The sequence below is a fragment of the Ranitomeya imitator genome, chromosome 10 (assembly GCF_032444005.1).
Source record: "Ranitomeya imitator isolate aRanImi1 chromosome 10, aRanImi1.pri, whole genome shotgun sequence".
In the NCBI taxonomy this organism is placed as follows: domain Eukaryota; kingdom Metazoa; phylum Chordata; class Amphibia; order Anura; family Dendrobatidae; genus Ranitomeya; species Ranitomeya imitator.
This window is the reverse complement of record NC_091291.1, coordinates 42304000-42448178: the sequence shown is the minus strand read 5'-3', so window position 1 is coordinate 42448178 and position 144179 is coordinate 42304000. Positions and strand designations below refer to the sequence as shown.

General features: G+C 46.6%; 1 protein-coding gene across 3 annotated transcripts; it reads left to right on the top strand.

The window, feature by feature from the left end:
* Positions 1-47783: 47783 nt before the first annotated feature.
* LOC138652115 (branched-chain-amino-acid aminotransferase, cytosolic-like) lies at positions 47784-116717 on the top strand. Of its 3 annotated transcripts, XM_069742856.1 has the most exons (12): positions 47790-47890; positions 47934-47949; positions 95630-95707; positions 96166-96366; positions 96923-97033; positions 99731-99850; positions 101073-101236; positions 101338-101480; positions 104852-104937; positions 106585-106725; positions 107075-107149; positions 116124-116717. In XM_069742856.1, the coding sequence occupies exons 1-12, from the start codon at positions 47883-47885 to the stop codon at positions 116160-116162; spliced, it is 1182 nt and encodes a 393-aa protein (XP_069598957.1). In that variant the 5' UTR covers positions 47790-47882; the 3' UTR covers positions 116163-116717. The 3 variants fall into 3 exon arrangements, with proteins under 3 accessions (XP_069598956.1, XP_069598957.1, XP_069598958.1); XM_069742855.1 differs by lacking the exon at positions 47934-47949 and having other exon boundaries at positions 47784-47915; XM_069742857.1 differs by lacking the exons at positions 47790-47890; positions 47934-47949 and adding an exon at positions 93235-93355.
* The last annotated feature ends 27462 nt before the right edge of the window (positions 116718-144179 follow it).

Below are 144179 nucleotides of genomic sequence, written 5' to 3'. Positions count from 1 at the left end.
GTGCAGCATAGTGACACATGTGCTGCTGATGGACATGATGGAGTACAGCACCTGCTATCACCACCGGTCTCACAGACGATGAATGGAGCAGCATAGTGACACATGTGCTGTTGATGGACATGATGGAGTACAGCGCCTGCTATCACCGCCGGACTCACAGATGATGAATGGTGCAGCATAGTGACACATGTGATGATGGACATGATGGAGTACAGCGCCTGCTATCACCGCCGGTCTCACAGATGATGAATGGTGCAGCATAGTGACACATGTGCTGCTGATGATGAACATGATGGAGTACAGTGCCTGCTATCACCGTCGGTCTCACAGACGATGAATGGAGCAGCATAGTGACACATGTGCTGTTGATGGACATGATGGAGTACAGCGCCTGCTATCACCGCCGGTCTCACAGATGATGAATGGAGCAGCATAGTGACACATGTGCTGTTGATGGACATGATGGAGTACAGCGCCTGCTATCACCGCCGGACTCACAGATGATGAATGGTGCAGCATAGTGACACGTGATGATGGACATGATGGAGTACAGCGCCTGCTATCACCACCGGTCTCACAGATGATGAATGGTGCAGCATAGTGACACATGTGCTGCTGATGATGGACATGATGGAGTACAGCGCCTGCTATCACCGCCGGTCTCACAGATGATGAATGGTGCAGCATAGTGACACATGTGCTGCTGATGATGGACATGATGGAGTACAGCGCCTGCTATCACCGCCGGTCTCACAGACGATGAATGGTGCAGCATAGTGACACATGTGCTACTGATGGACATGATGGAGTACAGCGCCTGCTATCACCACCGGTCTCACAGATGATGAATGGTGCAGCATAGTGACACATGTGCTACTGATGGACATGATGGAGTACAGCGCCTGCTATCACCGCCGGTCTCACAGATGATGAATGGTGCAGCATAGTGACACATGTGCTGCTGATGATGAACATGATGGAGTACAGCGCCTGCTATCACCGTCGGTCTCACAGACGATGAATGGAGCAGCATAGTGACACATGTGCTGTTGATGGACATGATGGAGTACAGCGCCTGCTATCACTGCCGGTCTCACAGACGATGAATGGTGCAGCATAGTGACACATGTGCTGTTGATGGACATGATGGAGTACAGCGCCTGCTATCACTGCCGGTCTCACAGATGATGAATGGTGCAGCATAGTGACACATGTGCTGTTGATGGACATGATGGAGTACAGCGCCTGCTATCACTGCCGGTCTCACAGACGATGAATGGAGCAGCATAGTGACACATGTGCTGTTGATGGACATGATGGAGTACAGCGCCTGCTATCACTGCCGGTCTCACAGATGATGAATGGTGCAGCATAGTGACACATGTGCTGCTGATGGACATGATGGAGTACAGCGCCTGCTATCACTGCCGGTCTCACAGATGATGAATGGTGCAGCATAGTGACACATGTGCTGTTGATGGACATGATGGAGTACAGCGCCTGCTATCACTGCCGGTCTCACAGATGATGAATGGTGCAGCATAGTGACACATGTGCTGCTGATGGACATGATGGAGTACAGCGCCTGCTATCACTGCCGGTCTCACAGATGATGAATGGTGCAGCATAGTGACACATGTGCTGCTGATGGACATGATGGAGTACAGCGCCTGCTATCACCGCCGGTCTCACAGATGATGAATGGTGCAGCATAGTGACACATGTGCTGTTGATGGACATGATGGAGTACAGCGCCTGCTATCACTGCCGGTCTCACAGATGATGAATGGTGCAGCATAGTGACACATGTGCTGTTGATGGACATGATGGAGTACAGCGCCTGCTATCACTGCCGGTCTCACAGATGATGAATGGTGCAGCATAGTGACACATGTGATGATGGACATGATGGAGTACAGCGCCTGCTATCACCGCCGGACTCACAGATGATGAATGGTGCAGCATAGTGACACATGTGATGATGGACATGATGGAGTACAGCGCCTGCTATCACCGCCGGTCTCACAGATGATGAATGGTGCAGCATAGTGACACATGTGCTGCTGATGATGGACATGATGGAGTACAGCGCCTGCTATCACCGCCGGTCTCACAGACGATGAATGGTGCAGCATAGTGACACATGTGCTACTGATGGACATGATGGAGTACAGCGCCTGCTATCACCACCGGTCTCACAGATGATGAATGGTGCAGCATAGTGACACATGTGCTACTGATGGACATGATGGAGTACAGCGCCTGCTATCACCGCCGGTCTCACAGATGATGAATGATGCAGCATAGTGACACATGTGCTGCTGATGATGAACATGATGGAGTACAGCGCCTGCTATCACCGCCGGTCTCACAGATGATGAATGGTGCAGCATAGTGACACATGTGCTACTGATGGACATGATGGAGTACAGCGCCTGCTATCACCGCCGGTCTCACAGATGATGAATGGTGCAGCATAGTGACACATGTGCTGCTGATGATGAACATGATGGAGTACAGCGCCTGCTATCACCGCCGGTCTCACAGATGATGAATGGAGCAGCATAGTGACACATGTGCTGTTGATGGACATGATGGAGTACAGCGCCTGCTATCACTGCCGGTCTCACAGACGATGAATGGAGCAGCATAGTGACACATGTGCTGTTGATGGACATGATGGAGTACAGCGCCTGCTATCACTGCCGGTCTCACAGATGATGAATGGTGCAGCATAGTGACACATGTGCTGCTGATGGACATGATGGAGTACAGCACCTGCTATCACCACCGGTCTCACAGATGATGAATGGAGCAGCATAGTGACACATGTGCTGCTGATGGACATGATGGAGTACAGCACCTGCTATCACCACCGGTCTCACAGATGATGAATGGAGCAGCATAGTGACACATGTGCTACTGATGGACATGATGGAGTACAGCGCCTGCTATCACCGCCGGTCTCACAGACGATGAATGGTGCAGCATAGTGACACATGTGCTGTTGATGGACATGATGGAGTACAGCGCCTGCTATCACCGCCGGTCTCACAGATGATGAATGGAGCAGCATAGTGACACATGTGCTACTGATGGACATGATGGAGTACAGCGCCTGCTATCACCGCCGGTCTCACAGACGATGAATGGTGCAGCATAGTGACACATGTGCTGTTGATGGACATGATGGAGTACAGCGCCTGCTATCACCGCCGGTCTCACAGATGATGAATGGTGCAGCATAGTGACACATGTGCTACTGATGGACATGATGGAGTACAGCGCCTGCTATCACCGCCGGACTCACAGATGATGAATGGTGCAGCATAGTGACACATGTGATGATGGACATGATGGAGTACAGCGCCTGCTATCACCGCCGGTCTCACAGATGATGAATGGTGCAGCATAGTGACACATGTGCTGCTGATGATGGACATGATGGAGTACAGCGCCTGCTATCACCGCCGGTCTCACAGACGATGAATGGTGCAGCATAGTGACACATGTGCTACTGATGGACATGATGGAGTACAGCGCCTGCTATCACCACCGGTCTCACAGATGATGAATGGTGCAGCATAGTGACACATGTGCTGCTGATGGACATGATGGAGTACAGCGCCTGCTATCACCGCCGGTCTCACAGATGATGAATGGTGCAGCATAGTGACACATGTGCTGCTGATGATGAACATGATGGAGTACAGCGCCTGCTATCACCGTCGGTCTCACAGACGATGAATGGAGCAGCATAGTGACACATGTGCTGTTGATGGACATGATGGAGTACAGCGCCTGCTATCACCGCCGGTCTCACAGACGATGAATGGTGCAGCATAGTGACACATGTGCTACTGATGGACATGATGGAGTACAGCGCCTGCTATCACCGCCGGTCTCACAGATGATGAATGGTGCAGCATAGTGACACATGTGCTGCTGATGATGAACATGATGGAGTACAGCGCCTGCTATCACCGTCGGTCTCACAGACGATGAATGGAGCAGCATAGTGACACATGTGCTGTTGATGGACATGATGGAGTACAGCGCCTGCTATCACTGCCGGTCTCACAGATGATGAATGGTGCAGCATAGTGACACATGTGCTGCTGATGGACATGATGGAGTACAGCACCTGCTATCACCACCGGTCTCACAGATGATGAATGGAGCAGCATAGTGACACATGTGCTGTTGATGGACATGATGGAGTACAGCGCCTGCTATCACCACCGGTCTCACAGATGATGAATGGTGCAGCATAGTGACACATGTGATGATGGACATGATGGAGTACAGCGCCTGCTATCACCGCCGGTCTCACAGATGATGAATGGTGCAGCATAGTGACACATGTGCTGCTGATGATGGACATGATGGAGTACAGCGCCTGCTATCACCGCCGGTCTCACAGACGATGAATGGTGCAGCATAGTGACACATGTGCTACTGATGGACATGATGGAGTACAGCACCTGCTATCACCGCCGGTCTCACAGATGATGAATGGTGCAGCATAGTGACACATGTGCTGCTGATGGATATGATGGAGTACAGCGCCTGCTATCACCACCGGTCTCACAGATGATGAATGGTGCAGCATAGTGACACATGTGCTACTGATGGACATGATGGAGTACAGCGCCTGCTATCACCGCCGGTCTCACAGATGATGAATGGTGCAGCATAGTGACACATGTGCTCCTGATGGACATGATGGAGTACAGCGCCTGCTATCACCGCCGGTCTCACAGATGATGAATGGTGCAGCATAGAGACACATGTGCTACTGATGGACATGATGGAGTACAGCGCCTGCTATCACCACCGGTCTCACAGATGATGAATGGTGCAGCATAGTGACACATGTGCTACTGATGGAGATGATGGAGTACAGCGCCTGCTATCACCGCCGGTCTCACAGATGATGAATGGTGCAGCATAGTGACACATGTGCTGTTGATGGACATGATGGAGTACAGCGCCTGCTATCACCGCCGGTCTCACAGATGATGAATGGTGCAGCATAGTGACACATGTGCTCCTGATGGACATGATGGAGTACAGCGCCTGCTATCACCGCCGGTCTCACAGATGATGAATGGTGCAGCATAGTGACACATGTGCTACTGATGGAGATGATGGAGTACAGCGCCTGCTATCACCGCCGGTCTCACAGATGATGAATGGTGCAGCATAGTGACACATGTGCTGTTGATGGACATGATGGAGTACAGCGCCTGCTATCACCGCCGATCTCACAGATGATGAATGGTGCAGCATAGTGACACATGTGCTCCTGATGGACATGATGGAGTACAGCGTCTGCTATCACCGCCGGTCTCACAGATGATGAATGGTGCAGCATAGTGACACATATGCTGCTGATGGACATGATGGAGTACAGCGTCTGCTATCACCGCCGGTCTCACAGATGATGAATGGTGCAGCATAGTGAAACATGTGCTACTGATGGAGATGATGGAGTACAGCGCCTGCTATCACCACCGGTCTCACAGATGATGAATGGTGCAGCATAGTGACACATGTGCTACTGATGGACATGATGGAGTACAGCGCCTGCTATCACCACCGGTCTCACAGATGATGAATGGTGCAGCATAGTGACACATGTGCTGCTGATGGACATGATGGAGTACAGCGCCTGCTATCACCACCGGTCTCACAGATGATGAATGGTGCAGCATAGTGACACATGTGCTGCTGATGGACATGATGGAGTACAGCGCCTGCTATCACCGCCGGTCTCACAGACGATGAATGGTGCAGCATAGTGACACATGTGCTGATGATGGACATGATGGAGTACAGCGCCTGCTATCAAAGCCGGTCTCACAGATTATGAATGGTGCAGCATAGTGACACATGTGCTCCTGATGGACATGATGGAGTACAGCGCCTGCTATCACCGCCGGTCTCACAGATGATGAATGGTGCAGCATAGTGACACATGTGCTCCTGATGGACATGATGGAGTACAGCGCCTGCTATCGCCGCCGGTCTCACAGACGATGAATGGTGCAGCATAGTGACACATGTGCTGCTGATGGACATGATGGAGTACAGCGTCTGCTATCACCGCCGGTCTCACAGATGATGAATGGTGCAGCATAGTGACACAAGTGCTGCTGATGGACATGATGGAGTACAGCGCCTGCTATCACCGCCGGTCTCACAGATGATGAATGTTGCAGTATAGTGACACATGTTCTGCTGATGGATATGATGGAGTACAGCGCCTGCTATCACCGCCGGTCTCACAGATGATGAATGGTGCAGCATAGTGACACATGTGCTGCTGATGGACATGATGGAGTACAGCGCCTGCTATCACCGCCGGTCTCACAGACGATGAATGGTGCAGCATAGTGACACATGTGCTACTGATGGACATGATGGAGTACAGCGCCTGCTATCACCGCCGGTCTCACAGACGATGAATGGTGCAGCATAGTGACACATGTGCTGCTGATGGACATGATGGAGTACAGCGCCTGCTATCACCACCGGTCTCACAGATGATGAATGGTGCAGCATAGTGACACATGTGCTGCTGATGGACATGATGGAGTACAGCGCCTGCTATCACCGCCGGTCTCACAGATGATGAATGGTGCAGCATAGTGACACATGTGCTGCTGATGGACATGATGGAGTACAGCGCCTGCTATCACCACCGGTCTCACAGATGATGAATGGTGCAGCATAGTGACACATGTGCTCCTGATGGACATGATGGAGTACAGCGCCTGCTATCGCCGCCGGTCTCACAGACGATGAATGGTGCAGCATAGTGACACATATGCTGCTGATGGACATGATGGAGTACAGCGCCTGCTATCACCGCCGGTCTCACAGACGATGAATGGTGCAGCATAGTGACACATGTGCTCCTGATGGACATGATGGAGTACAGCGCCTGCTATCACCACCGGTCTCACAGATGATGAATGGTGCAGCATAGTGACACATGTGCTGCTGATGGACATGATGGAGTACAGCGCCTGCTATCACCGCCGGTCTCACAGACGATGAATGGTGCAGCATAGTGACACATGTGCTACTGATGGACATGATGGAGTACAGCGCCTGCTATCACCACCGGTCTCACAGATGATGAATGGTGCAGCATAGTGACACATGTGCTACTGATGGACATGATGGAGTACAGCGCCTGCTATCACCGCCGGTCTCACAGACGATGAATGGTGCAGCATAGTGACACATGTGCTACTGATGGACATGATGGAGTACAGCGCCTGCTATCACCGCCGGTCTCACAGATGATGAATGGTGCAGCATAGTGACACATGTGCTCCTGATGGACATGATGGAGTACAGCGCCTGCTATCGCCGCCGGTCTCACAGACGATGAATGGTGCAGCATAGTGACACATATGCTGCTGATGGACATGATGGAGTACAGCACCTGCTATCACCGCCGGTCTCACAGACGATGAATGGTGCAGCATAGTGAAACATGTGCTACTGATGGAGATGATGGAGTACAGCGCCTGCTATCACCGCCGGTCTCACAGACGATGAATGGTGCAGCATAGTGAAACATGTGCTACTGATGGACATGATGGAGTACAGCACCTGCTATCACCGCCGGTCTCACAGACGATGAATGGTGCAGCATAGTGAAACATGTGCTACTGATGGACATGATGGAGTACAGCGCCTGCTATCACCGCCGGTCTCACAGATGATGAATGGTGCAGCATAGTGAAACATGTGCTACTGATGGACATGATGGAGTACAGCGCCTGCTATCACCGCCGGTCTCACAGATGATGAATGGTGCAGCATAGTGACACATGTGCTGCTGATGGACATGATGGAGTACAGCGCCTGCTATCACCGCCGGTCTCACAGATGATGAATGGTGCAGCATAGTGACACATGTGCTACTGATGGATATGATGGAGTACAGCGCCTGCTATCACCGCCGGTCTCACAGATGATGAATGGTGCAGCATAGTGACACATGTGCTGCTGATGGATATGATGGAGTACAGCGCCTGCTATCACCGCCGGTCTCACAGATGATGAATGGTGCAGCATAGTGACACATGTGCTGATGATGGACATGATGGAGTACAGCGCCTGCTATCACCGCCGGTCTCACACACGATGAATGGTGCAGCATAGTGACACATGTGCTACTGATGGACATGATGGAGTACAGCGCCTGCTATCACCACCGGTCTCACAGATGATGAATGGTGCAGCATAGTGACACATGTGCTGCTGATGGACATGATGGAGTACAGCGCCTGCTATCACCGCCGGTCTCACAGATGATGAATGGTGCAGCATAGTGACACATGTGCTGCTGATGGATATGATGGAGTACAGCGCCTGCTATCACCGCCGGTCTCACAGATGATGAATGGTGCAGCATAGTGACACATGTGCTGATGATGGACATGATGGAGTACAGCGCCTGCTATCACCGCCGGTCTCACAGATGATGAATGGTGCAGCATAGTGACACATGTGCTCCTGATGGATATGATGGAGTACAGCGCCTGCTATCGCCGCCGGTCTCACAGATGATGAATGGTGCAGCATAGTAACACATGTGCTACTGATGGACATGATGGAGTACAGCGCCTGCTATCACCGCCGGTCTCACAGACGATGAATGGTGCAGCATAGTGACACATGTGCTACTGATGGACATGATGGAGTACAGCGCCTGCTATCACCGCCGGTCTCACAGATGATGAATGGTGCAGCATAGTGACACATGTGCTACTGATGGAGATGATGGAGTACAGCGCCTGCTATCACCACCGGTCTCACAGATGATGAATGGTGCAGCATAGTGACACATGTGCTGATGATGGACATGATGGAGTACAGCGCCTGCTATCACCGCCGGTCTCACAGATGATGAATGGTGCAGCATAGTGACACATGTGCTGCTGATGGGCATGATGGAGTATAGCGCCTGCTATCACCGCCGGTCTCACAGACGATGAATGGTGCAGCATAGTGACACATGTGCTGCTGATGGACATGATGGAGTACAGCGCCTGCTATCACCACCGGTCTCACAGATGATGAATGGTGCAGCATAGTGACACATGTGCTGCTGATGGACATGATGGAGTACAGCGCCTGATATCACCGCCGGTCTCACAGATGATGAATGGTGCAGCATAGTGACACATGTGCTGCTGATGGACATGATGGAGTACAGCACCTGCTATCACCACCGGTCTCACAGATGATGAATGGTGCAGCATAGTGACACATGTGCTACTGATGGAGATGATGGAGTACAGCGCCTGCTATCACCACCGGTCTCACAGATGATGAATGGTGCAGCATAGTGACACATGTGCTGATGATAGACATGATGGAGTACAGCGCCTGCTATCACCGCCGGTCTCACAGACGATGAATGGTGCAGCATAGTGACACATGTGCTACTGATGGATATGATGGAGTACAGCGTCTGCTATCACCGCCGGTCTCACAGATGATGAATGGTGCAGCATAGTGACACATGTGCTGATGATGGACATGATGGAGTACAGCGCCTGCTATCACCACCGGTCTCACAGATGATGAATGGTGCAGCATAGTGACACATGTGCTGATGATGGACATGATGGAGTACAGCGCCTGCTATCACCACCGGTCTCACAGACGATGAATGGTGCAGCATAGTGACACATGTGCTGCTGATGGACATGATGGAGTACAGCGCCTGCTATCAAAGCCGGTCTCACAGATGATGAATGGTGCAGCATAGTGACACATGTGCTATTGATGGACATGATGGAGTACAGCGCCTGCTATCACCGCCGGTCTCACAGATGATGAATGGTGCAGCATAGTGACACATGTGCTACTGATGGACATGATGGAGTACAGCGCCTGCTATCACCGCTGGTCTCACAGATGATGAATGGTGCAGCATAGTGACACATGTGCTACTGATGGACATGATGGAGTACAGCGCCTGCTATCACCACCGGTGTCACGATTCCCCTCACCGCTGTCACCAATTGGTCAGGATTCACACCGTGACCGTCACCCCTACGTCACGGGTCGGGGTGACTTTAGGCCAACAGACGGCTATCACATGTGCAGGGGGGCTTATCTTAGTTATCCCTCCACTCCACGATGTGATGAAAAACCACACACAAGGCTATTGGCCTCTTGCTTACAGCAGGGGCTTATTCTAGGTATCCCACTGCTTTCAATATACCACAAACTGCAGGGATTTATGTATATCCCGCTTACAGTTCCACTTAACACTTGCAGCTCTCTGGCGCCCCCTTACTTTCAGGTCAGATTAGGTACTGCACCCTGGGTAATTAGTCGCCAGGAAGGCTGCCTGCTATGTACTGGCTATTGGGCACGCTGCAGCGACGCGGTAAACTACTCCCACTCAGGCAGGAACAATAATTATCAAACCCGCAGTTGCTTCAGCATAATCCAACAGTCAGCACACTTTCGCTGCCACCAGCTTCGATTAAACGGGTCCGAAGCTAACCCAACACAACAGTAACAGTAGCGTATTTTCCCTTCAAGAGACTTAGGGTACGGTTTAGAACAGGAGAACGAACTAATATATAATAGTATATCCCATTAAAATTAATTAGGCAGTGCTTTATCAAAAATATTTTATAAAGAAGTTACAAATGAGACAATTGCAAATATGTACATGGGTAATTATAACATAAAGGGAATAAATGAGAAAAGCAACACTCACATGTTTAAAGCATGACAGGCATTCAGGCTAGTGGAGTTTTTCCATATGTCCCAGCTCATTTGGACGTGCTGCTGGCTTCAGAAGACAAGCAGTCCAGAAGGAGAGATCAGCAGAAGAAGAGTGAGCTGGGGCTCCTGCCACAAACTTAATACCTTAAGGCTTTGACATCACAGAAGGGCTGGCTTATTCAGACCCTCCTCTCTCTACATTCTGCCTAAACTTTAAACTATTCTCTCTAATTTCTATAACTTCACTACAAAACATGACAGAGTCAGACCAAACCTATCATTCATCTCGGATTAACGTGAGCATTCTAATGAGATCAAATATGTCCTATCTGGGATACATATTTACAGAGAAAACCCTACTTCTTTACCAGACGGAGTTAGAAGCCCGAGTTTCAAGGGATGGGTACCTACACCGAGTGGGAATACGAATATATATTTTCGTGTTCTTACCGTAAACATGGTGCATAATATCGTACCAAAACCAAAAAAAGGATCTTTCATGAATTTTGGAGCCACTTTACCAGTTCTGACTAGTGAAGGTGGGAGGGGTGAGGGACTTTCCTCTGAGCCTGGAATTTACGACCCCAGGGCAATAAAACCCCCTTCTAGCATACAGTCCGTAGCCCAGAGAGAAACAAGTAGAGTCAGCTAGTGAAGGGGGGGGGTTTAGCCCACCTCATGAGCTGACGAGCAACTAAACTTATGATATTTCATACCATATCGTGACACCTCCCCCTTTTGGTGTGCGCTAGGGAGGCAGTACCCCACGGTATGCCTCCATGGGCACCTCAGTAGGTTCACCCTGGCGGGAGAGTCCATCTGCATTCCCATGCTCCTTGCCCGTTTTATGTTCAATGGTGAAGTCAAACTGCTGAAGGGCAAGGCTCCAGCGTAGCAACCTGCTGTTGGTTCCACACATGGCATTTAGCCAGCGCAGAGGGTTGTGGTCGGTCACCACAGTGAAGGTGTGACCGTACAAGTAGGGCTGCAAGCGCTGCAGGGCCCAGACTATGGCCAGGCACTCCTTCTCGATGGTGGAGTAGGCCACTTCCCTCGGCAAACGTTTCCGGCTCAGGTATAACACGGGGTGCTCTTGGTCCTCCGAGTCAACCTGGCTGAGTACAGCACCAAGGCCAAACTCGCTGGCGTCGGTCTGCACCAAGAACGGTCGACTGCTGTCGACTGCTTTCAACACAGGGGCGTTGCACAGTGCAGTTTTCAACGCCTGGAAGGCCCCCTCACAGCCATCTGTCCAGTTGACAATGTGAGGTAGCTTCTTCCTGGTGAGGTCCGTCAAAGGTTTTGCCAGGCTACTATAGTGCTTTACGAAGCGCCTATAGTACCCTGCAGTGCCCAAGAAGGACATCACCTGATTCTTGGTCACGGGAGTGGGCCAGTTCACGATCACTCCCACTTTGTCAGGCTCTGGCTTCAGGGTGTTCCCGCCTACCCGGTGCCCCAGGTAGTGAACCTCCCTCATGCCCATCTGACACTTTCCCGGCTTGATAGTCAGTCCTGCTTGGTGAATTCGCCTGAGCACCTCCTCGAGATGCTGCAGGTGTTCCTTCCAGGAGGGACTGAAGATGGCAATGTCATCCAAGTACGCCACGGCGTACGTCTCCAGTCCCTGAAGCAGGAGGTTGACCAGTGGCAGGGGCATTCTTCATGCCGAAGGCCATGACCGTGGACTCATACAGTCCGAAGGGCGTGATAAAGGCGGACTTCTCCTGCGCCTCGGGGCTCAGGGGAATCTGCCAGTATCCTCTACTCAAATCCATTATTGTCAGGTATTTTGCGCCAGCTAACTTCTCAAGCAGCTCCTCGATGCGCGGCATGGGGTGCGCGTCAGAGGCTGTGATGGCGTTGAGTCCCCTGTAGTCCACGCAGAACCGGGTGGTCCGGTCCTTCTTTGGCACGAGAACTACAGGTGAGGCCCACGCGCTCTTTGACCGTCGAATCACCCCCAGCTGTAACATCTCATCAATCTCTTGGCGCATAATCTGCTGCACCTGGTCAGAGATTCGATAGGGTGTTCGCCGTAGTGGGGCGTGATTCCCGGTGTTCACCTCGTGGACTGCTAACTCAGTCCTCCCAGGTCGGTTGGAGAACACGACCCGGAAAGGTTCCAGTGTGGTTTGCAACTACACCCGCTGGGGTTCAGTTAACGAGGCGCTTACCTCCACATCCTCGATGGACCCATTGGCCTTGGCTTGGGCCAGCAAGTCCAGGAGGGTGTCTTCCTCACCGTCTACGGGCAAGCTGCAGACCGGTAGGACGAAAGGTTCACGTTCGTGATGAGCCTTCATCATGTTGATGTGAAAGGCCTTTCGCCTACCCCGAGCGTGACCGGGTTGAGCTGTTGGTGGACGACGTACGGGCCCTCCCAGGCTGCCTGAAGCTTATCGGTTGGTACGGGGACCAGCACCCACACCTTTTGACCCACGTGGTAGGTCCGCTCCCGGGCGTTCTGGTCGCACCAGTGCTTCTGATCAGCCTGAGCCTGCGTCATGTTGTCATGCACCAACTGCGTCAAGGTCTGCATCTTGTCACGGAAGCGCATGACATACTCCACTATGGACACTTCAGAAGGGTTCGGCTCCTCTTCCCAGGATTCTCTTACCAACCCAAGGGGTCCCCGGACTCGCTTGCCGTACAGGAGCTCGAAGGGGGAGAACCCCGTCGAGGCCTGCGGAACCTCTCGGTAAGCGAACAGCAGGTGTGGGAGGTACCGCTCCCAGTCGCGCCCTTGGGTCTCAACCAGCATGCGTAGCATCTGTTTGAGGGTACCATTGAAGCGTTCACACAAGCCATTGGTCTGTGGGTGATACGCACTCGATACCAGGTGCTTCACCTGCATTCTCTTACAGAGAGCCTCCATTAGGCGAGACATAAATTGGGTCCCTTGATCAGTAAGCATTTCCCTGGGAAATCCTACACGTGAAAAGATGGCCAACAGGGCATCTGCCACCTTATCTGCCCTAGTTGAGGACAGAGCTACTGCCTCTGGGTACCGGGTACATAGTCTACCACAGTAAGGATGTATTGCTTTCCAGAGCTGCTGGGGACGGCCAGCGGGCCCACAATGTCCACCGCGATCCTCTGGAAAGGCTCCTCTATCACTGGCAAAGGGATCAGGGGAGCCTTAATAGCAGGCCCCACCTTCCCCACTCTTTGACAAGTGATACAGGAGCGGCAGTAGTTTGACACATCTGTCCCCATCTTAGGCCAATAGAAGTGTTGAGACAGCCGGGCCTTAGTTTTGCTGATCCCCAAGTGTCCAGCTAGCGGGATCTCATGGGCAATCCCCAACAACTCACCCCGGAATTGCTGCGGGACGACCAGCTGTCTTTCCCTCAACCACTCCTTTTGTGATTCTCCGGGTACTGTCTCCCGATACAACCTTCCTCGTTCCCAGAACACCTTCTCCTTATCAGCCTCGGAGAAGTGCGTCCCGGCAAGTTGTCTCAAACTCTCTAGGCTCGCATCTGTGTGCAGAGCGGCCTGAAACTCCTGGCTAGGGGAAGCCAGAAGCGACGTCAGGGTCCCTTCCCCACGGGAACCCTCTTGGACCTGCTCTGGGTCCACCTCTGGTTCAGTCACAGTAATGACTGAGGAGGATCCGGAAGGCTGAGTTATCTGCGTTCCGGGCACTCTGACTGCGGGTGACAGCAGCTACGTAGGCTGTCTCCCCGGGGATTTCTACAGTCCCATCAGCCGGCGCTGCTATGGGCTCTACCTCCCCATCCACCCCCAACACTCCAGGGGCAGTGCTACTTATGGGCCAGTTACCTTCCTCGGTGGCACTGGTCACTTTCATGGCGTCACCTTCCTCATGGTTCCCATGCATCTCCCCATTTCCTGTAGCACCGACACTTGCCCCTGTTAGGGGTTCCTCAGCCGTCTCACTCCGCAGAGCGACGTGGCTGGGCACGCCTGTACCTATGGACACATTAACCTTCACAGAAAAATCATTATCAGGTTCAGCTGGCACAGGTACAACATTTTCACCATCAATCCTAGGGAAAAAATGGTTATTAGATGCATCATTACAAGATAAAGCATGGTCAGGTAACACATGCGATTTCCCATCATCATCATCATCAGGGTTAACTTTACCCTTATTAGTAGATTGGGGAGGGGTGTCAGGGACGTAGTATGCAACCATCCTCCCCAAATCAGTCCCCAACAAAACATCAGTGGGCAAATTATCAGACAGCCCCACTTCCTTCACCCCGCTCCCGGCACCCCAATCAATAAAAACCCGGGCCATCGGTAAGGGACAGCTGATGCCCCCAATCCCAGTGACAGTTAGGGTTTTCCCCGGAATGATTTCTTCAGGGGCCGCCAGTTCGGGTCGGATGAGGGTTCGTTCAGCCCCGGTGTCCCTAAGGCCTGTAGCAACATGGCCTCCCACAGTGACGTGCTGTACGTTGTCACACACCCTCCCAACCACACCACCCACCAAAAGAACTGCTGCATTAGGCCCTGGGGCCTTGGCTGGGGTGTTCTTCTGCTTGGTTGGGCAGGAGGGACTGATATGACCAGTCTGATGGCAGGTGTAACAAGTGCGAGGTTCGGTGGTCGGTCTGGTGCTGTTGGCCACGGGGACAGGACCTCTGGTGTGTTGGCTGGCAGGGGTACTGGCGTTGGTTGCAGGCTTACCCCCTCTCCAGCTGGTGGTGACTGGCTTCCGCACTTCCGACGGTTGGCCTCATAGGCATCGGCAATCTGCGCTGATTTCATCACGTCTTTGGGTTCTCTGTCCATCACGAACTGTCGCACCTCAGCTGGGCAAAGATGAAAGAACTGGTCTTTGATCATCAGGTCTCGCAGCTGTGCAAAGGTGGTCACTGACAGTCCTTGGGTCCACTGGTCAAAGTGGGTCCCCAGTCCATGCACCACATCACTGTAACTGTCGTGTGGGCCACGTTGGAGGGTCCGGAACTTTCTACGGTACACCTCGGGTGTAAGCTGGTACTTGGCTATCAGAGCCTGCTTGATGGCCTCATAGTCTCCATCTTGTTCTTGAGGGAGGGCAGCAAACGCCTCCTGAGCTGAACCTCTCAGCCCTGGTGTCAGGTATCGTGCCCATTCATCTGTAGGCAGCAGGTACTGTCTGCAGGCTTTCTCAAAGGCCCGCAGAAAAGTGTCCAAGTCCCCGTCCTTCTCCATAACAGGAAAGTGATCGGGCCGGGGCTTAGGTATCTGAGCGCTGCTGTGCTCACGTCTCTGGGTGGTGGAGGGCATCCCCCCCGCCGGAGCATCTCCAGTTCATGTTCTCGCTGGGCTTGGCGCTCGGCTCTCTCAGCCTCCCGCTCGGCTCGCTGGTATTGCTGGATCAGCTGCAGACGTCTCTCTAGGTCATCTGCGGAGCCTTGATGCAGAGCCAGCTGCAGGAGGAGGTCTGCGCCCCCCTGGTTGCCAGTAGGGCCCGTATTCAGTGGCTGGGCCTCTGCTGCAGCACCATGTTCACTTGTGCCGGCTTCTGGGCTCTGTGACCTGGCTTGGTCTGCTTCAAATTGCACCAGTTCAGCGACCATTTGAGTCTTGGTCTTACCCTGGGGGTTCAGGCCATGGTACGTGCATATCCCAGCAAGAGAGTCCTTCTTCTGCTGGTTGTACCAGGCTTCCCCTTTCGCAGCCATGGTTGCCAAATAAAAGATAGGATAGAAAAACGAAGAGAAAGGGAAGGGATAATTACCAGTACGCAATTGTCTCACAACTAAAAAGCACTGAGTTCGTTCTCCAAACTTATTTGCGCAGAGTCCTCGCAAGAACTTTCTGCAAGTTTTTAGTGAGAGGAATGATTACTCAAACCAAATCACTAATGCTCTAAGATATCCCACCGCCTTGCCACCAATTGTCACGATTCCCCTGACCGCTGTCACCAATTGGTCAGGATTCACACCGTGACCGTCACCCCTACGTCACGGGTCGGGGTGACTTTAGGCCAACAGACGGCTATCACATGTGCAGAGGGGCTTATCTTAGTTATCCCAGGGCAGCACGGTGGCGCAGTGGTTAGCACAGCAGCCTTGCAGCGCTGGGGTCCTGGGTTCTAATCCCACCTAGGACAACATCTGCAAAGAGTTTGTATGTTCTCTCCGTGTTTGCGTGGGTTTCCTCCGGGCACTCCGGTTTCCTCCCACATTCCAAAGACATACTGATAGGGATTCTAGATTGTGAGCCCCATCGGGGACAGTGATGATAATGTGTGCAAACTGTAAAGCGCTGCGGAATATGTTAGCACTATATAAAAATAAAGATTATTATTATTATTATTATATCCCTCCACTCCACGATGTGATGAAAAACCACACACAAGGCTATTGGCCTCTTGCTTACAGCAGGGGCTTATTCTAGGTATCCCACTGCTTTCAATATACCACAAACTGCAGGGATTTATGTATATCCCGCTTACAGTTCCACTTAACACTTGCAGCTCTCTGGCGCCCCCTTACTTTCAGGTCAGATTAGGTACTGCACCCTGGGTAATTAGTTGCCAGGAAGGCTGCCTGCTATGTACTGGCTATTGGGCACGCTGCAGCGACGCGGTAAACTACTCCCACTCAGGCAGGAACAATAATTATCAAACTCGCAGTTGCTTCAGCATAATCCAACAGTCAGCGCACTTTCGCTGCCACCAGCTTCGATTAAACGGGTCCGAAGCTAACCCAACACAACAGTAACAGTAGCGTATTTTCCCTTCAAGAGACTTAGGGTACGGTTTAGAACAGGAGAACGAACTAATATATAATAGTATATCCCATTAAAATTAATTAGGCAGTGTTTTATCAAAAATATTTTATAAAGAAGTTACAAATGAGACAATTGCAAATATGTACATGGGTAATTATAACATAAAAGGAATAAATGAGAAAAGCAACACTCACATGTTTAAAGCATGACAGGCATCCAGGCTAGTGGAGTTTTTCCATATGTCCCAGCTCATTTGGACGTGCTGCTGGCTTCAGAAGACAAGCAGTCCAGAAGGAGAGATCAGCAGAAGAAGAGTGAGCTGGGGCTCCTGCCACAAACTTAATACCTTAAGGCTTTGACATCACAGAGGGGCTGGCTTATTCAGACCCTCCTCTCTCTACATTCTGCCTAAACGTTAAACTATTCTCTCTAATTTCTATAACTTCACAACAAAACATGACAGAGTCAGACCAAACCTATCATTCATCTCGGATTAACGTGAGCATTCTAATGAGATCAAATATGTCCTATCTGGGATACATATTTACAGAGAAAACCCTACTTCTTTACCAGACGGAGTTAGAAGCCCGAGTTTCATTAGAATGCTCACGTTAACCCGAGATGATTGATGGGTTTGTTAGAACTATGACGTGTTTTGTAGTGAAGTTATAGAAATTAGAGAGAATAGTTTAAAGTTTAGGCAGAATGTAGAGAGAGGAGGGTCTGGATAAGCCAGCCTTTCTGTGATGTCACAGCCTTAATGTTTTAAGTGTCTGGCAGGCTCTGAGGAGTGACTTGCTGCTTGATTTCTTGTCTTGTCCTGGAAGAGCCCTGCTCACGTCCAAATGAGCTGGGACGTATGGGAAAAACTGCCCTAGCCTGGTTGCCTGCAATGCGTTGAACATGTGAGTGCTACTTTTCTCATTTAAACCCTGTTTATTTCATAATTACCCTTGTACATATTTGCAATTGTCTCATTTGTAACTTCTTTATAAAATATTTTTGGTAAAGCACTGCCTAATTAATTTCAATGGAATATACTATTATATATTAGTTCGTTCATCCATGCTCTAAACTTACCCTGTCTTCTGAAGGGAAATACGCTACTGTTACTGTTGTGTTGGGTTAGCTTCGGACCCGTTTAATCGAAGCTGGTGGCAGCGAAAGTGCGCTGACTGTTGGATTATGCTGAAGCAACTGCGGGTTTGATAATTATTGTTCCTGCCTGAGTGGGAGTAGTTATCGCGTCGCTGCAGCGTGCCCAATAGCCAGTACATAGCAGGCAGCCTTCCTGGCGACTAATTACCCAGGGTGCAGTGCCTAATCTGACCTGAGAGTAAGGGGGCGCCAGAGGGCTGCAAGTGTTAAGTGGAACTGTAAGCGGGATATACATAAATCCCTGCAGTTTGTGGTATATTGAAAGCAGTGGGATACCTAGAATAAGCCCCTGCTGTAAGCAAGAGGTCTATAGCCTTGTGTGTGGTTTTTCATCACATCGTGGAGTGGAGGGATAACTAAGATAAGCCCCCATGCACATGTGATAGCCGTCTGTTGGCCTAAAGTCACCTCAATCCGTGACGTAGGGGTGACGGTCACGGTGTGAATCCTGACCCATTGGTGACAGCGGTCAGGGGAATCATGACAAATACGAATATATATTTTCGTGTTCTTACCATAAACATGGTGCATAATATCGTACCAAAACCAAACAAAGGATCTTTCATGAATTTTGGAGCCACTTTACCAGTTCTGACTAGTGAAGGTGGGAGGGGTGAGGGACTTTCCTCTGAGCCTGGAATTTACGACCCCAGGGCAATAAAACCCCCGTCTAGCATACAGTCCATAGCCCAGAGAGAAACAAGTAGAGTCAGCTAGTGAAGGGGGGGGGGGTTTAGCCCACCTCATGAGCTGACGAGCAACTAAACTTATGATATTTCATACCATATCGTGACAGCCGGTCTCACAGATGATGAATGGAGCAGCATAGTGACACATGTGCTGCTGATGGACATGATGGAGTACAGCGCCTGCTATCACCACCGGTCTCACAGATGATGAATGGTGCAGTATAGTGACACATGTGCTACTGATGGACATGATGGAGTACAGCGCCTGCTATCACCACCGGTCTCACAGATGATGAATGGTGCAGCATAGTGACACATGTGCTACTGATGGACATGATGGAGTACAGCGCCTGCTATCACCACCGGTCTCACAGATGATGAATGGTGCAGCATAGTGACACATGTGCTACTGATGGACATGATGGAGTACAGTGCCTGCTATCACCGCCGGTCTCACAGATGATGAATGGTGCAGCATAGTGACACATGTGCTGTTGATGGACATGATGGAGTACAGCGCCTGCTATCACCGCCGGTCTCACAGATGATGAATGGCGCAGCATAGTGACACATGTGCTACTGATGGAGATGATGGAGTACAGCGCCTGCTATCACCACCGGTCTCACAGATGATGAATGGTGCAGCATAGTGACACATGTGCTACTGATGGACATGATGCAGTACAGCGCCTGCTATCACGGCCGGTCTCATAGATGATGAATGGTGCAGCATAGTGACACATGTGCTACTGATGGACATGATGGAGTACAGCGCCTGCTATCACCGCCGGTCTCACAGATGATGAATGGAGCAGCATAGTGACACATGTGCTGTTGATGGACATGATGGAGTACAGCGCCTGCTATCACTGCCGGTCTCACAGATGATGAATGGAGCAGCATAGTGACACATGTGCTGTTGATGGACATGATGGAGTACAGCGCCTGCTATCACCACCGGTCTCACAGACGATGAATGGTGCAGCATAGTGACACATGTGCTGCTGATGGACATGATGGAGTACAGCGCCTGCTATCACCGCCGGTCTAACAGATGATGAATGGTGCAGCATAGTGACACATGTGCTACTGATGGACATGATGGAGTACAGCGCCTGCTATCACCACCGGTCTCAGAGATGATGAATGGTGCAGCATAGTGACACATGTGCTGCTGATGGACATGATGGAGTACAGCGCCTGCTATCACCGCCGGTCTCACAGATGATGAATGGTGCAGCATAGTGACACATGTGCTACTGATGGACATGATGGAGTACAGCGCCTGCTATCACCGCCGGTCTCACAGATGATGAATAATGCAGCATAGTGACACATGTACTGCTGATGGATATGGAGTACAGCGCCTGCTATCACCACCGGTCTCACAGATGATGAATGGTGCAGCATAGTGACACATGTACTGCTGATGGATATGGAGTACAGCGCCTGCTATCACCGCCGGTCTCACAGATGATGAATGGTGCAGCATAGTGACACATGTGCTGTTGATGGACATGATGGAGTACAGCGCCTGCTATCACCGCCGGTCTCACAGATGATGAATGGTGCAGCATAGTGACACATGTTCTGCTGATGGATATGGAGTACAGCGCCTGCTATCACCACCGGTCTCACAGATGATGAATGGTGCAGCATAGTGACACATGTGCTACTGATGGACATGATGGAGTACAGCGCCTGCTATCACTGCCGGTCTCACAGATGATGAATGGAGCAGCATAGTGACACATGTGCTGTTGATGGACATGATGGAGAACAGCGCCTGCTATCACCACCGGTCTCACAGATGATGAATGGTGCAGCATAGTGACACATGTGCTACTGATGGACATGATGGAGTACAGCGCCTGCTATCACCACCGGTCTCACAGATGATGAATGGTGCAGCATAGTGACACATGTGATGCTGATGGACATGATGGAGTACAGCGCCTGCTATCACCGCCGGTCTCACAGATGATGAATGGTGCAGCATAGTGACACATGTGCTACTGATGGACATGATGGAGAACAGCGCCTGCTATCACCACCGGTCTCACAGATGATGAATGGTGCAGCATAGTGACACATGTGCTACTGATGGACATGATGGAGTACAGCGCCTGCTATCACCACCGGTCTCACAGATGATGAATGGTGCAGCATAGTGACACATGTGCTACTGATGGACATGATGGAGTACAGCGCCTGCTATCACCACCGGTCTCACAGATGATGAATGGTGCAGCATAGTGACACATGTGCTACTGATGGACATGATGGAGAACAGCGCCTGCTATCACCACCGGTCTCACAGATGATGAATGGTGCAGCATAGTGACCCATGTGCTACTGATGGACATGATGGAGTACAGCGCCTGCTATCACCACCGGTCTCACAGATGATGAATGGTGCAGCATAGTGACACATGTGCTGCTGATGGACATGATGGAGTACAGCGCCTGCTATCACCACCGGTCTCACAGATGATGAATGGTGCAGCATAGTGACACATGTGCTACTGATGGATATGATGGAGTACAGCGTCTGCTATCACCACCGGTCTCACAGATGATGAATGGTGCAGCATAGTGACACATGTGCTACTGATGGACATGATGGAGTACAGCGCCTGCTATCACCGCCGGTCTCACAGATGATGAATGGTGCAGCATAGTGACACATGTGCTACTGATGGACATGATGGAGTACAGCGCCTGCTATCACCGCCGGTCTCACAGATGATGAATGGTGCAGCATAGTGACACATGTGCTACTGATGGACATGATGGAGTACAGCGCCTGCTATCACCGCCGGTCTCACAGATGATGAATGGTGCAGCATAGTGACACATGTGCTGCTGATGGACATGATGGAGTACAGCGCCTGCTATCACCGCCGGTCTCACAGATGATGAATGGTGCAGCATAGTGACACATGTGCTACTGATGGACATGATGGAGTACAGCGCCTGCTATCACCACCGGTCTCACAGATGATGAATGGTGCAGCATAGTGACACATGTGCTACTGATGGATATGATGGAGTACAGCGTCTGCTATCACCACCGGTCTCACAGATGATGAATGGTGCAGCATAGTGACACATGTGCTACTGATGGACATGATGGAGTACAGCGCCTGCTATCACCGCCGGTCTCACAGATGATGAATGGTGCAGCATAGTGACACATGTGCTACTGATGGACATGATGGAGTACAGCGCCTGCTATCACCGCCGGTCTCACAGATGATGAATGGTGCAGCATAGTGACACATGTGCTGCTGATGGACATGATGGAGTACAGCGCCTGCTATCACCGCCGGTCTCACAGATGATGAATGGCGCAGCATAGTGACACATGCTGCTGATGGACATGATGGAGTACAGCGCCTGCTATCACCGCCGGTCTCACAGATGATGAATGGTGCAGCATAGTGACACATGTGCTACTGATGGACATGATGGAGTACAGCGCCTGCTATCACCGCCGGTCTCACAGATGATGAATGGTGCAGCATAGTGACACATGTGCTGCTGATGGACATGATGGAGTACAGCGCCTGCTATCACCGCCGGTCTCACAGATGATGAATGGTGCAGCATAGTGACACATGTGCTACTGATGGACATGATGGAGTACAGCGCCTGCTATCACCACCGGTCTCACAGATGATGAATGGTGCAGCATAGTGACACATGTGCTACTGATGGACATGATGGAGTACAGCGCCTGCTATCACCACCGGTCTCACAGATGATGAATGGTGCAGCATAGTGACACATGTGCTGTTGATGGACATGATGGAGTACAGTGCCTGCTATCACCGCCGGTCTCACACACGATGAATGGTGCAGCATAGTGACACATGTGCTACTGATGGACATGATGGAGTACAGCGCCTGCTATCACCGCCGGTCTCACAGATGATGAATGGTGCAGCATAGTGACACATGTGCTGTTGATGGACATGATGGAGTACAGCGCCTGCTATCACCACCGGTCTCACAGATGATGAATGGTGCAGCATAGTGACACATGTGCTGTTGATGGACATGATGGAGTACAGCGCCTGCTATCACCACCGGTCTCACACACGATGAATGGTGCAGCATAGTGACACATGTGCTACTGATGGACATGATGGAGTACAGCGCCTGCTATCACCGCCGGTCTCACAGATGATGAATGGTGCAGCATAGTGACACATGTGCTGTTGATGGACATGATTGAGTACAGCGCCTGCTATCACCGCCGGTCTCACAGATGATGAATGGTGCAGCATAGTGACACATGTGCTACTGATGGACATGATGGAGTACAGCGCCTGCTATCACCGCCGGTCTCACAGATGATGAATGGTGCAGCATAGTGACACATGTGCTATTGATGGACATGATGGAGTACAGCGCCTGCTATCACCGCCGGTCTCACAGATGATGAATGGTGCAGCATAGTGACACATGTGCTGTTGATGGACATGATTGAGTACAGCGCCTGCTATCACCGCCGGTCTCACAGATGATGAATGGTGCAGCATAGTGACACATGTGCTATTGATGGACATGATGGAGTACAGCGCCTGCTATCACCGCCGGTCTCACAGATGATAAATGGTGCAGCATAGTGACACATGTGTTGTTGATGGACATGATGGAGTACAGCGCCTGCTATCACCGCCGGTCTCACAGATGATAAATGGTGCAGCATAGTGACACATGTGTTGTTGATGGACATGATGGAGAACAGCGCCTGCTATCACCACCGGTCTCACAGATGATGAATGGTGCAGCATAGTGACACATGTGCTACTGATGGACATGATGGAGTACAGCGCCTGCTATCACCGCCGGTCTCACAGATGATGAATGGTGCAGCATAGTGACACATGTGCTGTTGATGGACATGATGGAGTACAGCGCCTGCTATCACCGCCGGTCTCACAGATGATGAATGGTGCAGCATAGTGACACATGTGCTACTGATGGACATGATGGAGTACAGCGCCTGCTATCACCGCCGGTCTCACAGATGATGAATGGTGCAGCATAGTGACACATGTGCTGTTGATGGACATGATGGAGTACAGCGCCTGCTATCACTGCCGGTCTCACAGATGATGAATGGTGCAGCATAGTGACACATGTGCTACTAATGGACATGATGGAGTACAGCGCCTGCTATCACCGCCGGTCTCACAGATGATGAATGGTGCAGCATAGTGACACATGTGCTGCTGATGGATATGATGGAGTACAGCGCCTGCTATCACCGCCGGTCTCACAGATGATGAATGGTGCAGCATAGTGACACATGTGCTACTGATGGACATGATGGAGTACAGCGCCTGCTATCACCGCCGGTCTCACAGATGATGAATGGAGCAGCATAGTGACACATGTGCTGTTGATGGACATGATGGAGTACAGCGCCTGCTATCACCGCCGGTTTCACAGATGATGAATGGTGCAGCATAGTGACACATGTGCTACTGATGGACATGATGGAGTACAGCGCCTGCTATCACCGCCGGTCTCACAGATGATGAATGGTGCAGCATAGTGACACATGTGCTACTGATGGACATGATGGAGTACAGCGCCTGCTATCACCACCGGTCTCACACACGATGAATGGTGCAGCATAGTGACACATGTGCTGCTGATGGACATGATGGAGTACAGCGCCTGCTATCACCACCGGTCTCACAGATGATGAATGGTGCAGCATAGTGACACATGTGCTACTGATGGACATGATGGAGTACAGCGCCTGCTATCACCGCCGGTCTCACAGATGATGAATGGTGCAGCATAGTGACACATGTGCTACTGATGGACAAGATGGAGTACAGCGCCTGCTATCACTGCCGGTCTCACAGACGATGAATGGTGCAGCATAGTGACACATGTGCTACTGATGGATATGATGGAGTACAGCGCCTGCTATCACCGCCGGTCTCACAGATGATGAATGGTGCAGCATAGTGACACATGTGCTACTGATGGATATGATGGAGTACAGCGCCTGTTATCACCGCCGGTCTCACAGATGATGAATGGTGCAGCATAGTGACACATGTGCTGATGATGGACATGATGGAGTACAGCGCCTGTTATCACCGCCGGTCTCACAGATGATGAATGGTGCAGCATAGTGACTCATGTGCTATTGATGGACATGATGGAGTACAGCGCCTGCTATCACCACCGGTCTCACAGATGATGAATGGTGCAGCATAGTGACACATGTGCTACTGATGGACATGATGGAGTACAGCGCCTGCTATCACCGCCGGTCTCACAGATGATGAATGGTGCAGCATAGTGACACATGTGCTGTTGATGGACATGATGGAGTACAGCGCCTGCTATCACTGCCGGTCTCACAGATGATGAATGGTGCAGCATAGTGACACATGTGCTACTGATGGACATGATGGAGTACAGCGCCTGCTATCACCGCCGGTCTCACAGATGATGAATGGTGCAGCATAGTGACACATGTGCTGTTGATGGACATGATGGAGTACAGCGCCTGCTATCACCACCGGTCTCACAGATGATGCATGGTGCAGCATAGTGACACATGTGCTGATGATGGACATGATGGAGTACAGCGCCTGCTATCACCGCCGGTCTCACAGATGATGAATGGTGCAGCATAGTGACACATATGCTGCTGATGGACATGATGGAGTACAGCGCCTGCTATCACCGCCGGTCTCACAGATGATGAATGGTGCAGCATAGTGACACATGTGCTGTTGATGGACATGATGGAGTACAGCGCCTGCTATCACCACCGGTCTCACAGATGATGAATGGTGCAGCATAGTGACACATGTGCTACTGATGGACATGATGGAGTACAGCGCCTGCTATCACCACCAGTCTCACAGATGATGAATGGTGCAGCATAGTGACACATGTGCTACTGATGGACATGATGGAGTACAGCGCCTGCTATCACCACCGGTCTCACAGATGATGAATGGTGCAGCATAGTGACACATGTGCTACTGATGGACATGATGGAGTACAGCGCCTGCTATCACCGCCGGTCTCACAGATGATGAATGGTGCAGCATAGTGACACATGTGCTGTTGATGGACATGATGGAGTACAGCGCCTGCTATCACCACCGGTCTCACAGATGATGAATGGTGCAGCATAGTGACACATGTGCTGTTGATGGACATGATGGAGTACAGCGCCTGCTATCACCGCCGGTCTCACAGATGATGAATGGTGCAGCATAGTGACACATGTGCTGCTGATGGATATGATGGAGTACAGCGCCTGCTATCACCGCCGGTCTCACAGATGATGAATGGTGCAGCATAGTGACACATGTGCTGTTGATGGACATGATGGAGTACAGCGCCTGCTATCACCGCCGGTTTCACAGATGATGAATGGTGCAGCATAGTGACACATGTGCTGCTGATGGACATGATGGAGTACAGCGCCTGCTATCACCGCCGGTTTCACAGATGATGAATGGTGCAGCATAGTGACACATGTGCTGTTGATGGACATGATGGAGTACAGCCCCTGCTATCACCGCCGGTTTCACAGATGATGAATGGTGCAGCATAGTGACACATGTGCTACTGATGGACATGATGGAGTACAGCGCCTGCTATCACCGCCGGTCTCACAGATGATGAATGGTGCAGCATAGTGACAAATGTGCTGTTGATGGACATGATGGAGTACAGCGCCTGCTATCACCACCGGTCTCACAGATGATGAATGGTGCAGCATAGTGACACATGTGCTGTTGATGGACATGATGGATTACAGCGCCTGCTATCACCACCGGTCTCACACACGATGAATGGTGCAGCATAGTGACTCATGTGCTACTGATGGACATGATGGAGTACAGCGCCTGCTATAACCGCCGGTCTCACAGATGAATGGTGCAGCATAGTGACACATGTGCTGTTGATGGACATGATTGAGTACAGCGCCTGCTATCACCGCCGGTCTCACAGATGATGAATGGTGCAGCATAGTGACACATGTGCTACTGATGGACATGATGGAGTACAGCGCCTGCTATCACCGCCGGTCTCACAGATGATGAATGGTGCAGCATAGTGACACATGTGCTGTTGATGGACATGATGGAGTACAGCGCCTGCTATCACCGCCGGTCTCACAGATGATGAATGGTGCAGCATAGTGACACATGTGCTACTGATGGACATGATGGAGTACAGCGCCTGCTATCACCGCCGGTCTCACAGATGATGAATGGTGCAGCATAGTGACACATGTGCTGATGATGGACATGACGGAGTACAGCGCCTGCTATCACCGCCGGTTTCACAGATGATGAATGGTGCAGCATAGTGACACATGTGCTGTTGATGGACATGATGGAGTACAGCGCCTGCTATCACTGCCGGTCTCACAGATGATGAATGGTGCAGCATAGTGACACATGTGCTACTGATGGACATGATGGAGTACAGCGCCTGCTATCACCGCCGGTCTCACACACGATGAATGGTGCAGCATAGTGACACATATGCTGCTGATGGACATGATGGAGTACAGCGCCTGCTATCACCGCCGGTTTCACAGATGATGAATGGTGCAGCATAGTGACACATGTGCTACTGATGGACATGATGGAGTACAGCGCCTGCTATCACCGCCGGTCTCACAGATGATGAATGGTGCAGCATAGTGACACATGTGCTACTGATGGACATGATGGAGTACAGCGCCTGCTATCACCGCCGGTCTCACAGATGATGAATGGTGCAGCATAGTGACACATGTGCTACTGATGGACATGATGGAGTACAGCGCCTGCTATCACCGCCGGTCTCACAGATGATGAATGGTGCAGCATAGTGACACATGTGCTGCTGATGGACATGATGGAGTACAGCGCCTGCTATCACCACCGGTCTCACAGATGATGAATGGTGCAGCATAGTGACACATGTGCTGCTGATGGACATGATGGAGTACAGCGCCTGCTATCACCGCCGGTCTCACAGATGATGAATGGTGCAGCATAGTGACACATGTGCTGCTGATGGACATGATGGAGTACAGCGCCTGCTATCACCGCCGGTCTCACAGATGATGAATGGTGCAGCATAGTGACACATGTGCTGCTGATGGACATGATGGAGTACAGCGCCTGCTATCACCACCGGTCTCACAGATGATGAATGGTGCAGCATAGTGACACATGTGCTACTGATGGACATGATGGAGTACAGCGCCTGCTATCACTGCTGGTCTCACAGATGATGAATGGTGCAGCATAGTGACACATGTGCTACTGATGGACATGATGGAGTACAGCGCCTGCTATCACCGCCGGTCTCACAGATGATGAATGGTGCAGCATAGTGACACATGTGCTACTGATGGACATGATGGAGTACAGCGCCTGCTATCACCGCCGGTCTCACAGATGATGAATGGTGCAGCATAGTGACACATGTGCTACTGATGGACATGATGGAGTACAGCGCCTGCTATCACCGCCGGTCTCACAGATGATGAATGGTGCAGCATAGTGACACATGTGCTACTGATGGATATGGAGTACAGCGCCTGCTATCACCACCGGTCTCACAGATGATGAATGGTGCAGCATAGTGACACATGTGCTACTGATGGACATGATGGAGTACAGCGCCTGCTATCACCGCCGGTCTCACAGATGATGAATGGTGCAGCATAGTGACACATGTGCTACTGATGGACATGATGGAGTACAGCGCCTGCTATCACTGCTGGTCTCACAGATGATGAATGGTGCAGCATAGTGACACATGTGCTACTGATGGACATGATGGAGTACAGCGCCTGCTATCACGGCCGGTCTCACAGATGATGAATGGTGCAGCATAGTGACACATGTGCTGTTGATGGATATGATGGAGTACAGCGCCTGCTATCACCGCCGGTCTCACAGATGATGAATGGTGCAGCATAGTGACACATGTGCTGCTGATGGACATGATGGAGTACAGCGCCTGCTATCACCGCCGGTCTCACAGATGATGAATGGTGCAGCATAGTGACACATGTGCTACTGATGGACATGATGGAGTACAGCGCCTGCTATCACCACCGGTCTCACAGATGATGAATGGTGCAGCATAGTGACACATGTGCTACTGATGGACATGATGGAGTACAGCGCCTGCTATCACCGCCGGTCTCACAGATGATGAATGGTGCAGCATAGTGACACATGTGCTACTGATGGATATGGAGTACAGCGCCTGCTATCACCACCGGTCTCACAGATGATGAATGGTGCAGCATAGTGACACATGTGCTACTGATGGATATGGAGTACAGCGCCTGCTATCACCACCGGTCTCACAGATGATGAATGGTGCAGCATAGTGACACATGTGCTACTGATGGACATGATGGAGTACAGCGCCTGCTATCACCGCCGGTCTCACAGATGATGAATGGTGCAGCATAGTGACACATGTGCTACTGATGGACATGATGGAGTACAGCGCCTGCTATCACCGCCGGTCTCACAGATGATGAATGGTGCAGCATAGTGACACATGTGCTACTGATGGACATGATGGAGTACAGCGCCTGCTATCACCGCCGGTCTCACAGATGATGAATGGTGCAGCATAGTGACACATGTGCTACTGATGGACATGATGGAGTACAGCGCCTGCTATCACCACCGGTCTCACAGATGATGAATGGTGCAGCATAGTGACACATGTGATGCTGATGGACATGATGGAGTACAGCGCCTGCTATCACTGCTGGTCTCACAGATGATGAATGGTGCAGCATAGTGACACATGTGCTGTTGATGGATATGATGGAGTACAGCGCCTGCTATCACCGCCGGTCTCACAGATGATGAATGGTGCAGCATAGTGACACATGTGCTGCTGATGGACATGATGGAGTACAGCGCCTGCTATCACCGCCGGTCTCACAGATGATGAATGGTGCAGCATAGTGACACATGTGCTACTGATGGACATGATGGAGTACAGCACCTGCTATCACCGCCGGTCTCACAGATGATGAATGGTGCAGCATAGTGACACATGTGCTGATGATGGACATGATGGAGTACAGCGCCTGCTATCACCGCCGGTCTCACAGATGATGAATGGTGCAGCATAGTGACACATGTGCTACTGATGGACATGATGGAGTACAGCGCCTGCTATCACCGCCGGTCTCACAGATGATGAATGGTGCAGCATAGTGACACATGTGCTACTGATGGACATGAAGGAGTACAGCGCCTGCTATCACCGCCGGTCTCACAGATGATGAATGGTGCAGCATAGTGACACATGTGCTACTAATGGACATGATGGAGTACAGCGCCTGCTATCACTGCCGGTCTCACAGATGATGAATGGTGCAGCATAGTGACACATGTGCTACTGATGGAGATGATGGAGTACAGCGCCTGCTATCACCGCCGGTCTCACAGATGATGAATGGTGCAGCATAGTGACACATGTGCTGATGATGGACATGATGGAGTACAGCGCCTGCTATCACCGCCGGTCTCACAGATGATGAATGGTGCAGCATAGTGACACATGTGCTACTGATGGAGATGATGGAGTACAGCGCCTGCTATCACCGCCGGTCTCACAGATGATGAATGGTGCAGCATAGTGACACATGTGCTACTAATGGACATGATGGAGTACAGCGCCTGCTATCACTGCCGGTCTCACAGATGATGAATGGTGCAGCATAGTGACACATGTGCTACTGATGGAGATGATGGAGTACAGCGCCTGCTATCACCGCCGGTCTCACAGATGATGAATGGTGCAGCATAGTGACACATGTGCTGTTGATGGACATGATGGAGTACAGCGCCTGCTATCACCACCGGTCTCACAGATGATGAATGGTGCAGCATAGTGACACATGTGCTACTGATGGAGATGATGGAGTACAGCGCCTGCTATCACCGCCGGTCTCACAGATGATGAATGGTGCAGCATAGTGACACATGTGCTGATGATGGACATGATGGAGTACAGCGCCTGCTATCACCGCCGGTCTCACAGATGATGAATGGTGCAGCATAGTGACACATGTGCTGATGATGGACATGATGGAGTACAGCGCCTGCTATCACCGCCGGTCTCACAGATGATGAATGGTGCAGCATAGTGACACATGTGCTACTGATGGACATGATGGAGTACAGCGCCTGCTATCACCGCCGGTCTCACAGATGATGAATGGTGCAGCATAGTGACACATGTGTTACTGATGGACATGATGGAGTACAGCGCCTGCTATCACTGCTGGTCTCACAGATGATGAATGGTGCAGCATAGTGACACATGTGCTGATGATGGACATGATGGAGTACAGCGCCTGCTATCACCGCCGGTCTCACAGATGATGAATGGTGCAGCATAGTGACACATGTGCTACTGATGGATATGATGGAGTACAGCGCCTGCTATCACCGCCGGTCTCAGATGATGAATGGTGCAGCATAGTGACACATGTGCTGCTGATGGACATGATGGAGTACAGCGCCTGCTATCACCACCGGTCTCACAGATGATGAATGGTGCAGCATAGTGACACATGTGCTACTGATGGACATGATGGAGTACAGCGCCTGCTATCACCGCCGGTCTCACAGATGATGAATGGTGCAGCATAGTGACACATGTGCTACTGATGGATATGATGGAGTACAGCGCCTGCTATCACCGCCGGTCTCACAGATGATGAATGGAGCAGCATAGTGACACATGTGCTACTGATGGACATGATGGAGTACAGCGCCTGCTATCACCGCCGGTCTCACAGATGATGAATGGTGCAGCATAGTGACACACGTGCTGATGATGGACATGATGGAGTACAGCGCCTGCTATCACCGCCGGTCTCACAGATGATGAATGGTGCAGCATAGTGACACATGTGCTACTGATGGACATGATGGAGTACAGCGCCTGCTATCACCGCCGGTCTCACACACGATGAATGGAGCAGCATAGTGACACATGTGCTACTGATGGATATGATGGAGTACAGCGCCTGCTATCACCGCCGGTCTCAGATGATGAATGGTGCAGCATAGTGACACATGTGCTGCTGATGGACATGATGGAGTACAGCGCCTGCTATCACCACCGGTCTCACAGATGATGAATGGTGCAGCATAGTGACACATGTGCTACTGATGGACATGATGGAGTACAGCGCCTGCTATCACCGCCGGTCTCACAGATGATGAATGGTGCAGCATAGTGACACATGTGCTACTGATGGATATGATGGAGTACAGCGCCTGCTATCACCGCCGGTCTCACAGATGATGAATGGAGCAGCATAGTGACACATGTGCTACTGATGGACATGATGGAGTACAGCGCCTGCTATCACCGCCGGTCTCACAGATGATGAATGGAGCAGCATAGTGACACATGTGCTACTGATGGACATGATGGAGTACAGCGCCTGCTATCACCGCCGGTCTCACAGATGATGAATGGTGCAGCATAGTGACACATGTGCTGTTGATGGACATGATGGAGTACAGCGCCTGCTATCACCACCGGTCTCACAGATGATGAATGGTGCAGCATAGTGACACATGTGCTACTGATGGACATGATGGAGTACAGCGCCTGCTATCACCGCCGGTCTCACAGATGATGAATGGTGCAGCATAGTGACACATGTGCTACTGATGGACATGATGGAGTACAGCGCCTGCTATCACCGCCGGTCTCACAGATGATGAATGGAGCAGCATAGTGACACATGTGCTACTAATGGACATGATGGAGTACAGCGCCTGCTATCACCGCCGGTCTCACAGATGATGAATGGTGCAGCATAGTGACACATGTGCTGCTGATGGACATGATGGAGTACAGCGCCTGCTATCACCGCCGGTCTCACAGATGATGAATGGTGCAGCATAGTGACACATGTGCTGCTGATGGACATGATGGAGTACAGCGCCTGCTATCACCGCCGGTCTCACAGATGATGAATGGTGCAGCATAGTGACACATGTGCTGCTGATGGACATGATGGAGTACAGCGCCTGCTATCACCACCGGTCTCACAGATGATGAATGGTGCAGCATAGTGACACATGTGCTACTGATGGACATGATGGAGTACAGCGCCTGCTATCACCACCGGTCTCACAGATGATGAATGGTGCAGCATAGTGACACATGTGCTACTGATGGACATGATGGAGTACAGCGCCTGCTATCACCGCCGGTCTCACAGATGATGAATGGTGCAGCATAGTGACACATGTGCTACTGATGGACATGATGGAGTACAGCGCCTGCTATCATCGCCGGTCTCACAGATGATGAATGGTGCAGCATAGTGACACATGTGCTACTGATGGACATGATGGAGTACAGCGCCTGCTATCACCGCCGGTCTCACAGATGATGAATGGTGCAGCATAGTGACACATGTGCTACTGATGGACATGATGGAGTACAGCGCCTGCTATCACTGCTGGTCTCACAGATGATGAATGGTGCAGCATAGTGACACATGTGCTGTTGATGGATATGATGGAGTACAGCGCCTGCTATCACCGCCGGTCTCACAGATGATGAATGGTGCAGCATAGTGACACATGTGCTGCTGATGGACATGATGGAGTACAGCGCCTGCTATCACCGCCGGTCTCACAGATGATGAATGGTGCAGCATAGTGACACATGTGCTACTGATGGACATGATGGAGTACAGCGCCTGCTATCACCGCCGGTCTCACAGATGATGAATGGTGCAGCATAGTGACACATGTGCTGATGATGGACATGATGGAGTACAGCGCCTGCTATCACCGCCGGTCTCACAGATGATGAATGGTGCAGCATAGTGACACATGTGCTACTGATGGACATGAAGGAGTACAGCGCCTGCTATCACCGCCGGTCTCACAGATGATGAATGGTGCAGCATAGTGACACATGTGCTACTGATGGACATGATGGAGTACAGCGCCTGCTATCACCGCCGGTCTCACAGATGATGAATGGTGCAGCATAGTGACACATGTGCTACTAATGGACATGATGGAGTACAGCGCCTGCTATCACCACCGGTCTCACAGATGATGAATGGTGCAGCATAGTGACACATGTGCTACTGATGGACATGATGGAGTACAGCGCCTGCTATCACCGCCGGTCTCACAGATGATGAATGGTGCAGCATAGTGACACATGTGCTGTTGATGGACATGATGGAGTACAGTGCCTGCTATCACCGCCGGTCTCACAGATGATGAATGGTGCAGCATAGTGACACATGTGCTACTGATGGACATGATGGAGTACAGCGCCTGCTATCACCACCGGTCTCACAGATGATGAATGGTGCAGCATACTGACACATGTGCTGTTGATGGACATGATGGAGTACAGCGCCTGCTATCACCGCCGGTCTCACAGATGATGAATGGTGCAGCATAGTGACACATGTGTTACTGATGGACATGATGGAGTACAGCGCCTGCTATCACTGCTGGTCTCACAGATGATGAATGGTGCAGCATAGTGACACATGTGCTGATGATGGACATGATGGAGTACAGCGCCTGCTATCACCGCCGGTCTCACAGATGATGAATGGTGCAGCATAGTGACACATGTGCTGATGATGGACATGATGGAGTACAGCGCCTGCTATCACCGCCGGTCTCACAGATGATGAATGGTGCAGCATAGTGACACATGTGCTACTGATGGATATGATGGAGTACAGCGCCTGCTATCACCGCCGGTCTCAGATGATGAATGGTGCAGCATAGTGACACATGTGCTACTGATGGACATGATGGAGTACAGCGCCTGCTATCACCGCCGGTCTCACAGATGATGAATGGTGCAGCATAGTGACACATGTGCTGCTGATGGATATGATGGAGTACAGCGCCTGTTATCACCGCCGGTCTCACAGATGATGAATGGTGCAGCATAGTGACACATGTGCTGCTGATGGACATGATGGAGTACAGCGCCTGCTATCACCGCCGGTCTCACAGATGATGAATGGTGCAGCATAGTGACACATGTGCTACTGATGGATATGATGGAGTACAGCGCCTGCTATCACCGCCGGTCTCACAGATGATGAATGGAGCAGCATAGTGACACATGTGCTACTGATGGACATGATGGAGTACAGCGCCTGCTATCACCGCCGGTCTCACAGATGATGAATGGTGCAGCATAGTGACACATGTGCTGCTGATGGACATGATGGAGTACAGCGCCTGCTATCACCGCCGGTCTCACAGATGATGAATGGTGCAGCATAGTGACACATGTGCTACTGATGGACATGATGGAGTACAGCGCCTGCTATCACCGCCGGTCTCACAGATGATGAATGGTGCAGCATAGTGACACATGTGCTGCTGATGGACATGATGGAGTACAGCGCCTGCTATCACCGCCGGTCTCACAGATGATGAATGGTGCAGCATAGTGACACATGTGCTGCTGATGGACATGATGGAGTACAGCGCCTGCTATCACCGCCGGTCTCACAGATGATGAATGGTGCAGCATAGTGACACATGTGCTACTGATGGACATGATGGAGTACAGCGCCTGCTATCACCGCCGGTCTCACAGATGATGAATGGTGCAGCATAGTGACACATGTGCTGTTGATGGACATGATGGAGTACAGCGCCTGCTATCACCGCCGGTCTCACAGATGATGAATGGAGCAGCATAGTGACACATGTGCTACTGATGGACATGATGGAGTACAGCGCCTGCTATCACCGCCGGTCTCACAGATGATGAATGGTGCAGCATAGTGACACATGTGCTACTGATGGACATGATGGAGTACAGCGCCTGCTATCACCACCGGTCTCACAGATGATGAATGGTGCAGCATAGTGACACATGTGCTGCTGATGGACATGATGGAGTACAGCGCCTGCTATCACCGCCGGTCTCACAGATGATGAATGGTGCAGCATAGTGACACATGTGCTACTGATGGACATGATGGAGTACAGCGCCTGCTATCACCACCGGTCTCACAGATGATGAATGGTGCAGCATAGTGACACATGTGCTGTTGATGGACATGATGGAGTACAGCGCCTGCTATCACCGCCGGTCTCACAGATGATGAATGGTGCAGCATAGTGACACATGTGCTACTGATGGACATGATGGAGTACAGCGCCTGCTATCACCGCCGGTCTCACAGATGATGAATGGTGCAGCATAGTGACACATGTGCTACTGATGGACATGATGGAGTACAGCGCCTGCTATCACCGCCGGTCTCACAGATGATGAATGGAGCAGCATAGTGACACATGTGCTACTGATGGACATGATGGAGTACAGCGCCTGCTATCACCGCCGGTCTCACAGATGATGAATGGTGCAGCATAGTGACACATGTTCTGCTGATGGACATGATGGAGTACAGCGCCTGCTATCACCACCGGTCTCACAGATGATGAATGGTGCAGCATAGTGACACATGTTCTGCTGATGGACATGATGGAGTACAGCGCCTGCTATCACCACCGGTCTCACAGATGATGAATGGTGCAGCATAGTGACACATGTGCTACTGATGGACATGATGGAGTACAGCGCCTGCTATCACCACCGGTCTCACAGATGATGAATGGCGCAGCATAGTGACACATGTGCTGCTGATGGACATGATGGAGTACAGCGCCTGCTATCACCGCCGGTCTCACAGATGATGAATGGAGCAGCATAGTGACACATGTGCTGCTGATGGACATGATGGAGTACAGCGCCTGCTATCACCGCCGGTCTCACAGATGATGAATGGTGCAGCATAGTGACACATGTGCTGCTGATGGACATGATGGAGTACAGCGCCTGCTATCACCGCCGGTCTCACAGATGATGAATGGAGCAGCATAGTGACACATGTGCTACTGATGGACATGATGGAGTACAGCGCCTGCTATCACCGCCGGTCTCACAGATGATGAATGGTGCAGCATAGTGACACATGTGCTACTGATGGACATGATGGAGTACAGCGCCTGCTATCACCGCCGGTCTCACAGATGATAAATGGTGCAGCATAGTGACACATGTGCTACTGATGGACATGATGGAGTACAGCGCCTGCTATCACCGCCGGTCTCACAGATGATGAATGGTGCAGCATAGTGACACATGTGCTACTGATGGACATGATGGAGTACAGCGCCTGCTATCACCGCCGGTCTCACAGATGATGAATGGTGCAGCATAGTGACACATGTGCTGCTGATGGACATGATGGAGTACAGCGCCTGCTATCACCACCGGTCTCACAGATGATGAATGGTGCAGCATAGTGACACATATGCTGCTGATGGACATGATGGAGTACAGCGCCTGCTATCACCGCCGGTCTCACAGATGATGAATGGTGCAGCATAGTGACACATGTGCTACTGATGGACATGATGGAGTACAGCGCCTGCTATCACCGCCGGTCTCACAGATGATGAATGGTGCAGCATAGTGACACATGTGCTGCTGATGGACATGATGGAGTACAGCGCCTGCTATCACCGCCGGTCTCACAGATGATGAATGGTGCAGCATAGTGACACATGTGCTACTGATGGACATGATGGAGTACAGCGCCTGCTATCATTATTATTATTATTTATTATTATAGCGCCATTTATTCTATGGTGCTTTACATGTGAGGAGGGGTATACATAATAAAACAAGTACAATAATCTTGAAAAATACAAGTCACAACTGGTACAGGAGGAGAGAGGACCCTGCCCGCGAGGGCTCACAATCTACAAGGGATGGGTGAGGATACAGTAGGTGAGGATAGAGCTGGCCGTGCAGCGGTTTGGTCAATCGGTGGTTACTGCAGGTTGTAGGCTTGTCGGAAGAGGTGGGTCTTCAGGTTCTTTTTGAAGGTTTCGATGGTAGGCGAGAGTCTGATATGTTGTGGTAGAGCATTCCAGAGTAGGGGGGATGCACGAGAGAAATCTTGTATGCGATTGTGGGAAGAGGAGATAATAGGGGAGTAGAGAAGGAGATCTTGTGAGGATCGGAGGTTGCGTGCAGGAAAGTACCGGGAGACGAGGTCACAGATGTATGGAGGAGACAGGTTGTGGATGGCTTTATATGTCATGGTTAGGCTTTTGTACTGGAGTCTCTGGGTGATGGGGAGCCAGTGCAGGGATTGACAGAGGGGAGAGGCCGGGGAATAGCGGGGGGACAGGTGGATTAGTCGGGCAGCAGAGTTTAGAATAGATTGGAGGGGTGCAAGAGTGTTAGAGGGGAGGCCACAGAGCAGGAGGTTACAGTAGTCAAGGCGAGAGATGATGAGGGCATGGACTAGGGTTTTTGCAGATTCTTGGTTTAGGAATGTGCGGATCCGTGAAATATTTTTTGAGTTGGAGGCGGCAGGAAGTGGAAAGGGTTTGGATATGTGGTTTAAAGGAGAGATCAGTGTCAAGGATTACCCCAAGACAGCGGGCTTGTGGGACTGGGGAGAGTGGGCAGCCGTTTACTATAATGGATAGGTTCGTTGGGGAGATCGCGTGAGATGGGGGAAAGATGATGAATTCTGTTTTGTCCATGTTAAGTTTTAGAAATCTAGTGGAGAAGAAGGATGAAATAGTGGACAGACATTGAGGGATTCTGGTTAGTAGGGAGGTGATATCTGGTCCAGAGATGTAGATCTGTGTGTCGTCAGCATAGAGATGATACTGAAAGCCGTGAGATTCTATGAGCTGTCCCAGGCCAAAGGTGTAAATGGAGAAGAGCAGGGGTCCTAGAACTGAACCTTGCGGGACTCCGACAGATAGGGGGCGAGGTGAGGAGGTGGTGTGTGAGTGGGAGACGCTGAATGTACGGTCAGTTAGGTATGATGAGATCCAGGATAGGGCCAATTCTGTGATGCCAAGGGATGAGAGGGTCTGCAGCAGCAGGGAATGGTCCACTGTGTCAAAGGCAGAGGACAGGTCCAGGAGGAGGAGGACAGAGTAGTGTCGCTTGCTCTTGACGGTTAAGAGGTCATTGGTGACCTTAGTTAGGGCAGTTTCAGTGGAGTGGTGTGACCGGAAGCCTGATTGAAAGCGGTCGAAGAAGGAGCAGGAAGATAGATGGGAGGACAGTTCAATATGGACATGTTGTTCCAGTAGTTTTGAGGCAAAGGGGAGAAGTGATATAGGGCGATAGCTAGATACAGAGGATGGGTCAAGAGAGGGCTTTTTGAGGATAGGTGTGATTGTGGCATGTTTAAAGCTTGAGGGGAAAATGCCAGTTGTTAGTGATAGGTTAAAGAGATGGGTTAGGGTTGGGATGAAGACTGTGGTGAGGTTTGGGATGAAGTGGGATGGGAGTGGGTCAAGTGCACAGGTGGTGAGATGCGATCTTGAGAGTAGAGTGGAGAGTCCGTCTTCTGTAATGGTGGAGAAGTTGGTTTTGGAGGTGGAGGGCTGGGTAGTTGGGAGGAAGGGTTCTGGGGGTTGTTTACTAAAATTGTCTCTGATGTTCTCAATTTTCTGCTTGAAAAATGAGGCGAAGTCTTCAGCTGAGATGAGTGGGGAGGGAGGAGGTGCTGGGGGACGGAGGAGAGAGTTGAAGGTGTTGAATAACTGTTTGGGGTTGTGAGACAGGGAGGATATGAGAGATGAGAAGTAGGTTTGTTTTGCTGTGGCGAGCATGGTTTTGAAAGCAGTGAGGGACTGTTTGAATGCGATGAAGTGCTCGATGGAGTGGGATCTTTTCCATCTGCGCTCAGCAGCTCTGGAAGCTCGCCTCAGTTCTTTTGTCATGCTGGTGTGCCAGGGTTGTCTGTTGATTTTGCGAGCTTTGGTATGTGTGAGAGGGGCAAGAGATTCCAAAGCTGCAGCTATTGTGGTGTTATATAGAGCGGCAGCATCATCCGCATTGTGTAGGGAGCTTATGTCTGTGAGAGGGAGGAGGGATTCAGAGAGTGAGTGAAGATCAAGGTGTTTAAGATTTCTGCGAGGGTGTGAGAGTTTGTGGGGTGGGGGTTGTAGACAAGGAGTGGAAAGGGAAGAGAATGTAAGTAGGTTGTGGTCAGAAAGAGGAAGAGGTGAGTTTGAGAGGTTGGATAGGGAGCAGAGGCGGGTGAGAATGAGGTCCAGTGTGTGACCATCTTTGTGGGTGGCTGTAGAAGACCATTGAGTGAGGCCAAAGGAGGAAGTGAGAGATAGAAGTTTAGTGGCAGCTGAGAGGGAAGTGTCAATGGGGATGTTGAAGTCGCCCATGATGATAGTGGGGATGTCGGCGGCGAGGAAGTGGAGTAGCCAGGTGGTGAAGTGGTCGAAGAAGGTGGTGGCTGGCCCTGGGGGACGGTAGATGACAGCCAGTTGGAGGTTGGAGGGGGAGTAGATGCGCACAGAGTGCACCTCAAAGGAAGGGAGGATAACAGAGGGTGGCAGTGGGATTGGGGCGAAGGAGCAGTTATCTGACAGGAGAAAACCAACTCCTCCGCCATGCTTGCTGCTGGGGCGGGGTGTGTGAGAAAGGTGGAAGCCACCGTAAGAGAGTGCCGCAGGGGAGGCTGTGTCAGAAGGGGTGAGCCAGGTTTCAGTGATGCCGAGGAAGGAGAGTTTGTTATTGAAAAAGAGGTCATGGATAAATGGAAGTTTATTGCAGACAGAGCGTGCGTTCCATAGTGCTCCAGATAGGGAAATTGGGGGAGTGGGGGCAGGATGAATGGGTATGAGGTTACTGTGGTTGCGAGGACGTGTAGAGGATCGTGGCAGGGGATTAGAAATGAGTGTGGGGATGTGATGAGGAGGGCCAGGATTTGGGGATATGTCGCCAGCAATGAGGAGCAGCAGACAGAGCGTTAGAAGGTGTGAGCTGGATAGGTCATGATGTGGCCGTGTGTGCCTGGCGAGAAAGGATTGTATGTGGAGGAATAGTTCTGTGGAGGAGGTGAGATGACTGGGGAGGATGGAGGGAGAAATGACTAGTTCTTTACTGGGTGGAGGGACTACAGGAGATAGGAAGAAATAGAGTAGTATGGGGGTGAATGTGAAAAGAAACCGAAACATTATAGTGGTTTTCTATTCCTTTACCTTCCAGTCAATTCCAGTCCAATTCTAGTCTAATTCATAGCAATTAAAAAACTGCAATTTCTAAGATGGTCAGACACGTCTGGTCAGACTCATGGCTATGAATTTATGGGCACCTAAGGGCTCACAGCTGAGAGGGAGGATGTGGGCGTGTGTGTCTAGAGCACATGTTCACAGTTAAGCCAGGTCATAAAGAGGGGGTGGGGTAGATGGCCACTCAGGTATGCAAGCAAGAAGCAAGGGAAGTGAAATACCAATGGATAGAAAACAATGGGTAAGCAAAGCATACCAGGTGGGAATTATATGCAGTTCACATAAACACACATTGCAGGAAAGGCAGAGTAGATGGACAGCAGCATACCAGGTGGGAATTATATGCAGTTCACATAAACACACATTGCAGGAAAGGCAGAGTAGATGGACAGCAGCATACCTGTGGGTAGACAAAACAGCTTGATTAGAGGATACAGGTGGTGATGAGGATGATGAAAGTACAGCAGTGATGAATGCTCAAATGCCCCATGGAATTCTAGTTTAATTCATAGCAATTAAAAAACTGCAATTTAAAAATGCAATTTCTAAGATGGTCAGACACGTCTGGTCAGACTCATGGCTATTTATTTATTTAATCTATGGGCCCCAGTGACCGGACATTTATTCAGCTTCTTCTGTGTTTCATGGAAAACAGCTTTAAAGAGATTTTCCAGTCTCAGAAACCCGCCAGGTGGAGCTGCTGAGCTCAGAGATTGCCTGCAGCGCTGCACACAGTATCAGACACCAGTAGCAGCGGTGGACACTCGGCTCTGGACTCCTCCAAGAAGGTGGAGGGGGGTTAAAAAACTAAAACATCCTTCACTCCCCGCCGTCCCCGATTAGTCGTGTGCACTATGGTCGGTAATAACGGGCCCGGCTGTGCAGTTATGAAGGGTGATGGCGCTGACAACCTCTGTGGCACAGATAGAGCGGCTCAGCCTGATTCCAGTAACACACAGGAGGGCACTGACGCGCAGACTCGCTGGTTTCCGGCACTGACGCGCAGACTCGCTGGTTTCCGGCACTGACGCGCAGACTCGCTGGTTTCCGGCACTGTCGTGCTCCTCCCGTCACGTGGCTCAGCCGCCTCTGTTTACTATGATGTAGAATCATCAGCTGATCAGCTGCACGGGAGGCGTGGATGGAAGCTGACCTGTGATTGGTCAGATTGCACGCCCTTGTCTTTGTATGGTAGAGAGATGGAGGAGGGTGCAGAGCCGCTCTCTGATTGGATGATGGCAAGAGAGCCTGGAGCAGCACGCTTCCGGGCTCAGTGTATTGTATTTAGCGGTGTGTCCGAGGGCACAGTGTGATACTACAGGCTGCCAGCAGGGGGCGCGTACAAGGATGAATGGGACAGTCCCAGTGTGAAAAGGGGGCGCTGTGTAATATATCAGCAGGTGAGGGGGTTAGTGCAGCGCTGTGTAATATATCAGCAGGTGAGGGGGTTAGTGCGGCGCTGTGTAATATATCAGCAGGTGAGGGGGTTAGTGCGGCGCTGTGTAATATATCAGCAGGTGAGGGGGGTTAGTGCGGCGCTGTGTATTATATCAGCAGGTGAGGGGGTTAGTGCGGCGCTGTGTAATATAGCAGCAGGTGAGGGGGTTAGTGCGGCGCTGTGTAATATATCAGCAGGTGAGGGGGGTTAGTGCGGCGCTGTGTATTATATCAGCAGGTGAGGGGGTTAGTGCGGCGCTGTGTAATATATCAGCAGGTGAGGGGGGTTAGTGCGGCGCTGTGTAATATATCAGCAGGTGAGGGGGGTTAGTGCGGCGCTGTGTATTATATCAGCAGGTGAGGGGGTTAGTGCGGCGCTGTGTAATATAGCAGCAGGTGAGGGGGTTAGTGCGGCGCTGTGTAATATATCAGCAGGTGAGGGGGGTTAGTGCAGCGCTGTGTATTATATCAGCAGGTGAGGGGGTTAGTGCAGCGCTGTGTAATATATCAGCAGGTGAGGGGGTTAGTGCAGCGCTGTGTATTATATCAGCAGGTGAGGGGGTTAGTGCGGCGCTGTGTATTATATCAGCAGGTGAGGGGGTTAGTGCGGCGCTGTGTATTATATCAGCAGGTGAGGGGGTTAGTGCGGCGCTGTGTAATATATCAGCAGGTGAGGGGGTTAGTGCGGCGCTGTGTATTATATCAGCAGGTGAGGGGGTTAGTGCGGCGCTGTGTATTATATCAGCAGGTGAGGGGGTTAGTGCGGCGCTGTGTAATATAGCAGCAGGTGAGGGGGTTAGTGCGGCGCTGTGTAATATATCAGCAGGTGAGGGGGGTTAGTGCAGCGCTGTGTAATATATCAGCAGGTGAGGGGGTTAGTGCGGCGCTGTGTATTATATCAGCAGGTGAGGGGGTTAGTGCGGCGCTGTGTAATATATCAGCAGGTGAGGGGGTTAGTGCGGCGCTGTGTATTATATCAGCAGGTGAGGGGGTTAGTGCGGCGCTGTGTAATATATCAGCAGGTGAGGGGGTTAGTGCGGCGCTGTGTAATATATCAGCAGGTGAGGGGGTTAGTGCGGCGCTGTGTATTATATCAGCAGGTGAGGGGGTTAGTGCAGCGCTGTGTAATATATCAGCAGGTGAGGGGGTTAGTGCGGCGCTGTGTAATATATCAGCAGGTGAGGGGGTTAGTGCAGCGCTGTGTATTATATCAGCAGGTGAGGGGGTTAGTGCGGCGCTGTGTAATATATCAGCAGGTGAGGGGGTTAGTGCGGCGCTGTGTATTATATCAGCAGGTGAGGGGGTTAGTGCGGCGCTGTGTAATATATCAGCAGGTGAGGGGGTTAGTGCAGCGCTGTGTAATATATCAGCAGGTGAGGGGGTTAGTGCGGCGCTGTGTATTATATCAGCAGGTGAGGGGGTTAGTGCGGCGCTGTGTATTATATCAGCAGGTGAGGGGGTTAGTGCGGCGCTGTGTATTATATCAGCAGGTGAGGGGGTTAGTGCGGCGCTGTGTATTATATCAGCAGGTGAGGGGGTTAGTGCAGCGCTGTGTATTATATCAGCAGGTGAGGGGGTTAGTGCGGCGCTGTGTAATATATCAGCAGGTGAGGGGAGTTAGTGCGGCGCTGTGTATTATATCAGCAGGTGAGGGGAGTTAGTGCGGCGCTGTGTATTATATCAGCAGGTGAGGGGGTTAGTGCGGCGCTGTGTATTATATCAGCAGGTGAGGGGGTTAGTGCGGCGCTGTGTAATATATCAGCAGGTGAGGGGGTTAGTGCGGCGCTGTGTAATATATCAGCAGGTGAGGGGGTTAGTGCAGCGCTGTGTATTATATCAGCAGGTGAGGGGGTTAGTGCGGCGCTGTGTAATATATCAGCAGGTGAGGGGGGGGTTAGTGCGGCGCTGTGTAATATATCAGCAGTAGTGCGGCGCTGTGTAATATATCAGCAGGTGAGGGGGTTAGTGCGGCGCTGTGTAATATATCAGCAGGTGAGGGGGTTAGTGCAGCGCTGTGTAATATATCAGCAGGTGAGGGGGTTAGTGCGGCGCTGTGTAATATATCAGCAGGTGAGGGGGTTAGTGCGGCGCTGTGTAATATATCAGCAGGTGAGGGGGTTAGTGCGGCGCTGTGTAATATATCAGCAGGTGAGGGGGTTAGTGCGGCGCTGTGTAATATATCAGCAGGTGAGGGGGTTAGTGCGGCGCTGTGTAATATATCAGCAGGTGAGGGGGTTAGTGCGGCGCTGTGTAATATATCAGCAGGTGAGGGGGTTAGTGCGGCGCTGTGTAATATATCAGCAGGTGAGGGGGTTAGTGCGGCGCTGTGTAATATATCAGCAGGTGAGGGGGTTAGTGCGGCGCTGTGTAATATATCAGCAGGTGAGGGGGTTAGTGCGGCGCTGTGTAATATATCAGCAGTAGTGCGGCGCTGTGTAATATATCAGCAGGTGAGGGGGTTAGTGCGGCGCTGTGTAATATATCAGCAGGTGAGGGGGTTAGTGCGGCGCTGTGTAATATATCAGCAGGTGAGGGGGTTAGTGCGGCGCTGTGTAATATATCAGCAGTAGTGCGGCGCTGTGTAATATATCAGCAGGTGAGGGGGGTTAGTGCGGCGCTGTGTATTATATCAGCAGGTGAGGGGGTTAGTGCGGCGCTGTGTAATATATCAGCAGGTGAGGGGGTTAGTGCGGCGCTGTGTATTATATCAGCAGGTGAGGGGGGTTAGTGCGGCGCTGTGTAATATATCAGCAGGTGAGGGGGTTAGTGCGGCGCTGTGTAATATATCAGCAGGTGAGGGGGTTAGTGCGGCGCTGTGTAATATATCAGCAGGTGAGGGGGTTAGTGCGGCGCTGTGTAATATATCAGCAGTAGTGCGGCGCTGTGTAATATATCAGCAGTAGTGCGGCGCTGTGTAATATATCAGCAGGTGAGGGGGTTAGTGCGGCGCTGTGTAATATATCAGCAGGTGAGGGGGTTAGTGCGGCGCTGTGTAATATATCAGCAGGTGAGGGGGTTAGTGCGGCGCTGTGTAATATATCAGCAGTAGTGCGGCGCTGTGTAATATATCAGCAGTAGTGCGGCGCTGTGTAATATATCAGCAGGTGAGGGGGTTAGTGCGGCGCTGTGTAATATATCAGCAGTAGTGCGGCGCTGTGTAATATATCAGCAGGTGAGGGGGTTAGTGCGGCGCTGTGTAATATATCAGCAGGTGAGGGGGTTAGTGCGGCGCTGTGTATTATATCAGCAGGTGAGGGGGTTAGTGCGGCGCTGTGTAATATATCAGCAGTAGTGCGGCGCTGTGTAATATATCAGCAGTAGTGCGGCGCTGTGTAATATATCAGCAGGTGAGGGGGTTAGTGCGGCGCTGTGTAATATATCAGCAGGTGAGGGGGTTAGTGCGGCGCTGTGTAATATATCAGCAGGTGAGGGGGTTAGTGCGGCGCTGTGTAATATATCAGCAGTAGTGCGGCGCTGTGTAATATATCAGCAGGTGAGGGGGTTAGTGCGGCGCTGTGCAATATATCAGCAGGTGAGGGGGTTAGTGCGGCGCTGTGTATTATATCAGCAGGTGAGGGGGTTAGTGCGGCGCTGTGTAATATATCAGCAGTAGTGCGGCGCTGTGTAATATATCAGCAGGTGAGGGGGTTAGTGCGGCGCTGTGTAATATATCAGCAGGTGAGGGGGTTAGTGCGGCGCTGTGTAATATATCAGCAGGTGAGGGGGTTAGTGCGGCGCTGTGTAATATATCAGCAGTAGTGCGGCGCTGTGTAATATATCAGCAGTAGTGCGGCGCTGTGTAATATATCAGCAGGTGAGGGGGTTAGTGCGGCGCTGTGTAATATATCAGCAGGTGAGGGGGTTAGTGCGGCGCTGTGTAATATATCAGCAGGTGAGGGGGTTAGTGCGGCGCTGTGTAATATATCAGCAGTAGTGCGGCGCTGTGTAATATATCAGCAGTAGTGCGGCGCTGTGTAATATATCAGCAGGTGAGGGGGTTAGTGCGGCGCTGTGTAATATATCAGCAGGTGAGGGGGTTAGTGCGGCGCTGTGTAATATATCAGCAGGTGAGGGGGTTAGTGCGGCGCTGTGTAATATATCAGCAGTAGTGCGGCGCTGTGTAATATATCAGCAGTAGTGCGGCGCTGTGTAATATATCAGCAGGTGAGGGGGTTAGTGCGGCGCTGTGTAATATATCAGCAGGTGAGGGGGTTAGTGCGGCGCTGTGTAATATATCAGCAGGTGAGGGGGTTAGTGCGGCGCTGTGTAATATATCAGCAGGTGAGGGGGTTAGTGCGGCGCTGTGTAATATATCAGCAGGTGAGGGGGTTAGTGCGGCGCTGTGTAATATATCAGCAGGTGAGGGGGTTAGTGCGGCGCTGTGTAATATATCAGCAGGTGAGGGGGTTAGTGCGGCGCTGTGTAATATATCAGCAGTAGTGCCGCGCTGTGTATTATATCAGCAGTAGTGCGGCGCTGTGTATTATATCAGCAGGTGAGGGGGTTAGTGCGGCGCTGTGTAATATATCAGCAGGTGAGGGGGTTAGTGCGGCGCTGTGTAATATATCAGCAGGTGAGGGGGTTAGTGCGGCGCTGTGTAATATATCAGCAGGTGAGGGGGGTTAGTGCGGCGCTGTGTAATATATCAGCAGGTGAGGGGGGTTAGTGCGGCGCTGTGTAATATATCAGCAGGTGAGGGGGTTAGTGCGGCGCTGTGTAATATATCAGCAGTAGTGCCGCGCTGTGTATTATATCAGCAGTAGTGCGGCGCTGTGTATTATATCAGCAGGTGAGGGGGTTAGTGCGGCGCTGTGTATTATATCAGCAGTAGTGCGGCGCTGTGTACACTTCTCTGGTTGGACGCTCTCTGGCTCCTCCCGCCTCTTTATTTCCAGTCTCCTGTGATTCGGGCGGGCGGTAGGAAAAACCTCAGAGCGGCGGAACAAGAAGAGAAGAGATCCTGCGGTGCGCACTGACCATGGCAGCCGGGGCAGCGTTATCCGGGGGGAAGGTGAGTGCAGCCTGCAGCGTTATCCGGGGGGAAGGTGAGTGCAGCCGGGGCAGCAGGGATCCGGTGTGAGGATGATCCGGGGCATTATACACGGAGGGGTCACATGACGCTGAAGCCCCTTATTATGATCGCTGCTCCTGCTTTATGTCGGGGTATTGGCCTCTTTAGTGAAGGTGATCTCTATGGTGTAATGACCCTGTAATGCTCCAGTGCACCGGCTCTACAGGGCAACATGGCTGCACAGGGGATCACAGGGCTGGTCACTGAGTGTCCCGTGTGATGTGTGGTAGTACTGTGTATAGCAGTATATAGTACAGCCATTGTGCTGTGTATAGCAGTATATAGTACAGACATAGTGATGTGTATATAGCAGTATATAGTACAGCCATAGTGCTGTGTATACAGCAGTATATAGTACAGCCATAGTGCTGTGTATACAGCAGTATATAGTACAGCCATAGTGATATGTATACAGCAGTATATAGTACAGCCATAGTGCTGTGTATATAGTACAGCCATAGTGCTGTGTATACAGCAGTATATAGGACAGCCATAGTGCTGTGTATACAGCAGTATATAGGACAGCCATTGTGCTGTGTATACAGCAGTATATAGTACAGCCATAGTGATATGTATACAGCAGTATATAGTACAGCCATAGTGCTGTGTATACAGCAGTATATAGTACAGCCATAGTGATATGTATACAGCAGTATATAGTACAGCCATAGTGCTGTGTATATAGTACAGCCATAGTGCTGTGTATACAGCAGTATATAGTACAGCCATTGTGCTGTGTATATAGTACAGCCACAGTGCTGTGTATACAGCAGTATATAGTACAGCCATTGTGCTGTGCATACAGCAGTATATAGTACAGCCATAGTGCTGTGTATACAGCAGTATATAGTACAGCCATAGTGCTGTGTATACAGCAGTATATTGGACAGCCATACTGCGGTGTATACAGCAGTATATAGTACAGCCATTGTGCTGTGTATATAGTACAGCCATAGTGCTGTGTATACAGCAGTATATAGGACAGCCATAGTGCTGTGTATACAGCAGTATATAGTACAGCCATTGTGCTGTGCATACAGCAGTATATAGTACAGCCATAGTGCTGTGTATATAGTACAGCCATAGTGCTGTGTATACAGCAGTATATAGGACAGCCATAGTGCTGTGTATACAGCAGTATATAGGACAGTCATAGTGCTGTGTATACAGCAGTATATAGTACAGCCATAGTGCTGTGTATATAGTACAGCCATTGTGCTGTGTATATAGTACAGCCATAGTGCTGTGTATACAGCAGTATGTAGGACAGTCATAGTGCTGTGTATACAGCAGTATATAGTACAGCCATTGTGCTGTGCATACAGCAGTATATAGTACAGCCATAGTGCTGTGTATACAGCAGTATATAGGACAGCCATAGTGCTTTGTATACAGCAGTATATAGTACAGCCATTGTGCTGTGCATACAGCAGTATATAGGACAGCCATAGTGCTGTGTATACAGCAGTATATAGGACAGCCATAGTGTTGTGTATATAGTACAGCCATAGTGATATGTATACAGCAGTATATAGTACAGCCATAGTGCTGTGTATACAGCAGTATATAGTACAGCCATAGTGATATGTATACAGCAGTATATAGTACAGCCATAGTGCTGTGTATACAGCAGTATATAGTACAGCCATAGTGCTGTGTATATAGTACAGCCATAGTGATATGTATACAGCAGTATATAGTACAGCCATAGTGCTGTGTATACAGCAGTATATAGGACAGTCATAGTGCTGTGTATACAGCAGTATATAGTACAGCCATTGTGCTGTGTATACAGCAGTATATAGGACAGCCATAGTGCTGTGTATACAGCAGTATATAGGACAGTCATAGTGCTGTGTATACAGCGGTATATAGTACAGCCATTGTGCTGTGTATACAGCAGTATATAGGACAGCCATAGTGCTGTGTATACAGCAGTATATAGAACAGCCATAGTGCTGTGTATATAGTACAGCCATTGTGCTGTGTATATAGTACAGCCATTGTGCTGTGTATACAGCAGTATATAGTACAGCCATAGTGATATGTATACAGCAGTATATAGGACAGCCATAGTGCTGTGTATACAGCAGTATATAGAACAGCCATAGTGCTGTGTATATAGTACAGCCATTGTGCTGTGTATATAGTACAGCCATTGTGCTGTGTATACAGCAGTATATAGTACAGCCATAGTGATATGTATACAGCAGTATATAGTACAGCCATAGTGCTGTGTATACAGCAGTATATAGTACAGCCATAGTGCTGTGTATATAGTACAGCCATTGTGCTGTGTGTATATAGTACAGCCATAGTGCTGTGTATACAGCAGTATATAGTACAGCCATAGTGATATGTATACAGCAGTATATAGTACAGTCATTGTGCTGTGCATACAGGCCCGCACCTCTCCGGTCAGTGATGAGGCTCTGTACATCCAGCACCCTGTGCCTATAGCTTCCCTGTAAATCCTATATATATATACTCTATATAATGTGGCCCCAGCACGGGGGGTGACCCTGAGGCGTACAGCATTGTTCCTGTGCACCTATATTGGTGTAGATCACACATTGCCGGCTGCCTGTGCTCTGACTGATTCTCCGCAGCTCTGTGCACAGTAACATGTAATTCAAGAAAACCCCTTTAAATGTGAAGCCCTAATATGTAAAAAAAAATCCCCGCCCCTCCCGCCTGTACCCTCCTGAACATAGAGGCTGCATTGTATAGGGGCCACATGTATGATGCTGCTATATTGCAGTGTAATGCAGGTAAATGATATTGTAACCTGCAAAAAACGTTTGTACCAGCTTGTACCGGACCCTTGCGGGTCACATCCCTGCGCTCCTGTTGTTCTCGGACTGTGCGCCGGCCTATAACAGCTCATTGATCCACACACACATCAGTGTTTAGTATGAACAAGCGGCTCCGGTCCGTGAGACTGAGTTTGTTCCACCAGGCGTTTTACCATCAGACTCGGGGAGAGAGAGGTTTTCCAGCTCCAAAGTTTGGGTCCTGAAATGTCAGTGTTTCCTGAAGAGTTCCCCTTAAAAATAAACTACGGGTTCACGCTAGTGTAAAAGACGTCTGAATGTGCACATACCGGAAGATTAGAAGTCTCTGCAAGGTGTGAACACGTAGTAACACATTGCCTTTACGCAAACAGTTGGTTACTAGAGGTGAATTCCATGGTGTCTGCTGACTTTGGCAGTTTGTCTTCTTCTCTGATGACATTCCAGTGTGTCTCATGACTGCCCCACCTGAGGCTGTCAGACCGAGCGCTGCTGTCTAAGAAGCCGTCCTGAAGGTCACCGCTCGGCTGCAGCGTACTACTGTGTGTACAGTGATCTATATTGGGAGCGGTGGAGGTGACATTGTGCCCGGTGTGCTGCAGATACCGGGCTGATCTACAAGTTGTATCCGGCACACCCACATACATGAGCACTCTCGTAGCTGGTGGTGACCTCGCCTGTGTCGTACGCATCCAACAAGAATGACTTATTACACTGTAACACAGTCATCCAAACCTGCAAATTCCACCGGATCGGCGGGCTAACTACTGTCCACGTCGGCCTCCAACTCTCCACGGACAGGCCATGGAGGACACAAGGATCACGGATGTTGTATTTCATTGTCCAGCCATTTTGAGGGGTACGCCACCGCCAGAGATGTCTATCTCCCCATTTGATGCACTCTCGGGCAAAGTGAGCACGCTACAGCTTTGGTGTTGAACTCCTTACGTGTGAACATGGCCTTAGTCCTCACAGATTGGATGTTTGTTTGATTGCGGCACCACAAGAGTAATTGGTAAATTGACGATTTTGTGGAAACCCGCTATCGGCAGTTCACAATCAGACATGCGAGATGGACATCTTCCCCGACCATCATTCGGCCGGTAACCCCACATTACACTGTCGACCGTCAGCGGACAGGGTGGGTGCCCCACATTATACTGTCGACCATTATTCGGCCAGTGCCACCACATTAGACTGTGGATATCGTCGGGTTAGGCCGACTTCAGGCTGATGTGTATGGGGCCTTTAGAATCCTCTGTGTGTGAATTGCTCTTTACTTGCAGATTAGCACTAGGCTGTAGGGAAACACCGGTGTTTGATGACCAATTCCTCTTAATAATGGCTCGTGATTATCAAGAGTTGTAATCATGAAGACCTAAAATGCATGGACCACCACAGATGTAGCCGCCACCGAAAAGGATAATGCTATACTACACTCTAGTACCTAGTCCTGCGTGCCACCAGGCAATTACGCCAGGTTTTGATTATGATGAAGTGTTGGGGAACTGTTCACATCCACAATATCAGTTCATAATTGCCTATACCATTGTGCCATAAAATGGTTGCTATCGCTCTGTGATGCCAAAAGGCTAGGGACTGCTGAAGCAATGTACTTACTGATGTGCCAGATACAGCACCCATATAAAATCTCCGTGAGGGTCCACCTTGTAGTAATCGGGCACCAGCTGAAGTGCATGTGAAATGGACCTGCTGACGTCTCGGGGATCCCTTTTATCTGCACAACAAGGTCTCTTCTGTCACTGCTTAGTAAACATACGACATGCCCCATCTACATACATACAAGAGACATGACCCAAAAAGGTAACATGAAGTCTCCAATTACTGTGACCCATCATAGGCTTCTAAATGTGGCAGAGTAGAACCACCAGGTCCAGATACCCCTTTTGTTACATGGACCCGTTTTCTGGCTGTTTAATATTTGCGATGGAGGTTAAGATCCCTCCCACACTTGGGTTGTCTTTCTTTGGATCAGATAGAGGTCACAAGCAAGATGTAAGGGTATACTACCTAGGTGGTGGACTATGATGGCCACCTGCAGATATTAAGCCAGCCGCCTTGGTGTTACGCTATGCCACATTAGGCTACTTTCACACTAGCGTCGTACTCTGCCCGTCCCAGTGCGTCGTACCGATGCATACTGTGGACGCGCCGCACAATGGGGGCAGCGGATGCATTTTTACAAAGCATCCGCTGCCCCATTGTGAGTTGCGTGGAGGAGGGGGCGGAGTTCTGGCCGCGCATGTGCGGTCGGAAATGGCGGATACAACGCACCAAAAAGTTACAAGCAACGTTTTTTGGTGCCGACGGTCTGCCACAACACGACGCAACCGTCGCACGACGGTTGCGACGTGTGGCAATGCGTCGCTAATACACGCCTATGGAGAAAAAAACGCATCCTGCAGACAACTTTGCAGGATGCGTTTTTTTCTGCAAAACGACGCATTGCGACGTGCAGTGCACGACGCTAGTGTGAAAGTAGCCTTACGCTACATGACTGCGTGGACACTCATTAATGTGATATTGTAGTACATCATACCCCATATCATGTGAGAGCCTCGCACTGCTGGACATTGCTCATCTGGTGTATTAAAGGCAGAGATATATACAACTCCTGGAAACCTGTGAACGGTCTAACATCCCTAACACAACATGGCAGCCCCTACATTAGATTTACACATTGTCAATCCCTTTTTAGTAAAATACAGGTCAAGATCATTTACAGATCCCAAATGTGATTTTCTTTTGTACGGATGAGACCCCCCTCCCAGGATAGCTTTCATTCATTCTATGCAAATGATGCTGTGAATACAAATCTCTGCAATGGGAGTTAGCAATTTTACACTTTAATTAACCCAGTCTGACTACTCATTTTAAAGGTTTATCTCCTTCATCTATGTTGAGATGAATGGTGGAAGGAGGGGGCTACCATCATAGTGAGAAGGTGATAGGTAATTACTAGTAGATGGGCTTCAATCACCTTCTCACACTGCTGGTAGACCACCATTATGCTCAACGTAAATGGGGGAGACAAACATACTATATGCTGATTTCAGTGGAGAATAGCGGGCGCCGGACCCCACTGAGGTTACATAGGGGCTAGGTCATCAATTGTTCTATCCTGGACAATCCCTTGGAATACAATCGTGCAGAAGAAGAATAGAAAAAGCATAGTCCCAAACTTCTCCAACAAGCATATCCTGGGACTATCTCTCCTGATACTCTGGTACATGGAGTTCTGGAGGCCTCTATACATGCTGCAATCGGGGTCAGGTTGACTTTAGTCTAATATATGGCACTTTTAAGGTCTCTTCCCACTTTTACTTGTGGATTTATGTGCGGAAAAGCTGCAGCACAAGGACCCATTCAGATGTCAGGGATTTTTCTCATACGCAAAAAAGGACCGGTTTTTCATTAGTGTTTTAGATCAGGTATTCATCAGTGTTTTGTCCATGTGTCACTTTTAGGGCTCGCTCACATGAGCGTATTCATCAGACGAATGCTACCCGATATTTTATTGGATACCACTTTTCCCAATGTTTTACTATGGGACAGTACAGATCAGCTATTTTTTTTTTTTTTTTTTCTGATGAGAAAAAAATCACAGCATGCTGCGAGTGGCTCGGCAAATAGGACCACACGCTCCCATTCAAGCCTATAGGTGCTAGTAAAACATTGGACGTCTTTGCGATGCAGACAATGGAGAAGATGGAGAAGTTAATTTCTGTCTTTGCACTTGTGCTGCGATTTTTTTTTCTTATGCGAGACAATCGGATGACAGTAAACTGACACTTGGATCAAATTCCAAAGATATACTCATAGGGATTCTAGATTCTGAGCCCGGATTGGGACAGTGCCAATAATGTTTATAAAGCACTGTGGTATTAATGGCGCTATAGACGTGAATAAAATAAGTAAACTCGGAGCAGAGTGTCGTTATCGTGGTCGATCCCATTCTCTCGCATCAACGCTCATGTGACCCCCGCCTTAATATCAGAAACTAATTGATATATATATATATATATATATATATATATATATATATTATTGTACGGGATGTTTTTATTAAGCTTTTCCTATCAAACAAACCTGAAAGTCGGATAGCACATCAATGGCATCCGAGTTCTGTTGGATTTTCACAGCCCCATAGACTTTAATGGGAATGAGTTATTTAAAAAAAAAAAAAAATAGAATTTGTACGTGAAAACAATCTGTATTTTTCAGATAGAAATCGAACCCATGAGGCTGATCTCATATCCATGTGTTTTTATGGTTTTGCACATAGAAAAAAAAAAAACGGACATGTCTCCTTTTTTTTTTTTTTTTTTTTTTGTCATGGATCAAACTCTCCAAAGCAAATCTAATGGTCGGGAAAATCACAATCTCTCTGATGCCATCCGAGTGCTGTCTGACTTATGTTTCTTTGATAAAGCTTCAGAAAACGTCTTGTATGTCAAATAAACCTGATCAAATTCTGATACTTGGACCAAACCCTCATTAAAAATCTGATCCAAAACACCGGTTGGAATCGGTACGTTTTTGCGTATAACAAAAATCACTGATTTCTGAATGAGATATGACACTACTAGCAATGTAGACGAGATTTTAACAAATCTCATCTGCAAATTGTTGAAAATTTCGGGGCAGAAATGTATTTGCGGCGCAGATTTATAATCTGCGTTGTGTCAATACTTTGCGTGGAAATCATTGCAATTCAACGCTGGAATCTGGGTTATATCTGGAGGAAAATCCACCCGTAACACAAGAATTTTACTGCAAATAAGCAGCAGAAAAATCAAAAGCGCATGAGTTGGGTACATGTGAACGTGCACTTTAATCACTGAGGAATGAGCAACATACCTACAGTGCTAACCAGTGTGTAACACAAAACCCAAAGATATATTACACACAAGAAGAGAAGGATAAATACACAAGAGAGGCTGCACTTCTAAAAACAACATATTTATTGACACCAACCACTGTAACAACACATGTCTAAAAACAATAAAAAAACAACCTTATATTAAAAAAACCCACTACCATACATTAAACAACTGAAACTTCAGAACCAACAGGTTCCGCCATATAAACAAGATTTATATATATATTATACAGTGCCTTGTGAAAGTATTCAGCTCCCTTGAACTTTTCAACCTTTTCCCACATATCATGCTTCAAACATAAAGATACCAAATGTAAATTTTTGGTGAAGAATCAACAAGTGGAACACAGTTGTGAAGTTGAATGAAATTTATTGGTTATTTTAAGACAGAAGTTCTTGCCCACTCTTCCTTGGCAAACAGCTCGAGCTCAGTGAGGTTTGATGGAGATCGTTTGTGAACAGCAGATTTCAGCTCTTTCCACAGATTCTCGATTGGATTGAGGTCTGGATTTTGACTTGGCCATTCTAACACCTTTATTCGTGAACCATTCCATTGTAGATTTTGCTTTGTTTGGGATCATTGTCTTGTTGGAAGACAAATTTCCTCCCAGTCTCAGGTCTTTTGCAGACTCCAACAGGTTTTCTTCAAGAATGTTCCGGTATTTGGCTCCATCCATCTTCCCATCATTTTAACCATCTTCCCTGTCCCTGCTGAAGAAAAGCAGGTCCAAACCATGATGCTGCCACCACCATGTTTGGCAGTGGGGATGGTGTGCTCAGGGTAATGAGCTGTGTTGCCTTTACGCCAAACATATCGTTTGGCATTGTTGCCAAAAAGTTCAATTTTTGGTTAATCTGACCAGAGCACCTTCTTCCACATGTTTGGTGTGTCTCCCAGGTGGCTTGTTGCAAACTTTAAATGACACTTTTTATGGATATCTTTGAGAAATGGCTTTCTTCTTGCCACTCTTCCATAAAGGCCAGATTTGTGCAGTGTACGACTGATTGTTGTCCTATGGATAGACTGTCCCACCTCAGCTGTAGATCTCTGCAGTTCATCCAGAGTGATCATGGGCCTCTCGGCTGCATCTCTGATCAGTCTTCTCCTTGTTTGAGATGGAAGCTTAGAGGGACGGCCGGGTCTTGGTAGATCTGCAGTGGTATGATACTCCGTCCATTTCAATATGATCGCTTGCACAGTGCTCCTTGGGATGTTTAAAGTTTTGGGAATCATTTTGTCTCCAAATCTGGCTTTAAACTTCTCCACAACAGTATCACGGACCTGCCTGCTGTGTTCCTTGGTCTTCATGATGCTCTCTGTGCTTCAAACAGAACCCTGAGACTATCACAGAGCAGGTGCATTTATACGGAGACTTGATTACACACAGGTGGATTATATTTATCATCATTAGGCATTTAGGACAACATTGGATCATTCAGAGATCCACAATGAACTTCTGGAGTGAGTTTGCTGCACTGAAAGGGACCGAATAATATTGCACGAGCACTTTTCAGTTTTTGAATTTCCACAAAAAATTACAATAACCAATAAATTTCATTCAACTTCACAATTGTGTTCCACTTGTTGATTCTTCACCAAAAATTTACATTTGGTATCTTTATGTTTGAAGCATGATATGTGGGAAAAGGTTGAAAAGTTCACGGGGGCCGAATATCTTTGCAAGGCACTATGGGTGTATATGTGTGTGTGTATGTCAAAAGTTTGGACACATCTTTTCATTTAAAGATTTTTCTGTATTTGCATGACTATGAAAATTGTACATTCACACGGAAGGCACCAAAACTATGAATTAACATGTGGAATTATATACTTAATTTCAGTTGTTTCACACTTTTTTTGTTGTGTCTTATATTCTAGGTTCTTCAAAGTAGCCATCTTTTGCTTTGATGACTGCTTTGCACACTCTAGGCATTCTCTTGATGAGCTTCAAGGTGTAGTAACCGGGAATGGTCTTCACTTCACAGGTGTGCCCTGTCAGGTTTAATAAGTGGGATTTCTTGCCTTATAAATGGGGTTGGGACCATCAGTTGTATTGTGCAGAAGTCTGGTGGATACACAGCTGATAGTCCTACTGAATAGACGGTTAGCTGCTTTTTTCTTGCCATAATACAAATTCTAAGTAAAGTAATGATGGCCACTCGTTTTTCTTTAAGAAATGAAGGTCAGTCCGTCCGAAAAATTGTGAAAACTTTGAAAGTGTCCCCAAGTGCAGTGGCAAAAACCATCAAGCGCTACAAAGAAACTGGCTCACATGAGGACCGCCCCAGGAAAGGAAGACCAAGAGTCACCTCTGCTTCTGAGGATAAGTTTATCCGAGTCACCAGCCTCCGAAATCGCACGTTAACAGCAGCTCAGATTAGAGACCAGGTCAATGCCACACAGAGTTCTAGCAGCAGACACATCTCTACAACAACTGTTAAGAGGAGACTTTGTGCAGCAGGCCTCCATGATAAAATAGCTGCTAGGAAACCACTGCTAAGGACAGGCAACAAGCAGAAGAGACTTGTTTGGGCTAAAGAACACAAGGAATGGACATTGGACCAGTGGAAATCTGTGCTTTGGTCTGATGAGTCCAAATTTGAGATCTTTGGTTCCAACCACCGTGTCTTTGTGCGACGCAGAAAAGGTGAACAGATGGACTCTACATGCCTGGTTCCCACCGTGAAGCATGGAGGAGGAGGTGTGATGGTGTGGGGGGCTTTGCTGGTGACACTGTTGGGGATTTATTCAAAACTGAAGGCATACTTAACCAGCATGGCTACCACAGCATCTTGCAGTGGCATGCTATTCCATCCGGTTTGCGTTTAGTTGGACCATCATTTATTTTTCAACAGGTCAATGACACCAAACACCTCCAGGCTGTGTAAGGGCTATTTGACCAAGAAGGAGAGTGATGGGTGCTACGCCAGATGACCTGGACTCCAGTCACCAGACCTGAACCCAATCGAGATGATTTAGGGTGAGCTGGACCACAGAGTGAAGGCAAAAGGGCCAACAAGTGCTAAGCATCTCTGGGAACTCTTTCATGATTGTTGGAAGACCATTCCAGGTGACTACCTCTTAAAGCTCATCAAGAGAATGCCAAGAGTGTGCAAAGCAGTCATCAAAACAGGTGGCTACTTTGAAGAACCTAGAGTATAAGACATAATTTCAGTTGTTTCACACTTTTTTGTTAAGTATATAATTCCACATGTGTTAATTCATAGTTTTGATGCCTTCAGTGTGAATGTACAATTTTCACAGTCATGAAAATACAGAAAAATCTTTAAATGCGAAGGTGTGTCCAAACTTTTGGTCTGTACTGTATAGAACACCCAGCGAATTTATACTCATCGCTGAAAAAAAACAAACAAAAAACAATGTGAGTGCAAACCAGTGCGTAAATATTTTATACAATGGAAAGACATGTCAAGAAAGTAACCATAAAAAATGATAATTAGTGAGCAAGGAAAATAAAATGCATCCAGATCTCAAATCCCAGTGGGGAAAAGATGGCCCATTGATATTTTATGGGACAAGTTTCAGTAATTCCTGCATTTTCATTGAAATCCCTGGTGTTTATATGTAGGCGTGGGCGGTCCTACTCGGTGATTGACACGTTTCGCTGTATAACTGTACTTCAGAGATCGCTGTCAGTCACTTAGTAGGACTGCCCACTAGATTCGTACATAAACACCAGGGATTTTAGTGAACACAAGCTAGGGTGGTTTCACATTGTGCTTTTATGCACGTTTGTGGGCCCTGTTGGGACGTGCGCCCAAATCCCCCGGAAAACGGGTTTTGGATGTGTGTACCGACGAGGCCATAGACTGTAAGGTCCCTGCTCATGTATGAGAGCTTGTGTTATCTCAGGAATGATGGCTATGACCTGCAGCCTACCTGACTGCCAGCTCCTCTAGCAGCTGCTATATTGATGATTATCAAACATTAATAAGGCAGCACGTTTCGTCGTCTGTTGTAGAGCCTTATTCACCTGTTTTGTTTTTTTTTTTTTTTTTTTTTTTCTTTACTCACTTCTTGTCATCTATCCATTTATAAGAACAAAAGTCTTCGGAGGCTTCATCATTTCTATTTCTGTAAGGAAAAAAAAATAAATGAATACAAACACATTTTAAGTTATTTAATGGGTTGTCCCTTTTTATTTCAGAACTCAAAATAGCAAATGGAGCTGTTACTCATCCTCCCCAGGTCCATAACATCTACAACGCTTGTAACCGCTGCAGCCAATCACTGGGTTCAGTGGCTCGTGTCATCTACAGCGGCAGAGCTGCGGTGATCCAAGTGATTTGCTGCAGTGGTTACCAATGCTGTAAACGCAAGTCCAGTCTTCTGGTGTTTTCTGTTAGCAAGATGCTTAATACTTTTGTAATAGAAGTCAGTGGTAAGGCTACATAGACACTTTGAAGATGCTCAGGTTTTTTTTCTTTTTAAAAGGAACCTGTCACCCCGAAAATCGATGGTGAGGTAAGCCCACCGGCATCAGGGGCTTATCTGCAGCATTCTGTAATGCTGTAGATAAGCCCCCGATGTTACCTGAAAGAGGAGAAAAAGACGTTATATTATACTCACCCAGGGGTGGTCCCGCTGCTGGTCAGGTCAGATAGGCGTCTCTGGTCCGCTGCGGCGCCTCCTATCTTCTTTCCATGACTTCCTCTTCTGATCTTCAGCCACGGCTGTACTTTGCTCTGCCCTGTTGAGGGCAGACAAATTACTGCAGTGCGCAGGCGCCGGGCCTCTGACCTTTCCGGCACCTGCGCACTGCAGTACTATCCTCTGCCCTCAAGAGGGCAGAACAAAGTACGCCTGCGCCGGAGCCGTGGCTGAAGATCAGAAGAGACGTCTTGTAATGAAGATAGGAGGCGCCGCAGCGGACCGGAGACGCCCATCCGACCTGACCAGCAGCGGGACCACCCCTGGGTGAGTATAATATAACGTCTTTTTCTCCTCTTTCAGGTAACATCGGGGGCTTATCTACAGCATTACAGAATGCTGCAGATAAGCCCCTGATGCCGGTGGGCTTACCTCACCCGCGATTTTCGGGGTGACAGGTTCCCTTTAATGTTTTGCCAGTTTTTAGTGTTAAAAAATGCACCAGTATTTTCTTCCTTAAATTAACCCCTACACGACATGCGCCGTACATGTACTGTGCATGTCGTGTCTCCCCCTTTGATGTGGGCTCTGGCACTGAGCTCGCATCTTTCCCGCAACATGTCAGTTGTTTTGAGCAGCTGACGTGCATCTAACAGCAGCGGGTGGATCGCGATCCACTCGTGGCTGTTAACCTGTTAAATGCCGCTGTCAATCCCGGACAGCAGCATTTAACTTGATCTTACAGGAAGCGCTGCGGAAATCCCTCCCATTGGTGATCATGACTCACCGATGGGTTGGCATAACAACCAAAGGTCTCCAGCAGACCTCTATGGTTGTCATAGCCAGATTGCTATGAGCGCCGCCCGGTGGTCAGCATTCATAACAAGTCAGCATTTCTGCTACACACAGGTGATCAGATCATTGCCTGTATGTAGCGGAGCCAATCGGACAACTGCAGCTTCTAGTCTCCCACAGAGACTATTGAAGCATGTAAAAAAAAAACGTTTTTAAATATATTTAAAAAAAAAAAAAAAATATATATATATATATATATATATATATATATATATATATATATATATATATATATATATATATATATATATATATATATATATATATATATATATATATATATATATATATATATATTTTACTTCAATTCACCCCCTTTTCGCCCATTCAACATAAAACCATAAAAAAAAATTAAATATACACATATTTGGTATCGCCTCTTTCAGAATTGCGCGATCTATCAAGCTATAGAAAGAATTAATCCGATCGGTAACCGGCGTAGCGGGAAAAAGTCAAAACTCTAGAAACACGCTTTTTTGGTCGCTCAACATTGCATTAAAATGCAATAACGGGCAATCAAAAGAACGTATCTGCACCAAAATAGTATCAATAAAAACATCAGTTCGTCGCCCAAAAAATAAGTCCTCATCGAACCCGAGATCACGAAAAATGGAGACGCTTACAGGTCTCGGAAAATTACGCTATATATTTTTTTTTAACATAATTTGTTTTGTTTTTTTTCCAACACTTTAATAAAAAAGAACCTAGACATGTTTGGTGTCTATGAACTCGAAATGACCTGGAGAATCTCAATGGCAGGTCAGTTTTAGCATTTGGTGAACACGGTAAAAAGGAAATCCAAAACACAGTAGTGGAATTGCACTTTTTTGCAATTTCAAAGCACTTGGAATTTTGTTTCCCGTTTTCGAGCACAAGAAGCAGAAAAACAAACGCAAAAGCGAAAATAGGGCTCATTCATGAAGGGGTTGAAAAAGAATCTGTTAAAAGACGGTGAAAAAGTGGTCTGCAAACAACCAAGAACTCTTAAAGCCTGCAGACCTCCAGAGAAAAAGAAGCGATACCTGAAGCATCTTCTGTTTGAACTATGTGAACATACCCTAACAGCTCTATTATTTTAAGCCTGTAGAACCTATAATAACAGCTTTTTTTTATTCTTTCTTTTTTAAAGGGTCACTTGTGGAAAACCCCTACTTAAGTTCTAGCGATATAAAAAACCCATTATCCACTTTCGGGGTCAGTGCGGCTCCAGTGATGTTGGTTCTGTGTTTCGCGGTGGTCACATGATATTTATTGACTGTTGATTGGCTGGAGCCATTGAAGGGCTGCAGTGCTCGCGTGATATAATCATGTCATGTGACTACTGGGATATACTAGAAAGGAAAAAGAACTGCTGTGCCGTCTTGGCGCTGCCATGGATATAGATGATCAGTGTAAAGGAAAACCTTTTACTGGACTATGCGTTTCGGTCTCTTTCATTTGATCTGATGGAGATGGACCTGATCAACCTATTAAGGTTCTGCTTGGCAGGCACAACACTGAGACCTGATGTAGGAGACGCACCTTCTCTGAAACGCGTAGTCCAGTAGAATGTTTTCCTGTACCCCGACTCTGGTCATCTACATCCACGGCAGCGCATCACTCGAACATAGACATACTGGCGATATACAGGGGTTGGACAAAATAATGGAAATGCCTAACGTTTTGGCATCATAATCTTCAAACATGTGATAAACATGCATACCGTGACATACGGTAATGTTTTCTAGTTTATTATTTGTGTTATGTGTATGTAAATTAACTGTTTTGCATAATTGTAAGAACATTGATGAGAACCTGATACCAATGGCAGACCTCTCGGATTTTCAAAGAGGCCAAATTGTTGGTGCTCTTATGGCAGGCGCTAGTGTAACAGAAAGTGCCCGAATGCTTGGCATGTCAAGAGGTACTGTCTTCAAAGTAATGACTGCGTTTGAAAGAGAAGGAAAAATGTCCGCAGCAAAGCACAGGTCTGGCCGAAAGTCATAGTTGACTGAGAGAGACCGTCGGATTCTAAAGCGAATTGTGAGAGAGGATCGCAAGTCCACGGCTCCGAAAATCACTGCTGAGCTCAATGAACACCTACAGAACCCAGTTTCCACGAAAACTGTTCGTCGGGAGCTGCACAAATCTGGACTCCACGGAAGAGCTGCAATTAGAAATCCGCTGCTCTCAATGACAAATGTTTCCAAGCGTTTAGAGTGGTGTAGAAACCTCCAGAAATGGTCCCTCGAGCAGTGGAAACATGTGATATTCTCAGACGAATCATTGTTTACCCTATTTCCGGCCGAGTGTACGTTTGGAGACAGCCGAAAGAATCATTCCATCCAGACTACTCCCAACCATAAAACATGGTGGAGGTTCTGTGATGATCTGGGGTGCTATTTCATGGAGATCCCCCGGGCCAATGATATCCCTTCATGGAAGAATTAATAGATGAGATTATTTAGGCATTTTGGGCGACCAAATGCATCCAATAGTTCAAACACTGTTCCCGGAGGGGAACATCATCTTTCAGGATGATAACGCACCAATTCATACAGCTAGAATCATTAAAGCATGGCACGAGGAACGTTCTAATGAAGTTTTGCATCTCATCTGGCCCCCACAATCCCCAGATCTCAACATTATTGAGCATTTCTGGTCGATTTTTGACGCCATCGTCGCTCAAAGAACTGGAGGGTGTTTTAACTGCAGAATGGGCTAAAATTCCTTCGGAAACAATTCACACCTTGCATGAATCCATACCTCGGAGAATTGAGGCTGTAATCGCTGCAAAAGGTGGACCTACACCATATTAAACTAACTTTTGTTGATGTTTCCAGGTGTTTCCATTATTTTGTCCAACCCCTGTAGATTCACATGTGGAACGCTTTTCTTTTCTTTGTTAACATGTGACTGCTTGGAGACACAGCGTTGAAATTGCTGGAACTGCACCAGGCTGGGATGTGGTTTTTATTTCTTGGTTTTTTATTTGGGGCACTTTAGAATTTCAGAAGTTCTTGTCCAGTAGAACTGATCCTTGAATGTATTTAGTACTGAATAACCTGGTCTACTTATCTTCTATGCAGCATCAAACAAGGAATACAGGTCCACAGAGGCTTAACAGTCCTGTCATAATTTCATGGAGCACGTGCATCAATCTTGTCAGTCTCCGGGACTTCATATGATAATTTTCTAAAATACTTTTACCTAGACAAAAAATGACTGGAAACAACCTAAAAAATTGTGGGAAAAGATTAATTTATGTATGGTGCTCGTCGGACAGGTTTGGGTTTTGTTGTACCTGTTTTACCAGTTTCTCTCTACAATAGGATTGTGCAGTGAAGTATGTGATGGTGGTGGACATGATGGTTGATGGCATCAATCAACCTCACCAAGACAACCCTCTGTAAGAAGAAAGCCGTCTGATTGCGGCAGATCTGCTTCCACACTGTGTTCAGTCACCCGTTCATTGGTCCTGTCAGGGCTTCTGTCCGAACCCACAAAACGGTATTCGGGCGTATGCACCAACGATCTGCAGACTATAATGGTGTCGACAGTCAACGTGTGCTCTGGTGTGCATCGAGGAGACAGACACCCACATGCAGTGTTGTACGTCTCCAGTATACAGAGCGCACGTTCCCTCTGTCGGCACATTTGCCCAAATACCGTTTTGCAGGGGGTTCGGACATAAGCCTTGAACGGATGACAAAACGCAATGTGAAAGCACCCTTACCCTAAGAGATCAGCCACTGAATTGACCTCCAATCTTTAGGAACAGATTAAAAATTTCATAATACAAAACATGTATTTTTCCGTTCTAAAAATTGGCAGAATTCAGACAGACCCCATAATAATCATTGAGACCCCTCTGCTTCTATTTGCATCAATTTCGGACATTATTTTGTGACGTTATTATGGTAATCTTTTCTTTAACCCCTTCCCGACCCATGACGCCACGTAGGCGTCATGAAAGTCGGTGCCAATCCGACCCATGACGCCTATGTGGCGTCATGGAAAGATCGCGTCCCTGCAGATCCGGTGAAAGGGTTAACTCCCATTTCACCCGATCTGCAGGGACAGGGGGAGTGGTAGTTTAGCCCAGGGGGGGTGGCTTCACCCCCTCGTGGCTACGATCGCTCTGATTGGCTGTTGAAAGTGAAACTGCCAATCAGAGCGATTTGTAATATTTCACCTATTATAACGGGTGAAATATTACAATCCAGCCATGGCCGATGCTGAAATATCATCGGCCATGGCTGGAAATACTAATGTGCCCCCACCCCACCGATCGCCCCCCCCAGATCCCCGATCTGGCCGGTACACTGCTCCGGCTCCCCTCCGTCCAGTGCTCCGCTCCCCCCCGTGCTCTTGTCCGCTCCCCCCGTGCTCCAATCACCCCCCGTGCTCCAATCACCCCCCCCCTGCACTCCGTTCCAGCCCCCCGTGCTCCGTTCCAGCCCCCCGTGCTCCGTTCCAGCCCCCCGTGCTCCGTTCCACGCCCCCCGTGCTCCGTTCCACGCCTGCCGCGCTCCGATTCCCCCCCCATGCTCCGATCCCCTCCCCCCCACCCCATCATACTTACCGATCCTGCGGGGCTCCGTCCGTCTTCTCCCTGGGCGCCGCCATCTTCCAAAATGGCGGGCGCATACGCAGTGCGCCCGCCGAATCTGCCGGCCGGCAGATTCGTTCCAAAGTGCATTTTGATCACTGAGATAGATTATATCTCAGTGATCAAAATAAAAAAAATAATAAATGACCCCCCCCCTTTGTCACCCCCATAGGTAGGGACAATAAAAAAAATAAAGAAATTTTTTTTTTCCACTAATGTTAGAATAGGGGTAGGGTTAGGATTAGGGGTAGGGTTAGGGGTAGGGTTAGGGCTAGGGTTAGGGTTTCGGTATGTGCACACGTATTCTGGATTTGATAAATCCGCAGTGCTAAACCGCTGCGGATTTATGGCGGATTTACCGCGTTTTTTTCTGCGCATTTCACTGCAGTTTTACAATTGCGATTTTCTATTGGAGCAGTTGTAAAACCGCTGCGGAATCCGCACAAAGAAGTGACATGCTGCGGAATGTAAACCGCTGCGTTTCCGTGCAGTTTTTCCGCAGCATGTGTACAGCGATTTTTGTTTCCCATAGGTTTACATTGAACTGTAAACTCATGGGAAACTGCTGCGGATCTGCAGCGTTTTCCGCAGCGTGTGCACATACCTTTAGAATTAGGCTATGTGCACACGGTGCGGATTTGGCTGCGGATTCACAGCAGTGTTCCATCAGGTTTACAGTACCATGTAAACATATGAAAAACCAAATCCGCTGTGCCCATGGTGCGGAAAATACCGCGCGGAAACGCTGCGTTTGTATTTTCCGCAGCATGTCAATTCTTTGTGCGGATTCCGCAGCGTTTTACACCTGTTCCTCAATAGGAATCCGCAGGTGAAATCCGCACAAAAAACACTGGAAATCCGCGGAAAATCCGCAGGTAAAACGCAGTGCCTTTTACCCACGGATTTTTCAAAAATGATGCTGAAAAATCTCACACGAATCCGCAACGTGGGCACATGGCCTTAGGGTTAGGGTTGGAATTAGGGTTGTGATTAGGGTTATGGCTACAGTTGGGATTAGGGTTAGGGGTGTGGGGGGGGGGTTAGGGTTGTGATTAGGGTTATGGCTACAGTTGGGATTAGGGTTAGGGGTGTGGGGGGGGTTAGTGTTGGAGTTAGAATTGAGGGGTTTCCACTGTCTAGGCACATCAGGGGGTCTCCAAACGCAACATGGCGCCACCATTGATTCCAGCCAATCTCATATTCAAAAAGTCAAATGGTGCTCCCTCAATTCCGAGCCCCGACGTGTGCCCAAACAGTGGTTTACCCCCACATATGGGGTACCAGCATACTCAGGATAAACTGCGCAACAATTACTGGGGTCCAGTTTCTCCTGTTACCCTTGTGAAAATAAAGAAATGCTTGCTAAAACATCATTTTTGAGGAAAGAAAAATGATTTTTTATTTTCATGGCTCTGCGTTGTAAACGTCTGTGAAGCACTTGGGGGTTCAAAGTGCTCACCACATATCTAGATAAGTTCCTTGGGGGGTCTAGTTTCTAAAATGGGGTCACTTGTGGGGGGTTTCGGCACACCAGGGGCTCTGCAAACGCAATGTGACGCCCGCAGACCATTCCATCAAAGTCTGCATTTCAAAAGTCACTACTTCCCTTCTGAGCCCCGACGTGTGCCCAAACAGTGGTTTACCCCCACACATGGGGTATCAGCGTACTCAGGAGAAACTGGACAACAACTTTTGGGGTCCAATTTCTCCTGTAACCCTTGGGAAAATAAAAAATTCTGGGCTAAATAATTATTTTTGAGGAAAGAAAACGTATTTATTATTTTCACGGCTCTGCATTATAAACTTCTATAAACTTCTATGAAGCACTTGGGGGTTCAAAGTGCTCACCACACATCTAGATAAGTTCCTTTCGGGGTCTAGTTTCCAAAATGGGGTCACTTGTGGGGGGTTTCTACTGTTTAGGCACATCAGGGGCTCTGCAAACGCAACGTGACGCCCGCAGAGCATTCCATCAAAGTCTGCATTTCAAAACGTCACTACTTCAATTCCGAGCCCCGGCATGTGCCCAAACAGTAGTTTACCCCCACATATGGGGTATCACCGTACTCAGGAGAAACTGGACAACAACTTTTGGGATCCAATTTCTCCTATAACCCTTGGGAAAATAAAAAATTGCAGGCTAAAAGATCATTTTTGAGAAAATAATTTTTTTTTTTTATTTTCATGGCTCTGCGTTATAAACTTCTGTGAAGCACTTGGGGGTTCAAAGTCCTCACCACACATCTAGATTAGTTCCTTTGGGGGTCTAGTTTCCAAAATGGGGTCATTGCTGGGGGATCTCCAATGTTTAGGCACACAGGGGCTCTCCAAACGTGACATGGTGTCCGCTAATGATTGGAGCTAATTTTCCATTTAAAAAGCCAAATGGCGTGCCATCCCTTCCGAGCCCTGCCGTGCGCCCAAACAGTGGTTTACCCCCACATATGGGGTATCAGCGTACTCAGGACAAACTGGACAACAATATTTGGGGTCCAATTTCTCCTATTATCCTTGGCAAAATAGGAAATTCCAGGCTAAAAAATCATTTTTTTCAGGAAAGAAAAATTATTTTTTATTTTCATGGCTCTGCGTTATAAACTTCTGTGAAGCACCTGGGGGTTTAAAGTGCTCAATATGCATCTAGATAAGTTCCTTGGGGGGTCTAGTTTCCAAAATGGGGTCACTTGTGGGGGAGCTCCAATGCATAGGCACACAGGGGCTCTCCAAACGCGACATTGTGTCCGCTAACAATTGGAGCTAATTTTCCATTCAAAAAGTCAAATGGCGCGCCTTCCCTTCCGAGCCCTGCCGTGTGCCCAAACAGTGGTTTACCCCCACATATGAGGTATCGGCGTACTCGGGAGAAATTGCCCAACAAATTTTATGATCCATTTTATCCTACTGCCCATGTGAAAATGAAAAAATTGAGGCGAAAAGAATTTTTTTGTGAAAAAAAAGTACTTTTTCATTTTTACAGATCAATTTGTGAAGCACCTGAGGGTTTAAAGTGCTCACTAGGCATCTAAATAAGTTCCTTGGGGCGTCTAGTTTCCAAAATGGGGTCACTTGTGGGGGAGCTCCAATTTTTAGGCACACGGGGGCTCTCCAAACGTGACATAGTGTCCGCTAAAGAGTGGTGCCAATTTTTGATTCAAAAAGTCAAATGGCGCTCCTTCCCTTCCAAGCCCTGCCGTGCACCCAAACAGTGGTTTACCCCCACATATGAGGTATCAGCGTACTCAGGACAAATTGGACAACAACTTTCGTGGTTCAGTTTCTCCTTTTACCATTGGGAAAATAAAAAAATTGTTGCTAAAAGATAATTTTTGTGACTAAAAAGTTAAATGTTCATTTTTTTCCTTCCATGTTGCTTCTGCTGCTGTGAAGCACCTGAAGGGTTAATAAACTTCTTGAATGTGGTTTTGAGTACCTTGAGGGGTGCAGTTTTTAGAATGGTGTCAATTTTGGGTATTTTCAGCCATATAGACCCCTCAAACTGACTTCAAATGTGAGGTGGTCCCTAAAAAAAATGGTTTTGTAAATTTCGTTGTAAAAATGACAAATCGCTGGTCAAATTTTAACCCTTATAACTTCCTAACAAAAAAAAATGTTGTTTCCAAAATTGTGCTGATGTAAAGTAGACGTGTGGGAAATGTTATTTATTAACTATTTTGTGTCACATATCTCTCTGGTTTAACAGAATAAAAATTCAAAATGTGAAAATTGCGAAATTTTCAAAATTTTCGCCAAATTTCCGTTTTTATCACAAATAAACGCAGAATTTATTGACCTAAATTTACCACTAACATGAAGCCCAATATGTCACGAAAAAACAGTCTCAGAACCGCTAGGATCCGTTGAAGCGTTCCTGAGTTATTACCTCATAAAGGGACACTGGTCAGAATTGCAAAAAACGGCAAGGTCTTTAACCCCTCTGTGACCTTAGACGTACTATCCCGTCGAGGTGCCCTGGGCTTATCTGACCCTGGACGGGATAGTACGTCATAGCCGATCGGCCGCGCTCACGGGGGGAGCGCGGCCGATCGCGGCCGGGTGTCAGCTGCTTATCGCAGCTGACATCCGGCACTATGTGCCAGGAGCGGTCACGGACCGCCCCCGGCACATTAACCCCTGGCACACCGCGATCAAAGATGATCGCGATGTGCCGGCGGTGCAGGGAAGCACCGCGCAGGGAGGGGGCTCCCTGCGGGCTTCCCTGAGCCCCCCGCAGCAACGCGATGTGATCGCGTTGCTGCGAGGGTCTCCTCACCTCCCTCCCTGCTCGAGCCCCGGATCCAAGATGGCCGCGGATCCGGGTCCTGCAGGAAGGGAGGTGGCTTCACAGAGCCTGCTCAGAGCAGGCACTGTGAAGCCTGCAGCGCTGCATGTCAGATCAGTGATCTGACAGAGTGCTGTGCAAACTGTCAGATCACTGATCTGTGATGTCCCCCCCTGGGACAAAGTAAAAAAGTAAAAAAAAAATTTTCCAAATGTGTAAAAAAAATAAAAAAAAAATATTCCAAAATAATGAAAAAAAAAAAAAAATATTATTCCCATAAATACATTTCTTCATCTAAATAAAAAAAAAAAACCAATAAAAGTACACATATTTAGTATCGCCGCGTCCGTAACGACCCGACCTATAAAACTGTCCTACTAGTTAACCCCTTCAGTAAACACCGTAAGAAAAAAAAAAAAAAAAACGAGGCAAAAAACAACGCTTTATTATCATACCGCCGAACAAAAAGTGGAATAACACGCGATCAAAAGGACAGATATAAATAACCATGGTACCGCTGAAAGCGTCATATTGTCCCGCAAAAAAAGAGCCGCCATACAGCATCATCAGCAAAAAAATAAAAAAGTTATAGTCCTGAGAATAAAGCGATGCAAAAATAATTATTTTTTCTGTAAAATAGTTTTTATCGTATAAAAGCACCAAACCATAAAAAAATGATATAAATGAGGTATCGCTGTAATCGTACTGACCCGAAGAATAAAACTGATTTATCAATTTTACCAAACGCGGAACGGTATAAACGCCTCCCCCAATAGAAATTCATGAATAGCTGGCTTTTGGTCATTCTTCCTCACAAAAATCGGAATAAAAAGCGATAAAAAAATGTCACGTGCCCAAAAATGTTTTCAATAAAAACGTCAACTCGTCCCGCAAAAAACAAGACCTCACATGACTCTGTGGACCAAAATATGGAAAAATTATAGCTCTCAAAATGTGGTATTGCAAAAAATATTTTTTGCAATAAAAAGGGTCTTTCAGTGTGTGACGGCTGCCAATCATAAAAATCCGCTAAAAAACCCGCTATAAAAGTAAATCAAACCCCCCTTCATCACCCCCTTAGTTAGGGAAAAATAAAAAAAAATGTATTTATTTCCATTTTCCCATTAGGGCTAGGGTTAGGGCTAGGGCTAGGGTTAGGGCTAGGGTTAGGGCTAGGGTTAGGGCTAGGGTTAGGGTTAGGGTTAGGGCTAGGGTTAGGGCTAGGGCTAGGGTTAGGGCTAGGGCTAGGGTTAGGGCTAGGGTTAGGGCTAGGGTTAGGGTTAGGGCTAGGGTTAGGGCTAGGGCTAGGATTAGGGTTAGGGCTAGGGTTAGGGCTAGGATTAGGGTTAGGGTTAGGGTTGGGGCTACAGTTAGGGTTGGGGCTAAAGTTAGGGTTAGGGTTTAGATTACATTTACAGTTGGGAATAGGGTTGGGATTAGGGTTAGGGGTGTGTCAGGGTTAGAGGTGTGGTTAGGGTTACCGTTGGAATTAGGGTTAGGGGTGTGTTTAGATTAGGGTTTCAGTTATAATTGGGGGGTTTCCACTGTTTCGGCACATCAGGGGCTCTCCAAACACGACATGGCGTCCGATCTCAATTCCAGCCAATTCTGCGTTGAAAAAGTAAAACAGTGCTCCTTCCCTTCCGAGCTCTCCTGTGTGCCCAAACAGGGGTTTACCCCAACATATGGGGTATCAGCGTACTCAGGACAAATTGGACAACAACTTTTGTGGACCAATTTCTCCTGTTACCCTTGGGAAAATACAAAACTGGGGGCTAAAAAATAATTTTTGTGGGAAAACAAAAAGATTTTTTATTTTCACGGCTCTGCGTTATAAACTGTAGTGAAACACTTGGGGGTTCAAAGTTCTCACAACACATCTAGATAAGTTCATTGAGGGGTCTAGTTTCCAATATGGGGTCACTTGTGGGGGGTTTCTACTGTTTAGGTACATTAGGGGCTCTGCAAACGCAATGTGACGCCTGCAGACCATTCCATCTAAGTCTGCATTCCAAATGGCGCTCCTTCCCTTCCGAACCCTCCCATGCGCCCAAACGGTGGTTCCCCCCCACATATGGGGTATCAGCGTACTCAGGACAAATTGGACAACAACTTTTGGGGTCCAATTTCTCCTGTTACCCTAGGGAAAATACAAAACTGGGGGCTAAAAAATAATTTTTGTGGGAAAAAAATTTTGTTTTATTTTTATGGCTCTGCATTATAAACTTCTGTGAAGCCCTTGGTGGGTCAAAGTGCTCACCACACATCCAGATAAGTTCCTTAGGGGGTCTACTTTCCAAAATGGTGTCACTTGTGGGGGGTTTCAATGCTTAGGCACATCAGTGGCTCTCCAAACGCAACATGGCGTCCCATCTCAATTTCTGTCAATTTTGCATTGAAAAGTCAAACTGCGCTCCTTCCCTTCCGAGCTCTCCCATGCGCCCAAACAGTGGTTTACTGCCACATATGGGGTATCAGCGTACTCAGGACAAATTGGACAACAACTTTTGAGGTCCAATTTCTTCTCTTACCCTTGGAAAAATAAAAAATTGGGGGCAAAAATATAATTTTTGTGAAAAAATATGATTTTTTATTTTTACGGCTCTGCATTATAAACTTCTGTGAAGCACTTGGTGGGTCAAAGTGCTCACCACACATCCAGATAAGTTCCTTAGGGGGTCTACTTTCCAAAATGGTGTCACTTGTGGGGGGTTTCAATGTTTAGGCACATCAGTGGCTCTCCAAACGCAACATGGCGTCCCATCTCAATTCCTGTCAATTTTGCATTGAAAAGTCAAACGGCGCTCCTTCCCTTCCGAGCTCTCCCATGCGCCCAAACAGTGGTTTACTGCCACATATGGGGTATCAGCGTACTCGGGACAAATTGGACAACAACTTTTGAGGTCCAATTTCTTCTCTTACCCTTTGAAAAATAAAAAATTGGGGGCAAAAATATAATTTTTGTGAAAAAATATGATTTTTTATTTTTACGGTTCTGCATTATAAACTTCTGTGAAGCACTTGGTGGGTCAAAGTGCTCACCACACCTCTAGATAAGTTCCTTAGGGGGTCTACTTTCCAAAATGGTGTCACTTGTGGGGGGTTTCAATGTTTAGGCACATCAGTGGCTCTCCAAACGCAACATGGCGTCCCATCTCAATTTCTGTCAATTTTGCATTGAAAAGTCAAACTGCGCTCCTTCCCTTCCGAGCTCTCCCATGCGCCCAAACAGTGGTTTACTGCCACATATGGGGTATCAGCGTACTCAGGACAAATTGGACAACAACTTTTGAGGTCCAATTTCTTCTCTTACCCTTGGAAAAATAAAAAATTGGGGGCAAAAATATAATTTTTGTGAAAAAATATGATTTTTTATTTTTACGGCTCTGCATTATAAACTTCTGTGAAGCACTTGGTGGGTCAAAGTGCTCACCACACATCCAGATAAGTTCCTTAGGGGGTCTACTTTCCAAAATGGTGTCACTTGTGGGGGGTTTCAATGTTTAGGCACATCAGTGGCTCTCCAAACGCAACATGGCGTCCCATCTCAATTCCTGTCAATTTTGCATTGAAAAGTCAAATAGCGCTCCTTCCCTTCCGAGCTCTCCCATGCGCCCAAACAGTGGTTTACTGCCACATATGGGGTATCAGCGTACTCAGGACAAATTGGACAACAACTTTTTGGGTCCAATTTCTCCTGTTACCCTTGGTAAAATAAAACAAATTGGAGCTGAAGTAAATTTTTTGTGTAAAAAAGTTAAATGTTCATTTTTATGTAAACATTCCAAAAATTCCTATTAAACACCTGAAGGGTTAATAAACTTCTTGAATGTGGTTTTGAGCACCTTGAGGGGTGCAGTTTTTAGAATGGTGTCACACTTGGGCATTTTCTATCATATAGACCCCTCAAAATGACTTCAAATGAGACGTGGTCCCTAAAAAAAAATGGTGTTGTAAAAATGAGAAATTGCTGGTCAACTTTTAACCCTTATAACTCCCTAACAAAAAAAAAAATTGGTTCCAAAATTATGCTGATGTAAAGGAGACATGTGGGAAATGTTACTTATTAAGTATTTTGTGTGACATATCTCTGTGATTTAATTGCATAAAAATTCAAAGTTTGAAAATTGCGAAATTTTCAAAATTTTCGCCAAATTTCCATTTTTTTCACAAATAAACGCAGGTACTATCAAAGAAATTTTACCACTATCATGAAGTACAATATGTCACGAGAAAACAATGTCAGAATCACCAGGATCCGTTGAAGCGTTTCGGAGTTATAACCTCATAAAGGGACAGTGGTCAGAATTGTAAAAATTGGCCTGGTCATTAACGTGCAAACCACCCTTGGGGGTAAAGGGGTTAAGGTCAAAATAGGCTGGGTCATGAAGGGGTTAAAAATTTAAGAAACGTAATATGAAAGCGTAAATGGGAACTTAGCCTAATATGTTTTCATTCTGAATAATCCCCTGATGTCCCAATTTTAGGGTTTGTCCTGCAGTCCCATGCAATGGAGGGCTTCAAAGCCCTTCTCTGTATAAAGCGGGCTGGACGATCGGCTCATTTCAATAGCTAAGCCAAGTTATTGCTGATATATAGGGCGGCTTACCTATTCATACACTTGGTTATGTGCCAACATGGTGGGGGGTTTTACAATGCGATAAATATCACCATTTTGTCACAAGAACGTGGCTGTAAAAAGCCCTGTGGGGATGGATCAGTGGCTGTACATGAACAGGCCATGCTGTATTCCCATGGAGCATTTCGGAGCCATGTTCTCGGGAATTGCGGGCTTCCCAGCGGTCAGAATTGGCTCAGTATTTGATCGGATGCTATTTAAGGTGTCCGATTCCATTCAAAAGTAAAACTATGGCCTTGTTCACACGGGACGATTTGTCGCCGGCCGTATATGTATGTATGTATGTATATATATATATATATATATATATATATATATATATATATATATATATATATATATATATATATATATATATATATATATATATATATATATATATACAGGTCCTTCTCAAAAAATTAGCATATAGTGTTAAATTTCATTATTTACCATAATGTAATGATTACAATTAAACTTTCATATATTATAGATTCATTATCCACCAACTGAAATTTGTCAGGTCTTTTATTGTTTTAATACTGATGATTTTGGCATACAACTCCTGATAACCCAAAAAACCTGTCTCAATAAATTAGCATATCAAGAAAAGGTTCTCTAAACGACCTATTACCCTAATCTTCTGAATCAACTAATTAACTCTAAACACATGCAAAAGATACCTGAGGCTTTTATAAACTCCCTGCCTGGTTCATTACTCAAAACCCCCATCATGGGTAAGACTAGCGACCTGACAGATGTCAAGAAGGCCATCATTGACACCCTCAAGCAAGAGGGTAAGACCCAGAAAGAAATTTCTCAACAAATAGGCTGTTCCCAGAGTGCTGTATCAAGGCACCTCAATGGTAAGTCTGTTGGAAGGAAACAATGTGGCAGAAAACGCTGTACAACGAGGAGACCGGACCCTGAGGAAGATTGTGGAGAAGGACCGATTCCAGACCTTGGGGAACCTGAGGAAGCAGTGGACTGAGTCTGATGTGGAAACATCCAGAGCCACCGTGCACAGGCGTGTGCAGGAAATGGGCTACAGGTGCCGCATTCCCCAGGTAAAGCCACTTTTGAACCATAAACAGCGGCAGAGGCGCCTGACCTGGGCTACAGAGAAGCAGCACTGGACTGTTGCTAAGTGGTCCCAAGTACTTTTTTCTGATGAAAGCAAATTTTGCATGTCATTCGGAAATCAAGGTGCCAGAGTCTGGAGGAAGACTGGGGAGAAGGAAATGCCAAAATGCCTGAAGTCCAGTGTCAAGTACCCACAGTCAGTGATGGTGTGGGGTGCCATGTCAGCTGCTGGTGTTGGTCCACTGTGTTTCATCAAGGGCAGGGTCAATGCAGCTAGCTATCAGGAGATTTTGGAGCACTTCATGCTTCCATCGGCTGAAATGCTTTATGGAGATGAAGATTTCATTTTTCAGCACGACCTGGCACCTGCTCACAGTGCCAAAACCACTGGTAAATGGTTTACTGACCATGGTATTACTGTGCTCAATTGGCCTGCCAACTCTCCTGACCTGAACCCCATAGAGAATCTGTGGGATATTGTGAAGAGAAAGTTGAGAGACGCAAGACCCAACACTCTGGATGAGCTTAAGGCCGCTATTGAAGCATCCTGGGCCTCCATAACATCTCAGCAGTGTCACAGGCTGATTGCCTCCATGCCACGCCGCATTGAAGCAGTCATTTCTGCCAAAGGATTCCCGACCAAGTATTGAGTGCATAACTGAACATTATTATTTGTTGTTTTTTTTGTTTGTTATTAAAAAAACACTTTTATTTGATTGGATGGGTGAAATATGCTAATTTATTGAGACAGGTTTTTTGGGTTATCAGGAGTTGTATGCCAAAATCATCAGTATTAAAACAATAAAAGACCTGACAAATTTCAGTTGGTGGATAATGAATCTATAATATATGAAAGTTTAATTGTAATCATTACATTATGGTAAATAATGAAATTTAACACTATATGCTAATTTTTTGAGAAGGACCTGTATATATATTTTAGCCAGAACCAGAAGCTTAACTTAAACAGGGTAATAATACCTGACAAAAGCAGTCCTGAAAATGGACTATGTGAACGAGGCCTTGGGACTGATTTGTTTTTCTGCAGAAAAACCCAGAAACAAATTCTGAGGTAAAGTTGCTTGTATTAAGTAAAAATACTTGAATGAGCCTTATAAATTCTACATGAGCTCTCGTGTACACCAGTAATCAGACATTTATGAAGACTGTATAAAAGAAAATCTGCTTTTGTTGCCCATATACAAGTCTGTTTCCCGCCTAACGAAGCAAGTCTCATTTCTGTGCCTGTTAGATGGAGCAGAGCACTCTCTAGTGGTCTGCACATGTAACTACAGAGCCGGACACCAGGTTGAGGCCTTGTTCTCTCTTCCAGTCACTAGTCTCTTTCTGCCCATGGTCTCGGTGTGGAAATTATATATATATATATATATATATATACATACACACAGTGGGGCAAAAAAGTATTTAGTCAGTCAGCAATAGTGCAAGTTCCACCACTTAAAAAGATGAGAGGCGTCTGTAATTTACATCATAGGTAGACCTCAACTATGGGAGACAAACTGAGAAATAGAAAAATCCAGAAAATCACATTGTCTGTTTTTTTTTTTTATCATTTTATTTGCATATTATGGTGGAAAATAAGTATTTGGTCAGAAACAAACAATCAAGATTTCTGGCTCTCACAGACCTGTAACTTCTTCTTTAACCCTCCGTCACATACAACTGATCTGACAGGCGCTTCTCTTTTACTTTCATTTCTCCTTCCTCACCAGATTGTGAGGAAACCCCCTCCCTCCAGGTAGTCTCCTGTCTCTTGAAGGTCTGTGAAACCTGATATCACAGTATGATTTCAGAGCTTCAGGGGAGAGGATATAGCTGCACAGATCTCTCAGGCTCATTGTATGTGAATACGTCACATTCAGTAAGGTTGGTATTTTATGTTTTTATTCATCACAATAGTTTATTTAGCTTGTTTTATGAATGTATAGCACAAAATGTGAGGATATTTCATAGAAATAAGGGAGATTTTATAAAAGAAAGTGTGCTGCTCAGGCATATACAGTAGTTCCCTAACATATTCCTTCTCTTGCTTCAGATTATCTGCTGAAATGGAGAGGAAAATGTACAACTTATCCAAACAACTTGATGTTGAGGAAGTAACAAACATGCTGTTAGATGATAGAGACCTCACACTGAATGAGGATTTAGGAGAGGAAAGTGAGATTGATTCTCATGATGAGGTGGAAGAATGTGTCCTGGATTCTGAAACAGAGCAAGATGGTGACAGTGGTGAGGATGAAGAAGTTGGATCATATTATATTGGAAAAGATAAAAATACTAAATGGAATAAGAAGCCATTCCAGAAAAAACGTAGGGAACCTTTAAACATTATTACTCACCTTCCTGCAGTAATAGGAACTGCACATAATGCAAAAACTGCAGTTGAATGCTGGAACAGTATATTTACAGATGACATTCTGGACTCTATTGTCACATATACCAACCAATATATAGACATTATAAAGGACAAGTACATCTGCAACAGAACTATCAAGCCCACAGATGAAATAGAACTGCGTGCTTTTTTTGGATTACTGTACCTTGCAGGAGCTTATAGGGCAAATAGACAAAGTTTGGAGGAACTTTGGGGTAAAGATGGGGATGGAGTTGAAAAATTTAGCCTTGTTATGTCCATAAACAGATTCAAGATTCTAATTCGTTGCCTTCGGTTTGACGACAGAACTAACCGAACCGAACGCAAAACACATGACCGACTTGCTCCAATTCGTGATATATTTCAAAGATTTGTTGTAAACTGTAAACAAAGTTATTACCCTGGAGAGAATCTCACTATTGACGAAATGCTCCCTGGTTTTCGTGGTAGATGTGCCTTTCGTCAATATATTCCATCAAAGCCAAACAAATATGGAATAAAAATTTATGCCCTTGTTGATGCCAGTAAGACCTACACTTACAACCTGGAAGTTTATGCAGGAAAACAACCAGAAGGTCCTTACTGTGTGAGCAACAAACCCATTGATGTTGTAAAAAGACTGGCTGAACCCTTATTTGGATCGGGTCGCAATATTACAGCTGACAATTGGTTTACAAGTTGTAATCTGATTGATTATCTGAAAATTCAGAAGCTGTCATATGTGGGAACTGTAAGAAAAAACAAAAGGGAATTGCCGCCACAGTTTGTAAGTGTGAAAGAGAGACAACAGTACAGCAGTATGTTTGCATTCCATAATGGAAAGGCTTTAGTTTCCTATGTACCACATGCCAAAAAAATCGTACTTCTTCTATCAACACTTCATGATGATGCTGCCATCGATCCTGGGACTGGGGCAGAAAAAAACCCGGAGGTAATTACATTTTACAATGCCACCAAAGGGGGTGTGGATACAGCAGATCAGATGTGCTCCACTTTCAACGTCAGCAGAAACATCAAACGCTGGCCAATGGTCATATTTTTTGCTATGTTGAATTTGGGTGGTATAAATTCACAAGTAATTTATCTTGAAAACAAGCTTGAACCACTCCGTAGACGATTGTACCTGAAAAAATTGGCCCATGAACTAGTACTTGGAGAGCTACGCAGGAGAAGCGTGAAAACAATCGGTATCCCCTCTCGCCTTCAAGTTCAGCTCAAAAGGTTCCGCCCAGAAGATGATGGTGAAAAGTCACCATCTGCACCACCTCACAAAAGGAGATGCACCACCTGCCAAACGGAAAGCGGAACCAGAAGGCTTTCAAATTATGAATGTCTCAAATGTCATAAAGCAATTTGCCTGACACATGCAAAAATGGTGTGTAATTCTTGCTATTTGCTCTGCAAGTGTGACTTTTCTGGGGAAACCTCAGCATCTACTTCTGATTGAATATGTTTTTAATAGTACTTAAGGTACCTTAAAATTAAGTTTGTGTTCAAAAATTTTCTTTGTACATTTTTTTGAGAGAGTCGAACTGGGGACTATTTGGCGGGAGTTTTGAAAAGTTTGTATTTCATAGTTATTAGTTTTATGTTAAGTAAATGTTTTTTTTTGCAACTGATTATGTGTAGTCTCTTTTATTACATCCCTATGAAGGTCACTGATCACTTTTAGAGCACTGAAATTGCAAACATTAGATATTATAGGTATTTTTCCAGCAGGCGCCTGACAGGCACATTGTATGTGAACTCGTTAGTCCGAATATTGTATGTGACGGAGGGTTAAGAGTCTCCTCTTTCCTCCACTCATTACCTGTAGTAATGGCACCTGTTTAAACTTGTTATCAGTATAAAAAGACACCTGTGCACACCCTCAAACAGTCTGACTCCAAACTCCACTATGGTGAAGACCAAAGAGCTGTCAAAGGACACCAGAAACAAAATTGTAGCCCTGCACCAGGCTGGGAAGACTGAATCTGCAATAGCCAACCAGCTTGGAGTGAAGAAATCAACAGTGGGAGCAATAATTAGAAAATGGAAGACATACAAGACCACTGATAATCTCCCTCGATCTGGGGCTCCACGCAAAATCCCACCCCGTGGGGTCAGAATGATCACAAGAACGGTGAGCAAAAATCCCAGAACCACGCGGGGGGACCTAGTGAATGAACTGCAGAGAGCTGAGACCAATGTAACAAGGCCTACCATAAGTAACACACTACGCCACCATGGACTCAGATCCTGCAGTGCCAGACGTGTCCCACTGCTTAAGCCAGTACATGTCCGGGCCCGTCTGAAGTTTGCTAGTTAGCATTTGGATGATCCAGAGGAGTTTTGGGAGAATGTCCTATGGTCTGATGAAACCAAACTGGAACTGTTTGGTAGAAACACAACTTGTCGTGTTTGGAGGAAAAAGAATACTGAGTTGCATCCATCAAACACCATACCTACTGTAAAGCATGGTGGTGGAAACATCATGCTTTGGGGCTGTTTCTCTGCAAAGGGGCCAGGACGACTGATCCGGGTACATGAAAGAATGAATGGGGCCATGTATCGTGAGATTTTGAGTGCAAACCTCCTTCCATCAGCAAGGGCATTGAAGATGAAACGTGGCTGGGTCTTTCAACATGACAATGATCCAAAGCACACCGCCAGGGCAACGAAGGAGTGGCTTCGTAAGAAGCATTTCAAGGTCCTGGAGTGGAGTGGCCTAGCCAGTCTCCAGATCTCAACCCTATAGAAAACCTTTGGAGGGAGTTGAAAGTCCGTGTTGCCAAGCGAAAAGCCAAAAACATCACTGCTCTAGAGGAGATCTGCATAGAGGAATGGGCCAACATACCAACAACAGTGTGTGGCAACCTTGTGAAGACTTACAGAAAACGTTTGACCTCTGTCATTGCCAACAAAGGATATATTGCAAAGTATTGAGATGAAATTTTGTTTCTGACCAAATACTTATTTTCCACCATAATATGCAAATAAATTGTTAAAAAAACAGACAATGTGATTTTCTGGATTTTTTTTTTTCTCAGTTTGTCTCCCGTAGTTGAGGTCTACCCATGATGTAAATTACAGACGCCTCTCATCTTTTTAAGTGGTGGAACTTGCACTATTGCTGACTGACTAAATACTTTTTTGCCCCGAGAGAGAGAGAGAGAGATCACATAACTGTTTTCCAAGCGATTCATGTAGACCTGGACTTTTGTTTATCTGATCACTACATTTATTGTGTCCTGCTGTCTCAACTAAGTTAGATTGATTGCTAATGAGAGGGAAACCAAAAAAAAAAGTGATCTCTAAGAGCCAGCCTTCTATAAATGTAGACATACTTTGGGGAAGCATTTGTGCACTATTATTCGTGTACATTTATTCAAAGTACTTTTTCTAAGTGCTGGCAGTTATACAGTGGCAGTTAGACAAGGCAGGAGATGGGTAAGACAATCTAAACTTTTCCCTGTTCATTTGGCACAGAACAAATATTCACCATATGTATTTGTATATTCTATATCCTGGCTGCCGCATTCACTCACATTCACCGCCCTTGCATAAACTCTTTACACTCCATCCATATCAGCCCCTCTGTCCTTTCCTCTCCTATGTATAGCACTCATGCTCTGTTCACATTGCTTAACAGCACAGATCCATTCAGTCCCACCATCCAACACAAGAGACGCTCTCACAAATCACTTAACCATCTGCTCACTCTTTTCTATCCTCCTAATCGCTGGAGACATCTCTCCCAACCCTGGCCCCCCATGTTATAGCCAAGTCAAACCTCCCAACTGCTACACTCAGAAACCCCTCTAACCTTATTAATATTCCATGCATGCCTTCTGTCTTTTTCAATTGTGCCCTTTGGAATTCTTGCTCTGTGTGTAATAAACTCTCCTTCATCCATGACTTTTTCCCTTCTAATTCTCTTAATCTCCTGGCTCTTACTGAAACCTGGATCCAGCAGTCAGACACCACCGCTGCTGCTGCTCTTTCATATGTTGGACTACACTTTTCTCATACCCCAAGATCGGACAACAGAGCAGGTGGAGGCGTTGGTATGCTCCTTTCACCCAAATGTACCTTCCAAGTTATCCCCCAAGTGCCCTCACTTGTCTTCTCTTCCTTTGAGGTGCATGCTGTCAGACTCTACATCCCCTTCTCCATGCGAGTGGCGGTGGTGTATCGTCCTCCGGGCCCCTCTCATCAGTTCCTGGATCACTTTGCCACCTGGCTTCCACACTTTCTCTCCTTTGACACCCCCACCCTCATCATGGGTGATTTCAACATCCCCATTGCTTCTCCCCTTCTGCTTCTCACCTTTTATCTCTAACCTCCTCTTTCGGCCTCTCACAGCATACTATCTCTCAACGCATGAAGATGGAAACTCCCTCGACTTAGTCTTCTCCCGGCTTTGCTCAGTGGATGATTTCACAAACTCCCCTCTCCCGCTCTCTGACCACAACCTTCTTTCATTCTCTATCAAGAACTGCCATCCCGCTCAGGTCACCCCCATTTTCCACACTTATAGAAACATACAGGCCATTAACACCCAGAAACTTATGAAGAACTTGCAGTCCTCATTGGCCCCAATCTCTTCCATCTCATGTCCTGATTCTGCTCTGAAGCATTACAATGAAACCCTGCAAAGTGCCCTGGATGAAGCTGCACCTCTTATACATATAACAACTCGGCACTGACGGCAACAACCGTGGCACACACTGCAAACACGTTTCCTGCAGCGGTGCTCCAGGTGCGCCGAACGTCTGAGGAGAAAATCTAATCTACCCGAAGATTTCATCCATTATAAATTCATGCTAAAAACATACAACTCTGCCCTTCACCTCTCCAAACAAACCTATTTCAACACCCTCATCACCTCACTGTCCAATAACCCTAAACGTCTCTTTGACACTTTCCAGTCCCTACTCAACCCAAGAGTGCAGGCCCAACCACGGATCTCCGTGCTGACGATCTGGCCAATTACTTCAAAGAAAAAATTGACCACATTCGACAGGAAATCCTCTTCATACCATGCACTGTCCTCCCTCCTCCACTGCATCTAGTTCACTCTCTGACTTTGAACCAGTTACAGAAGAAGAACTAATCGGGCTCCTTGCATCTTCTCGCCCAACCACTTGCACCAGTGACCCCATTCTGTCACATCTCCTCCAGTCCCTTTCCCCGGCTGTCACCTCTCACCTAACAAAAATATTCAACCTTTCTCTCACTTCCGGTATTTTTCCATTCTCATTTAAGCATGCCATCATACATCCATTACTTAAAAAACCATCCCTCGATCAAAACTGTGCCGCTAATTATAGACCTGTCTCTAATCTTCCCTTCATCTCTAAACTCCTCGAACGCCTGGTCCACTCCCGTCTTACCTGCTATCTCTCAGATAACTCTTTTCGACCCTCTTCAATCTGGTTTCCGCTATTTACACTCTACTGAAACTGCCCTCACTAAAGTCTCTAATGACCTACTAACAGCTAAATCTAATAGTCACTACTCCATGCTAATTCTCTTGGATCTCTCCGCAGCATTCGACACTGTGGATCATCAGCTCCTCCTCAATATGCTCCGCTCCATCGGCCTCAAGGACATAGTTCTCTCCTGGTTCTCCTCCTATCTCTCTGACCGCTCTTTCACTGTATCTTTTGCTGGTTCCTCCTCCTCTCACCTTCCCCTTACTGTTGGGGTTCCTCAAGGATCAGTCCTAGGCCCCCTCCTCTTCTCGTTGTATACTGCCCCTATTGGACAAACAATCAGTAGATTTGGTTTCCAGTACCATCTCTATGCGGACGACACCCAATTATACACTTCTTCTCCTGTTATCACGCCAACCTTTTTAGTAAACACCAGTGATTGTCTTACCGCTGTCTCTAACATCATGTGCTCCCTCTATCTGAAACTGAACCTTTCAAAAACTGAACTCCTCGTGTTCGCTCCCTCTACTAACCTACCTTTGCCTGACATTGCCATCTCCTTGTGCGGTTCCACCATTACTCCAAAGCAACATGCCAGCTGCCTTGGGGTCATACTTGATTCCGAGCTTTCATCTACCCCCCACATCCGATCACTGGCTCGCTCTTCTTATCTGCATCTCAAAAACATTTCTAGAATTCGCCCTTTTCTTACTTTCGAATCTGCAAAAACTCTTACTGTTTCACTTATTCATTCTCGTCTGGACTATTGTAACTCTCTACTAATTGGCCTCCCTCTTACCAAACTCTCCCCACTCCAATCTGTCCTGAATGCTGCAGCCAGGATCATATTGCTCACCAACCGTTACACCGATGCCTCTACCTTGTGCCAGTCATTACACTGGTTACCCATCCACTCAAGAATCCAGTACAAAACTACTACCCTCATCCACAAAGCACTCCATGGCTCAGCACCACCCTACATCTCCTCTCTGGTCTCAGTCTACCACCTTACCCGTGCCCTCCGCTCCGCTAATGACCTCAGGTTAGCATCCTCAATAATCAGGACTTCCTATTCCTGTCTCCAAGACTTTACATGTGCTGCGCCGATTCTTTGGAATGCACTACCTAGGTTAATATGATTAATCCCCAATCCCCACAGTTTTAAGCGTACCCTAAAAACTCATTTGTTCAGATTGGCCTACCGCCTCAATGCATTAACCTAACGATCCCTGTGTGGCCCATTAACAAAAAAACAAAAACATAATCTGGTTCCTCGCAACATGTTCTCGTACACTTTATGCAGTTAATAGCCCTCTGTGTCTGTACTGCTACATACTTAGGCAGTTAACTGGTTCATACAGCTTTACATGAACACCTGAGCCTTACACTATGGCTGGTCCGAACAACTAAAGCAATTGTTACCATCCACCTCTCGTGTCTCCCCTTTTCGCCATAGTTTGTAAGCTTGCGAGCAGCAGGGCCCTCATTCCTCTTGGTATCGATTTTGAACTGTGATTTCTGTTATGCTGTAATGTATTGTCTGTACAAGTCCCATATATATATATATATATATATATATATATATATATATATATATATATATATATTTATTATATTTTCAAAGAAGCTTTATTGGCAGGACCAAATACACATCAGTTTTGCCAAAGCAAGTGTATAAAGGCAATAGGGATAGGGACTGTGGGGATGTTGGGTAGGAGCTGTAGGGAAGGTGGATGGGGGCAGATCCATTGTGGGGGTTATAGTCCATGGCATAGGGGAGGTGGATGGGGCAGATCCAGGGTGGGGGCTATAGTCCATGGCATAGGGGAGGTGGATGGGGCAGGTCCAGGCTGGGGGCCTCGACCAATCAGAGACGTGGGATTTCCAGGACAGACAGACAGACGGAAAAACCCTTAGACAATTATATATATAGACTAGATTGTGGCCCGATTCGAACGCATCGGGTATTCTAGAATATGCATGTCTCAGTAGTATATCGACAATGATGATTCCAGAATTCGCGGCAGACTGTGCCCGTCGCTGATTGGTTGAGGCAACCTTTGACATCATCGTCGCCATGGCAACCATTATGACATCTACGTCGATACTGTGCCCGTCGCTGAATCAGAAACGTGGGATTTCTATGTCCTTTATGACATCATCGTCGCTGATTGGTCGAGGCCTGGCGGCCTCGACCAATCAGAGAGGCAGGATTTCCAGGACAGACAGAAAGACAGACGGAAAAACCCTTAGGCAATTATATATATAGATAGATATATTTGCCTCGGGTATCTCCCCTAAAATACGCTATAACTATCTTCTTTGATTATTGCAACTTTTGATTGCATTTTTTTCCGTGTTAGTGGTGAAGGTGTTTTTATTTTAAATTGACTTTTAGTGCAAAAACACTGAGATTCTGCATTTAAAAAAATATTTTATTTGCCATAGAAGCCCATAGAGAAAAAAAAATTAACAAAAAATGTGCGGTTCAGCCATATCTGTGGTGTTCCCGAGTTGAGTAAATGTTATGGGTTTTTTTCCCTCCTGTATTTTTTTTTTTTTTCAAAGTAACTCTGCTGCCTTTACCCGATCGAGAAAATGAAGTGATTTCATGAAAATTCCTACCCGTCCTGCAGCTGCAGCATTGTGCTTTTTTTTTTTTTCTTATAGACTTCAATGGGGAGCATGAAACAAATGCATGTCTAAGTGCAGAATTCAGGCATCCCTGCGCTAAAGAAAAGCTGCTGTGTCAAAAAAGGGGGCAATGTCTAAAAAAAAATAAAAAAAAAAAAATTCATTTTTGTTAGATTTTTATCAGAGCACATTATCATTGTGTATTTTGGTGTGGACACCTAAAAAAAACACAGCGTAGCCGCACGTGGGAACAAGACCTAAAATGCACAGTGGGCATGAGTTTTCCTGAAGGGGTTGTTTGTGCAAGGAGTCTTTTAGGAGAGGTAAATTTTAGACTCCTCCTCAAAAATGTTAAACTCCTTAAAAAAAAAAAAAAAAAAAACACCCCCTTGGAGTTTCTGTTCCAAAAACTACTAAAAAAAAACTCTGTAAGCACAAAAAGCTGAAAGGTAGTGTCCAAAAAATGTCACCCGTTTGCCTCCTTTCCAGCTGCTTCCGTTTTTTTAAAAGTCCAAAAATCTATTCCCCAGGGCATAATCTGTATAAGAAGGCAATTAAAATCTGAATATATTATTTTATTGAAAAAAGGTCAGCTGAACTTGTTACTAATGGAAAACAACTAAACATATTAACAAGTCTCCAAAAATAGTGAGATACAACCAGGTGTAACACAGCCTAAATAGCTAGTGGTCAGCCAGGCGATGGTTCCACTGGCTTTGCCGAGCTTTCTTATCTTCTCCACGAAAGACCCACTTGTCGGAAACCTGAAATTGGGCATGTTGGATCGCTATATTCCCCCCCACCATCGGGAGACCCCATACTTATTACACTCTCAGCCGAGCTTCTCGATTTATGTTGGCAGTGACTGACATTAGTCTGATGTGTATGTGGACTTTAACCCCTTCACGCCGCAGCCCTTTTTCGTTTTTGCATTTCTGTCTTTCGCTCCCCTTCTTCCCGGCGCCATACCTCCTTCTATTTTTCCTTCATATGGCCAAGCGAGGGCTTGTTTTTTTTTGTGGGACAAGTTGTACTTTTGAACGACACCATTGGTTTTACCATATTGTGTACTGAAAAACAGGAAAAAAGTTCCAAGTGCGGTGAAATTTGCAAAAAAGTGCAATTCTGCAACGTGTTTTTTTTTTTCTTTACCATGTTCACCAAATTCTAAAACTGACCTGCCATTATGATTCTCCAGGTCATTACGAGTTCATAGACACCAAACATGTCTAGGTTGTTTTTTTTATTTAAGTGGCAAAAAAAATCAAAAGTTTGTTTAAAAAAAATAAATAAATAAAATTGCGTCATATTCCGAGACCCGTAGCGTCTTAATTTTTCGTTATCTCGGGCTGGGTGAGGGCTTATTTTTTGCGTACTGAGCTGACGTTTTTAATTATACTATTTTGGTGCAGGAATAATCTTTTGATTGCCCGTTATTGCATTTTAACGCAATGTTGCGGCGACCAAAAACGTAATTCTGGCGTTTTGACTTTTTTTTTTCTCATTACGCCATTTAGTGATTGGGTTAATTCTTTTTTATATTGATAGATCGAGCGATTCTGAACGCGGCAATACTAAATACGTGTATGCTTTTTTTTTTTTTTTAATGTTTTATTTTGAATGAGGCGAAAGGGGGGTGATTTGAACTAATTTATATATATATATATATATATATATATATATATATATATATATATATATATATATATATATATATATATATATATATATATATATATATATAATTTTACCTCTATACAAGTCACTAGTTGGACCACACTTAGAATACTGTGCACAGTTCTGGTCTCCGGTGATATAAGAAAGACATAGCTGAACTGGAGCGGGTGCAGAGAAGAGCGACCAAGGTTATTAGAGGACTGGGGGGTCTGCAATACCAAGATAGGTTATTACACTTGGGGCTATTTAGTTTGGAAAAACGAAGACTAAGGGGTGATCTTATTTTAATGTATAAATATATGAGGGGACAGTACAAAGACCTTTCTGATGATCTTTTTAATCATAGACCTGAGACAGAGACAAGGGGGCATCCTCTGCGTTTGGAGGAAAAAAGGTTTAAGCATAATAACAGACGCGGATTCTTTACTGTAAGAGCAGTGAGACTATGGAACTCTCTGCCGTATGATGTTGTAATGAGTGATTCATTACTTAAATTTAAGAGGGGACTGGATACCTTTCTGGAAAAGTATAATGTTACAGGGTATATACACTAGATTCCTTGATAGGGCGTTGATCCAGAGAACTAGTCTGATTGCCGTATGTGGAGTCGGGAAGGAATTTTTCCCCAATGTGGAGCTTACTCTTTGCCACATGGGTTTTTTTTTGCCTTCCTCTGGATCAACATGTTAGGTTAGGCTATGGGTTGAACTAGATGGACTTAAAGTCTTCCTTCAACCTTAATAACTATGTAAAAAAAAAAAAATATATATATATATATATATATATATATATATATATATGTGTGTGTGTGTATATATATATATATATATATATATATATATATATATATATATATAATCCAACCAGCACTCCCAATGTGAACACATGCCAGCTGTATCATATAGATGTACATGAATCTAGGCCATGTGAAAACACAGACAAACGTTCAATATGAATTATACTTCTCAAAAATATTTTTTCATAAAACTTACAGTTCTAGATAAAATGAAGATTCTTAGCGCATAAATTGGCCAATTCATGTGTGCCCATCAACCACGGCAAGGTGATCTCCCTCTGATGGGTCCTACACTACCATACATGCCACTCTTGGGCCACCAGCCTACAACTCTGGACAAACATGTCACTCTGGGCTAAACCTACAATTTATGGGCAGGTAGAGTTGATTACCGCCACCTGCAAGGTCAATGGGAGGAGTGCAAGATCAGCCTGGAGGCAGCCACATCCATACACTACATTGGCCAATTTATGCGCTAAGAATCTTCATTTTATCTATAACTGTAAGTTTTATGAAAAAATATTTTTGAGAAGTATGATTCATATTGAACGTTTGTGTTTTCACATGGCCTAGATTCATGTACATGTACTGCTGTGTTCTTTTCTATCTCTATCTATCTATCTATCTATCTATCTATCTATCTATAATTTTTAAAAACTTTTTTTTCACTTTTGGCATGCTTCAATAGTCTCCATGGTAGACTAGAAGCTGCCATAACCCGATCGGCTCTGCTACATACAAGCGATGATCAGATCGCCTGTATGTAGCAGAATTGCTGACCTACTATGAGCGCCGACCACTGCAATCCGACAGTGACAACCAGAGGTCTCCTGCAGAGATGGTATCGCCGATCCGACTGCCATGTCGACAGGTTAGGTTTGCTTACAGGTGTGCATTTACATGCTTTCCTAACCATCTTATACATTGTGTTGGAAACCCTTAAGGCCCCGCATATTAGATGGCTGCCGGCCGAACAGTGCTGCATCCGATCGTTAAGCCGACAGCCACCTCAGCCAGCTCGCCCATACACGGGAGCGCTCGTTTGTCCAAGCGTTCTTGTGTTCTCTATGAGAACGCCGCCAGCTGACACATTGGACGGTGACTTCTCAGGAGAAACAGTGCGATTGGCAGTCCGAATATGTACGCTCTGTCATGAGCATCAGTATGCCAGTGTCACTTTATACATTAGTGTTGGCCGAGTCCATCGATATTGGCGGCCCAATATCAGAATTCGTCCCACAGTGTAAGGCCTCTTTCACACATCAGTGTCTCCGGGACATGTGGTGACAGTTTTCACACATACCAGAGACACTGACACACGTAGACCTGTTCAAATGAATGGATCTGTGCACATATTTGTTTTCTCACGGACCGTGTGCTCCACACATCGACATGTCCGGTTTTGTTCGTCTGCACGGATCACACGGGCCCATACAAGTCAGTGGGTCCGTGTGAACACATACTGCACACGGATGGCGTCCGGGTGCGTTTTTAAAGTCATAAGGTTAAAATGGAAACTAATTGTTTCAATACACGGACAAATGGACAGCACGCAGATGCCACACGGATGGGACACACGGATGCCACAAGGATGGGACACACAGATATCACATGGATTGGCCACACGGATGGGACACACGGATAGCACAGAAGACACACAGCACACGGATGGGACACACAGCACACGGATGGGACACACAGCACATGGATGACACACGGATAGCACACGGATGGGACACACGGATAGCACAGATGACACACGGACAGCACACGGTTGGGACACACACCACATGGATGCCACACGGATGGGACACACGGATGCCACACGGACGGATGCCACACACAGATAGCACACAGATGCCATACGGATAGAACACACGGATACCACATGGATAGGACACACGGTTAGCACACGGATGACACACGGATAGCACAGATGACAGACAGCACACGGATGGGACATACAGATGCCACACGGATAGGACACACGGATAACACACGGATGCCATTCAGATAGGACACACGGACAGCATACAGATGACACGCGTATGGCACACGCGGATGGGACACACGGACAGCATACAGATGACACGCGTATGGCACACGCGGATGGGACACACGGATAGAACACACGGATAGGACACATGGATAACACACGGATGCCATACAGATAGGACACACGGATGCCACATGGATGGGACACACGGACAGCATACAGATGACACGCGGATGGCACACGCGGATGGGACACACGGATAGGACACATGGATAACACACGGATGCCATACAGATAGGACACACGGATGCCACATGGATGGGACACACGGACAGCATACAGATGCCACACGGATGGGACACACGGACAGCACACGGATGGATAGGACACATGGACACGGATATCTCTGGTACCGTTTTTTCCGGTACCACAAATATCAGGACGTGTGAATCCGGCCTCAAGCGTATGAAGAGCCCTGACCCATCGTACAGTTTTCACCAGATTTGTGTCGTAAAACTATTACAAAAGTCACAAGTCCAATCTTTTAAGAATTTTACCTCAGTCTTGACTAACTCCATCAACTTTTTGAAAAGTGGGAACAGCTTAGATGGGACGGAGAATTTATGTAACAAAAGTGGAGTCAATTATGACAGAATGTACCGGAGTAGATTTCGGCAGATGAAGGATGAATGTAAACAGATTAGTGAATTTGGCACGTCTTACTCCAGCGCACCCTTCCTCAACACAAGCGTAGGAAACCTCAGTCCTGATGAATCGGAGCCTTAAACATATAACTGTTTTGGATCTCTAAGTCTAATAAGTAAAAGTCTGAATCCCTAGGGTTTGGCATGTTATAGAAGCATGTGAGAAATACTGATCTGTGGTGGCCTGAGTGTCGAGACCCAACTGATCAGTAAGTGTCTTCTGCCCTCGGTTTTCTGGAGAGTGAATGAAGACTGGCTCTATACAGGCCCAGCATTAGGGGCAGGCAGACCAGGCAGCTGCCTAGGGCCTCCGCTCCTCCAGGGGCCCCCTGCCAGTGGCCGCTATGGGGCCCATGAGAGAGATAACTAAGAAGACTGAGTAGCTCCCTGCTGCTCATTGGATTACAAATGTATTCTGTATTCTAAACAGGAAACCTTTCTGCATTGCTAGAATTTTCAGACTATCAGACAAAGGGTTAAAGGTGTTTTACAGCATAAATTAATATTTCCACATTTTATAGCGAAAAAAAGGTTAGATCAAGGGCATTGTAGAAAGCCCATGACGGAGACTGTAACCAAAGGCGCAGAGCAGGGAGCATGCCACTGGCTCGGCAAACAATTCTGTGGCCAGACCAATGTGTGCAGACACCTGGAAATGTTTGCCAAGGTTACACGGCCTGATAACGGCTTTATTTTCCCTGCAGTGTGCTCTCTGACCTGGATCGTAACATATACGCTTAACTAGTAATAACTCTCAACTTTTATTTCAGAAATCAATAGAACTCACGAATATCAGCAACTTTATAATACATCTTATTAGAGAAATCTGCTTCTTTCTCCTCCCGGACTGATTTTTCACTCCCAATTTATCTGTATTTAGTGAAAACAGACTTTGCCATTACTGAGATAGGAGATGACAGTTGGTGCTGATAAAGTTCTATGGAGGGAGGAGGTAGAGGCCGACAAGACATTCTGCAGCAAGATCACCTGAAAGCTCAGCCCCATTGATTTGTAATCTGGTCCTTTTGGGTTTCATCATACGGAATCCATTTTTTTACCATGACCCCCAAGATCTGAACCTACTCAATCATGTGAGCCATTTACAGTTTATGAATGACAGTCCCTGGTGGGGTTTTCCTTTTAAGAGCTGACTTGGAAATTCTTTTCATGTACCAGACGGATCAGGATGTACAATGCATTATCTCCCACCACAATATGCAAATGTATTCGAGGATATGATTAACAAGACTGGGGCTGCACACACTCTTTCCTCATATATGCTACATATCTTGGAATCCTTTTTTTTTTTTTTTTAATTCCATGGAGTTCACCTGATCTATATCTTTTCCTGGCTGATATGTATTCACATTGTACTCTCCAACCTTTGCATGTTCTGTAGAGACATGCCGGGAGTGGTAGTTCTGCACTGACCGGAGAGCCTCCGATTGGAGACCATTTTTAAATGCATCTATATATTTTTCATAGGTGACTCCATTTAGTACTGGGTCAGTTTTGGTCTCCTGCCAACACAACGTTTGCTGTGCCCTATGGAACCCGCAGGCTGCCGGGACACGTCCTGGAAAGTTCTTTCTGACGTTATGTAATGAAGTACTCACCATTTTCTGCCTGACATCGTTTCCTATACGTGTGATCATCTTTCTCTTGTCTCCGGCTTGTCTGGTGACTGCACTGATCACGGAGTAAGGGAGTGTTCATGTGTCGAGTCCCAGGGTCCAGAGTCCAGAATCCACTATGAGGACAGTCCTCGGGCTGATTGGTTTGGGTGGAGGAGAGTCCCTCCATAGCCCACCTTTCAGGAGGAGCCTTCATGACAGGGGGTTGCTTCTCACGCCACTAAACTCTGCTGAGCTGTACAGAATGTAAATCAGCCATTTGCCTTTTGTACCCTGTCTGCCAGTGGGACATTACCTCAATGCGCTGCCAGAATGATAATTAATGCTTTGTTGTTAATCCCTTTGTGGAAAATCAGGCGAAATCCTTCCATCCATAATTAAATCGGCTACAAAGGTGAAGACTGCGACATTTTAGCTGTAGTTCTCAGAAGAGTTTTCCGATGGAAAGGCCCGGGTCACATTGGGCCCGGGTCACATTGTGGCATTGACATTTATAGAGCTTTTATAGCCAGTTTTAGCAAAAATGCATTTCCTTTCATATATCGGACTCCATTTAAAAAGTAAAATGTTCCCTTGTACCCTCCTAAGTCTAAAACATTATTACTACCAAACACCATTATTTTTCACAAAAGCCCAGAAAATACATTCTCTTTGGTAATATATAGACTAAGCCCAACATAAAGTTTCTTTTGTGTTACTTTGTGTCTTCGTTTCATCTCTATCTGTCCCTCTGCGCATCCAGCTTCACATAGCAGAAAGGGTGATCCTATTCTTATCTGCAGAAACGACATTTCCCAGCAGCACTTTTCTCCTTAGTGCTGCATCTCCCTCCCTATCTTATATGCTCCTGACAAGCCCTACCTTTCTTGAGCTATCCTCAAACTAATCTGTAGAATTTACCATATGTTTCTGTGCCTTCTTCTCTGTACCCTGCCTGACCGATCTTATCTACTGCCATCTACCGTACATCAGTACGGCTGCCTATGTGGACTTATATAATTGCTAGCTGGTTTCTAACAAAGCTCAACTTTCCTACACTCCTTCACATTGGAGCATGTACTTGGTGCTGACAGATCTGTTATGTCGGAAAGCTTGTGGAGAAAGCATAAAATAGTGCACGTAGGGTATAAACTGTAAAAAAAAACAAAACCTCCCTTTTGGAGGTTGTGCTACAATGGGCGCAACAATAGCATTGCTAGAACATGCCTGGAACAAGCTGCTGCTGGTGTCCTTGTCCTTCAATCCAGGTATGCAGAAAGGAGTTAATACCAATAAATGAAACATACTTCATCATCACAGCTTCCTTTGGTCACTGGTTGTATCTTCAGTGTCCATTCCTGTTTGGTATCCACCCATACTCTTATCTTTTGATCATATCTGTGACGTGAAACTTCAAATGCTGCTCTGTTGATGCATATGTCAGAAGATTATTCTTTGCTGTATGCATCAACAAAGCAGCATTTTCCACAACAAAACACTGCTCTGCATTGCCTAGTAATTACAAGCTCCATTGTGGAGGAGTGCAGAAGAGTAGAGCTCTGCTACAAATCAGGCAACAATTATGTAAAATCGCACAGCTGCTATAGTGATGTAGATAGCAGAAGACAAAATTGGTCTGGAAGGGTACTGTACAGGAGCAGAGCATGCACAGAAGCAGAGGATATTACCTTTAGAGTAAACTTTGTCAGAGGTTGTGGCGGAGCTGTGCTGGCTGGAAGCTAGGGGAGAGACACTGTATTGAACAAGATCAACCAGGACCACTGGAACTACAGGAGGATGGTTCCAATGGCACCTGGAGGCTAAATAGAGCCTGGAGGAGCATCTTTTGGCTATCGAAGAACTTTGATTCTGCTGACGGCCATCTCTGCCCATTCATGTGAGTGTTCATGTGTTTTCCGCAAGGAGGAAGTTTCCGCTAGACTCCAGCAGCAGCGTATCCCTCCTAAATACTGTTGAAATGCCAATGTACAGAGTCGGAGCGGCCCCTTTACAAGTCGGGTGCTCAGCCGGTCCTGACAAAATCTGCCCGTTCAGTCGCCTTTCATCTAATCTTTATGGGGGACTTATGTGTATGGCTGTGATGGTGAGACTCCCATTCACAAAATGAACGTTACATCATCTGCTTTCCATGTTTTTCACGATTCGCTCTCATACCCATGCTATACTAGGGGACCATTCACATGTCCGATTTTTAGTTTTTCTTCAAAACAAGTGGTCCATGGCAAATATCGAAAACCCATCCAATTTTGATTTGAAGGTCAGATCAAAATCAGCAATGCAAGCTAATGGCTCCGTGAAAAAATTGGACCTCACTGGGATGACATCGATTTTCACAGACTCCTAGAATTGAGAATTTCTCCGCCTACGTGAAGATTGGATGATGCTCATACCACACTATGATCATACTGAGCAGAATAATTGGTCCGATTTTTTTTTTTCGGACGTGAAGAAAAAAAAATCTGACATCTGAATGAGGCCTTCGGGTTTGTTCACACATGTCAGGTATAGGAGAAGATAAACTTTTTTTGTTTCTTAGAGAAAAATTAAATTTTCAAACTCAAGTGAAGCTTTGTTGTCAACATGGTGAAAATCTTGTGCTGGAATTAGTCCTTACTTGTACCTGTCCTTTTATTTCCTTACATCTCATTTTATTGTTTTTATTCTCTAGGTTTTTGGCAGACAACTAATATCAGCTCAGCGCCGATGGCCTATTATCTCATGGAGAGCAGCAAGCACAACATTTAAGGTAAAGAATAGTGATGAGGGAACATGGATAAGGTGTTATCCGAGCATGTTCTGGTGCTAACCGAGTGTCTTCGGCGTGCTCGAAAAATATGTTCAAGTCCCCGCACCTACAGGTCTCGTGGCTTTTCGACAGGCGCAACCCATGCAAGGATTGCCTAACAAACAGAGTTGCTTTATGTGTTGAGGCTGTCGGAAGAGCCGCAACTCGCGAGACATGCAGCCGCGGGGATCCGAATATCGTATTCGACAACGCCGAAGACACTCTCAGATAACACTTTATCCCAGCTCGGTCGCTCATGACTAAGGAACAATTCATGGATGTAAATGACGCCCTTGTATGGCAGCTTGAATGAAGAAAATTGGGCATTTGGGGATGACCTGCAGAAGTCGTCTTCGTGTCAGTACGGTTATACTTTTTTTTTTTAAATGTTTCATTTCATCGTCTCCTTTGTACTTCAGTCCACAGACCTCCAAGTAGAATTGAACAAACAGCCTAAAAAGAAGCCGGCTGTATCAGAGTTGGTGTTTGGAAAAACGTTCACCGACCATATGCTGACCATAGAGTGGACCAATGAGAGCGGCTGGGGAAAGCCGCTCATAAAGCCCTTCCAAAACCTTTCCCTTCACCCTGCGTCTTCTGCACTGCATTATTCAGTTGAGGTAAGGTGTAGGAATCAAGGAGGTCATCGCATTACTAACGTCTTCCAGAAAAGTCACGCATTTTTTATTTAAAAGGTTGTTGTAGAAGTAGAGTTCTGAGATTTCCTCCGCTTTTCTAGTTGGAAAATTGGCATTGGGTCAGGCTTGGCATTGTTTTCAGCCTACAGCAGATTATTTATCACTTGCGGTGGAGAGATCCTTTTTATGAGAAGGTCCTTACTCCAAATTTTCATATGATGTCACATCTTCCTGTAAGGAAGCGATTATTCGGCTCTGGTCCATGAGTACTTTGTAGAGATAGGAGGGGGAGACATATTTCTTTATATATGACCCATGATTGTCACTAAAGATGCCATACTGGATGAAACCTTGAGTTCTCCACGTCTTTGAGATCCCACACTAGTAGTATTTTGGAGTGTAAGCAAATTGGCTACAAGTGGGTTTGCAGTTAGTTCCTGGAGATGTCCGATATCCTTTTAGGCTATGACTAGCATATATTCCACAGGGTGTAGTGGGGGGTATATCTTTATTGATACGTTCCTCTGTCTTTTTGCAGCTGTTTGAGGGCATGAAAGCCTACAGAGGGGAGGACAATCAGGTTCGTCTTTTCCGACCCATGATGAACATGGAGAGGATGCATCGGACGGCACACCGAGCTTGTCTACCTGTAAGTATTAGTGACCGTGCATTCTCTGAAGCGTTGGGATTAAAACATGCTCACAAGTAGAGATGAGCGAATATGTTCGCAAAAATGATCACCGAATCCGAATTTACCATAATGGTACCACATTTGTGCCGAATTTGTTTCGCTCATCAATACTCCCATTAACTCCAATGGCGTTTGGTTATGTTCGGCGAATATTGCAAATACGGATATTGTAACCCGAACCGAATATTGAAATATTCGCTCATCTCTACTCACAAGTCGCCTCTAAGGGATTTTCTTTTTTAGCAGGTTTTGCGTTGGGATTAATTTAGATGCAGGAAAATCTGCACAAATTAGCAGCAGATCTGTTGCTTTGCATTGTGTCTGCTATATAATAATCATCATGAGGTTCTAAACTCTGCAGCAGGCCTTCAAATATGGAGCTAAAAAATTTCATCACATAAATGGGAATTGCAAAACCTTATTCACATGCATTTTGCTGCAAATTTAACACATCTGGATGTGCCTTAGTGGTACCATTTTGGTAGTGTCCTAATTCTTGCCGTCCAATATTATTATTATTATTATTATTATTATTATTATTATTTATTGTTATAGCGCCATTTAGTCCATGGCGCTTTGCATGTGAGGAGGGATATACATAATAAAACAAGTACAATAATCTTAAACAATACAAGTCATGACTGGTACAGGAGGAGAGAGAACCCTGCCCGCGAAGGCTCACAATCTACAAGTCCAATATTAGTCTTCCGCATAATGCAAAAAAACAACAAATAGTCAAGGATCAATCACTTTCTTAATATGCAATATCACTGTGTGTTGGTGGACCTTGACTAGCGAAATGCTGAAACGGCCATATCTCTACATGACTGTGGAGCTCCGGCTGTGTCACTTGTTCCCAAGATCATGTGTTGTTAAGCCGCAACCCAGACAGCTTTGGGTTGAGCTTGTAACAGAGAGGAGCCAGAAGACCGCAGCGTCTGATTTCTCCTACTCCTGCACTGATTAGAAGCACTTCACCTTCATATTAAACTCTGTACATTTCTTTGGGCAATGCAGGGGTTAATCGGCTCAGTTGAGATCTCCTGGAGCCTTAAGGCTCTCAGCTGTTCACTGTTAGCCTCTCACATCTATATAATCTGGGTCCTGGCTGGCACTCATTGTCAGAGATAGCTTATGCTGCATGGCTGGAGGTCGTTGGTGGTTGTTATTGGAGAAGGCGTTTGGTGGATTTATCTGTGATTGTTGCTAGCCTTTGAGTGTGTGATTATTCCCTTTCTTCTACTTTGGTTTAACCCCATCCTCCACTCCCTTGTGCATTCCTTTGTTATATGTGTGAGTATATTTGTATGTTTGGTATTTTTTGTTATCCCTGTTCATATTACCTTGTTAGTCTGGTTGGTGTATTACAGTACACTACTACTCCCCTCTTCTCTGGGTGGGGGAAGGGTACAAAGTGAGGGCAGATTCAGGAGCTAAGGCAGTGTACGTGGCCCCAGCGTCTTCACCATCAGAAGTAATCCGGTGAGCTAGGGCATCCATAGCATTAGGGACAGGAAAGGAGCTCCTGGTCCCAGGATATCCGACAGCAGAGTCCTTGCCTGTTTTATCACAGGAGTCATTGTTTCTGCTATCAACAGTCCTGGTAGCTCTTCAGAAATCAAGTCAGTGACATGTATACTCGGTGGCCACTGGAGCTCTTAAGTAACTTGAGTTGATTTATGATGAGCACAGAGGGCTCTAGATGTGACAGAAACTCTTCCTCCTGTGATGCCTCGGGCAGAGAAAATTGTTGCCTATTTTTTCATTAAAATTTACTCTTCTTTCCTAATATATAAACTGTATGTGATAGATATATCTATCTGAGAATAGTGGAGGGTTTACAGAGAGCTGCAGCTGGCTGGGTGGGGAGAGGATGTAGAGGAGCTGCATTTTAATGAAAAAAATTAGAAAGGGAAGGTTAATTTTTGTGATGGGTAATCTTTAATGCTCACACTGTACATACATCAGCAATGGCTAAAAAAGCAAACAAACGGTAATGGCTTGTTGTAGGTCCCCTTATCTAGTTGATATGGTGGTTACTGACTGCTCGCCTGTATTTTGGGCATTGTGTTCACTAATTTGGTAAAAAAAGGAGAAGCTCCCCCATACCTGCTGATCATCGGAGGGTGCTTGAATCAGCTGGTGGAGCACAGCGGTAACCAGAAAAATGGAAGAATATTCAGCCCATCCAGTGAGAATTAATAAAACTTTCTTTATTTAGTCCATTAATTACAGAGAGGATCAGGAAAGGAATTAAAAACCTGACGCGTTTCTGGTGCACTCGTCTCCCTTAGTCATAGTACTGTGCTGAGCTCACCAGAAACGCGTTAGTTTTTTAATTCCTTTCCTGTTCCTCTTTGCTTTTAATGGACTAAATAAAGTTGTATGAATTTTCACCAGATGGATGTGCAGAATATTCTTCCATTTTTAGGATTACCGCTGTGCTCACTAAACTTGACTTTGGTCTCACCAATGAGCCCGTACCGCGGGGTGGCCATTGTAATGGATCCCTCTTCCATCTTGCTGTACTATACAACATATCCTGTAATGCATGAAAACTACTCAAGAAAAGCATGTATAATCCCGTGATGGGTGAGATACTTGTACATGGGGTAATATAATTATTATTATATTTTCTGATTTTCTTTTCTTCAGGCTTTTGACAGGGCAGAGCTCTTGGAGTGCCTGAGAAGACTTATTGACATCGACAGAGAATGGGTTCCTAAATCTACCACCGCGAGTCTCTACATCCGCCCCACCTTTATTGGCACAGAGGTATCTTATGGATTTTACTACCCTACTCTTGTTTTTTATATTGTGGCTATGCGGTGAATGACATGACGAGTAAGAGCAATTTTCATGATTATATTTTTATTCCCTACAATGTGGATTGTATGGATACTGATTTGTGAATGTCATGCAATCGAGTGTTTTTATTTATTTTACTTTTTATTATATTTTTTTTCTATCTTTCGTTGTGATGACTGTTTGGGAAGTTGAAAATATTTGTAATTGTTATATAATCAACAACTCGCCTATTATTAATGTTCATGGATGGTGCAAAACTCGTAAGGGGTTAACGGGTGGTCACACTCATGTCTATTAAAGCATTTATCCGGTACTTTTATTTATTTTTTTACTATGGGCCTAAAAACTAACAGGCAGGTAGATGCTAACCACCCCTGATAGTGGTTCATTGACCGCTCCTGCCTGCATTTCAGCAGCCCAACGTCAACAGAGCTGCTTTTCCTCTTCCGAGCTGCTCTGTTGATGGGGATGCGGACGTCATTCTGATTGACAGACAGATCTCCGCGGTTAGGCAGTAGAGTCCAGCTGTCAATCAGCATGACGTCGGCAGTGACACTCCATCGATAGAGCAGAGCGGAAGAGATGCAGTTGCCCTGTCGACATGACGTCAGTGGATGTCACTGAATCGCTGGCAGGAGCGGCCATGACCGCTCTTTGTCGGCTGAGATTGGCACCAGCCACCATAGTCCCGGATAACCCCTTTACCCTCTTAATCTATGACATATATACACATCATAGGTCGTATCCCTGTATTCTATGCGGGCTCAGGTGCTGAGCTCGTATGTTTTCCGGCATGACAGCTGATTTGATCAGTTGACTTGTGCCCCTAACAGCCGCAGATGGAATCGTAATCCACCCGTGGCTGTTAACATGTTAAATGACGCTGTCAATCTCCAACAGCGTCATTTAACATGGCTGCACCAGAACTGCGTCACTAATCCCGCCTATCGGCGCGACAGCGGGACACCGATGGGTTGGCATGACAACCCAGGGTCTGCAGGAGACCCCTGTGGTTGTTGTTGCAGATCTGCTGTGAGCGCCATCCTGTGGCCGGCGTTCATAGCAGATAATCATCTTACCTACACATAGCAGGGCTGAAACTCATCTATGTGTAGCACAGGCGATCGGATACAAGTAATGATATAGGTATGGAATAACCATCAAAAACAAATTTGCTCTCTTTTTACAGCCCTCTCTTGGAGTCACAAAGTCCAACCATGCGTTACTGTACATCATTCTTGGACCTGTAGGACCTTACTTTCCAACAGGGGGATTTACCCCAGTTTCACTTTTGGCAGATCCAAAATATGTGCGTGCCTGGACGGGGGGAGTAGGGAACTATAAACTGGGTGGGTAAGTAAAAGTTTCCACCATAGTTTTCACGCTTTCAACCAGTTATGCGCTTTTTATTTTATCATTTTTCTCTGCAATATTTTCATATTTCCTCCAAACAGAAACTATGGGCCCACAATTTATGTGCAACACGCAGCCTCAAAGGAAGGGTGTCAGCAAGTTCTCTGGCTATACGGTAATGACCACCAAGTGACTGAGGCTGGCACCATGAACTTCTTCATGTACTGGATCAATGAGAATGGAGGCAAGTCCTGTATTTGTGTTTTTCTTTGTGGACAGTACAACTATGATCTTCTGATGAAAAGGAACTGATGCTTTTATCGTGAGCTCTTAAAGTCAACCTCAGTCCTACTACTTTTAATACATCAACTAATATACGCAGCTGGTGAAGATATGGTCCAAATGAAGCTAAATAATATTTTAGAAAGTAAAGTTTGTAAATAGTTTGAAAACTGTCTCAAAAATCGCACTCAGAGAGTTGCAGTGAATGACGTCGACTCTGGGTGGTCCCTGTTTATAAGTGGTGCCTACGGTTCAGTGCTGGGTCTACTGTTATTCTGCTTATTTATTAATGATCTAGAAGATGGGGTTAATAGTCTTGTTTCTATTTTGGCAGGTGACACCAAGCAATGTAGTATAGTGCAGTCTATGGAAGATGTTCATAAGTTACAAGCCGATTTAGGACGGTTTCACACATCCTGATATTTCCAGTCCCTAAAAAAACCGTACCGGAGATATCGGTGTCTGTGTGTGTCATACATGTGGCAACCGCGTGCCGCCCATGTGCCGTATCAGTACTACATGTACCGGTGCTTGAGAAGCAGCGGTACAGTAAGGCTATGTGCACACGCTGTGGATTTTGCTGCGGATCCTCAGTGGTTTTGATGCTGCGGATTTGCAGCTGTTTTCCCTGAGTTTACAGTACAATGTAAACCTATGGAAAACAAAATCCGCACTGCACAAGCTGCAGAAAAAAACGCGCGGAAACGCAGCGTTGTTTATTCCGCAGCATGTCAATTCTTTGTGCGGATTTCGCTGCGGTTTTACACCTGCTCCATAATAGGAATCCGCAGGTGTAAAACCGCAGGTGAAATCCACACAAAAACCGCGGTAATTCTGCAGGAAATCCGCAGTGCAAATTTACAAAAATCAGTCCGGAAAAATCTGTAGAGTAATCCGCAGCGTGTGCACATACCCTTAGCGCTGTTTCCTAGCATCGTGTGCTGAAGACCGCTCTCCTCATTCTTCCTTGCTAGCGCTGATCACAGTTTTGAGAGGTATATTCCATGGATAACAGGGAGACCAGGCAGTGGCTGATGGGACTACTACTCCAACTCTTATCAACCTACACTTGCTGCCGCTAATAACATGGAGAGCAGGCAGTGGCTGATGAGACTGCTACTCCTACTCTTATCGGCCTACACCTGTTGTCGCTAATAACATGGAGAGCAGGCAGTGCCTGATGGGAGTATTCATCAGCCTGCGCTATAAATAAATACATTTTAAAAAATGATGTGGGTTCCCCTGTATTCTTGATAACCAGCCAGGCATAACTGACATCTGCGGGCTGCAGCCCTCAGCTGCCAGCGTTCGCAAGTCTGGTTATTAAGAATAGCGGGATCCCCATGCTGTTTTTTTTAATTATATAAATAATTTAGAATAACACTGTGGGGTCCCCCAATTTTTGACAACCACCTTTGCTAAAGAACGCAGCTGGGGGCTGGTGTTCTCAAGCTGGTAAGGGGACATGGTCATTGACCCCCCCCCCCCTTAAAAATAGCAGCCTGCAGCTGCCCAGAAAAGGCACATCTATTAGGTGCGCCAATTCTGGTGTCTTGCCCGGTTCTTCCCACTTGCCCTGTAGCAATGGCAAATGGGGTACATATTTGTGGGTTTGATGTCACCTTTGTGTTGTCAGGGGACATCAAGCCCACGGGTTAGTAATGGAGAGTCGTCTAAAAGACACCTATCCATTACTAATACTGTAGTTATATGATAAAGAAACACACAGCCAGAATAAAGTCTTTTATTTAAAAATAAAACAAAACACAGTTTTCCAGTTTTATTTAAAAATAACAAACACAGTTAGGTGAGTATAACACCCATATCATTGAAGCCAAGGTATCCCATAAAAAAAACAATAATATCCCTCACCTGTCCGTCATTCTGTCCCATGCTGTAATTCATGTCTGGAGGAGAAAAAGTTTTCAACCTGGACGGTGCCAAGATGCGACTGTCCAAGCTGAGAACCACTGGTGAATGAGTTGTTGTGAGCGCAGCGTCAGTGACTAGTTGTGACCGTCATCCAGGTTACATCCGGTCACTGAGGCTGCGTTCTCAGCTGGGCTGAACTGCGGTGACCTCAGCACCGTGAGAAAAGTCACCACAGTTCAGCTCAGTGAGTTCACCGCAGATCAAACATCAAGATCTGCGGTGAACTCAGTGACTTTTTCTCACGGTGCTGAGGTCACCGCAGTTCAGCCGTGCTGGGAAAGCAGCCTGAGTGACCCACGGCAGATATGAGGTAATAATATATTCTAGGAGGAGTAAAACTAGGAGAGTCACTTGTAGAGGAGGATCTGGGTGTACTGGTAGATAACAGACTAAATAACAGCGTGCAATGTCAATCAGCAGCTTCTAAGAGTAGCAGGATATTGTCATGCACTAAAAGACATGGACTTGCAGGACAGGGGCATAGTACTAAGAGCCACACAACTGATAATGGACATGGATGATCATAGTTATGACGAAAGATTATTGTAATTACATTTGTTTAGCTGTGACAAGGGAAGACTTAGGCTGTGTGCACACGTTCAGGATTTTTCACGTTTTTTTCTGCCGTTTTCCGCGGAAAAAAAAAACGCTAAAAAAAACCTTACATAAGCATCCCATCATTTTTAATGCATAACGCAATTTTTGTGCACATGCTGCGTTCTTTTCTGCGAATAAAAACGCATCACAGTAAAAAACGCAGGATGTTTGTAAATTTTGTGGATTTTTCGCGTTTTTGCCGCTTTATTAATGCATTGGAAAGCTCCGGAAAAAAATCGCGAAAAAAATGCGAGCGGATTTCCTGCAGAAAAAGTCCGGTTTTGTTCAGGAAAATTCTGCAGACATTCCTGAACGTGTGCACAGAGCTAGATTAACTTTCCATATAAAAAATATTACCAAAAGCTGTTTGATGTAAAATGCCCTCAAAATACAATTCAAGATGCTCTCCCTGCATCTGGAGAGAAAAAAGGTCCGATCTCCATAGGAGGCAATTTTCATTACCATGAGAACCAGAAGTCTGTTGCACCATTTTGGCCGCCTGTGTCATTATTTCACAAAGTATACGGCTTTTTAGAGAACTGTTTTGGATAAAGCAGATTGCTAGAATAAAGTTAGAAACTTTACAGAAGGGGAAAGGACATTGGAGCTGCAGTGGGTCCATGGGTGATGGGCATTATGGAGTATCTGCTGAATTCCTGCCTAATTCTAGAAGGCACCAGGTGAAGATCCCACCATATTGTGGCAGAGCCGCTCCAGAGGAATCACAAACTCCATCACGCAGATGGAGAAAGATGAATGATCATCTCATTGATTCGGAATGATGATTATTTTGTCTGGTTGCAGAGAAGGAACTTGTGACTCCACCATTAAGCGGTTTAATCCTCCCTGGAGTAACGAGACAAAGTCTGCTGGACCTGGCGCGACAGTGGGTGAGTGTCACTATTACAGGTCACTCTTCAGACCTTGGTATTTTATAAAGCCTCCAAAGTGTCTACAAAAAATCAATGAATGTCTTGTTGAATAAAGTAATATTGTGTAAGTAGATACCTTATTACATGCAGCGGGGTACGTGTACACTATCTGCCTTATTACATGCAGCGGGGTACGTGTACACTATCTGCCTTATTACATACAGCGGGGTACGTGTACACTATCTGCCTTATTACATACAGCGGGGTACGTGTACACTATCTGCCTTATTACATGCAGCGGGGTACGTGTACACTATCTGCCTTATTACATACAGTGGGGTACGTGTACACTATCTGCCTTATTACATGCAGCGGGGTACGTGTACACTATCTGCCTTATTACATGCAGCGGGGTACGTGTACACTATCTGCCTTATTACATACAGTGGGGTACGTGTACACTAGATACCTTATTACATACAGTGGGGTACGTGTACACTAGATGCCTTACTACATACAGTGGGGTACGTGTACACTATCTGCCTTATTACATACAGTGGGGTACGTGTACACTATCTGCCTTATTACATATAGTGGGGTACGTGTACACTATCTGCCTTATTACATGCAGCGGGGTACGTGTACACTATCTGCCTTATTACATACAGTGGGGTACGTGTACACTAGATACCTTATTACATACAGTGGGGTACGTGTACACTAGATGCCTTACTACATACAGTGGGGTACGTGTACACTATCTGCCTTATTACATACAGTGGGGTACGTGTACACTATCTGCCTTATTACATACAGTGGGGTACATATACACTAGATACCTTATTACATACAGTGGGGTACGTGTACACTATCTGCCTTATTACATACAGTGGGGTACGTGTACACTAGATGCCTTACTACATACAGTGGGGTACGTGTACACTATCTGCCTTACTACATATAGTGAGGTGCGTGTACACTGGATGCCTTATTAGGTACAATGGGGTACGTGTACACTATCTGCCTTATTACATACAGTGGGGTACGTGTACACTATCTGCCTTATTACATACAGTGGGGTACGTGAACACTATCTGCCTTATTACATACAGTGGGGTACGTGAACACTATCTTCCTTATTACATACGGTGTGGTACGTGTGCAGTAGGGTTAGTGTACAGTAGATGCCTTTTTAGCTACAATAGTTAGCAGTCTGTTCGGAGACCCCCAGTGATAGTAAGACCATAGCCCCCGCTCTCCGCAGTGATGAATACTGACAATATCCTACAGGTTATGGCGCCACCTTGTGCCCATTCTATAGAACTCCCTTCAGCTTCCATTTTTATTATTATTTATTTATATAGCACCATTAATTCCATGGTGCTGTACATGAGAAGGGGTTACATACAAGTTACAGATATCACTTACAGTAAACAGACTAACAATGACGGACTGATACCGAGGGGCGAGGACCCTGCCCTTGCGGGCTTACATTCTACAGGATGGTGGGGAAGGAGACAGTAGGTTGAGGGTTGCAGGAGCTCCGGTGTTGGCTCCATCATACAAGTCCAGCGGAAGTTGGGAAGGGGTAAAATATTATTGTGCCGGTCATTGTGCACTGTACACACTACCTTCCACCCTTGTCCCGTGTTGTGCCTCCTGCAGGGCGAATTCAAGGTTTCCGAGCGCACCTTTACAATGGCTGATGTGCTGAAAGGGCTGAAGGACAACAGAGTCAAGGAGATCTTTGGAGCAGGAACGGCCTGTGTGGTTTGTCCTGTAAACCGGATATTTTACGATGGAGAAGTGAGTACTGCCTGTGCTTGTTCTACTCTCTTCTGAGCTTTATATACTTTATATGACCGGTAATCATGTGTCCCACTAATGCTGGATTAAAGGGGTTCTCATGAAGAATCGGCGTCTGGAAATCCATAGGGGGCCCCCTGTATAAGCCAGTATGGAGGGATCCTGTGGGTATGGGCCATTTGTGGGTTACATGGGTGGCCATTGCTATTTCCCCCAGGGCCAGCTGCAGGCAAAATATTTGGGGTCTGCTGGGATCAGCAAGATTGGGGTCTTCCCCCTATATAAAGCTTTATTACACAAGACCACATTAATCTTTATTTTATGATCTTTTTTACCTTTCATTTCTCAGAATTACCTCATTCCCACCATGGAAAATGGACCTGACATAGCAAAACGATTCTTAAAAGAGCTCACAGACATTCAGGTAAGCTCTTGTCCAAATGCCGCAAAATGTTCCTGCATGGAGATCACCCAGCGATGCGTAGTTTATTACCTGCGGCGTGTCAATGTCTGCTTCCGATTGCGGCTTTCTCATTTTTTCTCAGGAGTAAGGAAAAAGGCAGACACAGAAAAATCATGCTGACCTTACTAACAACTGTGAAACCAGCTCTAGGGTGATGTAACACATCTACACTGCTCAGTACTGCTATATGATTTACTCCATACCTCCACTGCTTCTGTCTGAGTACTTACGAGAAAATTAAGGGCAATCCATCTCTACGTGTGTATTGGAGATATCCTAGCGGCCAGTCTTCTCACCAACTCCGAATCAACTGCAAATTGAGGAGAACACTAGATACAAATCATATAATGGCCACAGATGGTGTTCTTCTACATATACACACAGGACATTTATGTGTGGTCAATACAAAGGACTGGCGCATGACTTTATTCCTTCCAATGAACCAGGTGGGAGAAAGGCGATTCTAGCAGCTAAACAGGAAAGGGTTCTTTACAGTTAGAGCAGAGGTAGTAATGGCCGACACTATAACACCTTTTATACAAGGGCTGGATGGTTTCCTCAATGCGCATTAAATTGTGGGTTTTAGATAATTTAGTGACAAATAATGTACAATTGGTGTAGAAAGGTTGAACTTGATGGCCCGTGGTCTTTTTTTCAACCTATATAACTACGGCAGCTTATTCTGAAAAGTTACTTGAAAATATTGTTCCCCTTTAAGTTGGGATAATATAATAAACATGAATAACTGTAACATTGTAGTTTTTGGGCAAAGACTCTTTAAGTTACTAGTAGAAATTGCAAAAAAAAAAAAAGTAATCCGTTTTATATTGTAAAATTTGCTTTATTTCTATAAGTGGTCGGGAAGTACAAGGAATGAACATTTATTTTCCTCCATAAGTGATCTGGGAGCCATTACTGATAGATATGCTAGTCAGACCATTTCATATTACAGTAATCTATAGACAGGAAAATGCAAGCAGGTTTTCCCAGCGCCATAGAAAGAAAAATAAGATAATTCCCACCCCCGTAACTTAGGCCCGCGTGAATACACCCTATCATTGTAATAGAGCCTTCCTAGTAGGAACACACGTTTCCCGATAATCGGGCAGTGTTAACAGGTTGCTGATCACTCAATGGACGAGCAACATTCATTCGTCTTGTGAAATGATTTTTGAGCTTGCTTAAAAATGATTGTTCTTGGTGGTACACTGACCTGTGTAAACAGGACGTGTGCTGTCAAGATCAATGGCAACCTATGCACACAGAACGATCTATTAATGCAACAGGTCTGTGAGTGTACATGCACCTTTACCGTTTGGATTTGTGGCAACCTGTTATTGTGAATTGACCTGATAGTACTTTGTGGTCAGATGGGCACAGAGGCTCAAACCTGCGGGATGTCTGCTGGAGTCTGGCTTTACGTGCGGGATGAATGCTGGAGTCTGGCTTTATGTGCGGGATGACTGCTGAAGTCTGGCTGTACCTGCGGGATGAATGCTGGAGTCTGGCTGTACCTGCGGGATGAATGCTGGAGTCTGGCTGTACCTGCGGGATGAATGCTGGAGTCTGGCTGTACCTGCGGGATGACTGCTGGAGTCTGGATGTGCCTGCGGGATGACTGCTGGAGTCTGGCTGTACCTGCGGGATGAATGCTGGAGTCTGGCTGTACCTGCGGGATGAATGCTGGAGTCTGGCTGTACCTGCGGGATGAATGCTGGAGTCTGGCTTTACGTGCGGGATGAATGCTGGAGTCTGGCTTTACGTGCGGGATGACTGCTGAAGTCTGGCTGTACCTGCGGGATGAATGCTGGAGTCTGGCTGTACCTGCGGGATGTCTGCTGGAGTCTGGCTGTACCTGCGGCATGACTGCTGCAGTCTGGTTGTAACCGCGGCATGACTGTTGCAGTCTGGCTTTACCTGTGGGATGACTGCTGCAGTCTGGCTGTACCTGCAGGATGACTGCTGGAGTCTGGCTGTACCTGTGGGATGATTGTTGCAGTCTGGCTGTACCTGCGGGATGACTGTTGCAGTCTGGCTGTACTGGCTGTACCTGCGGGATGACTGTTGCAGTCTGGCTGTACCTGCGGGATGACTGTTGCAGTCTGGCTGTACTGGCTGTACCTGCGGGATGATTGTTGCAGTCTGGCTGTACCTGCGGGATGACTGTTGCAGTCTGGCTGTACTGGCTGTACCTTTGGGATGATTGTTGCAGTCTGGCTGTACTGGCTGTACCTGCGGGATGACTGTTGCAGTCTGGCTGTACCTGCGGGATGACTGCTGAAGTCTGGCTGTACCTGCGGGATGACTGCTGCAGTCTGGCTGTACTGGCTGTACCTGCGGGATGACTGTTGCAGTCTGGCTGTACTGGCTGTACCTGCGGGATGACTGTTGCAGTCTGGCTGTACCTGCGGGATGACTGCTGCAGTCTGGCTGTACCTGCGGCATGACTGCTGCAGTCTGGCTGTACCTGTGGGATGATTGTTGCAGTCTGGCTGTACCTGCGGGATGACTGTTGCAGTCTGGCTGTACTGGCTGTACCTGCGGGATGACTGTTGCAGTCTGGCTGTACCTGCGGGATGACTGTTGCAGTCTGGCTGTACCTGCGGGATGACTGTTGCAGTCTGGCTGTACCTGCGGGATGACTGCTGCAGTCTGGCTGTACCTGCGGCATGACTGCTGCAGTCTGGCTGTACCTGTGGGATGATTGTTGCAGTCTGGCTGTACCTGCGGGATGACTGTTGCAGTCTGGCTGTACTGGCTGTACCTGCGGGATGACTGTTGCAGTCTGGCTGTACCTGCGGGATGACTGTTGCAGTCTGGCTGTACTGGCTGTACCTGCGGGATGATTGTTGCAGTCTGGCTGTACCTGCGGGATGACTGTTGCAGTCTGGCTGTACTGGCTGTACCTGCGGGATGACTGTTGCAGTCTGGCTGTACCTGCGGGATGACTGTTGCAGTCTGGCTGTACTGGCTGTACCTGCGGGATGACTGTTGCAGTCTGGCTGTACCTGCGGGATGACTGCTGCAGTCTGGCTGTACCTGCGGCATGACTGCTGCAGTCTGGCTGTACCTGTGGGATGATTGTTGCAGTCTGGCTGTACCTGCGGGATGACTGTTGCAGTCTGGCTGTACTGGCTGTACCTGCGGGATGACTGTTGCAGTCTGGCTGTACCTGCGGGATGACTGTTGCAGTCTGGCTGTACTGGCTGTACCTGCGGGATGATTGTTGCAGTCTGGCTGTACCTGCGGGATGACTGTTGCAGTCTGGCTGTACTGGCTGTACCTTTGGGATGATTGTTGCAGTCTGGCTGTACTGGCTGTACCTGCGGGATGACTGTTGCAGTCTGGCTGTACCTGCGGGATGACTGCTGAAGTCTGGCTGTACCTGCGGGATGACTGCTGCAGTCTGGCTGTACTGGCTGTACCTGCGGGATGACTGTTGCAGTCTGGCTGTACTGGCTGTACCTGCGGGATGACTGTTGCAGTCTGGCTGTACCTGCGGGATGACTGCTGCAGTCTGGCTGTACCTGCGGCATGACTGCTGCAGTCTGGCTGTACCTGTGGGATGATTGTTGCAGTCTGGCTGTACCTGCGGGATGACTGTTGCAGTCTGGCTGTACTGGCTGTACCTGCGGGATGACTGTTGCAGTCTGGCTGTACCTGCGGGATGACTGTTGCAGTCTGGCTGTACCTGCGGGATGACTGTTGCAGTCTGGCTGTACCTGCGGGATGACTGCTGCAGTCTGGCTGTACCTGCGGGATGACTGCTGCAGTCTGGCTGTACCTGCGGCATGACTGCTGCAGTCTGGCTGTACCTGCGGGATGATTGTTGCAGTCTGGCTGTACCTGCGGGATGACTGTTGCAGTCTGGCTGTACTGGCTGTACCTGCGGGATGACTGTTGCAGTCTGGCTGTACCTGCGGGATGACTGTTGCAGTCTGGCTGTACTGGCTGTACCTGCGGGATGATTGTTGCAGTCTGGCTGTACCTGCGGGATGACTGTTGCAGTCTGGCTGTACTGGCTGTACCTGCGGGATGACTGTTGCAGTCTGGCTGTACCTGCGGGATGACTGTTGCAGTCTGGCTGTACTGGCTGTACCTGCGGGATGACTGTTGCAGTCTGGCTGTACCTGCGGGATGACTGCTGCAGTCTGGCTGTACCTGCGGCATGACTGCTGCAGTCTGGCTGTACCTGTGGGATGATTGTTGCAGTCTGGCTGTACCTGCGGGATGACTGTTGCAGTCTGGCTGTACTGGCTGTACCTGCGGGATGACTGTTGCAGTCTGGCTGTACCTGCGGGATGACTGTTGCAGTCTGGCTGTACTGGCTCTACCTGCGGGATGATTGTTGCAGTCTGGCTGTACCTGCGGGATGACTGTTGCAGTCTGGCTGTACTGGCTGTACCTTTGGGATGATTGTTGCAGTCTGGCTGTACCTGCGGGATGACTGCTGCAGTCTGGCTGTACCTGCGGCATGACCGCTCCAGTCTGGCTGTACCTGTGGGATGATTGTTGCAGTCTGGCTGTACCTGCGGGATGATTGTTGCAGTCTGGCTGTACCTGCGGGATGACTGTTGCAGTCTGGCTGTACCTGCGGGATGACTGCTGGAGTCTGGCTGTACCTGCGGGATGACTGCTGGAGTCTGGCTGTGCCTACGGGATGACTGCTGGAGTCTGGCTGTACCTGCGGGATGACTGCTGGAGTCTGGCTGTACCTGCGGGATGACTGCTGGAGTCTGGCTCTGCCTACGGGATGACTGCTGGAGTCTGGCTGTACCTGCGGGATGACTGCTGGAGTCTGGCTGTACCTGTGGGATGACTGCTGGAGTCTGGCTGTGCCTACGGGATGACTGCTGGAGTCTGGCTGTACCTGCGGGATGACTGCTGGAGTCTGGCTGTACCTGCGGGATGACTGCTGGAGTCTGGCTGTACCTGTGGTGATGACTGCTGGAGTCTGGCTGTACCTGTGGGATGACTGCTGGAGTCTGGCTCTGCCTACGGGATGACTGCTGGGGTCTGGCTGTACCTGTGGTGATGACTGCTGGAGTCTGGCTCTGCCTACGGGATGACTGCTGGTGTCTGGCTGTACCTGTGGTGATGACTGCTGGTGTCTGGCTGTACCTGTGGTGATGACTGCTGGAGTCTGGCTGTACCTGTGGTGATGACTGCTGGAGTCTGGCTGTGCCTACGGGATGACTGCTGGAGTGTGGCTGTACCTGCGGGATTATTATTTATTTATATAGCACCATTAATTCCATGGTGCTGTACATGAGAAAGTGGTTACGTATAGAGTTATAGATATTGTTTACAGTAAACAAATTTACAGTGACAGACTGGTACAGAGGGGAGAGGACCCTGTCCTTGCGGACTTACATTCTATGGGATAGTGGGGAAGAGACAGAAGGTCGGGGGTGAGGCGGCAGCTCGGGTGGTTGGTGAGGCGGCAGCTCGGGTGGTTGGTGAGGCGGCAGAATGGTTATTGCAGGCTGTAGGCTTTCCTGAAGAGATGGGTTTTCAGGTTCCGTCTGAAGGATCTGAGGGTGGTGGATAATCCGATGTGTTGAGGCGTGGAATTCCAGAGGAGGGGGGATATTCGTGAGAAATCTTGGAGGTGGTTGTGTGAGGAACAAATAAGTGTGGAGGAAAGTAGGAGGTCTTGGGAGGATCAAAGATTACGTGAGGGAAGATAGTGGGAGGTTAGTTCAGAGATATAGGGAGGGGACAGGTTGTGGATGGCTTTGTAGATCAGTGTTATTAGTTTGAACTGGATTCGTTGGGGAATTGGGAGCCAGTGGAGGGATTTGCAGAGGAGAAGCAGGGGAGTAGCGAGGAGAGAGGTGGATTAGCCGGGCAGCAGAGTTGAGGACAGACTGGAGTGGTGCAAGAGAGTTAGCGGGGAGGCCACAGAGGAGGGTGTTGCAGTAGTCGAGACAGGAGATGATGAGGGCATGCACAAGAGTTTTGGTAGATTGCGGACTGAGGAAGTGAAGGATTCTGGCAATATCTTTGTGTTGGAGGGGACAGGAGGTGGCAAGAGTTTGGACATACCATTTGAAGGACAGGGCAGAGTTGAGACTTACCCCTAGGCAGCAGATTTCAGGTGCGGGATGACTGCTGGAGTCTAGCTGTGCCTGCGGGATGACTGCTGGAGTCTGGCTCTACCTTCGGTATGACTGCTGAAGTCTGGCTGTACCTGCGGGATGACTGCTGGAGTCTGGATGTGCCTGCGGGATGACTGCTGGAGTCTGGCTGTGCCTGCGGGATGACTGCTGGAGTCTGGCTGTGCCTGCGGGATGACTGCTGAAGTCTGGCTGTACCTGCGGGATGACTGCTGGAGTCTGGATGTGCCTGCGGGATGACTGCTGGAGTCTGGCTGTACCTGCGGGATGACTGCTGGAGTCTGGATGTGCCTGCGGGATGACTGCTGGAGTCTGGCTGTACCTGCGGGATGACTGCTGGAGTCTGGCTGTACCTGCGGGATGACTGCTGGAGTTTGGCTGTGCCTGCGGGATGACTGCTGGAGTCTGGATGTGCCTACGGGATGACTGCTGGAGTCTGGCTGTACCTGTGGTGATGACTGCTGGATTGTGGCTGTACATGTGTGATGGCTGCTGGAGTCTGGATGTGCCTGCGGGATGACTGCTGGAGTCTGGCTGTACCTGCGGGATGACTGTTGCAGTCTGGCTGTACCTGCGGGATGACTGCTGGAGTCTGGCTGTGCCTGGGGGATGACTGCTGGAGTCTGGCTGTGCCTGCGGGATGACTGCTGGAGTCTGGCTATGCCTATGGGATGACTGCTGGAGTCTGGTTGTACCTGCGAGATGACTGCTGGAGTCTGGCTGTACAGGTCCTTCTCAAAAAATTAGCATATAGTGTTAAATTTCATTATTTACCATAATGTAATGATTACAATTAAACTTTCATATATTATAGATTCATTATCCACCAACTGAAATTTGTCAGGTCTTTTATTGTTTTAATACTGATGATTTTGGCATACAACTCCTGATAACCCAAAAAACCTGTCTCAATAAATTAGCATATTTCACCCATCCAATCAAATAAGTGTTTTTTAATAACAAACAAAAAAACCATCAAATAATAATGTTCAGTTATGCACTCAATACTTGGTCGGGAATCCTTTGGCAGAAATGACTGCTTCAATGCGGCGTGGCATGGAGGCAATCAGCCTGTGACACTGCTGAGATGTTATGGAGGCCCAGGATGCTTCAATAGCGGCCTTAAGCTCATCCAGAGTGTTGGGTCTTGCGTCTCTCAACTTTCTCTTCACAATATCCCACAGATTCTCTATGGGGTTCAGGTCAGGAGAGTTGGCAGGCCAATTGAGCACAGTAATACCATGGTCAGTAAACCATTTACCAGTGGTTTTGGCACTGTGAGCAGGTGCCAGGTCGTGCTGAAAAATGAAATCTTCATCTCGATAAAGCATTTCAGCCGATGGAAGCATGAAGTGCTCCAAAATCTCCTGATAGCTAGCTGCATTGACCCTGCCCTTGATGAAACACAGTGGACCAACACCAGCAGCTGACATGGCACCCCACACCATCACTGACTGTGGGTACTTGACACTGGACTTCAGGCATTTTGGCATTTCCTTCTCCCCAGTCTTCCTCCAGACTCTGGCACCTTGATTTCCGAATGACATGCAAAATTTGCTTTCATCAGAAAAAAGTACTTGGGACCACTTAGCAACAGTCCAGTGCTGCTTCTCTGTAGCCCAGGTCAGGCGCCTCTGCCGCTGTTTATGGTTCAAAAGTGGCTTTACCTGGGGAATGCGGCACCTGTAGCCCATTTCCTGCACACGCCTGTGCACGGTGGCTCTGGATGTTTCCACACCAGACTCAGTCCACTGCTTCCTCAGGTTCCCCAAGGTCTGGAATCGGTCCTTCTCCACAATCTTCCTCAGGGTCCGGTCTCCTCGTTGTACAGCGTTTTCTGCCACATTGTTTCCTTCCAACAGACTTACCATTGAGGTGCCTTGATACAGCACTCTGGGAACAGCCTATTTGTTGAGAAATTTCTTTCTGGGTCTTACCCTCTTGCTTGAGGGTGTCAATGATGGCCTTCTTGACATCTGTCAGGTCGCTAGTCTTACCCATGATGGGGGTTTTGAGTAATGAACCAGGCAGGGAGTTTATAAAAGCCTCAGGTATCTTTTGCATGTGTTTAGAGTTAATTAGTTGATTCAGAAGATTAGGGTAATAGGTCGTTTAGAGAACCTTTTCTTGATATGCTAATTTATTGAGACAGGTTTTTTGGGTTATCAGGAGTTGTATGCCAAAATCATCAGTATTAAAACAATAAAAGACATGACAAATTTCAGTTGGTGGATAATGAATCTATAATATATGAAAGTTTAATTGTAATCATTACATTATGGTAAATAATGAAATTTAACACTATATGCTAATTTTTTGAGAAGGACCTGTACCTGCGGGATGACTGCTGGAGTCTGGCTGTACCTGCGAGATGATTGCTGGAGTCTGCCTGTAACTTTAACTCTTTTAGTCATTTATTATCCAAGGATTATAAAACTAAGTAATAACTTGTTAACCTGTGATTTATAGTGCACAGTCTCCATCATAAAAGAAAAACTCCAAAGAATATCAAAATTGCTGTTTATCTTGCCTTTTTTGTTTTCAACTCCATCCTCCGAAAAAAAATAAAAAAAAATGGTATCCATCATATATACCTTATCATGATGCCATTAAAAAAAACAAACGATATATTTGCAAAAAAAGTCAATGCAGAATTAAAAAGCCTAGGATCTCAGATGGTGGGAATGAAAACGCAAAAAGAAAATAGCTTTTGTCCAAAAATGATAAACGTATTGAATTGTATTTAATAACGATGAATAACTTGGTCTCAGTGCCGATCACAATAAGTCATCTCACAACAACCTGTCTCCTTCCAGTATGGCCGCACTCCCAGTGACTGGATGTTCCTCGTGTGACGCAGATGAGACGTCCCCGACACTTGTCCATTCCACAGTATCGCAGTCGTCGACTTCTCGGATTTTATTTATGTGTTTTTAACTAGGGCTCATCAAGAAGCGGTGAAACAAGAGCGTCTCCTCCAGCATCACCGGATTTGTGGTCCTCCTGTATGATGGACACCCGGCCTCTTGTATTTTAATGTGTCAGATTGTATTATGAGATTGTACTATTTAGATGATAGACAGTGCGGTGTGACTGTAGATAGTAGACGATGATTGCGGTGCCGGCTATGTTCTCTGTACTGTACGCACTGTCGTTTACAGGCATGGACGCTGCTGCAGGAACGCAACCTCAACAGATCTTCCTCCGTGCTGCCTCGCACAGGACTCCCAGCAATACGATAAAGAACGGATGTCTTATTTAATAAACTGCGCAGGTCACTTTCGATATGTCATGTCTGGACTCTTCCCTTTTTTTTTTTGGTCTATGGCCTCATTCAGACAATTGTTTTTTACCCTCTTCTTTTAGTCATAGTTTTCAAGGATAATAGAACATGTACCCATTATAATCTATGCAGCTGTTCACGTGTGCATGTTATTTGCAGACCGCTTGTTTGCAAAAAAGAAAAAAGTCAAGGAGACATGTCCGTTTGAGATTCGGGTCAAGAGTAAGTCTATGGGTTTGTGAAAAATCACTGGTAGCGCATATTACCATACCTGTGTTGTCCAGTTTTAACATTGTAATAAGTAGAAATTTTGCAATTTATTTATTTTTTTATAACTGATGATAAAAAGTGATCAAATGCTCGTGAAAATTGGACAGTTTTTAGCATATAGGAAAAATCACTGACATCTGAATAAGCCTTTCTACATGCAAACTCACAAACTAACACTAGGGGGAGCACCTGGAATGTAAGTGATAAAGCGTGGACTATGACAATAGACGTGGTGTCTGTCTCTCAACAGGGGTAAAAAAAATGTACAGACTATGTTGGTAACACTTGTGTTAAGAATTTTCCCTTAAAACTCAGACGTCTGAAAGATCTTTTGAACAGCATTTATATAGCAAAATTCAAAATAACAGGTCAGCACTCATATATATATATATATATATATGAGTACACCCTCTTTTTAAAAGTATGCGCGGAGTCACATTACCGTAGAATACGGCCGAGTGCTATGCGAGAAAACATTGCATAGCACTCAGCCCAGTCTTAATCTATGAGGCAGCTCGCATCAGCTTTTTTTTCTTGGGTGTATTCGATGTGCGTGTGAAATTGCTGCATGCTGCGATTGGCACAGAGATTCGCCAATGCAAGCCTATGGGTGCGAGAAAACAAATCGCACAGCACTCGGACCATGCGAGTGCTGTCCGATTTTTACGCACCGATCTCCTTTGAAAAGCCGGCAATTCATCTGCCACATACAGTAAAATCACAGAGTGACAGGTTAGAATAGAATAGATATATACGCATAGAATACATGGATATACAGATGTCAGTGACATATATAATTTTTATTTATCTCAGGGAGTGTATAATGTCGCTTATCCATGTTATGTAAATAAAAGCCTATAACCTGACGTTATAGAAAAGTCGGCAATTCAGCAGCCACATACTGTAAAATCACAGCGTGACAGGTTAGAATAGATATATATGCATAGAATACATAGATATACAGATGTCAGTGACATATACAATTAGTACAGTGTGTGCAGCTTACTGTATATGTAATTAATAAAAGATTCTGGAGCACTTTACATTTTAGATGGGACTTGCACAGACAATAAAAGACATTACAGATTAACAATTATACATAAATCAACAGATACAGGAGGAGTGAGGGCCCTGCTCCCAAGCTTACACTCTATGAGGAAATAACACAAAAGGTGGATGGTAACAATTGCTTTCATTGTTCTGACCAGCTAGAATGTAAGAAATTGGGTGTTCATGTAATGCTGCTCGAATCGGTAACCAAGCAGTATGTGTAAAAGTACAAACACAGAGGGCTTAAATGCATAAAGCGTTTGAGAACATGATATGAGGAACCTGGTTATGAAGAAAATTTTGAATAGGCAACACAAGAATAGTTAGATAAATATATTGAGACAGTAGGCCAATCTGAAGAAATGCGTTTCTAGGGCATGCTTAATACTGTGGGTATTGGGGATTAATCGAATTATCCTGGGTAGTGCATTCCAAAGAATTGGCGAGAGAAGTCTTGGAGTGGGAGGTTCTGATTATTGAGGATGTTAACCTTAGGTCATTAGCAGAACGAAGGGCACTGGTAGGGTGGAAGACTGAGATTTAGGAGATGTAGGGTGGTGCTGAACTGTAGAGCACTTTGTGGGTGAGAGTGATAAGTTTATACTGAATTCTGCAGTGGATGGGTAACCAGTGCAAGGACTGGCACAGGGTAGAGGCATCGGTGTAACGGTTGGTGAGGAATATGATCCTGGCTGCTGCATTGAAGACAGATTGGAGAGGGGCGAGTTTGGTAAGAGGGAGATTGATTAGTAGAGAGTTACAGTAGTCCAGACGAGAATGAACAAGAGCAACAGTAAGAGTTTTTGCAGAGTCGAAAGTAAGAAAAGGTCGATTTCTAGAAATGTTTTTGAGGGTTAGATAACGAGTGAGCCAGTGATCGGATGTGGGGGGGTGAATGAAAGATCTGAATCAAGCATGACCCCAAGGCAGCGGGCATATTGCTGGGGAGTAATGGTGGAATCGCACACGGTAATGGCAATGTCGGGTTAGTGGAGGAATGAAACACAAGGAGTTGAGTTTTTCATAAGTTCAGATAGAGAAAGGACATGATGTGGGAGACAGCGGTAAGACACATCACTGGTGTTTTGTAATAATGCAGGCGTCATGTCAGGAGTAGATGTGTATAATTGGGTGTCATGAGCATAGAGATGGTACTGGAAACTAAATCTACTGATTGTTTGTCCAATAGGGGCAGTATACAAGGAGAAGAAGAGGAGGCCAAGGACTGATCCATGAGGAACCCCAACAGTAAGGGGAGATCAGAGGAGGAGGAGCCAGAAAAAGATATAGTGAAGGAGCGGTCCGTGAGCTAGGAGGAGAACCAGGAGAGAACGGTCTCCTTGAGGCCGATAGAGCAGAGCATAGTGAGGAGGAGCTGGTGATCCACAGTGTCGAATGCTGCAGAGATCCAGGAGAATTAGCATGGAGTTATGACCTTTAGGTTTAGTTGTTAGCAGATCATTAGAGACTTTAGTTATGGCAATGTCAGTAGAGTGTAAAGAGCGGAAACCGGATTGTAGAGGGTCAAGAAGAGAGTGCTCTAACAGATAGCAGATTAAACGGGAGTGGACCAAGCGTTCCAAGAGTTTAGAGATGAAGGGAAGATTAGAGACAGGTCTATAGTTAGTTTTTAAAGTAATGGATGTATGCTTGCATGTTTAAATGAGGAGGGGAAGATACTGGAAGAGAGAGAGTGAATCTTTTTGTTAGGTGAGAGGTGACAGCAGGGGAAAGGGACTGAAAGAGATGTGAGGGAATAGGGTCACTGGTGCCAATATTAGGGTGAAAAGATAGAAGGAACCTGATCACTATAGTAGTATATGACACAGAGATTGGTACTGCTCGACAACAGACGTACTAGTAGTATAGGAGAGAAAGAGATACAGTGCCTTGCGAAAGAATTCGGCCTCCTTGAACTTTTCAACCTTTTCCCACATATCATGCTTCAAACATAAAGATATGCCAAGCAGCCACCCCCTCCATTAGTTTGGTAGCTGGTGAGTGGCTGCCTCATCGGTTATGCTGCACCTGTGTTGTTTCTATTTTAACCACATGGGTCCACTGCATCCTGTTAGTGCATTTGTTTGGAGGCCTAGGCAGGTAAGAACCTCTGCCGTGTTTTGCTGTTTTTTTCTAATTTTTGGAGGATCTCTGAATCCTCTTTGTGCTTTTGCTGTTTAGAGATAGGACTCATAAGCGTGAGGACCCTTGACGTGGGTTATGAGCGTGCGTATTTTGGCCAGAATATAAACTAATACCTCACATAATAATTTTTTATGTATTTTTTGCACTTTTTTCGGGGTGCAGTTGGGCCCATTTTCTGCTTGTAAACTGTGGTGTCTGTGCACATGGGGTGCATTTGGATAGCGCTGGGCAGGCCCGCCTGATCTAATAGAAGGGTGTCACTACTAGGCCTGCCTGGATGCTGTGCATCTCCATTGTGTGAACAGCGCCACATACAAGTTTTTATGTGCAGCAATGTGCCAAGCAGCCACCCCCTCCATTAGTTCAAACATAAAGATACCAAATGTACATTTTTGGCGAAGAATCAACAACTGGAACACAATTGTGAAGTTGAATGAAATTGGTTATTTTACATTTTTGTGGAAAATCGAAAACTGAAAAGTGGGGCGTGCAATATTATTCGGCCCCTTTAACTTAATACTTTGTTGCGCCACCTTTTGCTGCGATTACAGCTGCAAGTCGCTTGGGGTATGTCTCTATCAGTTTTGTACAGCGAGACACTGAAATTCTTGCCCATTCTTCCTTGGCAAACCGCTCGAGCTCAGTGAGGTTGATGGAGATCGTTTGTGAACAGCAGTTTTCAGCTCTTTCCGCAGATTCTCAATTGGATTGAGGTCTGGACTATGACTTGGCCATTCTAACACCTGGATACGTTTATTTGTGAACCATTCCATTGTAGATTTTGCTTTAAGTTTGGGATCATCTTGTTGGAAGACAAATCTCCGTCCCATTCTCAGGTCTTTTGCAGACTCCAACAGGTTTTCTTCAAGAATGGTCCTGTATTTGGCTCCATCCATCTTCCCATCAATTTTAACCATCTTCCCTGTTCCTGCTGAAGAAAAGCAGGCCCAAACCATGATGCTGCAACCACCATGTTTGACAGTGGGGATGGTGTGTTCAATGTGATGAGCTGTGTTGCTTTACACCAAACATATCGTTTGGCATTGTTGCCAAAAAGTTCGATTTTGGTTTCATCTGACCAGAGAAGCTTCTTCCACATGCATGGTGTGTCTTCCAGGTGGCTTGTTGCAAACTTTAAACTACACTTTTTATGGATATCTTTGAGAAATGGCTTTCTTCTTGCCACTCTTCCATAAAGGCCAGATTTGTGCAGTGTTCGACTGATTGTTGTCCTATGGACAGACTGTCCCACCTCAGCTGTAGATCTCTGCAGTTCATCCTGAGTGATCATGGGCCTCTCGGCTGCATCTCTGATCAGTATTCTCCTTATTTGAGATGAAAGTTTAGAGGGACGGCCGGGTCTTGGTAGATTTGCAGTGTATGATACTCCTTCCATTTCAATATGATCGCTTACAAAGTGCTCCTGGGGATGTTTAAAGTTTTGGAAAACATTTTGTATCCAAATCCAGCTTTAAACTTCTACACAACAGTATCACGGACCTGCCTGTTGTGTTCCTTGGTCTTCATGATGCTCTCTGTGCTTCAAACAGAACCCTGAGGGTATGTGCACACGTTGCGGATTCTCTGCGGATCCGCAGTGGTTTTTGAGGTGCAGAAACGCTGCAGACGCGCAATTGATTTACAGTACAATGTAAATCAATGAGAAAAAAAAATGCTGTGCACACTTTGCGGAAAATCCGCTGCGGAAACTCTGCGGTTTAAAAGAAGTAGCATGTCACTTCTTTTTTGTGAATCTGCAGCGTTTTTGTACCCATTCCATTATAGAAAACCGCAGGGGTAAAAAATGCAGCAAATCCACAAGAAAAACGCACAAAAAAAGCGACAAATCCGCAGGTGGGTTTTCTGCCAGGTGCGGTTTCCTAAGCCTAATCCGCAACGTGTGCACATAGCCTGAAACTATCACAGAGCAGGTGCATTTATACGGAGACTTGATTACACACAGGTGGATTATATTTATGATCATTAGGCATTTAGGACAACATTGGATCATTCAGAGATCCATAAGGAACTTCTGGAGGAAGTTTGCTGCACTGAACGTAAAGGGGCCGAATAATATTGCACGCCCCACTTTTCAGTTTTTGAATTTCAACAAAAATTCAAAATAACCAATAAATTTCGTTCAACTTGACAATTGTGTTCCACTTGTTGATTCTTCACCAAAAATCTACATTTGGTATCTTTATGTTTGAAGCATATGTGGGAAAAGGTTGAAAAGTTCCAGGGGACCGAATACTTTAGCGATGCACTGTAAGTAATGTTTGGCTTTGACAAAGGAATCCAGAGGAGCATCCAAAAGGCATTGCATTTGTCCATTAAACTTCCACCATCCTTCCCTTCCTTTCATGGAGTTGTCATTTAAATAATTTTCAATAAAAAAAATGTTTTTATCTGTAGTTGGAAACTACCTTTTCTTATTGAAGAGGTAAGCAATACCAGTCTCTGGCTCGTATACTACTTATTTGTATACTAGATGGTGGCCCGATTCTAACGCATCGGGTATTCTAGAATATGCATGTCCACGCAGTATATAGAACAGTCACGTGGTATATTGCCCAGCCACGTAGTATATTGTCCAGTTACGTAGTATATTGGCCAGTCACGTAGTATATTACCCAGGCACGTAGTATATTGCCCAGCTACGTAGTATATTGTCCAGCCACGTAGTATATTGCCCAGTTACGTAGTATATTGCCCAGCCACGTAGTATATTGCTCAGCCACGTAGTATATTGCCCAGCCATGTAGTATATTGCTCAGTCACGTATATTGCCCAGTCACGTAGTATATTGCCCAGTTACGTAGTATATTGCCCAGCCACGTAGTATATTGCCCAGCCACGTAGTATATTGCCCAGCCACGTAGTATATTGCCCAGCCACGTAGTATATTGTCCAGCCACGTAGTATATTGCCCAGTTACGTAGTATATTGCCCAGCCACGTAGTATATTGCTCAGCCACGTAGTATATTGCCCAGCCATGTAGTATATTGCTCAGTCACGTATATTGCCCAGTCACGTAGTATATTGCCCAGCCCACGTAGTATATTGCCCAGCGACGTAGTATATTGCCCAGCCCACGTAGTATATTGCCCAGCCCATGTAGTATATAGCAATGTGAGCATCATATCCCTGTTAAAAAGAATTAAATAAAAAAATTGTTATATACTCACCTTCCGGAGCCCCCGGATCCAAGCGAAGCGGTTCCCGACGCTCGTCGCGCGCTCCAGTCTCAAGGGTGCGTTGCGGTCTCGCGAGATGATGACGTAGCGGTCTCGCGAGACCGCTACGTCATCATCTCGCGAGATCGCAGCATGGACCGGTTACCGAAGCGTCGCAAGCAGGAAAGGCCTGTTGTGGATCCGAGGGGGCCGACGGACGGTGAGTATATAACGATTTTTTATTATTTTTAACATTAGATCTTTTTACTATTGATGACACATAGGCAGCATCAATAGTAAAACGTTGGTCACACAGGGTTAATAGCAGCGTTAACCGAGTGCGTTACACTGCGGTATAGCGCGGTCGGTTAAGGCTGCCATTAACCCTGTGCGAGTGCTGACTGGAGGGGAGTACGGAGGGGGCACTGACTGTGGGGAGGAAGGAGCTGCCGGACTGTGGGCGTCGCTGATTGGTCGTGGCTGTTTTGCCGCGACCAATCAGCGACTTGGATTTCCATGACAGACAGAGTCCGCGACCAATGAATATCCGTGACAGAAGGACAGACAGACAAATGGACGGAAGTGACCCTTAGACAATTATATAGTAGATTATGACACCCAGTAAAGGCAGGGGAATGGTAAGAGTGCTGTCCTGCTAATGTAGCCCGAGTCAGTATGCCTGTACAGAATTCTGGGATAGCTTGCAACTGTCTGAAGTGTCTCTAGAGATAGGCATTGCCTGTATGAATGCGTGAGAAAAACAAGTTAATGGTCTTAATTGGTGCATGTGACAAGATTCTCAGGATTGGTGGGGGTCCTAGCGTTTGGACCCTCTGTGATCGGTAAGTTATGTATTATCCTTGTGAAAGGGCATAAATTCCAAAGTTGAGAATACACTTTTAAGTTATAGGCCAAAGATTTTCACCATTTTCATTTTGCCTTACGCGAATGAAGAGCTGTTACTTGAACTTTGGACATGTGCTGCTTTGGCAGCAGTAAAGGTCTGATGTGGTTCCACAGATGACATCATTTACAGGTCACTGTAACATATTTTACAACACTTAGAATATTTGTGACTTTCATAGAAACCAGCAATAATGCATTTTTTAATGAAAATAACGTCAAATGTCTGCAATCCAGATTTTTTCCAGATATTAGTAAATCCTTCAGATGTTAACAAATGCTGTGAGAAAGTGATCTGGAACATAGCTGACTCCTCAAGCCGAAGTATGTCAAAGTTCACAACAGATGAAAAGTTTCCTATGATGTAAAAGTCTCACAGTACGCCTGTCACTTATATACAGTGGATAAATGACTGGGAACTGTCATCATCACTAAGGTCTGACTGAATTATGAAATTTTTAACGCTGAGTTTGACAGCATTGCGTGAATATGCCTTCTACAGAAAATAATGTCTTCAGAATGTTTTAAACTTTTGTAAAGTAGAATAACATTAGGCCATTTCAGCCACAGTAGGTGTAACATGCAACTGCCAAAAATTTATTCTATATATGTTGCGCTTTCAAAATGTCCGTAAGCGTCTTACTTGAAGTGGTGGTCTGAGGTGTCCTCCATGACTGCAGTACCGCCGCTAGGAATGGGCTTTGGGCAATTTTCCGAACCAACAGGACACCAGTAGAAGCCTGTCTCCATTCAATTGTATTTGCATCTTTCAGATGCTAATACAAATAGAAAACCTCCTCATGCTGCTGCTGCAGGCAGACTGTAATATAAGACAGCCCACCCCATAGGCAGACTGTAATGTAAGGCATCCCCCATAGGCAGACTATAATGTAAGGCACCCCCCATAGCCGGACTGTAATGTAAGGCCGCACCCCTCATAGGCAGACTAATGTAAGTCACCCCCCCATAGGCAGACTGTAATATAGGGCAGCAACCCCCATAGCCAGACTGTAATATAAAGCAGCACCCCCCATAGGCAGACTGTAATGTAAGGTAGCAACCCCCCATAGGCATACTAATGTAAGGCAGCACCCCCCATAGCATAGGCAGATTGTAATGTAAGTCACCCCCCATAGGCAGACTGTAATGTAAGGCAGCAACCCCCCATAGGCATACTAATGTAAGGCAGCACCCCCCGTAGCATAGGCAGATTGTAATGTAAGTCACCCCCCATAGGCAGACTGTAATGTAAGGCAGCAACCCCCCATAGGCAGACAGTAATGTAAGGCAGCACCCCCATAGGCAGACTGTAATGTAAGACACCCCCATAGGCAGACTGTAATGTAAGGCAGCAACCCCCCATAGGCAGACTGTAATGTAAGGCAGCACCCCTCATAGGCAGATTGTAATGTAAGGCACCCCCCATAGGCAGATTGCAATGTAAGGCAGCAACCCCATTAGGCAGACTGTAATGTAAGGCAGCAACCCCCATAGGCAGACTAATGTAAGGCAGCAACCCCCCATAGGCAGACTAGTGTAAGGCAGCACCCCCCCATAGGCAGACTGATGTAAGGCAGCACCCCCCATAGGCAGACTGTAATGTAAGGCAGCCCATTAAAAAAATAAACAAATCCAATACTCACCTCTCTTCCTCCTGTGCTGCTCCGAGCTCCTGCTCATCTGACAGTGGGCGCCGGGTAGTGACGTCATTGCGCCTGCTGTCAGTGTCTGCGACAGCGTCAGACGCTGACAGGGGTATAATTGGAGAAGGAGCGAAACACTCCTCTCATCAATGCAGTCGGCTGTATCGGCTGGATGCCGTTACAGTTGACCATGCGGTGACGGGTGCGGGCACACTGCTGGCACCGGGTCCCCTCGCCTGCTCAGGGGCCCCATAACAGCTGGGTGGCAGAGCAGGGAGATCGATTCTCCCTGCTCTGCCTCAACGTAACTATGGGTGCGCTGCGCATGCCAATACAGTTACAGTAGCGTAGCTCCAGGTGGGCCCCCTCAGAGCGTGGGGCCCAGGGCCACCGCCTCCTCTGCCCCCCAACCCCCCCCCCCCCCCCCGGTAGCTATGCTACTGGAAGGATCAGTATGTAGAAAAGGGAAAACGGAGCACAGTATAGAGAGGGTGGAATAATGTGAGGGTACAACATGGCAAAGGGGCAGTATGAGCAAGTACAGCATGGAGAGGGCAGCATGAGGGGGACTGTGAGGATGCAGTGTGAAGTGGCGACAGCATGGTTGGGGACCAGTGTGAATGTCCAGTATGGACAGGAGAAACTATAAGGGAGAATAGTGTGGAGATGAGGACAGAATTATGGGAGACAGTGAGAAGAGGGGCACAGTATGGAGGAGGGTAGTGTTAAGAGGACAGTATGGCGAGTCGACAATGTGGGTATGGGCATAGTGAGGGGAGTTATTAGAGAAAGTGTCAGCAAGGGGGGTACAACATTAATGTATTTTGAAGAGGAGGTAGCATGGGGAAAAACAGGTGAGGGGATGGCAGGCTGGGATATAGTTGATAAGGGAAGACAGTGTGTTTGCTATAGTTCATCTACTGTATGTTTGCCCCCTGTAAAATAATAACACTTATACTCACCTCTGGTGCCAGCACCATTCCAGTGGCATTTTCACTGGCTATCCCAGCCACTGCGTGACATTATTATGCCAAGTGCTTCCTGTGACCAATCAATGACCGCTTCACTCCCCCTGCCCTTGGACAATTCACATATATTCAGAGGAAGTAAGAGTTGCTGATGGTGGTTTTGGTGTGGCATTCATGTGCTGATGATGGCTCTAACGATGTATTCCTGTACTGATGGTTATTCCAGTGCTGTATTAATGTACTGATGTTAATTCTGGTGCTGTATTCATGTACTCAATTTGTATTTAGTTCTGTATTCTTGTACTGTTAATAGTTCTGATCTTGTACACATGTGGCAATTAGAGATGGGCGAACGCGAACAGTAAACTTCTGCGTCCATACCAATCACCTACTGTTCGGGCGCGGACACTAAACACGGACTTCATCAGGAAGTCTGTGCTACTATTCAGGATTGGCCCCCCAAACACTGGGTGTTTGTATGTAGATGACATGTACATGAGAGCGCGGCAAACACCGCTTCTGATCGGCAGTAAAATCATCACCGCCTGTCAGAGAGCTGTAGGTTGATGAGAACAGTAGTCCCATCAGCCGACACCAATGGCAAAGGTAAACTTTATACCTCCGATCATAGCTGGGAGGTCACTCTGTCTTTTGACAGCGTGAAAACTGCGGCTGTCTGACCAGCGGTGATGATTTTACTGCTGATCAGAAGCAATGTTTGCCGAGCTGTCATGCACATGACAGCGCGGCAAATACTGGATGTTCGGGCTGCCCATTCAAGTGAATGGGGTTCGGGTCCGAGTACTGTTCTGGCACTTGAACCCAAACGTTTTGTAACTCTTCAGCCAAACCCGCCAGACCCGAACATCCAGGTGTCCTCTCATCTCTAGTAGCAATCCATAACTTGTCATATGAAATGCTAAATGGATATCTGACAAGTTAAGGATTACTTCAATTGGTTCTCTCAAAATTAGAATATCATCAAAAAGTTAATTTATTACAGTTCTTCAATACAAAAAGTGAAACTCATATTATATAGAGTCATTACAAACAGAGTGATTTATTTCAAGTGTTTATTTCTGTTAATGTTAATGATTATGGCTTATAGCCAATGAAAACCCAAAAGTCATTATCTCAGTAAATTAGAATAATTAACAAAAAAATCTGCAAAGGCTTCCTAAGCCTTTAAAAAGGTCTCTTAGTCTGTTTCAGTAGGCTCCACAATCATGTTGAAGACTGCTGACTTGACAGATGTCCAGAAGGCAGTCATTGACACACTCCACAAGGAGGGTAAGCCTCAAAAGGTCATTGCTAAAGAAGCTGTCTGTTCCCAGAGTTCTGTATCCAAGCATATTAATGGAAAGTTGAATGAAAGGAAAAAGAGTAGTAGAAAAAGGTGCACAAGAAACCGGGAAACTGCAGCCTTGAGATTATTGTTAAGAAAAGGCCATTCAAAAATTTGGGTGAGATTCACGAGTGGACTGCTGCTGGAGTCATTTCTTCAAGAGAAACCACACACAGACGTCTCCAGGACATGGGCTACAAGTGTCACATTCCTTGTGTCAGCCACTCATGACCAATAGACAACGCCAGAAGCATCTTACCTGGGCCAAGGAGAAAAAGAACTGGACTGTTGCTCTGTGGTCCAAGGTGTTTTCAGATGAAAGTAAATTTTGCATTTAATTTGGAAATCAAGGACCCAGAATCTGGAGGAAGAGTGGAGAGGCCACAATCCAAGCTGCTTGATGTCTAGTGGGAAGTTTCCACAATCAGTGATGGTTTCAGGAGCCATGATATCTGCTGATGTAGGTCCACTGTGTTTTATCAAGACCAAAGTCAGCGCAGCCATCTAGCCATCTACTTAATGCTTCCCTCTGCCGACAAGCTTTTTGGACATGGAAATTTCATTCTTCAGTAGGATTTGGCCCCTGTCCACACTGCCAAAAGTACCAATACCTGGTTTTCAAACAACAGTATCACTGTGCTTGATTGGCCAGCAAACTCGCATGACCTTAACCCCATAGAGAATCTATGGGGTATTGTCAAGAGGAAGATGAGACACCAGACCCAACAATGCAGACGAGCTGAAAGCTGCTATCAAAGCAATCTGGGCTTCCATAACACCTCAGCAGTGCCACAGGCTGATCGCTTCCATGCCACGTTGATGTAGTATTTGATGCAATAGGGGCCCCGACCAAGTATTGAGTGCATTTACTGATCACACATTTCAGTAGACCAACATTTCAGATTTTAAAATCATTTTTCAAGCTGGTGTCATAAAGTATTCTAATTTACTGAGATAATGACTTTTGGGTTTTCATTGGCTGTAAGCCATAATCATCAACATTGACAGAAATAAACACACGTGAAATAGATCACTCTGTTTGTAATATAATATGAGTTTGTAATATAATATGAGTTTCAGTTTTTGTATTGAAGAACTGAAATGAATTAACTTTTTGATGATGTTCAAATTTAGTGAGAAGCACCTGTATATCTGTATTTATATTAGGAGCAATAAGCATTTATATTCCAAGTCCCCTGTCACTGTCATTTTGTTTTTCCTGTGAAGTTCATAGCAGAGCACTGTGATTTGTCTTATAGTCTGCAATAACACAGTATTAGAAAATCTATGACAGTGTGTTATCGCTATAATCATGCTGACCTTGAGAACCATGTTCACATGATATTTTTACTGTACATTCAATATTGTAAAAGCAAAACCTAAAAAAGCAATGACGCAATTAAGTTTAGTTTATTCACAACAGATTTATATTGAACTGCAGGGTGGGGCATAGCAAGCAAAGGAATCAGCCATGGATATACATCTCTACCACAAAGCATTGCATTGCAATAGCCCAGCTAAGCATTTAGACCAGGGGTGGGGAACCTTTTTTCTGCCAAGGGCCATTTTGAATTTTATAATAGCGTTCGGGGGCCGTATAAAATTATTAACTTAAATATTAGTCAACTATATTTATTCAAACATTTAAATAACTTGCAGCTCCCCCACACACAGTATAGTGTAGCTCCCCCACACACAGTATAGTGCAGCTCCCCCACCACACACAGTATAGTGTAGCTTCCCCCACAGACAGTATAGTGCAGCTCCCCAACAGGCAGTATAGTGCAGCTCCCCCCCAACACACAGTATAGTTCAGCTCCCCCAACACACAGTATAGTGCAGCTCTCCCCAACACACAGTATAGTGCAGCTCCCCCAATACACAGTATAGTGCAGGCGCAGCTCCCTCAATACACAGTATAGTGCAGCTCTCCCCACACACAGTACAGTGCAGCTCCCTCCAACACACAGTACAATGCAGCTCCCCAACACACACAACAATGCAGCTCCGCCAACACACAGTACAATGCCGCTCTCCCAACACACACTACAATGTAGGTCCCCAACACATAGTATATTGCAGGCACAGCTCACTCCACACACAGTATAGTGAAGCTCCCTCCAACAAACAGTATAGTGCAGCTCCCCCATACACAGTATAGTGCAACTCCCCCAACACACAGTATAGTGCAGGTCCCCCAACACACAGTACAGTGCAGCTCCCCCAACATACAGTACAGTGCAGCTCCCCCAACACACACTTCAATGCAGCTCCTCCAAAACACAGTACAGTGCAGGCGCCGTTCTCCAATACACAGTATAGTGCAGCTCCCCCTAACACACAGTATAATGCAGCTCCCCCAACACACAGTAGAGTGCAGCTCCCCAACACACAGTACAGAGCAGTGTTATGAAAGGTAATTCAGTACCACAATGGACATAGAGGTCAGCGCACATACAGTGACCTGGCAATAACCCAAAAAACAAGTACGAGCTCTGAGACGTGGGAACTCTGTTGACCGCAATCCCTAATCCTCTCCAACCACACTAAAGGCAGCCGTGGATTGCGCCTAACGCTCCCTATGCAACTCGGCACGGCCTGAGAAACTAGCTAGCCTGAAGATAGAAAATAAGCCTACCTTGCCTCAGAGAAATACCCCAAAGGAAAAGGCAGCCCCCACATATAATGACTGTGAGTTAAGATGAAAAGACAAACGTAGAGATGAAATAGATTTAGCAAAGTGAGGCCCAACTTTCTGAACAGAGCGAGGATAGGAAAGGTAACTTTGCGGTCAACACAAAACCCTACAAAAACCACGCAAAGGGGGCAAAAAGACCCTCCGTACCGAACTAACGGCACGGAGGTACACCCTCTGCGTCCCAGAGCTTCCAGCAAGCAGTAAAAAACAAAATGACAAGCTGGACAGAAAAAAACAGCAAACAAATAGCAAAGAGTAACTTAGCTATGCAGAGCAGCAGGCCACAGGAACGATCCAGGAGGAAACAGGTCCAATACTAGAACATTGACTGGAGGCCAGGATCAAAGCACTAGGTGGAGTTAAATAGAGCAGCACCTAACGACTTCACCACATCACCTGAGGAAGGAAACTCAGAAGCCGCAGTACCACTTTCCTCCACCAACGGAAGCTCACAGAGAGAACCAGCCGAAGTACCACTTGTGACCACAGGAGTGAATTCAGCCACAGAATTCACAACAGTACCCCCCCCTTGAGGAGGGGTCACCGAACCCTCACGAGAGCCCCCAGGCTGACCAGGATGAGCCAAATGAAAGGCACGAACCAGATCGGCAGCATGAACATCAGAGGCAAAAACCCAGGAATTATCTTCCTGAGCATAACCCTTCCACTTAACCAGATACTGGAGTTTCCGCCTTGAAACACGAGAATCCAAAATCTTCTCCACAATATACTCCAACTCCCCCTCCACCAAAACCGGGCAGGAGGATCAACAGATGGAACCATAGGTGCCACGTATCTCCGCAACAATGACCTATGGAATATGTTATGTATGGAAAAAGAATCTGGAAGGGTCAGACGAAAAGACACAGGATTAAGAACCTCAGAAATCCTATACGGACCAATAAAACGAGGTTTAAACTTAGGAGAGGAAACCTTCATAGGAATATGACGAGAAGATAACCAAACCAAGTCCCCAACCCGAAGTCGGGGACCCACACAGCGTCTGCGATTAGCGAAACGTTGAGCCTTCTCCTGGGACAAAGTCAAATTGTCCACTACATGAGTCCAAATCTGCTGCAACCTGTCCACCACAGTATCCACACCAGGACAGTCCGAAGACTCAACCTGCCCTGAAGAGAAACGAGGATGGAACCCAGAGTTGCAGAAAAACGGTGAAACCAAGGTAGCCGAGCTGGCCCGATTTATTAAGGGCGAACTCAGCCAAAGGCAAAAAGGACACCCAGTCATCCTGATCAGCAGAAACAAAGCATCTCAGATATATTTCCAAGGTCTGATTGGTTCGTTCGGTCTGGCCATTAGTCTGAGGATGGAAAGCCGAGGAAAAAGACAAGTCAATGCCCATCCTACCACAAAAGGCTCGCCAAAACCTCGAAACAAACTGGGAACCTCTGTCAGAAACGATATTCTCTGGAATGCCATGTCAACGAACCACATGCTGGAAAAACAATGGCACCAAATCAGAGGAGGAAGGCAATTTAGACAAGGGTACCAAATGGACCATCTTAGAGAAGCGATCACAGACCACCCAAATGACTGACATCTTTTGAGAGACGGGAAGATCTGAAATAAAATCCATAGAGATATGTGTCCAAGGCCTCTTCGGGACCGGCAAGGGCAAAAGCAACACACTGGCACGAGAACAGCAGGGCTTAGCCCGAGCACAAATCCCACAGGACTGCACAAAAGTACGCACATCCCGCGACAGAGATGGCCACCAAAAGGATCTAGCCACTAATCTCTGGTACCAAAGATTCCAGGATGACCAGCCAACACCGAACAATGAACCTCAGAGATAACTATATTCGTCCACCTATCAGGGACAAACAGTTTCTCCGCTGGGCAACGATCAGGTTTATTCGCCTGAAATTTTTGCAGCACCCGCCGCAAATCAGGGAAGATGGCAGACACATTTACTCCCTCTTTGAGGATACCCGCCGGCTCAGATACACCCGGAGAGTCGGGCACAAAACTCCTAGACAGAGCATCCGCCTTCACATTTTTAGAGCCCGGAAGGTATGAAATCACAAAGTCAAAACGGGCAAAAACCAACGACCAACGAGCTTGTCTAGGATTCAACCGCTTGGCGGACTTGAGATAAGTCAAGTTCTTATGATCAGTCAAGACCACCACGCGATGCTTAGCTCCTTCAAGCCAATGACGCCACTCCTCGAATGCCCACTTCATGGCCATCAACTCTCGATTGCCCACATCATAATTTCGCTCAGCAGGCGAAAACTTCCTGGAAAAGAAGGCGCATGGTTTCATCACCGAGCAATCAGAACTTCTCTGCGACAAAACAGCCCCTGCTCCAATCTCAGAAGCATCAACCTCGACCTGGAACGGAAGCGAAACATCTGGTTGACACAACACAGGGGCAGAAGAAAAACGACGCTTCAACTCTTGAAAAGCTTCCACCGCAGCAGAAGACCAATTGGCCACATCAGCACCTTCCTTGGTCAAATCAGTCAATGGTTTAGCAATACTAGAAAAATTGCAGATGAAGCGACGATAAAAATTAGCAAAGCCCAGGAACTTTTGCAGACTTTTCAGAGATGTCGGCTGAGTCCAATTATGGATGGCTTGGACCTTAACAGGGTCCATCTCGATAGTAGAAGGGGAAAAGATGAACCCCAAAAATGAAACCTTCTGAACACCAAAGAGACACTTTGATCCCTTCACAAACAAAGAATTAGCATGCAGGACCTGAAACACCGTTCTGACCTGCTTCACATGAGACTCCCAATCATCCGAGAAGATCAAAATGTCATCTAAGTACACAATCAGGAATTTATCCAGGTACTCTCGGAAGATGTCATGCATAAAGGACTGAAACACTGATGGAGCATTGGCAAGTCCGAACGGCATTACTAGATACTCAAAATGGCCCTCGGGCGTATTAAATGCAGTTTTCCACTCATCGCCTCGCTTAATACGCACAAGATTATACGCACCACGAAGATCTATCTTGGTGAACCAACTAGCCCCCTTAATCCGAGCAAACAAATCAGATAACAATGGCAAGGGGTACTGAAATTTAACCGTGAGCTTATTTAGAAGGCGGTAATCTATACAAGGTCTCAGTGAACCATCCTTCTTGGCTACAAAAAAAAGAACCCTGCTCCTAATGGCGACGATGAAGGGCGAATATGCCCCTTCTCTAAAGACTCCTTCACATAACTCCGCGTAGCGGCATGCTCAGGCACAGATAAATTAAACAGTCGACCTTTTGGGAATTTACTACCAGGAATCAAATCGATAGCACAATCACAATCCCTATGCGGAGGTAGGGTATCGGACTTGGGCTCATCAAATAAATCCCGGTAATCAGACAAGAACTCAGGAACCTCAGAAGGGGTGGATGACGAAATAGTCAGAAATGGGACATCGCCATGTACCCCCTGACAACCCCAGCTGGACACACACATGGATTTCCAATCTAATACTGGATTATGGACTTGTAGCCATGGCAACCCCAACACGACCACATCATGCAGATTATGCAACACCAGAAAGCGAATAACCTCCTGATGTGCAGGAGCCATGCACATGGTCAGCTGGGTCCAGTACTGAGGCTTATTCTTGGCCAAAGGCGTAGCATCAATTCCTCTCAATGGAATAGGACACTGCAAGGGCTCCAAGAAAAACCCACAACGCCTAGCATACTCCAAGTCCATCAAATTCAGAGCAGCGCCTGAGTCCACAAATGCCATGACAGAATATGATGACAAAGAGCAGATCAAGGTAACAGACAGAAGAAATTTTGACTGTACCGTACCAATGGTGGCAGACCTAGCGAACCGCTTAGTGCGCTTAGGACAATCAGAGATAGCATGAGTGGAATCACCACAGTAGAAACACAGCCCATTCAGACGTCTGTGTTCTTGCCGTTCAACTCTGGTCAAAGTCCTATCGCACTGCATAGGCTCAGGTTTAAGCTCAAGTAATACCGCCAAATGGTGCACAGATTTACGCTCGCGCAAGCGTCGACCGATCTGAATGGCCAAAGACATAGACTCATTCAGACCAGCAGGCATAGGAAATCCCACCATGACATCCTTAAGGGCTTCAGAGAGACCTTTTCTGAAAATAGCTGCGAGCGCACCTTCATTCCACTGAGTGAGTACGGACCACTTTCTAAATTTCTGACAATATACCTCTATTTCATCCTGACCCTGACACAGAGCCAGCAAATTCTTCTCTGCCTGATCCACAGAATTAGGCTCATCGTACAGCAATCCGAGCGCCAGGAAAAATGCATCGATATTACTTAATGCAGGATCTCCTGACGCAAGAGAAAATGCCCAGTCCTGAGGGTCGCCACGCAAAAAAGAAATAACGATCCTAACTTGTTGAACTGGGTCACCAGAGGAGCGAGGTTTCAAAGCCAGAAATAGTTTACAATTATTTTTGAAACTCAGAAATTTAGTTCTATCTCCAAAAAACAAACCAGGAATAGGAATTCTCGGTTCTAACATAGAATTCTGAACCACAAAGTCTTGAATACTTTGTACTCTTGCCGTGAGCTGATCCACACATGAAGACAGACCTTTAATGTCCATTGCTACACCTGTGTCCTGAACCACCCAAATGTCTAGGGGAAAAAAAAGGCAAAACACAGTGCAAAGAAAAAAAAATGGTCTCAGAACTTCTTTTTTCCCTCTATTGAGAATCATTAGTACTTTTGGCCTCCAGTACTGTTATGAAAGGTAATTCAGTACCACAATGGACATAGAGGTCAGCGCACATACAGTGACCTGGCAATAACCAAAAAAACAAGTACGAGCTCTGCCGAACTAACGGCACGGAGGTACACCCTCTGCGTCCCAGAGCTTCCAGCAAGCAGTAAAAAACAAAATGACAAGCTGGACAGAAAAAAACAGCAAACAAATAGCAAAGAGTAACTTAGCTATGCAGAGCAGCAGGCCACAGGAACGATCCAGGAGGAAACAGGTCCAATACTAGAACATTGACTGGAGGCCAGGATCAAAGCACTAGGTGGAGTTAAATAGAGCAGCACCTAACGACTTCACCACATCACCTGAGGAAGGAAACTCAGAAGCCGCAGTACCACTTTCCTCCACCAACGGAAGCTCACAGAGAGAACCAGCCGAAGTACCACTTGTGACCACAGGAGGGAGCTCTGCCACAGAATTCACAACAGTGCAGCTCCCCAACACACAGTACAGTGCAGCTCCCCTCAACATACAGTACAGTGCTGCTCCCCCAACACAGTATAGTGCAGCTCCCCCAACACACAGTATAGTGCAGCTCCCCCACACACACAGTCTAGTGCAAGCGCAGCTCCCCCAATACACAGTATAGTACAGCTTCCCCCACACACACAGTACAGTGTAGCTCCTCCAACACACAGTATAGTGCAGACGCAGCTCCCCCAATACACAGTATAGTGCAGACACACATAGTATAGTGCAGCCCCTGCACACAATAATGCATACACACACTCGCACAATACTCACCCCTTCTCCTTGTGTCCCATGCTGCTCCAGGCTCTGCTCCGGTCTCATCGGCTCCACTGCTGGTACAGCGTGGCACACGATGAAGTGATGTCACAAGCAGAGGGGGAGTGATGGGAGAGGGAGTGTCTGACACTCTCTCCTCCATCGCTGCTTTCAACTGTATCGGTGTCTATGTTGCCGATAAGTTGAATGAGCGATGGAGGCGGTGCCGGCCACATAGCGCCCGTCCACACGCACCTCTTAAGAATTAAAGGGCCTGCGGCCAAAAACGGGCAAAGTGGCTGCGGGTCGCACCAGATTTAGACTGTATTCACACTGTGCAGCAATCTGACTTAATTTCAAATTTGCGAATATCAGTGTGTTTGGGTTGTAAAAGCTGCTGCAACGCTTATAAAATTATAATTAGAAAAAAGTCGTATTCCTTATCCATATAAATTGCTAATTATGCAACACAATTCCATATTTTTTTCCCTTTGTACCTGCTACGGTTGTTGAATTCACACTGTGTGCCACTATAATTCTGTTTGTTCTAAGGTCATTCCTTCATTTACATCAGTTTCGTTTACTCTTTTGAAATACAAATTAAATGGACCTTGCCTTTTTCTTCTTATCTGTAATATGATGAGATCCTATACAGAAAGACTGCTGGAGTCTTCAAATAAGTGCTACAATGTAAAGCATATGTGGTGTCATGTAAACTTATGGTTAACGGCAAAAGCACGAGGGTCTCAGAGAAGGTCTGTCACACCCAAATCATACCAACAGCATATGTTTCAAGGTCTGAGAACACTACTTATTATATATGCAAATTATGATGCTTCATTACAGGGGTTGACCACTACGAGGACAACCCCTTCTCATTCCCCACGCTTGGCCCTAATAAACACTAATAAACTTGCGATCCCGTGGCTCTCGTGCGGTTGTATAACAAGTGATGCCGAATCGGCCCTGACATTACTGTCCCCGGCTTCGGAATGAAATTATTTATTTGCTTAAATAGCATCACTAATTTTCAAAGGTTAAAGACATCATCACTGTCCCCATTGGGGCTCACAATCTAGATTCCCTATCAGCATGTCTTTGGAGTGTGGGAGGAAACCAGAGAACCCAGCGGAAACCCACACAAACACGAGGAGAACATACAAACTCCTTGCAGATGTTGTCTTGGTGGGATTTGAACCCAGGACCCCAGCGCTGCAAGGCTGCATATTAGAGTACCCCATAATGCGCATCAGCATGTCCCCTAAAATAATAGTGCCCCTATGTACTCTACAAAAAATATCTTTGCTTAAACTCTTTCTTCAGTTGAACCAGTGTTGTAATCTTTAGGTCCTCTTCTGGCCAGTAGTATGAGCAGTCTTTGCAAATACAGGTGTTCTGTCCTTGTTGGACATGCATCTTCTCCCATAAGCCACTTAAGACAGGTATCAAGTCAACAGCTCATGCAGTCCACATCGGTTTTCAACTTTATGCCTGTCCTGAGAAATGTAGTTCTTGCTTGAGATCTGGGCCACCCGGCAATAAATCTGTGACACAAAATTTCAAACGATAACTCTGATGTTGAGAACTTCTGGTCCAGAATTGATCAGACGAGCAATCACAATAGGACTCTTTCCTCAGACCAACAAGGGTTGTTTCTATATTGGCGATATTAAGCACAATGTTGGAAAAAAGAATGAATCAGATCAATGTTCTGGCACAGGACAATGGTTTTTGAGAATGTCTGATAACAAACGAATGAATTTACATACAGAAAGGTGCTGGACTTGAGCTCAATATTTTTTCAGTTCTTATTGCGTTTATAGATTATAAAAAAAATTCTGTAAAAATGTGAACATTTTTTAGTTTGACTTATTGTCAACTGTCTTTATACTAGTATCCTGTTATAACAAAGTAAAAAAAAGTGCAGCTTCCCTGCTGCCTATCAACATATAACAGAGATTGTCATTGACATATGACATTGTTTTCTATAGAGGCATAGATAGAATTTTGTTGATAGTTATAGATCTGTGATTATAACATAAAGCGTTTGTTGCATATTCTTTCTTCTGGAGTGCGCTGTTCCCCAGCCGCCCATCTTCCTCATTACTTGGAGAGGGTTCTCTTGCCTGATTGACAATTTAGACCAGCAGCATCAGCACTCTGCTGGCCAGAACTGTGTGCGCTCCCATACTGTTATGTGAAGCAGCACTTCACCTTCATATTAAACTGTGTAAATGTCTTTTAGCAGTGCAGGGGCTAATCTGCTCTGTTGAGAGCTCCTGGAGCTAAGGCTCTCAGCTGTGCACTGTTAGCCACTCACATCTCCTATATGATATGGGTCCTGGCTACCACTCATTGTCAGAGCTAGCTTATGCTACATGGCTGGAAGTTGTTGATGGTTATTATTGTAGAAGGCATTTAGTGGATTTATTTGTGACTATTGCTAAGTTTTGAGTGTGTGATAATTCCCTTTCTTCTCCTACTTTGGTTTAACCCCATTGTCCACTTCCTGATGCATTTCTCTGTTATATGTGTGAGTATATTTGTATGATTGGTATTTTCCATTACCCCTGTTCGTATTACCTTGCTAGTCTGGTTGGTGCATTACGGTACACTACTACTCCCCTGTTCCCTGGGTAGCGGAAGGGTACAGCAGACTGAGGACAGATTCAGGAGCTAAGGCTAGGTGTGTGGCCCCGGCATCTTCACCATCAGAAGTAATCTGGGGACCAGGGCGAGCTAGGGTGCCCCTAGCATTAGGGACAGGGAAGAAATCCCTGGTCCTGGGACACCCGACAACAGAGTCATGACAGTGGCAAAAGACATTTGATTGGGACCCCAAACCAGATAATGCGTGTTTGCAATGAAGGATACGATGATGCTGTAATTGAATAAAAATCCCTATCCAAACACCAAAAACGATATTACTGGAGCGCCCCCACGTCAGGGCTATGGGGTACTTGGAGCCAGGCCCTTCGGATCTCGTCGGGGATGTCACGGTGGCCTGACCCGATCCGTGGCCCTTTGAGGGGCATCCAATAAAAGGACGAATGTTTATAGGATAATGTTCATGACGCCACCTGTGGTATTCGGTCAGGGTGACCGACGCTGCTTAGGGGTCCGCTGGGGTGATGTTATGGCAGCTAGATGGTATACCTTCCCACAGGTGAAGTAAGTCCCCAGGGCTTCCCAGAGTGTAGATGGTGGATGATGTAAGCGCAGTGAATAACGAGGACATAAGGTTGCAGTCTCTTTACCTTTACTGAAGGCTTTAGCATCCACAGTCCAGGGTAGGGACCACATGGTAGGCAGAGTACGGCGGGTCTGAAGGCAGATCCAGAGTCCCCTTATCCAGGTGGAATTCAATAGCCTTCCTCTAGCGCCTGAGTGTTGTAGTACCTCCCTGCTGAGCTCCTCGGTGAGGTCCTCACAACTATCGTCGGTGTTAAGTCTCTTTCTCTCTGTCCCCCTGACGGATAGGACAAACCTGTATGACTGATGGCCTGAGGCTTTTTACAGGGACCCTAGAGACGCCCCGGCCCCCACAAGCTGCCACCCTGCCTGGGTATATGGTCGGGCAGCCAACGTGAAATCAACTGTTCTGCCAGTCTCTGAAGTAAAGCATAGAGATCCTTACTCCCTCGGTGTTCTGGCTACCAGTACTGCGCTTCAGAAGGAGGCAGCCTGCTTCTAGCTGGTCCCCCCCTGATGTTCCTCTCCTTTTGCTATGACTTCATTTCTCTCTCACTGGAACACAATTCCTTTCACTGTCTCTTTCTTTGGATGCTGCCGCACGTGGGGCAGGCGCAGCTCCGTGAACCCTCGCTCCCCCACAGACCTTCCGTCTGCTCTCCTCTCCTCCTTCTAATGTTCTGCCCAGACTACAAGTTTTACCTAATTGTGAGTGAGGAGTGCCCTAATAGATAGAAGCATGGCTCCCCCTGGCTGCCTGGAGTGTGAAGTGTGTATTGTGGTTGTGATACCTGGACAGAAGATCTCCTTTATTGCTTTCAGACGTAACATCACTCCCCCTGGTAGAAGAATAACATTACTGCAAAGACCAGGACTCTGGGGTGCTGCATTACCACCATAAGATTACCATATAGTGGTAGATCCCAGTTCAGAAAGCCATATAAGTGATTACTGTACAGATATATTTAAAGTGACTCACAGGTGACAGCATTACAGCATTTCATTTTTACCATCTTTTCCACACTTGTAGTGCAGATTTTACTCATTTTGTTTTATATAAAACCAGCTTTATTACATATGTACATGAGGGGGCCTCAGTACATCCCTGGCATGGCCAAGAGCTCAGTGCACTGTTCTGTACCCTTATTTACTGTCCTACGCACCGCCCCTTATGGTGATTTATGGTGTTCACTTTAAAGCGATCCTCAGCACTGACACTTTAGGGGCCGAGACCACACAAAATGTCACTGCATGCAGGAGTAGTCTCATCCAGCACCTGTGTGTAGCAGCCACTTGCTGCACACAGGATCACACAGCTGAAGCTGTGTTAAGAGGGAGATAAGAACATGCATACACTAACACTGTGTGTATATGTGCTTAGCCCCTGCAGTGTCAGAGTGCATGCTTTCATTTCCTATGTGTAGTGGCCACTCACTGCACATAGGATCAAATAGCATCTCGGCGGCCGATACAGACAGGAAAGCGAAGGAATGAGAGCATGCACACACTGACATTGTGCATGGTTTCAAGTTCCTCTCCTGTTATCATCGGCTGCGTGAGACCATGTGCAGCAAGCAACCGATACACATCTTTTCTACATAGTCGTAAGGGTACCGTCACACTATAACATTTCGATCGCTACGACGGTACGATTCGTGACGTTCCAGCGATATCGTTACGATATCGCTGTGTCTGACACGCAGCAGCGATCAGGGATCCTGCTGAGAATCGTACGTCGTAGCAGATCGTATGGAACTTTCTTTCATCGCTGGATCTCTTAGGGTACCGTCACACTATACGATTTACCTACGATCACGACCAGCGATATGACCTGGCCGTGATCGTAGGTAAATCGTAGTGTGGTCGCTGGGGAGCTGTCACACAGACAGCTCTCCAGCGACCAACGATGCCGAGGTTCCTGGGTAACCAGGGTAAACATCGGGTAACTAAGCGCAGGACCGCGCTTAGTTACCCGATGTTTACCCTGGTTACAAGCGTTAAACTAAAAAAAAACAAACAGCACATACTTACATCTGGTGTCCGTCAGGTCCCTTGCAGTCTGCTTCCCGCACTCAGTGACTGCCGGCCGTAAAGTGAAAGTGAAAGCACAGCCGCTGTGCTCTGCTTTCACTTTACGGCCGGCAGTCACAGTGCGGGAAGCAGACGGCAAGGGACCTGACGGACACCAGAATGTAAGTATGTGCTGTTTGTTTTTTTTTAGTTTAACGCTTGTAACCAGGGTAAACATCGGGTAACTAAGCGCGGTCCTGCGCTTAGTTACCCGATGTTTACCCTGGTTACAAGCGAACGCATCGCTGGATCGCATCGCTAGATCGCTAGATCGGTGTCACACACACCGATCTAGCGATGACAGCGGGAGATCCAGCGATGAAAGAAAGTTCCATACGATCTGCTACGACGTACGATTCTCAGCAGGATCCCTGATCGCTGCTGCGTGTCAGACACAGCGATATCGTAACGATATCGCTGGAACGTCACGAATCGTACCGTCGTAGCGATCGAAATGTTATAGTGTGACGGTACCCTTAGAGGGCTTGTGTTTTTCAGACCCAGTTGTAGATTTGACTGACAGCATTCATTTTACCATACAATATGCTAAAAAAACAGGTACAACAATTGCAATCGAAGTGAAATGGTGAAACCAAAAGTAATTCCAACTTTTTTTTTATTTTTCTTTTACAGCATTCTTTGTGTGTTAAAAATAAGAAGACATTATAATTATCCAGCTCGGTACAATTACGGCAATAAGAAACTTTTAAGACCTTTTTTATATTTCAAATTGGGTTTCTGAGACCCTTGACTGTTTTACTTTCCCATCCTTGGAGATGAGTGAGGAATTGGATTTTGGATGCTGACCAGAACATTTAATTGATACCATTTAAGGGTCCATACAACATTCTGATCACCTTTAAATGCTTTTGTTATGGAAGGGCAGTAGACAAAAAAAGAGAATTCCAGCAATTCCATTAATTCTTTATTTTGGTGTTCAACATATAATTTACATAAGTTTATATTTTGACAGATGAACTTTTATGGATACTCAATAATTATATATATTTTTTATTCTTTAATTTCTTTATTTTTGAATGGAGAAAAATGATGTGATCTAAACTTTTATATATTTTTTATATTTTTTTTCAAACTTTTTTTTTTTTAGTCCTCCTAGGGGACTTGAACCTGCAATAATTTGTGCTGTGCAATAATACATTGTGGTATTTGGTGAATTAAAGTTCTATGAAATCCAGCCATCGGCTCAACTTCACAGGAGGACTATGCGGCAGTAACATGGTCCTTCAACAGTCTGCAGTGGCAGCTCATTGTCTTTTTGTGATCGCATCGCGGGGGATGATGGGAGTTGATCTGCAAGTGAACCAGCAAACAGTCTGTTTAAATATTGTTGACAGTGTTTGACAGCAGCATCTAAATGGTTAACAGCAATGATCGGTGTTAGCTCTGGCTGCAGTTGTTAGGGACAGATGTTGGTTATGTAACACATCTATCTATCTAACCACTAGGGGTCCAACCATTGGGTCCCAACTTGTCCCTAGAATGGGGCTTTAAAATGCCCCATTAAAATGTAGGGGGTAACAGAACAATAGGTTTCTGAGCTTACCAAGTTAGAAAAACCCTCTAACGGGAATGCATTGCCTAGTAGAGATGGGCAGACACCTGGATGTTCTGGTTTGGCCAAAGAGTTAAAAAAAAGTTTGGGTTCGGGTACCAGAATAGCAGCTGGACCCGAACTGGAACCCAGACCCCATTCACTTGAATGGGGGACCCAAACATCCAATATTTGCCATGCTGTCGTGTAAAATCATCATGCACATGACAGCACGACAAACACCCAGGGTTTGAGGGGCCAAACCCGAACAGTAACACAGACTTCCTGGAGAAGTCCGTGTATGATGTATGTACCCAAACAGTAGGTGTTCTGTACGGACGCCGAACTTTAGTGTCCGGGTTCACCCATGTATATTGCCCAGCAATATTTTAAATAATTATAGCATTGGGGAAAAGGTCTGGAGATTATTAATGACTGGCAAGCAGACATTATTGAACATCAGTAAATTGAGCCCAAGCTTCCAATTCTATATAGGAGAAATTATATATTTTTTAATTTTAATATCTGGTGTCTCTGCTGTATATTTTTAATTGGACAATATAGAGATGTCTTCTTTTTAATTTAGACTGTGACATAAATGTACAGAATGGTAGTGATAACTCAGTGCAGTGCCCTTAAGAAATGATGTAATGATCCCGAGTATTTCCCTCGCTGGATCAGAGGAGAAGATGTTATGACATTCTCCAGTAGACATTTCCGCCTGTCATCACATTTCCGCTATTCCCTCCACATGTTAGGACAGCATTTTGTGCTCTTACAGCTGGAGGGCTGGCGTAACAATAAGTGCTTGTCGAAATGATTTGTTTTAAAAAATATTTGTGATTTTTTTTTATAGGTCATGACGAAGATGATAGCAAAGCTAAAAATGTGCCTTACACAAGAAAGAATTGCAATCCGCTAAGGTTAAAGTTTCTTTTTGTGACCTGACCTCTTGAGTGTTTATATATTTAATGGTGACGTATTGATATTACATGGAGTGATTTCCTAAAACGTGGAGGAGCTTTGTGGAGTGAAGTAATACGGGCTGACTTGACAATTGGTTGCTGTGCTAAGCTTGGTTTTTGTATTCATGTAC

Coding starts and splice junctions, on each gene's coding strand:
- LOC138652115 (XM_069742855.1), top strand. CDS start 47,883: ATGGCAGCCGGGGCAGCGTTATCCGGGGGGAAG. Junction 97,034..99,730: donor CACACCGAGCTTGTCTACCT/GTAAGTATTAGT, acceptor TCTTTTCTTCAG/GCTTTTGACAGGGCAGAGCT. Junction 101,237..101,337: donor GGGAACTATAAACTGGGTGG/GTAAGTAAAAGT, acceptor TCCTCCAAACAG/AAACTATGGGCCCACAATTT.